This window comes from Dreissena polymorpha, chromosome 13 (assembly GCF_020536995.1).
Source record: "Dreissena polymorpha isolate Duluth1 chromosome 13, UMN_Dpol_1.0, whole genome shotgun sequence".
NCBI lineage: Eukaryota > Metazoa > Mollusca > Bivalvia > Myida > Dreissenidae > Dreissena > Dreissena polymorpha.
In genome coordinates, this window is record NC_068367.1 from 39,143,380 (window position 1) to 39,261,562 (window position 118,183).

Consider the following 118,183-nt stretch of genomic DNA (forward strand, 5'->3'; position numbering starts at 1 on the left):
TTCTCTTTTCACCTAGTAGGTCTTCTTGACTTTCAACCCAAATGGTATCCATAGTATGTCTTTAGGGTTATCTAAATAATGCTCCCACTTAAGGGATCAATACCGAGACCTCCCAGTGACTAAGCCAGTTAGCAGACACCCCATCCACTATACCAAAGCCACCGAACCAGCATTAAATTCCTGTGGCTAGAAAACAAAAAATATAAGATGCTAAATCTTTAAGCTAGGAACATGTAACTCGTTTTAAGATTGATTATTTTGGATGCATTACTTAATTATTGCAACAATTATAATATTTTGCACACAATCATGTCCATATATTTATTAAAAATACGTGGTTATCAAAAAAAAACTTAAAAAGCTTTTGCCCGTAAATTAGGTAGCAGCTATAATCATATTAGTTCCTTAGTCGTCCTTAGTGGTCCTGAGTGGTACTTAGCGGTACTTAGCGGTCCTTAGTGGTCCTTAGTGGTATTTAGTATGACCGCAGTACTGTAGGGCATAGTTTTTTCTCCTGAAACGAAAACAAACATGGCGGTCGAAATCGAGTCGGCTGAGTAAGTTGTGTTTTTCATGTATTAAACGCAATATTTTATATGTTAAAACATTGTATTCCATGTTATTGAATATCAATCGACTTTTGTTATTTGTATATAGATTGCAATTTGCTAAGTTTGTGAAATATCGTGATGTAATGTATTTTCGAGACCATGTGTGCTGGAATCTGGATTTGTTTGTTTACAACTGTATTCCTTGTTTTCAGCGTTGTTCGGTTGATTGAACAATATTTGAAGGAAAACAATCTGATGAAAACGCTTCATGTTTTGCAGGTAACTTAGGTTAATGTATTGTTTGTGTGTGTGTGTGTTTTTTACTTTGTTTATAAACAATTACAATTATGGCGGTCAATACAATCACCGAATAGCACCGAAAAGCACTCAATTTCACTCTATATATATATATATATATATATGCAATATATCGTTTTTAGTGTGTGTTAGGCCACTCCAAATTGATTTGTTGGTCTACAGATTTATTTTTTTTAAAGTTGAAGAGGCGAGCGAATTATTATTATTTTTTTGAAAACAGGAAAATTTTCGAGCGAGTAAAGAGCGAAGAATAAAAATTAATCACATTTTAATAGAAAAATATTGCATTAACAAGATATACAGGTTTAAACAGCTATAGTTTACATTCAAATAAATTCTTATACAAAGAAAAGAATCTTATATGCAAACAAGCAATAATGTATTTATGATTTACATACTTTTTAAATAAAAAAATGCACTAACATTAAGTTTCAGAACTTAAACTTTAAAATGTAGAACACATGTCTAAAGCTAATGTTTTCATATCAGGAATAGCATTACTTGTGAGTTTTAATTAAACATCTTCTAATGCAATTAGTAAAATAATGTTTATATTTTTATATTGAATAACTCTTCCATGAAGATTCCACGTTGTTATATGAATTTGCAGCCGTTAAAGCTTCCGATATGATTTAATGTCGATGTATATCGACCTCATATTTATAGGAGTAAGTTGCATATGACCTTTGACCACCAAATATAACCTTATCATTGAAGTGAGGGACACATGTCTACCTACTGCTGCTTATATTTGTTCGAAGTTTTCAGTAGTGAAAGCTGTGAAAAGGTATACCATGTTGCAATTAACAATAGCACTTGAAGAGGGGCAATCATCAAAATGAAAATGACAGACAGTTGGACAAAGGCCATGCATATAATCCATTGTCGATACCTTATTTTAAAAGGGGCATATTGATGGCTACTCGCTAGTACGGTCAGAGCTCCAGATAAGGGTCGTATTTTCGTAATTACAAATTATTTTCAAGTCCGTTACGTATTTATTTTAAAATCTTGTAGTACCATTAAGAATTACAAAATCAAGTTACGAATATTATTTTTACATCGGTTCATATCGATTTTTATTGAGTTCTTTTCGCGGATTAAAGATTTTCGCGGTGCTTATATAAAATGGTTATCGGGTTTGTTTAACAAAGTGCTTTTTTCCAATAAAAGCGGCATATACAGTATATCTGTCAAAAAACAATGGCGGCCCCAGAGAGCGTCCTAAAAAACTGCCAAGCGTCAAAAACACGCTTTTAACATATTTTACGCAAAGATAGCCGAAGTTAAATGTTTAGAAAGACATTATAGAAAAAGATCTTATACGATGTTGTATGTTCAGTTGCCGACACAGTCGGAAAAGCTAAACAAAAACGCGACACGACGGGTCCAAACTTAAACACAAAAAAAATATTGAACGAGTGGAAGGGACAAGTCCCGTGGCTAATCGTTGAAAAGATTGAAGGGGAGACCCGTTTTAAATGTGAAATATGTAAAAATTCATCTAAGGCATGCAATCTAAACACAGTTTGGGCATATGAAGGTATTGAAAAAATAAAATTGTATAAAACTGAAAAGACACTGTTTAACTCATATAAATAAAGTTGCTAGTATGTTTATTTTGATTTTTTTTTTGCATGAAAATAACCATTATTATTTATGTTTAGGTCATTTAGAAAAAATAAGAATTATTTTCCAAAACTTAGAAGTAACGTTAAGAATAAAATTTCAGAGTTAAGAATTCTTTTTGAAAATCTGATAGTAATTTAAGAATTTCACAAAACCTTATCTGGAGCTCTGACGGTATTGTATTTTTCTGAAATAAATGTATACATTACAAAGATCTGTTTTGATGTTTTTATAATACACAGACCTAGCTTTAAAACATGTTCCGTCAACCATGTATTTTAATACTTCTAAAACATTGTCCATGTGACTCTTTTAGAACCAGCCTTTAATGATTTTATTTTTATTTTTTGTTCACTTAAAATCGTGTTATAGGAAACATTTGCCTACATTATAGGGAAATACCGTCCATATGCCCATTTTATAAAGAAAATGCATAAAAAACTTATGTCATGTTTCCCGATGTTGTTTCAAAATGAACATGCTTCAACAGTATCTGCTGATAGTTGCATGTTCGAACGTGAACAAACACATTCAAATAAGTCACAGAACGAAGCAGATGTGTTTTTATTTACAAGGGTTTGCTCCAGCAACTTTTCACCGCAATTTGTTAAAACCTTCACGTAGGAAGCCATTTGTATGGTCGTCTTGATCGAATACCTCATAATAAACAAAAGGTAGTATAAATATGCATGAAATAAAACCATTTATAACTAATTTAATCTGTTTACACACAATAGAAACGCAATTTTTCATATATAGAGAGAAATTGAGTGCTTTTCGGTCTTCACATGAAGTGCATTTCGGTCGGTATATTGCCGATATTTAGCCTATTTTGGGCATTAATACATCATTATAAACACAAGGTAGTATAAATATGCATGAAAAATAAGCATTTATAACTAATTCAATCCGTTTACACACACTAGAAACGCAATTTTTCATATATATATATAAAGAGAGAGAGAAATTGAGTGCTTTTCGGTCTTCACATGAAGTGCTTTTCGGTCGGTATATTGCCGATATTTATCCAAATTTGAACATTAATACCTCATAATAAACAAAAGGTAGTATAAATATGCATAAAAATATAAGCCTTTATAACTAATTTAATCCGTTTACACACAATAGAAACGCAATTTTTCATATATAAAGAGGGAAATTGAGTGCTTTTCGGTCTTCACATGAAGTGCTTTTCGGTCGGTATATTGCCGATATTTATCCAATTTTGGGCATTAATACATCATTATAAACACAAGGTAGTATAAATATGCATGAAATATAACCATTAATAGCTAATTCAATCCGTTTACACACACTAGAAACGCAATTTTTCATATATATATAGAGAGAGAAATTGAGTGCTTTTCGGTCTTCACATGAAGTGCTTTTTGGTCGGTATATTGCCAATATTTACCATTTTGGGCAAAATGTAGTAAAGACATACAATCATATAACCATTATTAACTAATTAAACCGGTTAACAAACACTAGAAACGATATATTGCAGGTTTTTTTTTGCCCAATTTAATAGCCGAAATTCGGCTATGTTCCCAATCCCAAAAAGTATACTTTTTTCCCAAAATGTGGCAAAAAATTCCCAATTTCCCCCCCAAAAAAGTCTAATGCGTATTATCTCCATTTCAATTCAATTACATCTAACAAAGTATTTTTTGATTTTGTTCTTTTAATTTGAATGATTATAAAAAGTTATATCAAATTTAGTATTTCTCTAATCAGTGGACTTTTCATGTGGAAAATAAGGCTAATGAATTTATTTTCCCAATTTCATGAAAATTCCGATAAAATTCCCAATTCCAAAGCCATGGGCTATCTTCCCAAAAAGTGGAAAAAACCCTGACCTTCACCCAAGTTAGTGTGCCCAATAGAAAAAGCAAGCAACTACAAATGAGCCCTTGGCTGAATGAGCCAGCTTTTAGTTCAAAAACTTAATACATTAAATGAAAAGCATTTGGTCAATTAAATGTGTTGTAGTTCACTGTTTAGTAATGGTTTTTAATGAATTGACTTTAATAAGTACTGCCACCTCAGCTTCATAATTATCATACTGCTAAATTTTAACTTTTATGATGTATTTGTTGTCTTGACTTTCTGCCAACATTGGTGGGCTCTGATTTATGTCACTCCCAAAATTTTTAGGATGAATTGTCAAAAAATGCCCCCAAATATTCAGGGACATTTATATATTTGCAAAAGAACAAAACTTTAAAACACCATTGGTTAATGATAAAAAAGTTGTTTGCATGCTGTCTGCATCCATCTTAATACAATTGATAATTATGGATGTTCTTTGACAGAAACTAGAAAAGTGTCTGTATTACAAATTTAATTAACCCTTCACCACTAAGATATGTATTTTTACACATTTGTTGTCCCTTAGAAAGTAAAATTTAATTAAAAACCTTTCTTTACAAATTCAAGTTTTAAAGGCTTCATTTCCAACCCTTAAATACTGATGAGTGACAAATAACATAAAACCTGAAAGACTGCGAGTTACTCTTGGTTTATGCTGTTTGCATATAACCATTTTCACTTTGCTTCTGAGTCAGGGGTCTCGCTAGTGGGCGAAGTGGGCGATTTGCTCGCCAAGGGAATATTTATGTCGCTAATTAATTTCATGAAGGCGACATAACTTCTCCACCTTTTAATTATTTGTTTGTGCCACACATTGACCATTAAAATCAATTTGATGTGGAGAATTGGACACAGGAGAATTCTCAGCCAGAAGTTGCCCCATTTACAGGTCATGCAAAGTTGAACATTCAAATGCACAGTCCGGAGCTATTAGAGTTCTTAAAATTGTTCATAGGTGAAGCCTTGATTAATTGCCTTGTGCTGGCTACCAATAACTATACTTCAGCAAAGTTAAATGGCCCATTAAAACAATACAAAGGAATGATCAAATGGGAAGAGTTAACCTAGCACACTGGCAATAAATATAGGGCATTACGGGTAAGATTTGGAATCTGTGCTGCAAAATGAGACTTTAAATGAATTTTTATTTTAAAAAATTGTAGCACAATATAAATTCGATTAAATCTTGATTTTCTTAAAATTTACAAGGAAGTAAGAAGATTATGAATATTACTGGTTTTGTTAAAATTGAAGTTTTATTTGATACACCTGTACAGGAAAAAAATAATAAAAAGTACCAGAATTATTTACAATCAATTACAAATAAGAAAAATGTAGGTTTCATACACTTGACATCTCTTATTATAAATGAAATGCAGCCTTTTGAATTCCATCACCCATTTCAGCCTCTATTATTGAAATAGCTTATCAGTCATCACATAAATAGCATGTTAAGTGTTAAATATATTACTTAAACTCAGTTAAATACATCAATAACAAAAATGAACACTTAAGTGAGTGTGTCTTTGTATTTGTAAATGTTGTCCCCCAAAGTGTGAAATAAGAGTTGTTTCTGATTAATGATAATTGGCACCGTTTAATAAGGGGTATAAGACAAGTAAAGAGTTGATTGAAAGCTGAACGGAAATACTTCTCCTTTAATTTGCCGCAAAAAACATGTAAAATGAAGACCTATGACGCAACTGTACAGAAGTGACATCTCCGGAAATTTTTAGCTAAGCTTGACCCCTGGATGCAAAAGTACCATTTCTCCCCGAAAAGTTGCCACTTCTCCCTATTTTGGCCTTTGGGAGAAGTGACTTCTCCCTAAATTTTGAACCTAGCTAGACCCCTGTGAGTGGGAAAGGGTTAAAAACTAACTGAACAAGAATTTCCTTATAAACACACATTTTTTTTGTGAAAATCAATAATTTCAAGTGTATATAAGTTTGTGTCTCAAAAGTATGGAAAATGTCAGAAAGTTTTCATGAGCTGGGAGACATATGTCCCTTCTTTTTTGATAGCTTGCCAAGCTTGCCAGAACACTGTTATAGAGAATAATATAATATAATAATATCATCAATTTTATTGTGCAAATTTTTAACTGGGATTAAAATGGTGATATATTCATGGCTTTATTTTGGAAAATGGCCTGACTTACCGCTTTGGGGAAATAATATATCAACACAACTGGGTTGGGAAAAGAAATTCCCAGAAAACTTTAAAATTTGAGGAAAATTATATTTATGTTAAGAAATCCTCTTGGGGGAAATGGGCTTTTATAATGCTCCTTATAAAGAAGGGGGGAAAACCCTGTATGAACCTTATATTGGCATTCCAAAGGACCCTGGCCCCATTCACAAAGGATAAGGAAGGAGAAAGAACCCTTCAACTAGTTCTGGCTTCCATAACTTTAAATGTTGCTTGTTATGATTTTTGACTGGCGCAACTTTGTCAATACTACATGTATATAAACTATATGCTGACGTTTCTTTAGCTACCCTGCAACATGAATCTTTGTTACATTCCAGGAAGAGAGTGGTATATCGTTGAACACTGTGGACTCTGTTGATGGATTCATATCTGACATCACCAGCGGTCACTGGGACACTGTCCTGCAGGCTATCCAGTCCTTGAAATTGCCTGATCAAAAACTGATTGATCTCTATGAGCAGGTAAGCCCCTTTAATAAAATATTATAAAGGTGTACAATGTGTATTTGTGTTGTTACCAAAGGTAAGGATTTTGTCAAAGTGTTTTTACTCTCCTTGTACAGTAACAGGTACAGCAGTGATTTTTTTCGCTTTATTTTTTTTACAGCCTGTGCCTTTTTGATTGGGAAAAAATGTGTGATAGACCATGAAATTGGGAAAAATTAAACATTATTATCATTATTATAAATATCAGTATACCAATTGTTTTTAAGTGCATGGTTACTGCTTTCTAAAATCTATATTATAAATTACTAGGGCTTTAAACTGCTGTATTATAAACTCAATGCACGAATTATGTTATTAACTGTATTAAGTTAAAGTTTGACTTATATTTTGGGAAATTTTGGCCAGATTTTTGGGAAAAAATGTTAATTTTTGCCATTGGGAAACAGCCTTTTTTACTTTTTTACAATTGGGAAATAGCCTGTAAGAGGCTGTAATTTTGTGCACAAAAAATCACTGTATAGGTAAGTATGCAAGGCCCTTCACAAATTTGTTTAATTTAATACAGTAAAAGTATTACATATGGGTTTTAATTTGGAGTGAAAAAAACAAAACATGAACATTATATAAAGATATCAGCACACAAACAAATTAATAGAAAATAGACATGTCAATATTGGGTTAGGGTATTCCACCCTTCCGCCATAAACCAACAGGGTTTTCTAAACTCACATCCAGAGTAAATTGTATGCATGCTGAGTAAATGTAGCCCCTGATGCGGAGTGATGGTTTGGCAGTGTTTTTTTCAAATTTTTGGGGCAGTTATTCAGCCCTTTTTCCAATCTCAAAAAGTATATTTTTCAGCTCGGCCGTTTTTGGAGAAAACCCGAGGTATTGTCATAGCCAGCTCGTCCGTCGTCTTGTCGTGTCGCCCGCGTCGTGCTAAAACCTTAACAATTTTCAAGGTTTTGAACATTGGCTCTAAAATGCTTCAACCTACAAATTTGAAACTTTCCATTGGCTGCTATGTAACTTGATTAGTTCTACATGCCACATCCATTTTTGGGTCACAAGGTCAAAGGTCAAGGTCACTGTTACCTCTAAAAAAATAAAAAATAATCTGACAAGCTTTCATTTATTCAAAACTGCAGCCGCAGCCAAGCGTGGCACCCGTTATGCGGTGCTCTTGTTTAAAATGACTGCCTTAAATTCCCAATTGAAGGCCCCCCCTTCCCGCCCATTAAAAAATGTTTTGTTGAATTTAATATCACCTTTTATTTCATCACCATATCCAGCAAAAAACAACACAGATTTCCCATTTTAAGTCAAAATGAACTGATTTTTCCAGATCCAAAGGATCTCAGCCCTATTTCCAAAAAGGTGACAAAACACTGTTACATTAGGATTAGTAAGTTCAATAAATATGCATGAGTATTATTGGTCATACATCTACTTGCATAAGTTGTTTGCTTAGAAAAAGGCCATACAGTTAATATGCATTAGTACACTATTTAAATAAGTAAAATAGCCTCCATGATGTTAAGATTGTTCTTGAGCTGTAAGTATAATATTTGCAAAAGTAAAAAGGACTTATCAATGATTCATAGTGTTTTTGATCTGTAAGTATAATATTTCATTATTATATTTGCAAATGTAAACTGGCCTCCCCTGATGCATACATGTATGCCATAAATTTTCAGACCGATTCCGGGACATTTTACTAAATTTTCCGGGACTTTTGCCAATTTTTCGGGGACATATATACGTATAATGATATAGATATAGAAATATATGCATTTTTTGGTACGCATTCTTTCTCGATATCCAATTAGGAAATTACTCATGTAGCTTACCTGTAATAAACAAATTTAACATCCATAAGATCAATGCACAAAAGATCATTTTGAACAAGACGAATAAATTAGAATTCACATCGTAAAATATTAAGTCCGAAAGCCTATCCGAAATATACTAGATCTATTAACGTCAAATAAAATATTGCTACCTCCATAACTAGATACAAGCCGCGTGTTTTTCATGTTAGAAAAGGGTGCGAAATTGCTTTTGTGTACATGTCACATCATCTGCAGAAAATGCATGGGCGTATTGACGGCCGCATAAAAACTTCGTAGGGCAGAGGACCTATTAATTGAAATCTTTTCTTTCGTAAAAAAATTATGTAGCGCGTAGTTGTAAAATAAGGTGACCTTTATCGCGAACGCTACTTTTTAAAACATAAAATTTCTAAAACTAAAAAGGGCAAAATGCGCCTCATTGGTTATGCTTTTGAGATGTGCTGATTTAATTTTCAATCACTGTATTCTATTCAAATGTGGACTCCGCGGGTAACATGGGTGATGAATGCAGACGTTGTCATAGGTGGCACGCGCGGTGTAAGCTAAGACATCAATTGTTACAACTTACATTGTAGGCGCTGCGCATAAGGGCGTTTTGTTTGTCGCATTACATAAGTGAAGAAAATCAAACATGGCGCGCATGTCGTAAAGGCGCGAAAATCCGGGTGAAACTGGACTTACTTACGAATGTGCATAGCATATCTGTTAAAACTACACAACCATAAAATTTGAGCATAGTTATTAAAGCCAATTAAGAACTAATAAAGCCTTTTTGTTTGACTGTGATTGCGAGACAATGGGCAAGATAACAGGATCCCCTGTTAATTTATCGATTTTGACACGTAGCGTTATTGCGTAATCTGACAGGCATATTGCCTTGGAGACGATGCAATATAAGTGGCAAGCACCGATTCGTATGCTTAGATAAGGAGCATACAGGTTTAAATAAAATGCGGGACAGGGTTTGTATTTCCGGGACTGTCCTGGAAGATCCGGGACATATGGCTTGTATGCCTGATGTTAGTGATTTTCTTGAGCTGTACAATGTTTCCATAAGGAAAAAATGCCCTCCCCCGATGTTTAAGATTGTTCATAAGCTATTTGTAAAGATATTTGCATCTGTATAAGGCTTCCCTGATGTTTCATATTGTTCTTGATCTGTTAGCACAATATTGGCTTAGTAAAACAGCTTACCCCATGTTTCATATTGTTCTTGATCTGTTAGCACAATATTGGCTTAGTAAAACAGCTTACCCCATGTTTCATATTGTTCTTGATCTGTTAGCACAATATTGGCTTAGTAAAATAGCTTACCCTATGTTTCATATTGTTCTTGATCTGTTAGCACAATATTGGCTTAGTAAAACAGCTTACCCCATGTTTCATATTGTTCTTGATCTGTTAGCACAATATTGGCTTAGTAAAACAGCCTACCCCATGTTTCATATTGTTCTTGATCTGTTAGCACAATATTGGCTTAGTAAAACAGCTTACCCCATGTTTCATATTGTTCTTGATCTGTTAGCACAATATTGGCTTAGTAAAACAGCTTACCCCATTTTTCATATTGTTCTTGATCTGTTAGCACAATATTGGCTTAGTAAAACAGCTAACCCCATGTTTTATATTGTCTTTGAACTGTAAGCACAATATTGGCTTAGTAAAACAGCTTACCCCATGTTTCATATTGTTCTTGATCTGTTAGAACAATATTGGCTTAGTAAAACAGCTTACCCCATGTTTCATATTGTTCTTGATCTGTTAGAACAATATTGGCTTAGTAAAACAGCTTATCCCATGTTTCATATTGTTCTTGATCTAGCACAATATTGGCTTAGTAAAACAGCTTACCCCATTTTTCATATTGTTTTTGATCTTTAAGAACAATATTGGCTTAGTAAAACAGCTTACCAAAAACATTGTTACGTCACGTCATGCAAAACTCTTAGGCTAGCTTCCATCTTGTTAAACAACACAGAAATTGAGTCAATCATTATTAATTCAATACACAAAGACAAAATTATGCTGTTGAAATAATAATGTTTAAACAAACAGTGCTTTACATGTATTTTGTTGTTTTTTTTTAATTGAAAACAAGTATATTTTATTAATAGAAAATAGTACAGGCGTGCGCATGCGCGGAGAGCAACTGACGGATATTTGAGATCACGTGGTCATCTAGCCTAATATCTTTTGGGATATTAGGTTACCTGGTTATCGGGATGATTTAAAGGCATGTGACAGGATAAATTGTCATAGCCAGCTCGTCGTGTCGTGTCCGCCGTCCGCGTCGTGCTAAAACCTTGACATTTTGTCAAGGTTTTGAACATTGGCTCTAAAATCAAAGTGCCTCAACCTACAACTTTGAAACTTCATATGTAGCTGCACCTTGATGAGTTCTACATGCCACACCCATTTTTGGGTCACTAGGTCAAAAGTCAAGGTCACTGACCTTTAAAAAAAAAAAAAAATTCTGACAAGCTTTCATCTATTCAAAACTGCACCCGCAGCCAAGCGTGGCACCCGTTATGCGGTGCTCTTGTTTAAATCTCAACATTGAGGTAATCACCTGTTCAGCTCTTTAAGTTGCCGCTTATTGAATATAATAATAAAAACACTTTCACTCTTAATTTTTAAGCAAAAAAGCAACAACAATACTTTCCGAATTTTATTCAAAATGAAGCAATTTTTCACAATCCAAAGGGACTCCACCCCATTCCCAAAATGGTGGGGTTAAAAGACCCTGACGATGTTTCAGATTGTTCTTGAGCTGATAGAGCTTCGTGAGTTGGCGGCTGCCAGGTCCCTGCTGCGCCAGACAGACCCCATGATTATGCTGAAGCACAACCAGGCAGACAGATACATCCACCTGGAGAACATGCTGGCACGCTCGTACTTCGATCCTAGAGAGGTAAAAATAAGCATGTGCATAAAGTGTTGTGCAGTCTGCCAAAAGTTACGCAACAAATCTGAAGTATTGAAATCTGGAAATCGGAAATTAACGAATATATGTTAAATATACACATATTATATATCAAGAATCTATTAAGCAATGGAATAATATTTCTGTTGAATTAAAAGTTGACAAATTATCAATCGTTAAAATGAGGGAAACCTTAGTAAACATGCTAAAAATTCTTTACGTTTTTCAGAATAAGCTATAGGCCTTTTTCGGGCCACTTTGGGAAAACTGCAATTTTGGGGGTTTAGATTTTTCACACCAAAAGTCTATTTTTTGGGGAGCAACTAATTTAATATTGCTCTTTTTAATAATTCAAATTATAAGAAATAAAAATAAATTATAATAATATACTTTGTTAGATGTAATTGATATCAAATTAAGAGATAGTTAAAATAAGACACTTCCTTTTTTTTTTTTTTTTTAAATTGAGATTTGCTTTTAAAGATTTGTGTTTCGGAACTGGGTCTGTTTAACAGATCTGTAAATACGCCAATCAAAGACCTAACCTTTAACTTTTTTGTTTGTTTATTTTTTTAGGCCTATCCTGAAGGACAGACAAAGGAAAAACGTCGTACAGCCATCGCCCAGGCGCTGTCAGGGGAGGTAAATGTGGTGCCACCGTCACGTCTGCTGGCCTTGCTTGGACAAGCACTCAAGTGGCAACAGCATCAGGGTCTTCTCCCGCCAGGTATGTTGAGAATTTATGTAATTTTTAGCTCGGCTATTTTACCCGAGGTATTGTCATAGCCAGCTCGGCGTCCGCCGTCCGCGTCGTCCTAAAACCTTTACATTTGTCTCAAAAAACCAAAGTGCTTCCACATACAACTTTGAAACTTCATATGTAGATGCACCTTGATGAGTTCTACATGCCACACCCATTTTTGGGTCACTAGGTCAAAGGTCAAGGTAACTATGACCTCTAAAAAAAATTAAAAATCTGACAATCTTTCATTTATTCAAAACTGCACCCGCAGCCGAGCGTTGGCACCCGTTATGCAGTGCTTTTGTTTTTTATGCTCCCAAACCCGAAGGAGGGCATATAGTGATCGGACCGTCCGTCTGTCTGTCTTTCCTACACACTTTGCATTTAGGTTTTGCATTTAGGTTTTGCATTTAGGTTTCGAAAATTGCTCATAACTTCTATGTCGCTTCAGATAGCAACCTGATGTTTGGCATGCATGTGTATCTCATGGAGCTGCACTTTTTGAGTGATGAAAGGTCAAGGTCATCCTCTTAGTTCAAAGGTCAAATATATGGCTTCAAAGTGGCCCAGAAAGGGGCATTCAGTCCTACTCAGTTACTCCCAGGACGGCTAGATTTTAGCCATCGGCTTATCAGCAGAACTAATTAGTGTTAACTGTTCTGTTGTCATAAAGCACACTCCCCTGTCAACAGCCTGCTTGGCGATAATAAATGAACCCAGGTGTTATATCTATCCAAATGTGAATCTGCTGCAACATGTTTCAGAGAGTTATCGACCAGTGTAATTAGCAGTTGTGCCAAATATTAATAGCCAATTTAACATTTATTTTGATTTTTTGGATATGTATAAAACAGGTAAGCTTGAAATGTGTTAGTAAAATAATTTATTGTTCACCTTTGTTAGATTTTCAATTTGACATGTAACAAGCACTGAGCATGTAAGATGAAATGATTGAAATTAAAACTAATAGAAGTTATATGATTTTAAAAGATAGTTTTCTTTACTCTTTCAGATTGACAACCAAAATGACTTTTCATATTCCATCACTAAGGGAACTTAGAATAGTTTTTGACGAAAATGATTCAGAATATATTATATTTGATGAGTTCAAAGCATTTCTAAAAAACAATAAGTGTGGAGATGAACCAGCAATTAAAAGTGGCAACATTTTCAGTTGGTTGAAAGGAAAAGATCATAGTGTTAAAAATGTTGAAGGAAAACCTTCATTTAAACTGGAGAGCATAGTGCAATACTGCATGTCATATCGCGACACATATGAAGTGTGTAGACAGGTTACAAAGGAAATTAAGGGGATATTAGTTAATCAGTCAGAGGAAACCCCCATTTCATCTACAAAAGAGATATACAAACATATAGCTAATGCTGATTTTTTATCTAAAGTCATTTTGTCGGAACTTAAAATTGAGGAAAGTGACATTACAACATTAAATTCATTTTACAAAAATGAGTTTACTGAAGAAAGCTGGAGGAAAATATGTTTCTTTGAAATGCATTTTATGAGAGAAGGAGATTTTAAAATTGAAAGTGATACATATGAGACAACAATTATGAAAAAAACTAAATTTTTATCCGAAATGCAACAGGCGCACCAACTTGCCGGGACGATAATGGAGCAGTCAAGAAATGAAATTTTGGAAAGAACAAAGCGACGGGAACATGCTGAAATGGGTGAGCGAATATGTATCAGTGGAAAAAATACACACAGTCCTTCTATCATTGAGTCACAAGTGATGAATGCAATGCCTGACCAGTGCTTTTTGAATACAATTGTATTGTCTGATTGTACCAGTCACTGTTCGCATAATAAGTCATTACATGTTTATGCAGACATTTCAGAAGACAGCCAGGCTTCCATTCCTGATATTAAGACTATTATATCATCATATGTAAAAACAAACCACAAGGAAACGTGTTCAGAATTTGTGTTCTTTTCTGGAACTATAAAAAAGTATAAAGACTCATCAGGGGAATACATGCGTTTTAAACTGCGAGATGATTTTCTGTCCGGAAGACTAAATGAATCTGTTTTGTATCATTGGAAATCTTATGATTGTGACACAGATTCTTTCTTTGAAGATACTGATGAAACATGTCAATGTTGCTATGGTACACCTCAAACAAAGCCATTGTCCACAAAATCATTTAATGTGCTCTGGGAGTGGTATATTGAAACTCCTCTTGTTTGCCAAATTCTGTTTGAAATATTCATCAACCAAAGGTCACTTAAAAGAGCAGAAGAGACCAAACAGTTCTTGAAAAAGAAATATACAAGGTTGTACATGCAATATGACAGTTTCTTGAATATTTTAAACAAAAGGTATTGTGGAATTCTTCAAGACAAAAGCACACAGGAACTGTCGATGAATTATCATTCCCTGTCAGCGGTATTTAATTTGACGTCAGCAGGAGGGCTAACCCAAAGTTTAACAACAGCTGAACAAAAGTTGAAAGACATGGCAAACAGTGAAAATACCTATTTTAACACATATTTAAAAAAATATGCATTGACATATGAGACATGCGCTGGTGAAAGCACAGAAAAAGTTTGTTTAAGAGACTGCGTCTTAGTCCTAATGATTGACAACTTAGTACGGCTTAAAAAGCATGCGGATCCCGATCCAGGAGAAAGCCGGTCTATGCAAATCTGCACATTGCCAATCACCATTAAAGGAATTCCAAAAGATGCATTAGAATGTGTGAACTGGCATGATGCTGATTGCGAAGCCTGTGTGGATATTATATGCAAGTGTAAGCAAGACAAAGTGTTAAACAGTTCTGATGTTGACAACTTGTTAATACATTTAACTACAAAACAACAATCAGGGTTTAATGACTTCAAGAAGCTAGTGACATTTGGATACAGTGACATCTGGAAAGCAGTGTTGAAAGGTAATTTAACATTTGGTTGAAAAAATATATTGTAAAGTAATATAGATGTTAGACAGAAAAAATTATCTCGTCTCCCTATATATGGGACCAATTGTCTAGTCAGTATGTAAATTAAAAGGGGCATTCGGGAAAAATGCAAATTGATTAAGAACTTTTATATTGTTAACGCAATATGAATGATATTTCATTGGAAAGGGAAATTCATCACCTACACGATGGTTTAATGTTGCATTATAAAACATGCATCGGTTAGTCACAATTCTTACGTAAATGACCCCTATTTAGAGACACTGGAACATAACACTTTTCCGACCTGCAATGTAAATAGGCACCGGATCCATGCTGAATGTCTTAACAGTGTAGTTTTATCTATATAATTTAAAGGCGAATTAAGTTTTTAATGTATACAAATGTTGAAGTTTAATCTTTATAAAATGAAGTTTTGCATTTATCTGATGAAGTTTCAACTTTACTAATGTAATTAAAGTTTACATATATGTAAGGGCATTATCCTTTAATTAGCAAGTTTTACCAAACATGTAAATTACAAATGTATATCAACAGACAATCAATGTATTTCATTATACTATCGTTCAATACACATGTGCTTATATCGACCTTTATTGTTGTTTCAGAAAAAATGCATCTACTTTCCCCCACCAGACAGGAGAGTGACACTTTAGATAAATCCTTTGCGTCACTACAGCTGGGTGATGTAGAAGTAAGTGCTTATGCAATACATTTGCACACTGAAAGCACCTTTTTATGTTGTCTTACACCATTACGTCATATGTTCCACTTGAGTTCATAGCTCCTTTATTTGCTGATATCTTAGATATTTGATATGCAGGTACCTTGAATTGACATTTACCAGTTTTTAGATTTATGAAAATGTGTGATTTTTCAATGATCACTGTCTTGTTGAATATCACATTAAACCGACAATATTTGACTGACAAATGGGTTACATTGCAGTTACAAGGATTAACATATTTCAAGACTTACTAATTTTAAAGGGAAACACAACCCTAAATACAAATTGCTGACATAGTGGATATTTAATTAGGTGTAAATGACATCACTATCACACAAAATTGGGCATTGGATTTTAAAATACTTACAGCTATGATTTGTCTTGTACTTCTACTTCGGTTCTCGTAGCCCTTAAAAAAACATTCCATGTTTCGAATTTAAGGTCTAATTTCGTCTTTATGGTTTTTTTTTCTACAGGAGGATGAAGACTTGCAGGAATTGTCTCACATTGGGGTAGATGTTATAACAGAAACGGATGAAATTGAAATAGAGCCGGATGCAATTGAGGAGCTTGAGAGCATTCAGCTTGACCGGAGCATAAATGATAGGCAGCCTGGAACTGATATTATGAATTCAACCTTGGATGATTCCCTGATTTTCAAAGTACATAGTGATGTTGAAGAAGATATAGATGTTGAACAACACCCAATGGATTATTCAAGTACAGTTACAACTGAAGCCTCTGTTAGTTCGACAAGAAACGCAGATCATTATGAAAACAGAGTGTTGTCTCATCTTGGCTTTAAAAAGTACAATCTGCCTCCGCTTTTATCACGACACCCACCCCCTGCTGTTGGTCGCGATGATGATATTCAAAAGCTAAAAGAAATTCTTGACGATGTATTGGTAAAAACGGACAACACAAAAGAAACATCAAATAAGATTCTATTTGCCCCGGACCACAAAATTGCTGTCAATTTACTGAAACTACGCGATACTAGTAAGAAGTACGAGCGATTTCTGCCAGAGTTTCCAGCACTACATTTACGGAAATCAAAAATTACCATTTTGTGCAGTGCATACAAAGATGCCGGAGTTCTTCACATACTAAAATACATGCGTGACGAAGACTTTCAGGAATGGAGGAAGCTGATATCAGCTGATCACATAGAAATGGGTACAAAATACATACGGCGATTGTCCACAGCATTACATCTTGCATTCTTCATCGTCTTTCTTCAAAAGTACCATGCTGATAAAAAAGAAGTAGTCATTACCGATGTCTTGGATTCAAAGAATATTGATGCACATTGGATGAGCTTCACTTCCTTTCTTGAGGAAGGCTCCCGAAGAAATGGAACGTTTGCTCTTCATAGGGACATCATGACTCACTGTGATGAAGTATGCGCAATAGCATTTGCTGAACGTCTCGGAGGTCCTCAGGGATACAACTTGTTATTAGCTGCTGTGAAATCTAGCCTGCCATTTTCGTTCCTGAATGGTGCATCCTCTTACGCAGCATTTACTACAAAACTTCTACACGAGTATTACAAAAGTGGAATATACTACCAAAACATGAAACACTCGCTTTTCAGTACCCCCAATAGAGGAAGTGAAGTAAACTTTGCATTAGATACCCAGCGAGAGATGGACCATAAGGATGCACTTAAGGCATTCAGATCCGGTTCGACAGTGGCGTCCGTCTTGCCCAGAATGTCGCTCATAGATGTATTGGATGACACCCATGAAAGAACAGCACATAGCAAGATAGAAAAAACTCAGGAAGAATTGCTGGGTTTTAGCACAACAAACACAGATGAGAAATACATTGTAAGAATACTTAGCCTGATTTTGAGACAAGGCGGTATATGCCTAGATGAAGATGAAAAGGTGTACAATGTGTATGATAATAACAAGACCGTACTTTCTCCTGCAGTGCTTGACTCTGAAACAAAAGAGCTTGGCCAGTTCTTGATTAAAAAGTATGCAGCCCAGGAAGGATTGTTTGGTACATCAAAATCAGACATAACCAATGTAAATGATGTAGCTGGACCGAAACAGCTTTTGCAAAAAGTGAAATCAACAAAAGGAGTAACTATCAGGCGAATGTTTGCGAAAGTTGATACTGAAACCAAAACAGATCGCGACAGGCGAGAAGATGTCAGAAAGAAGACTGTTAAAAAACAGCTATAGCGGTTCGATTGTCTTAGTTCAGAGATGAATGCTTGCCAGGCAATTGTCAAACCAGACTGTACGAAACCAAAAGTTTTGAAATCATCCGGTATGAAGAATGCCTTGGTGAAGACAGTACATGAGGCAATTAGCAACACCAATGAAGAAAACAACAACATTTTGGAAGAACACAATCTCATTTTCCTTTCAAAAAGAAGCATTCCAAAACCAGTAATGGAGACTGCATCACATGCAACAATTGAATTTGCTGGGGTGAAATTTAAAACAAATGCATCGTCTGGTCAACAGTATTTAAAGTATATTGAAAACGGTGTCATCAAGAAAACGCAACTGCAATTGCCAAATGTGCAGGAGTTAGCAATCTGTGAAGAAAAATATCAGTTTACTCCTGATGATTTCAAGGCTGCAACAAGATCACAAAGAGTTTCAAAAAAAGCATACAGTGTCACCCATCTTAAAACTTCAGAAGAAATGCTGTCCTCAGAAACGTTCCACAAAAATTCAATTGTCACAACACCACAGGGAAAAAGTCTCATCAGCACATACTTGGCTAGAAATATACACAAAATTAAAGTACAGAAACCTATCACCATCAGCATAGACAGCGAATTACACATGTCAAATTGCTCATGCCCAGAACATCCTAAATGCTGCTGTTGCCCGAGATATGCTCATCCAATATGTGCCAAGATGTATGCAGACAAAGAGCCAGACATTGACATCCTTACATATATTAAACAAACTAAAGGGGAGGCCGAAATGTCCCAAGTTGATTGGCTGACTGAATACCAGGATCGTTTGTTAGATGGAAACGCCTGTGTTAGCATCGTCACATCTGGGGATATTGATGCGGTTGTTATCCACATGTTTGCTTTGTCACATGGTTGGCCCCGTACATCAGACGGGAAGTTCAAAAATAGTGTCTTTGTTATACTTCAGAAGCCAGTCGGTCTCTATGACACATACCATGTGACAGGCATATTGACCGCATTGGAGGAAAAATGGAATGACAAGAACATTGGAATGAAATTAGCCCTTGTTCTCAGTATGGCTGGCAATGACTTCCTTCCAAAGTTGCATGGAATTTCACATACAAAAACAGTTGAGGTCTTCCTGCAATACCCCCACTTGCGATCGTCACTGTTTGACTTTGAACACCCCTCTGACTGCACCATACACGTAAAGCTGAACCCAGACATATACACGGAACTTATAAAGTACTTGTATTGCGCAAAGAAGCTAAACGCGGACGACTTCAGTTTTGATGAAATACGTCAAATGTCAATATTGCCAGTTAATGCAAAGTCATTGGAAGATTACAGAAATCCACAGCTTTGGATGCCCCCAATAAGTACAATCGAAAAAATGTCCAAGAATGTCCAGTGTCTCATAGACTATTACTTGACCGCTGGGGACCATTCGAAACAAATGCCAAATTTTCTGCTATGTGGTAGTCTTACTAAAACAGACAAAGGAGAAATAGAATTCGATCTAGGTCCAGATTCACATATCAACCGTATTGGGGAATGTGTGGTTACAGATCCAGGAGAACTGGCGCTCAGGCTGAGGAAGAAAGGAAAACGGAAACCAGAGGAAACACCACAAAAAGGACGAAGGCGCAAACTACGGCCACAGGCACAATCAACTCCAAGGTAAAACAACACATTATTTACAGAAAGATATTTCCCGAAATTTCTCGAAAGTCCTTGACTATAATGAAAACAATGGAAATACCATATATGGCGACAATAGCAAAAGTGTTGCTTTCAAATTTTGTAGCCTTATGCTGCATAATTACATTTTACTTTAATTCTGATATACATAATGTTTTATTTTATAGATTGTGTAGGAAGTTGCAAGGGTTTGAACCCATGTGATATCGATAAGTTTATACATAATGTTAGTTATCGTTAGTATTAATCATTAATAAAATCTAATTGATCAGGTACCGTAGCGGCGCAACCTTTCGACTGACTTAATTTAGCTTGCCTACATAGTGTTGGAAATTATGTCTTGAATCTGAATAGATGTACAATTTATGTGTGTAAGTGGTTACATATAAAAAAAGATAAGTGTACACAAATACAAGCATGCTGTTATTTTACAGAGAAGAATTTCAAACAATAAATTAATGTCCTTGTTTTTCAGAAAGAATTATGATGATTGATGAACCAGTACACAGATGGAAAATATGTTTGAAGTAGATCAATGCAAAATTCATGTTGATCTTTAAGTTGAGACATTTTTGTATTTAATATTTATCAACCACAGGCGACTACATCTAATTAATTCATTTAATTATATAATTTAAGTCCAGTTCAACACTCCACTAGCAAATATCATGCTGGATACTCATGTTGATAATTCCTGTAAAGTTGATTGTTAACAAATTTGTTTTTTAACTTACTGATTAGTAACATAGTTACCCGGAATGTTTATTATGTGAACAATTGTTATGTGAATTACAAAGGTGAAGTTGGTATTTGGTGTAAAAATTAATGTTTTTTCCATTAAATTTCCTTGCTAGAAAAGTTTGGGTTACAATCATGACAATACAAAATATACATGTATATAGCAGCTTATCATTCTATTATTATAAATTGACAAGAATTCTATAAAGTTTATGTGGCATACTATTTATGTTATTTCAACTTGTTTATATGAACATTAACCCATTTATGCCTAGCGTCTAGAAAAAAGGCCTTGGCAAACAGCGTAGACCCAGATGAGACGCCGCATGATGTGGCATCTCATCAGGGTCTGCGCTGTTTGCTTCAGGAATTTCTGTAAAAAAATATTCTATATAATTATAGAAATAAATAAAGTAGACATCCCTAATTTCGGAAATACATTGATCCAATTATTTAGAAGGATGGGATAGTCCACTAGGCATAAACGGGTTTATAGATGTACATTGAAAACATAAGGAATATTCAATTGTTTACTTCTGAACAATTTGATAATTATGTGTAATGGAAAATATCTGCGGTATAATTTTATATAACACAATTATAATTACTCAGTATTCTCTGAGATAATTACATACTCTTCGCATTATATACTTGCCATAACATAGTTTAATTAACATTGATTAATATGTTGTTCAATTCAATAATAAACTATGTACAAGTTCTGATCTGTTTTTATTATTTTAATCCATCATTCAAATACAACCACGATGCTCTTTATTAAACTGTGCTTTAGTTAATTAATATTAACTCTTTGATACCTATTAACCCATTAATGCCTAGTGGACTCTCCCATCCTTCTAAATTGGATCAATCCATTTACAAAATTAGGGATGTCTAGTATATTTATTTCTATATTTAGAATATTTCTTACTGAAATTCTTTCAGCAAACAGCTCAGACCCTGATGAGACGCTGCATCATGCGGCGTCTCATCTGGGTCTACGCCGTTTGCCAAAGCCTTTTTTCTTGACGCTAGGCATATATGGGTTAAAATGCATGTCCCTGTATTTTTCTACAATCTTATTCATTTAGTGTGTGAGCAATGTTTAACCCTCTGAATTCTCAGCATTCTACACCAGTATCTTGTAATTAGATATGGTCAATAAATCCCCTCATGTTATCACTTCCAACAGTGATCAGCGCTTCACACCACTTTGATAATGACCCCTGAACAGTTAAATAGATTAGCCCTGATCTTGTTGAATCGATGGAGAAAGGAGTAACCGAGTAGGACTGCATTGTGTTTCTGACAAACACATTTCTTGGATTGGGCCTTATACTATAATACATATTTTTTAGGGAGATATCAGTGATGTAAATTGATATTTGGATGTTTCAAACAGTGAAAAATAACAGTGACAACTATTGATAACTTTCACTGTTATACATTAAAATGATGTCGTTATTTGGACGTCAGGCGGTTATTATTTCCACAAAATTGTATAGGTCATTGCTTTTAATTAACTAGTGTTTATAGAAAATAAATTTCATTTTCTCTGACCTCTCTTTAATTTATAGCTATAACTTACCAAAATCATCAAATATACTCTATATATTTGTAGTTAAATTTTCATTTTAATGTTGGAGAAATGTTTGGTTAATTTTATTAGCTCGACTATTATATATGAAATATATATAGTGGAGCTATCCTACTCACATCGGCGTGAGCGTCTGCGTAAGCGTGCAAATGTTAAAGTTTTCGTACTACCCCAAATATTTTCTTTGTGCCTTGACATATTACTTTCATATTTTGCATACTTGTTTACCAACATGACCCCAACCTATAAACAATAGCAGAAACTCTATCAAGCATTTTGTCATAATTATGGCCCCTTTTCCACTTAGAATATGCAGCAAATGTTAAAGTTTGCATACTGCCCAATTTATATTCATTGTCCCTTGACATATTGCTTTCATATTTTGCATACTTGTTAACCAACATCACCCCAACCTATAAAGAAGAGCAGACAACTCTATCAAGCATTTTGTCATAATTATTTCCCCTTTTATACTTAGAATATGCATATTATTGATAAATCTATGTTAAAGTTTGCGTACTACCCCAAATATTTCCTATATCCTTTGACATATTGCTTTTATATTTTGCATACTTGTTTACCAACATGACCCCAACCTATAAACAAGAGCAGACCACTGTATCAAGCATTTTTACATAATTATGGCCCCTTTTACACTTAGATAATCGAACATTTTGCTTAAATTGCCATAACTTCTTTATTTATGATCACATTTTATTAATACTTTGACAAAACAACACTTACCTGAATACCACAATGGATTCCACCCGAACAATACCCCACGCCCCTACCCAGAATCCCTTCCCCCCCAACCTCCCCCCCCCCAATTTTTTTTTTGAAACATCATCTTATAAATTACCCCATCCCACAATATACTCCCCTCTCACCCCCCCCCCTACCCCCCCTACCCCCCCCCCCAATTTTTTTTTTTAAACATCATCTTATATATTACCACACCCCACATTATACCCCCCTCTCACCCCCCTACCTCCCCCCCCCCCAATTTTTTTTTTCTCCTTTTTTTTTATTTTTGAAAGATCGTCTAATAAATGACCACACCCCACATTATACCCCCTCTCAACCCCCCCCCCCCGCCAACAAAAATTTTTTTTTTTTCCTTTTTTTTATTTTTGAAAGATCGTCTAATAAAATATTGAATATTAACAATTTCCCCATGATGGCTTACATTATAATGTCAAGCACTCGAATAGTTGAGCGCGCTGTCCTCTGACAGCTCTTGTTTATAAGCTTTCCATACGTAAATGACTGTCTTAAAAATCCGTTTGAGTAAGACTTTTTTATACAGTGTTCAAGTGCTAGGGTAGATATTGTTAGTTGTTTACTTAAATGAAAGCACTGGTTATGAATAAATAGCTATACCTTGTAATAACTAAATAGATATTTATGCCCCCCTTCGAAGAAGAGGAGGTATATTGTTTTGCACATGTCGGTCGGTCCGTCCGTCCACCAGATGGTTTCCGGATGATAACTCAAGAACGCAAAGGTCAAGGTCACAGTGACAAAAAAAGTATTCACACAATGGCTGCCACTACAACTGACAGCCCATATGGGGGGCATGCATGTTTTACAAACAGCCCTTGTTCTGAATTAAAATAAATTACTTTACATGCATAAAATCAAGACTGAAGAGGCTTAATTCACTCATACAATAAGTCAGTCAAATTTTGTTAGGTTTTTAGCTCACCTAATTGCAAGAAGTGCGTATTGTGACATATTATGATCGGTCTATCATAGGCTGCATTTCGTGTTGTATCAACTTTTATATTGTTTGTACTCAAGAGGCTACATTTTTCATCCAGTCTTGATTAAACTTGATCAGAATGTTCATCTTTACAATATTTAGATCAAATTTTAATCCTAGTCTAAAAGCTTGGTCAAAATGTCACATCTGATTATATAAAATTCCACTATAAAAAGCACATTTATGATTCATTCTTATCGAAAGTTTATCAAACTGTTTATCTTGACAATATCTAAACGAAACACAGGTCATGTGCATCCAAAAACAAGGTCACCAGGTCAAATCTTTAGAAAACCCATATTGGAACTTGAGAAACCACATTTATTTTGCTCAAATTAAATAAACTAAATTAATTAAATTAAATATTAATCTTTACATTATTTAAACCATGTTTGAATATGGTTCAAGTGTTTTAAAACCAGATGAAGGCTTTTACAATTGGTTTACACTCACTCAGGTGAGCGCTTAAGGGCCATCCATTGTCTTCTTGTGTCTATTTTGTTTATTGTAATATTATGCTTGTGCATTTTAAAACTAAGCAGTCAAAATCATGTTTCTAATAATACAAGAGTTATCCTAAACATGAGGTCAAAGGAATCCCCATTTAAATAAGGCAAATGCCGTATTAGATTCAAACTATTGCTCAGTGACAACACAATTTAGCAAATTTGCTTTAGCCTGAAGTTGAAAAATCAGTTTCTTAATACTGGCTGTGTTTAAAATAACCCTAAAAAGATATTAAAAAAACAATACTTTTCTATAAAGATTGGATTGCAGGATAACATATTTGTATAATAAAAAAAGCTTAAAATAAGAATTTCAATCCTATTGAACGGCATAAAACCAACAGGTTTTTAGTCATTTCAAATTCCAGGCACAACGAATGAAGTGTTCCACCCAAGAATTTCAATTATACTTGAAGGCATTAAAAAAAATGGGTCTTTTGCCATTTCCAATTCAGGCACAACGACTGACATGTTCCATATAAGAATTTTAATCATACCGAATGACATGAACCATATTGGATCTTTTAATATTTTCAATCCAGGCATTACGAGTGATGTGTTTTATATAAGAATTTCAATCCTATTTAATGGCATGAACCATAATGGGTATATCATCTTTACCAATCCAGGCACAACTATAGACGTGTTCCGTGGCAAGGCAGCTGTGAAGGAGCAAGAGGAAGAGAAGTTCCCCACTCAGCTTAACAAAACTATCAAAGTATGTTTGACATTACTTTGATAAATAAATATCATAACTTCCCCACCCAGCTTTAGGTCGTCAAGGTGTAATGGATATATTGTCCGCCTAGCGACCAGGAGGTCACAGGTTCGATCCCCATCGTGGGAGCGTTCTTTAGATCTCTCCTAAAGACACCAAGTACTGGTTCTAGGCCCAGGAAACGGACTCGAGAACGTTTATATAAGCCTTATGCTTTCGATGCAATCAAGCTAAAATAAATAGGTTTAAACTAAAACCATCAAAGTATGTTTGACAGTGCTTTGATAACACAATATCATAACTTCCCAACTCAGCTTAACAAAACTATCAAAGTATGTTTGACAGTGCTTCAAAATCATGTACAAGAGTTATTTAATAATAAAATATTTTGAAGTTCCCAGCACATTTTTACAAAACTATCTAAGTATGTATTGCAGTGCTTCAATCGGAAAAGATATATTCCTTGCTCTGGGAAAAAGGGGTTTAATGCATGTGTGTAAAGTGTCTCCCAACATTTATTGTTTTATGGAAGTCTCTTTACGAAAATTGAGTTTAGGTGGAAAGTGTTGTCCATGATTAGCCTGTGCCTTCAGAACAGGCTAACAGGCTAATGTTGAACAATACTTTATCACATGATATACCCTGTTTCTCATGTAATATAACCATTACAAATATTTTTATCTTACACATGTGTAATATACTTTTTATGCCCCCGGTCGGAGGGCATATAGTGATCGGACTGCCCGTCCGTCTGTCTGTCCGTCTTTCCGTCAAAATTTGCGTTTAGGTTTCGAAAAATGCTCATAACTTCTCAGACAATACCAAACTTCCAGATTGATGTCAGACATTCGGTCTGACTGATTGACAAATTCTGTCAGACCAGATGAGTGTTTGTCAGACCAAACAAGAAGAGAGAAAACACAAAATGAAATGACGGTTACACATAGTATTTATTTATATCATAATGACATATATCAAGTATGTACTACATGTACCTAGTAATATCATAAAACAAGTATGTTACTATATATTAGTAGATATTATCAGATATCGGAATAGAGATTGGAATTCAAATAATTGATTATCTTCTTCTCATTGTCTCCTTCCTCCTGAAAATCTGAACAGTAATCACTCTTGTCATCTTTACAGTAATTATAATTGATTTGTTGAGTTTCTGCGTCAAAGTCTACGACATTATCAGGTTCAGCAGTCTCCTGCTCATTTGAGGTACCTTCAATTAGTAGATGATCAATCACTTGAGTCTCGACTTTGTTTTGCCAATATTCTCAATAAAATAGTATCAGTACCAGGTAATACTTTGGTAAGAAACCTCAGCATATCAGGCAAATCTCACAATACAAAATATATAGACAATAAAATTGGTTGTGAAATAATCTTTTGGAAAGAAGACAACAATATTTTGAAAACGAAATCACCTGAAAACAATTATACGTCATCGTTATTTTCGCTTCGCAATGCTGTTTACAGTGAAAACAATTGACCCCTAACATATGCGAGCACCTTGCTGCATGGTCCTGGCTCTCGCATTTTGCGAATTGACATGCACTTATGAGATTGGAACTAGTACTTTATAAATATCCGTTTGGAAATTTCCAGACGCTGTCACGGAATATACCGAGTTGCAACAGTTTGTATTTCAGATACATCGGAACACACTCGGCAAATTCCGTCTCTACGTTAAGAATATTTTACGAATATAGTATCGCGTGATCGGAGTTATTTCGGAAAATAACGTGTATAACGGAACATGTGCGAGCTATTCTTATTGGCGGACACAAATAGATCGAAAACATAAAAATGACACTGGTATTAACGTATTAAGTTCTGCATGTTTTGATGGCAAATATTGGAATCCCATAGAGCATCAGACGATGATTGTTAAAGATATTTATTATATTTTTTGGAGTCGGAATTGCAAAATCGAATTTTTGGAGAAGGAATTACAAAATCGATTGAACCTTGTCATAATATGTCTGATATGTCTGTCGGTCCGACGAAGGTTAGTATTGTCTGACTTCTATGTCCCTTGAGATGTAACCTTCATATTTGGTATGCATGTGTATATGGACAAGGTCTTTCCATACGCACACAAATTTTGACCCCTGCGACCTTGATGTTGAACTTAGGGTCCGCGTTTAGATTTCAAAATATGCGTTTAGGTTTTGAAAAATGCTCATTACTTCTATGTCCCTTGAGATATAACCTTCATATTTGGTATGCATGTGTATATGGACAAGGCCTTTCCCTACGCACAAAAACTTTGACCCCTGTGACCTTGACCTTGAACTTAGGGTCCTTGTTAAGGTTTCGAAATCTGTGTTTAGGTTTCGAAAAAAGCTCATAACTTTATCAAGCGTTTATTGGGGGCATAAGTCATCCTATGGTGACAGCTCTTGTTAAGCATTTTCATTGGCTTAGTTTTCGTTTGATTGACCAATCGCATTTTGTTATTTTACTGAAATGATGTTGCACTGTCAAATGACATCACGAAATGTAAACATTATTCAGAATTTATCATTATGTTTGCTTAAATATTTATTTAATTTGCTTTTTTAAAAGCATGTGATAAAAAAGATCTGACACTCGTCATATCATACCATATTTCATTAAACTCGTCCAGGGAATTCGTTAGTAAGCGAGCCGTCCTGAGCGCGTTTAACAAAATATGGTATGATATGACAACTAGTGCCTGGGCTGGTCTTCATAAAGCTGCTAAGGCAAATCTTAACATAAGTTGGATTTAAGGGAAAAAAAATAAAATTCAATTTTCTATTGAAATTCTAATGATTTCATTTTTGTAATGCCAAAATACTGTTCTTCCATGCAAAATTGACATAAGTAAATCAATTAAATGAAAAAATACACCAAAATGAAAGAGCAAAAGACCTAAGGAATTTTTTATTATTTAAGGAATTTTCTTAAGTTTAACCTTAGGAGCTTTATGAATACCAGTCCAGATCCAATATTTCACACAAGCATAAAACTCTGTTTTACCAGATAGAGGCTCATTTTTAGTTAAATGTCAGGGTAACGTGCTCCTGCTATTTAGTTGTCCTCTTAAGATTGTCAGCTCAAACATGTTTAATATCTTTGAAAATTCAGTATTTTTTCACCTTTGGAGCTCGGTTTTTGGTCAATTTTCTCGTCACAATGTACTCATATTTTTTAGTGGGCGGTCAAAAATACCAGTGTGATAATACATTTTCAGTAGTGAGAATCATCATGGTTTCCTCACAAATATCAGTATATTAAAATTTGTTCATACTTTACCATGTATAACGCGCAAACATGTATCAAATTTTGTTATACCATATTAAAGGATCAAATTTTTAGCCGGATTTTTTTCGAAAAAATCTCGGCTTATAGATTGATGTTGTCGGGCGGGCGGGGGGGGCGGGGGGGCGGGCGGGCGGGCGGGGTGGCGGCGTGCTCGAAAATGTTAAAGTTCTTATTTCATGGTATAACTTTGGTATGCTTGGACCTAGAGTCTTCAAACTTGACATGAAGGTTGGCCAGGATTAACAGATGACCACTGGTCATTTCAAGGTCATTCATTTGAAGGTCAAGGTCACTGTGACCTTCAATATAAAAAATGTTAAAGTTGTTATAACTTTGGTATGCTTGGACCTAGAGTCTTGAAACTTGACATGAAGGTTGGCCATAACTAGTTAGTAACCACTGGTCATTTCAAGGTCATTCATTTGAAGGTCAAGGTCACTGTGACCTTGAATGTAAAAATGTTAAAGTTCTTATTTCATGGTATAACTTTGGTATGCTTGGACCTAGAGTCTTCAAACTTGACATGAAGGTTGGCCAGGATTAACAGATGACCACTGGTCATTTCAAGGTCATTCATTTGAAGGTGAAGGTCACTGTGACCTTCAATATAAAAATGTTAAAGTTGTTATAACTTTGGTATGCTTGGACCTAGAGTCTTGAAACTTGACATGAAGGTTGGCCAGAACTAGTAAGTAACCACTGGACATTTCAAGGTCATTCATTTGAAGGTCAAGGTCACTGTGACCTTGAATGTAAAAATGTTAAAGTTGTTATAACTTTGGTATGCTTGGACCTAGAGTCTTGAAACTTGACATGAAGGTTGGCCAGAACTAGTAAGTAACCACTGGACATTTCAAGGTCATTCATTTGAAGGTCAAGGTCACTGTGTCATAGTATTATTTCATCTAAGTTTATTTTCTTACATTTGATAATGAAATTGATGGAAACTTCAAACAATATGTTACTAATTTGCTAATAAAAAAATTGAGATCAAACTTTCCTAATTGTCAATTCAAGTTCATATTTGTGACCTTAAATGTTATTGTTGTTCATGTATATGCATGCATTCAAAACATAACACAAGGTTTGCTCATGCCTTGAAAAGTACTTACATTTCATTTTGACCTTTGAACAATATTTCAGTAATTTAAGTATTGCATTGACAAAAACACGAAAGTTACTTTCCTGTCATTTAAATAAAAAATCCGGCTTCAATGCGGTCATCTCCGACCGCGGAACTCTTGTTAATAATTAAGATAACTGTTAAATCTGCCGCCATTTTACTATTGCACAATCTGTTGTACCAATATATGATGCGCACCATTTTCTTAAATAGAAATTTAGGGGTATAAGACTGCGCATAAAACATTGTAAAGTACAGTGTGTTTTTTACTTTCAGTTTGGCCAGAAGGCCAATGTGGAGTACAGTACAATAAACTTGAGCCCCGCTATGGGAAAATGGGGCTTTATTCATGTGCCTTAAGTGTGACACTTTCCAGCAATCTTGATTTTTGCTAAAAAGAGACTTCCATGAAACAAAAAGTAAAATAAAAACAGAAAGTGTCATCCCTGATAAGCCTGTGTGAACTGCACGGGCTGATCTGGAATGGCGCTCTAAGTACATGCATTTAAACCTGTTTTCCCTGAGGATTATTAATAACTTTTTTTTTTTTTTTAAATTTTCAGTTTGGCCAGAAGGCCCATGTTGAGTGTGCAAGGTTTTCACCGGATGGTCAGTACCTGGTGACAGGGTCAGTGGACGGATTTGTGGAGGTGTGGAACTTTACGACAGGAAAGATCCGCAAAGATTTGCGCTACCAGGCCCAGGTACTGATTGATTGGTTGTTTGTGACTGATGGATTTTTTTTATTCCTTTGTGTTTGAATGTATTGTTAAGTGATGGATTCAGATGAGACACGAGTTATAATTCCTCTTGCTGTAAAAAATGAAGTATGAAACAGATGAGAAGAATGAACCAGTGTCTTAATTGTTTAGCTTGTCTAAAGACTTTGTGTCCTATAGTAATTTGATGTTTGTACTGTTGTGACAAGTTTTATGCAAACATGTTTAGAAATTTATTAATAAGAACTTGTTTGTCAGAAAACAGACAAGTTTTATCCAAATGTGTTAAATAAGTATTTAATAAAAACATTTTAAATCAGAAAGTAGAAACCAACAAAATGACATTGGAGTTAAATTCCATTAGCTAAAAAAAGTACAAAATTAAGCATCTCTCCACCTCTTAAATAATATCCCCACTTTGACCCTTGGTGTAAATAATGGAGAGTTTGTATTCTAAAAGAAACAAATTGCTTATACCTTTACTTTCAAATGTACACTGCTATAAAAACAATGGCCTTACAATTTGATACATTGAAAATGTAATCCTTATGTTGATATACCATATTTAGTATTTACTCAAGTTTTTGGACAAAAAAGAGGCAGAAATCTGGTAAAATAGCGCTGTAAAATATATTGTTGGAAAATTAATTTTAGTGCTTTAATTATGGATGGAAATCCGTATGTCCCAAAATTAAGAATCACAAAAAATAATTATTTTGGCTTAATAGTGGGGTGTCCGGAAATTTATATTGTCCGAAAACTTTGAGTTATTAAGGTAAGTATATATTTTTTTTCAGGACAATTTCATGATGATGGATGATGCTGTGTTGTGCATGTGCTTCAGTCGTGATTCAGAAATGTTGGCTACTGGGGACCAAGGTGGAAAAATCAAGGTTAGACACATGAAGAAGTACTGACAGTCTGACAGTGTACTTCATGATTACCTCTATGGATTATTATTTCAATTTTTCAATGCCAAATAAGTTATTTTTGACAATGTAAACCAGTCATACTAGTGTCATACAGGGTTCGCACAGGGCTTGAAAAGTGCTTGAAAACGAGTCCTAGGCTTGAAAAGCCCTTGAACAAAGGTTGGCCTTGAAAAAGTGCTTGAAAAGTGCTTATTTCATGTAAAAAAGCCTTGAAAATGTTAATTTCTGCTCAAAATTACTTTTATCATCGCTTTAATTATAAACTTAAATTGTTCTGAAGGGAAATATTACGAAATTTATCATAAATTCCTTCGCGCAAAAAGTTGAGTACGAAATATAAGCTTCGTACACTATTGACTACGAAATGTTATGTATTCACGTCACAGATTATGTGTACTACGTCAGAGGTTCTTTATTGTGATCAATTTCCGTGAGTGAAATTGCAGCGATGGGGAAGTGTCGTTTCAAACCAGGCTGGTTAACTGAATATTCCTGGGTACAGAAAACAAATGACATTCGAAAAGCACATTGTCGGGTCTGTATGAAGACCATTGATGGTGGGGGGATGGGGGAAAGCGCTTTGAAAAGCCACAAGAAAGGGGAAACCCACACAGAAAACATGAAATTGAGAAGCAATGTGTTTGTTTGTAATAACTTTAAGAAGTAAATACATATGTGAGACTCATTGAGTTAAGGATGGATAACATGTATTTGTATGTAATTAAATAACATGTATGAGTTAATATGGAATAAGTTTAATGTGTTTGAGCAAATAAATGACATTTACTGTGTTAATCTGGCTTGAAAATGCATTTTTTAAAGGAAACTAGCGTACTGTTCTTGACCTTGAAAATGAAAATTTGGCCTTGAAAAGTCCTTAAAAAGTGCTTGAATTTAGGTTTGAGATTTCTGTTTGAACCATGGTCATACCAATGTCATTTTTCATTTTGGATCATGAAAATATAAGTGTTAAATGAGGAAGATTGTAAAATGATCAAACATCAGTCAACAGATCACCATCCAGTAAATCTCTGGTTCAAAGGTAAGATTAAGTCAAATTAGCATGTGTTTGGAATATTTTGCTTAAAAGCAAATTAAAATAATAGCCCTTTGCAGCTTATGCCATGATTGCTGATGTTCAGTTTGTATACCCATAAATCGAGTTTGATCTCATATTGTAAAATTTTGTTGTAGAACAACATATTCTTCATTAAAATAAAACATTTACTAAGCTAACTTATCTGAAGAAATAAACATAGCGAGTTTTATTCATTTCTCTTGGCAATACATTTTCAAAGTTTCCTCATTGAAATAACCTACTGACTTATTATGCATTCATCAAAGTTCACATCACAATTTTGTGAATTCAGTTAATCTGTTATTCTTGCTTAATCATAATTTCTTGGATTATTTCAAAATGTCTTATATAATACTTAAAAAAAAAGAGAGCATTTGTTGAACATTTTATTTCGGACCCACGAAAAAGCCACACAAATTATTTTCGAAGGAAAACTATTGATTTCACAGTATTTGCTAATTACCTTGACAATGCCTGGATTCAGGTATGGAAAATCCCCACTGGGCAGTGCCTACGTAAGTTTCATGTAGAGAGCCCACAACAAGGGGGTCACGTGCTGAATACAAAGGCATTGTGTTTTTTTTCACCATTTGGGAATGGAGCCGGGACTCAAATTGGGAAATTAGTGTTGTTGTTGTTGTTTTGCTAACAATTGCTACAAAGTTGAGAATAGAAATGTTTTCAATGTTATATTTTACCAAGGTTCATTTTTTGGAAACCTTCAAATGGGAATTTTTAGGGCCCGTTTGTGAAAACTATTTACCTTTTTTTTTATTGGGAATGAGGCAGAATGTCGGCCCTGAATTTTAAATAACAAAAAACACTGCAAGGTCCATAACTCTGACCAGCAATTTAGCAGAATTACACCCCTTCGGTACCTTTTATGTCCCCCACTATAGTAGTGGAGGACATATTGTTTTTGCCCTGTCTGTTGGTCTGTTGGTTGGTCTGTTGGTCTGTTGGTTGGTTGGTTGGTTGTTATCCCCACGCTTTTTGAAAAAAAGGTGGGGATATTGTGGTTATCTCCGCCGTCCGTCCGTCCGTCCGTCTGTCCGTCCGTCCGTCCGTCCTGGCCACTATCTCCTCCTACACTAAAAGCACTAGAACCTTGAAACTTACACACATGGTAGCTATGAGCATATGTGCGACCCTGCACTATTTGGAATTTTGATCTGACCCCTGGGTCAAAAGTTATAGCGGTTGGGGTGGGGCCGCGTCAGAAATTATCACTCAGTTTTTTAGGTTATTTTACATTTACTTCTTTATTTCTACACCGATTCACTTCAAATTGATACTGGACCTCTCTTATGACAATACGGTCAATCTCAACCATGCATGGCCCCATTCCCAACCCTGGGGCGCCCCGCCCACATAGGCCACACCCACCAAAAATTTCCATTTACTATAATTTTTTCATTTCTACACGGATTCACTTCAAATTGATACTGAACTTTTGTTATGACATTAGGGTCAATCTCAACTATGCATGGCCCCAATCCCAACCCTGGGGCGCCCGCCCACATAGGCCACACCCACCAAAAAATTCCATTTACTTTAACTTTTTTATTTCTACACGGATTCACTTCAAATTGATACTGAACTTCCCTTATGACATTAGGGTCAATCTCAACTATGCATGGCCCCATAACCAACCCTGGGGCCCCGCCCACATAGACCACACCCACCCAAAATTGCCTTTACTATAATTTCTTCATTTCTACACCGATTCACTTCAAATTGATATTGAACTTCTCTTATGACAATACAGTCAATCTCAACTATGCATGGCCCCATTACCAACCCTGGGGCGCCCCGCCCACATAGACCACACCCACCCAAAATTGCCTTTTACTATAATTTCTTCATTTCTACACCGATTCACTTCAAATTGATACTGAACCTCTCTTATGACAATACGGTCAATCTCAACTATGCATGGCCCCATTACCAACCCTGGGGCCCCGCCCACATAGACCACACCCGCCCAAAATTGCCTTTTACTATAATTTCTTCATTTCTACACCGATTCACTTCAAATTGATACTGAACTTCTCTTATGACAATACGGTCAATCTCAACTATGCATGGCACAATTACCAATCCTGGGGCGCCCTGCCCACATATGTCACACCCACCCAAAATTGCCTTTTACTATAACTTCTTCATTTCTACACCAATTCACTTCTAATTGATGATGAACTTCTCTTATGACAATACGGTCAATCTCAGCTATGCATGGCCCCATTACCAACCCTGGGGCACACCTAGGTCAAACATTCGGCGTGGGGATACGCGTCGGCCTCTGCCGCGCCATTTCTAGTTTGGTTTGCGCCAACTTTAACATTTGCATTAACTTTTGCAATATTGAAGATAGCAACTTGATATTTGGCATGCATATGTATCTCATGGAGCTGCACATTTTGAGTGGTGAAAGGTCAAGGTCAAGGTCATCCTTCAAGGTCAAAGGTCAAATACATGGGTCAAAATCGCTCATTTAATGTACACTTTTGCAGTATTTCAATATTCAAGATAGCAACTTGATATTTGGCATGCATGTGTATCTCATGAAGCTGCACATTTTGAGTGGTGAAAGGTCAAGGTCAAAGTCATCCTTCAAGGTCAGATGTCAAATATATGTGGCCAACTTTAACATTTGCAATAACTTTTGCAATATTGAAGATAGCAACTTGATATTTGGCATGCATATGTATCTCATGGAGCTGCACATTTTGAGTGGTGAAAGGTCAAGGTCATCCTTCAAGGTCAAAGGTCAAATATATGGGTCAAAATCGCTCATTTATTGTACACTTTTGCAGTATTTCAATATTCAAGATAGCAACTTGATATTTGGCATGCATGTGTATCTCATGGAGCTGCACATTTTGAGTGGTGAAAGGTCAAGGTCATCCTTCAAGGTCAGAGGTCAAATATATGTGGCCAAAATCGCTCATTTTATGAGTACTTTTGCAATATTGAAGATAGCAACTTGATATTTGGCATGCATGTGTATCTCATGGAGCTGCACATTTTGAGTGGTGAAAGGTCAAGGTCATCCTTCAAGGTCAGAGGTCAAATATATGTGGCCCAATCGCTTATTTTATGAATACTTTTGCAATATTGAAGATAGCAACTTGATATTTGGCATGCATGTGTATCTCATGGAGCTGCACATTTTGAGTGGTGAAAGGTCAAGGTCATCCTTCAAGGTCAAATATATGGGTCAAAATTGCTCATGTAATGTCACTGTTGCAATATTGAAGCTAGCAATTTTATATTTGAAATGCATGTGTATCTCATGGAGCTGCACATTTTGAGTGGTGAAGGGTCAAGGTCAAGGTCATCCTTCAAGGTCAAACATCATATAGGGGTCAAGGTCATCCTTCAAGGTCAAACATCATATAGGGGGACATTGTGTTTCACAAACACATCTTGTTGTACTTCAGAAGTTAAGGTTAACATTGGCGTCCAACAAGTCTTATTTCTAGCTGACATACAGAAATAGCATGGGGTTGCATTTTGGGCAAGTTGGTTTGAGGTCAAGGTCACTGTTGCAAAAATGGTTAAAAAAATGTCTGCTCAATAACATCAAGTAATATGGAGATATTTTACTGAACTTGTTTGTGTAGATATGTATGAGGCAGATCTATAGAAGCAAATTTTCAAAGTTTTCTCATTGAAATATCTTATTGACTTATTTGCTAAGTTCGGTAACAATGTGTGTATTGGGCGAAAGTGGCATAGTGGATAATTTTGGTGTCCGCCTATGGACTGAGAGGTCGCAGGTTTGATCCTCTGTTTTTTTAGATCTCCCGTATATAGACACCAAGAACCGGCCTACCGAGGCAATAGATGCAAGAGCATTTCAATAAGCGTAGGCTTTTGATGCAATTAAGCTAAAATAAATAGGTTCAAACTTTGTTACAAAAATTATTTTGGAATAAAAAATATTGGTTTTAAAGTATTTTCTAATAATCGTGACAATGCATACCTTCAGGTGTGGAAGATCTTCTTGGACAGTGCCTAAGTAATTTTTCAGAGTTTGCTTATTGAAATATCTTCATGACTTATTTGCTTATTACTGTGACAGTTCATGCATTAATGTATGGAAGATTTTCAGTGTGTTGGTTGTAAGTGTTGGCTGAACATTTGATTTCGTAATTGAGCGGACCATTAAAAATCGGTAAAACATTGTGTCCATCACATAATAACGGTTTAAATGTGTTTTTCTAATAACCTTGGCAATGCGTGCATTCAGGTATGGAAGATTCTCACTGGTCAGTGCCTACGTAAGTTTGAGAGGGCCCACAACAAGGGGGTCACATGCGTCAACTTCTCCAAGGACAACGGCCAGCTTCTCAGCGCATCCTTTGATCAGGCAATCAGGTAATCAATAGTCTTTCTAGATTGGTAACCTCCCCTTATCTATCGCTACTCTCTATATAGGGATCGTTACAGGCTAATTTTAACGGTCCAATTTTGGACCGGTTATTTTTAGAAACATATCAGGGGAAGTAATCTGTGTACCATTTCCGGTTTATTTTCCCGAACTTTTTGACAGCTGACAGGTAAGAATAAAAGCTCGTTCTAGTCAAATAAGATTCATAATACATATGCAGCTTGAATACTAAATGATATATTATATCCTCGAGTTACTTAAAAGTGGAAATTCTTAATTTGTGAGCATGTGAATCTTTGTATTTGATCTAGTTTTCAACTGAATGATAGAGAGATTAGAAAATAATCTGGGAAACCCCTCGCGCGAACCATAACATTGTAACGTAACGCCATGAACAGCGCTATCGATTGGTCTTCGCGTTATCCAATTAAAATTGCCGATACATTAGCCTGTACCTGTTGTATATTATAGTCAACAGAGTCAACGGCTATATTCAACGGGGGACCAGTTAATAGTCTTTCTAAATTAAAAAACAACAACAACAGATTTATCATTGTCAATACTTCCAATAAGCATGTTTCAATCAAGTAGTCAGGTATGCAGTTTTTTGTCTTAATACAAAAACAGATTTATCATTGTTAATTCTACGCTGTATTCAGTGGTCTTCCAATATACAAAAAAAACAAATGAATTATTGTGCAATCAGTTATGCAGTGGTCTCTTAATGTATAATAAAACAACAGATTTATTATTGTGCAATCAGGTATATAGTGTTCTTTCAATATATACAAAAACAGCAACAGATTTATTTTTAGCTCGACTATTATATATGAAATATATATAGTGGAGCTATCCTACTCACCCCGGCGTCGGCGTTTGCATTGGCGTTGGCGTTAGCGTTGGCGTGCAAATGTTAAAGTTTGCGTACTACCCCAAATATTTTCAATGTCCCTTGACATATTGCTGTCATATTTTGCATACTTGTTTACCAACATGACCCCAACCTATAAACAAGAGCAGACAACTCTATCAAGCATTTTGTAATAATTATGGCCCCTTTTCCACTTAGAATATGCAGCAAATGTTAAAGTTTGCGTACTACCCCAAATATTTCCTATGTCCCTTGACATATTGCTTTCATATTTTGCATACTTGTTTACCAACATGACCCCAACCTATAAACAAGAGCAGACAACTGTATCAAGCATTTTGACAGAATTATTGCCCCTTTTATACTTAGAATATGCATATTATTGATAATTCTGTGTTAAAGTTTGTGTACTACCCCAAATATTTCCTATGTCCTTTGACATATTGCTTTTATATTTTGCATACTTCTTTACCAACATCACCCCAATCTATAAACAAGAGCAGACAACTATATCAAGCATTTTGACACAATTATGGCCCCTTTTATACTAAGATAATTGAATATTTTGCTTAAATTGCCATAACTTCTTTATTTATGATCAGATTTTATTAATACTTTGACAAAACAACACTTACCTGAATACCACCCAAACAATACCCCACGCCTCACCCAAGATTCACTGCTCCCCCCCCCACCTCCACCCCCCCCCCCCAATTTTTTAGCTCACCTGAGCGATAGCTAGGGGTGAGCTATTGTGATCACTCGGCATCCGGTGTCCGTCCGTCCGTCCGTCTGTCTGTAAACAATTTGTAAACATCTTCTTCTACTAAACCATTGAGCCAATTTCAACTAAATTTCATGTGGAGCATCCCTAGGTCATGGGACAAAAGAATTGTTAAAAAAAAATTGATCACATAACCAAGATGGCCGCCATGACCATATATGGTAAAAACCTTTAAAAATCTTCTTGTCAGAAACCGCTCATCAGATTTTCAAAAAAATTCACAGGGATGACCTTTGAAGGCTCCCCTGAAAAAGATGTTCAAAGAAATTTGATTCGTCAAAAAACATGGCCGCAGGAGCTCGTTGAACTTTGCATGTTTATTCGTTTTTGCCTATTTTGTGAAAACTTTCAAAAATCTTCCACATTTTTTGTCCGATCCTTTCCAAATTTGCACAGTGTCTTTATATCAATGAGGACACAAACTCTACAAAAAAATGAGCATTATTGGTCCATGAAGTACAGAATTACCTCCCCTTGAATTGAGAAAATGGTGTTTATGCAATAAAGTCCAAATTTTTCATCCAATTCTTTCCAAACTTGTAAGGATTTAGCATGGTTCAAACAAGGAAACAACTACGGTTTATGCATGTTCTTTTTATTACAGATTTGCCTCCCTTTAATTCATTTAAAATCTCATTTTACAGCAGAGGTTCCAAATCTGACCTGTAAATGAGCCCCATATTTACTGCCAGTGCTAGGTTACCTTTTCCCATTTGATCATTCTTAAGTATTGGTCTTGTAATGCTGCTACTGCTTCTGCTACTGCTACTGCTACTACAACTACTACTACTACTACTACTACTACTACTACTACTACTACTACTACTACTACTTCTACTACTACTACTACTAATAATTCTTCTACTACTACTACTACTACTACTACTACTACTACTACTACTACTACTACTACTACTGCTACTACTACTACTACTTCTACTACTACTACTAGTACTACTACTACTACCACCACCACCACCACCACCACCACCATCACCACGTCTACTATTACTACTTCTACTACTACTGCCACTACTACTACTACTTTTACCACTACTACTACTACTACTACTACTACTACTACTACTACTACTACTACTACTACTACTACCACTACTACTACTACTACTACTACTACTACTACTACTACTACTACTACTACTACTACTACTTCTACTACTACTACTACTACTACTTCTACTACTACTACTACTACTACAACTACTATTACTACTACTACTACTACTACAACTACTATTACTACTACTACTACTACTACTACTACTACTACTACTACTACTACTACTACTACTACTACACCACCACCACCACCATTCACAGTGACAAAAAACGTATTCACACAATGGCTGCTACTACAACTTATAGCCCATATAGGGGGGCATGCATGTTTTACAAACAGCCCTTGTTTCTATGGGATTTTAACCACAACTGTTCATGTTTATCTCCGACACATATTTTTAGGTCACCTGTCATGAAGTGACACAGTGAGCTTATGTGATCGTGTGATGTCCGGCGTCCGTTGTGCGTGCCTGCGTGTGTCCGTGCGTCCGTCCGTCAACAATTTGTTTGTGTAGACAGTAGAGGTCACAGTTTGCATCCAATCTTGATGAAATTTGGTCAAAATGTTTATCTTGATGAAATCCGGTTTGGGATTGTATTTGGGTCATCTGGGGTCAAAAACAAGGTCACTAGGTCAAATAATAGAACAACCTTCTGTAGACAATAGAGGTCACAGTTTTCATCCAATCTTTATGAAATTTGGTCAGAATGTTTATCTTGATGAAATCTGGGTTGGGATTTTATTTGGGTCATCTGGGGTCAAAAACTAGGTCACTAGGTCAAATAATAGAAAAACCTTGTGTAGACATTAGAGATCAGTTTTCATCCAACCTTTATGAAATTTGGTCAGAATTCTAGATGAAATCTGGGTGTGATTGTATTTGGGTCATCTGGGGTAAAAATCTAGGTCAAATAAATAGAAAAACCTTGTGTTGACAATAGAGGTCACAGTTTTCATCCAATATTTATGAACTGTGGTCAGAATGTTTATCTTGATGAAATCTGGATTGGGATTGTATTTGGGTTATCTAGAGTCAGGAACTAGGTCACTAGGTCAAATCATAGAAAAACATTGTGTAGACAATAGAGGTCATAGTTTTCATCTGATCTTAATGAGTCAGGTGAGCGATTCAGGGCCATCATGGCCCTCTTGTTTTTTATTTTTTCCTTTTTTTATTTTTAAAAGATCATCTAATAAATGACCACACCCCACAATATACCCCCTCTCAACCAAATTAAATTATTGAATATGGGCAATATTCCCATGATGGCTTACGTTATACTGTCAAGCACTCGAATAGTCGAGGGCGCTGTTGTCTGACAGCTCTTGTTAATTGTACTTTCTAATAAGCATTGATAGATGACATCCCAAGCAAAACTGTAAAAGCATCCTCTTTACAGATGATTTCCTCATGTTTATCTAGTTTTACAAATTGTTTTGCTGAATCTGTGTGCAAATACATAGTTTTGGTCAACCATTTAAGGAGGGGGGGTTCTTTGCTGACGTGAACGCAATACCCTGTAAATACAGTACTAATTTCAGTTGCAAAAAAATGCCAGTCGTGTTGGACAATGTTTGTATAAAACACTGTTTTAAGGTATCGCCTAGTGCTGGCAGATAATACAGGGCAAACAATGGTAATACTGGACTTTTCTAGGCAATAGTGAATTATACTAGCGAATGAAAGAATGCACTAAACAGAATTACCTCTATATAATACTTAAATATGGCAATGACAGGCCGGTTTGTGAGAATTTTACTACTGACTTGGTATATTATTTTGCGAAGACATAAATTGTCCTGTCATTAAGACATGAAATTTAAACTTATTAATTAAAAGGTAATTGAACTCTAACCTTAAAATATATTTTTACATACAGTGATTTTTTTTGCCCAAAATTCCAGCCTTTTACAGGCTGTTTCCCAATTTCAAAAAGTAACCCAAAATCTTTCCCCAAAATAGATGCCAAATATTCCAATACACTTGATAATTGGTTAATTTTTTAATACACTGGTATAATTCTGTAGCACTTTATAACATAAATAAAAAAATGCTATTAAGCACGCACTAATAAATAAAGAAATACTGCTCTTTATAATCCTAATAATAATGTTTAATATTCTCAATCCAAACGGCACAGGCTGCAAAATATAAAGAAAAAAAAATTACTGACATATTTTAGGTAAACATTTATGACCCAAACTGTTGTAATTGTTTGTGTTTTGCTAAGTTTGGAAAACAGTTCATATTAACAAAAGGCTAAATAATCACTGATTTGCACCTTTTCAGATGTAAATAAACATTTATATACAAAACAGACAAATGCTTTATATATAGGCTAGCGCATCTTTGGATGTTAAGTTTGGGGAAGACGTATTCATTTGCATTGGTCTTGAATTTGTAAGGAGGCGGAATCACGGTTATAAGCAAAAATAAAACAGACTCAAATAAAACCAGTTCTGCAGTCTATCTCTACCTACTAATGGTTTTCATGGTTTTCTAGGAAATTCACTGAAATCAAAATTGTTGTTAAAAGACAAATTGACAACATTAAATGAAAATTATTACTTTAAGAACCAGTATTTCTTAAATAACCACCATGTCATTGCTATTATGCAGGGTCCATGGACTGAAGTCTGGCAAGGCACTGAAAGAGTTCACGGGCCATACCTCCTTCGTGAATGATGCAGTGTTTACACAAGACGGGCATCATGTTATCAGGTAACAATGAAAATAAACCTTGCACTGTGAAAAGGGGGTTTAAAGGGGCCTTTTTACAGATTTTGGCATGTATTGAAGTTTGTCAGGAAATATTTTTTGGATCTTAAAAAGTCCAGTAAAAAACAAGAATAAAATTAAAGAAAGAAAAAAAAGTAAAAGTCTATTGCTTAGACCACTCGGCCATCCGTGCTCATACAATGATTGATGTATTTTATACTTTATATAAGCAATCCTCGTAGTATCACAAAATATAAGGACAACAACAGAACTCTCCAAATTATTCAATCGTTTCCCGTAACAAAGCTTTATGATTTTCACGTTTTTAAATCGTCAAAAGATGCATTTAATGGATATTTTAAAGCATGCTAAATGTTCACTAATACTGTTTCCTCACAAATATCATAAATGCAAAGAAATATTGCGAATCTGAAACAATTATTTAAAATTTTGTCAATCTACCAAACGTGAAAAGGCCTCTTTAACACATGTGCGTTAACACGCCGGGTATGCGAATACTTCGTTGACGGATGGCACTTCACTAACAGAGAACAACAAACGCCACGCGTGAGAGGTAAGTTCCTCTGTTTTATTTAAAGTTATATCCTAAAGATTAGTTTTTAAGACAAGACACATGGTCGAGTTGATAAATGGTGTATCCTTTTGTATTGGGAATGCACAATTTCACGGCAGAATGGTACGGTTTTGCCCAAAAAATAGAAAATTCGATCGGAAAACAGCATAAACTGGATGAACAGTAAACATTTTAACAAAATAAAACTACTTAGAATTATTGCAAAAAATTGTTTGCTATTCCAGCATGTAGAGTAATCACTGTGCTTCAAATACTGAAATTTTGATAGTATTCAATGAAATATAAACAAAGATAGTGCATGTTGTAATAGGTGGCATACATAAAGTTGCAGGCACTTTGTTTACCGATAAAGGGCACTTCAGATTACGGAGACTTTCAACAAAGCGGGCACTCTAATAACTGAGTTTTATCTTCTACCTTAAATGCATTTATTTAAATTATGGCTATTTATACGAAACATTTTGAAAATATATTTTTCAAAAGTCACATTTCTATTAATTTATACTATGTTTATTATAATTGCAATTTTCAAATAAGATAATATTTATTATTAAATAAATGTGTACATAATGAACTTGTTTTTTATTGGTAACTTGAGATTCAGAGAAATGAAAATACAACGGATAATGCGGATCAACACAATCGTGTTTAATTTTACTTATAGCAGGGCTCTAGATAACGGTAGTGAAGAGGTCTTTATGAGGCAAATACACATTTGTTCTTCATAAAATCCTATGTCGGTTGTGCTTATTTGAATCGCATCATCAAGACGATACTTATGCGTAGCAACAAAATTAAAAAGAGAATGGTAAAACTGCCTTAATTTTGAGCCCTGCTTATAGGGAGCACTTCCCTTAACGCAACGCTAACGTTTGCTCGAAGTGCGAATCACCTGACCCTAAATCACTGTATTGGTTGAGTTTAAAGAAACAGGGGTAAAATTAAATCGTAAAAACAACTGATTCTGGAAAAAAGGAATGCGTACATAAAATGTTTAAATGTCATATTATGGAGTCAGTACTTAGTATACCCCCACACACGAAGTTTAGGGTGCTATATAGGATAGAACTTGTCTGTCTGTCAGTCTGTCGGTCGGTCGGTCTGTATTAAGAGTCCGCTCTCTCGGTTTACATCCGATCTTCACCAAACTTGGTCAGAAGTGGTATCTAGATGGAATTTTATGTAGTTACGAGTGGAAAAAACTTTCCACAACTTTCGCACATGATTGGCCTACATGTATGTTTGTCCTCGATGTGCTTCCTTTTATCTTCATCAGTCTTAAAGAACTGAGTGCACACTGAGCACTTTATGCATCCATCCTCATGTGTCTTCAAATGACGCTTCAAGTAGGCTTTCCTAGCATAACTGGCCTCACAAATTCCACACGAGAACCGTTCGCTTGTACACAATTCTTCTTCTAAACTAATGTCCAACAACGAACTGTCGGCGGCATTCATAAGCTCCGACTCACTCATCCTGTAATAAATAATTGTGTCACTTATATGCAACTTCATATGCAGCATGTGCTGTGTTTATATTAAAAACAAAGACGGATATGCATAACTTTTTACACCACTGTCGTGTGAATAAATTGACCCCGCCCGTTCTTTTATTGCTATTTTCGTTTACTGGCATTGAGCCAAAAAGTTCCAATAGAATTTCGGACCTGCATCGCTGCTGATATTAATCTCTGAGAGGCAGTTTAAGAAGAGTGATCATTCATGACATGCTATCTAATATATAAGTAAATAGCCTTAGTACCTTCATTTGAACATAAAGATAAATGCTTTAGATCAACCGTTTAGAACGTAATTTAAAATATATGGTCATATAGATTTAACTCATTAGACATATCCAATTTGTTTAACATTTATCTTTCACATTTATACAAAATCATAATCATATTTCAAAGGGATAAGAACATGCTGCGGTAATTCGTTTTTTATTTGCGTACTAAATACATACATTTTTATTTATTGCCTGCTAACTTTAACAGTATTCCACAGCGAATTCTGCATTTTTGATTCACAAAAAACGAGTGTGTTATATCTGGAAAAAAGTGTCTAGATGTCGGGAAACGAAGTGCCATTGTTTTTTAGATGATCGGTAAACGAAGTGCAGATGAAAAATGTGCATGCGACTCTTAAAACATTTGAATTATCTCAAATGCATTAGTAAACTAAAATGTAACATGTTGTAACATTACTGGATATATTGATCTTTTATTTCGAATAGTAAGCACGTTCTTGATTTATTTCCAAGTATGTTTATTTTGTTAAAATATGTACTGATCATTCAATTCATGCTTTAAAAATAATTCACCGTTTTTCCGCGAATTTCTTTCTTCGCAATACGAAGTGCTATACCATTAATCACCCAAACAATGTTCTGTGTCCAAAAACCAAATAAACAGAACATAAATACAAAAAAGCTGAAGAACTCACCTCTCGCGCGTGGCTTTTGTTGTTCTCTGTTAGTGAAGTGCCATCCGTCAACGAAGTATTCGCTTACCCGGCGTGGTTAAGTGTAGTCCCAGATAAGTGCAGTCCACGCAGACTAATCAGGGACGACACTTTCCGCTTTTTTTCACATGAAGGAAGACTCTTTCTCATGAAAATCCAGTTTTATTATCATGTCTTCTTTTTAGCTAGCCTTTTCTCAACGTGCTAATGATGAGCTTTTGTACGTTTTTCAGCATCAACATTTACCATGATACACATTTATTTTGCAAACCTCATGAAACTTAGTCAAAGCATTTGTTTCCATTACATCTTCAAAATTTAGTCATGTGAGTTCATAAACGAAGCTTCTAGGTCTCAGTAAAGAAAAAGCTTGTTAACACTCAAGCTGTCACATTTATAGTACAATCTTCATGAAACTTGGTCAGAACATTTGTTCTTATCATATCTCTGCTAAGATGGTTCCAGTGGCTGAAAAACATGGCCACTCGGGGTGGGGAAGTTTTCCTTAGATGGGTACTGTGAAACCTTCTTTACACTCTAGATGTCACATTTTTTATTCAATCATCATGAAACTTAATCAGAAGCTTTGTTCTAATGATATCTGGGCCAAGTTAAAAAATGGTTCCATTCATTGAAAAACATAGCCACAAAGCTTTTGTTACATGGCTTTATTGAAACCAAGTTAACTGTCTTGGAGTTACATTTATTGCCAAATCTTCATGAAACATTCTCAGAATGTCTGTTCTATATAAATCTGCAACTGGATATTTTAGTTTAGATTGTATTTTTGGCTAAATTGAAACCTCTTAAAGCAGGTTGTAATGTCTTCTTTCTGAAAATGATAACAACTATTTAAAGATACTATGATATTTTGATAAGGAAGTTGTTTCTTAATTTCAAATGATATTGAATGACTTAAATTTAATCTTTCCATTGCATCAGATTATTTTATTTATTTTGACTGATATTCATGTAGTGATGAATCCAGTTATACAACAAGAACTCTTTCGTTTGAATCTTATTTGACCTTTCATCCAATATACATGATATGTCAGGAAACGTAATTGGAAGCTGTCCATTTGATCCAAAAATAATTTGCAAGTGACCTCTGGAACTTTCTAAAGACAGCCTAGTTTGCAGGAGAGACAACTAGCTACTGACGTAATGGCTTGTGCCAGTAGAGTTGTTCCCCATATTTTAAGATAAGGTTTCAAAATGTTCGTATACCTTCTGTGTTGGAAAGATTTTCTATTATCAAAAGGGTGTCGTAATAATGTGCCTAAAAATTAAATATTTATGTCTCATCTTGCTTTAAGCGACATTTGTCTAATGCAACAACTTTGAATTCCCCGATGTTTTCACTCAATTTTGATATTGTATTAAGCGACTTATGTGTTACGCGACCAGCGACAGCTGATTTTCGTGTTATTTGATGTACAAATCTTGGATTGAGCAACCACTTTACCGTTACGGGACTAACTTGATCTTCAATTTTTGGTCAGTTTGACATCATCAAAGGAAAGCCACTTCAATTAAAGAAGCCATTAAACAACACTTTCTCATTGATAAAAGGCTTCGTTTGTTTAGCGATCAACATGCTTAATCCAATCGTGTTATATCACATGCATAGCTCCGCCTCTCAAATCTTTTACACGTAATGCAGGTTGAGTAAACGGTTAAGTGCACTACTCGATCAGCTAATATAAAACTAGGATTCAAACATGCAAGTCCCTATTGGTAATCCTTATGCCTCTGTCTTAGCTTAGAAACAATTTCAGGGAAAGGCAGAGTAGTTCCAAGATACCAATATCCTGTAAAAAAAATGGCTAAAGTTTGTGATTACGAAATACTTAAACACATTTATAGTAATTAAAAATGCCCCCTTTCAAAGAAGAGGGGTATATTGTTTTCTTTGATTTTAGTTGGCCTGTCTGTCTGTCGGTAGACCAGTTCATTTTTCATCAATAACTCGTCAACGAATTTACCGCTTTGCTTGATACTTCATACCTGCATTGGCCCTATTGAAATTGGGGTCACTAGGTCAAAAGTCAAGGCCACTGTCACAATAAGTGTGAACATCGTTTCAGATCAATAACTCATCAACGAATTGACCGATTGGCTTAATACTTCACATGTGCATTGGACAGTAGTTGACTCCTATTGAAATTGGTCTGTTCAAATGTCTGTCACAGTGTTTTTTCTCACTACTTTGGGAATGGTGCCGGTACCGGCCAAATTGGGAAAATTAGTGGCGTTTTCATCCAAATTTGGAAATTTATTAATGATGCTGAAAACTTTAGAAAACATGTGCAAATAAAAAGTTGCATATTAAGATCGCAGTGGTAAATGATTTCCTGCAAAGTCCTGTTTCTATTTACACTTTACGAGTTTATTAAACTTAAAACACTCTTTTAACTAAAGCCTTTCTTGAAAGAAACAACGGTATAAATGGGAGCTCTTGAGCTTCATGTTCCATAGGATTACCTTCCTCTGACTGAACAAGGTTTGCGTCAGTAGACTCGACCGTCAATGAAAATTTTCTATAAACATCTGACAACTATGCACTGCAGGACTCCATATTTGATACATAATCCCCAATTTTGAAAGTAAGCATCGTATATATGCGCGATTGATAATCAGTACCGGTAATTTGTTTGGCTGTGTTCATTTTACACCGAACTTGGTTACATGTACATACTACTGAACGAGTTGTATAGTTTATGAGTATGGCTCCATGGCAATGAAGATGCGAACGATTGTGAATCAGTTATGCGTGAAAAACCATGTGCCACTATCAATGGATAGTTATAGTGGTTCTGTGGCGTTGCTGTACCTACCGAACTAATCAGTAATTGCGGTGTACTACTCCGCGAAATAATCGTTGCCAGTTACTTAGGAGACTGATGATGGCAACCCCATGTAATCCTTGTGGAAATTGTGCAATATACTCTTCAAACTGTCATTAATAACATTTATTTCGCCAAGTTGAAAAATTTAACAAATTATTATTTATTTAATTACCTTAAACTTTAAATCTTTTGATGCATTCTCTTAGATCATAATTAAATTTGTAATCAGAAACACGCTTTTGAATGTTAATGTTAAAGCCATGTTATCAAATTCTAGCTTCAAATCAACAGTGCACAAGTCATGTATATTTTGTGTGTACAATTCATTCTTTGTTCCAATAAAAAGCGCGCGAAAAATATGCTGGAATGTAAAACGTCACGTTACCGCATGGAAAGCGTGGAAGTATTGATTTTTGTATAAAAACTAAGTAGCATAGAGACATTTAAAATATTTTATTTTTGGTTAAAAATTTTGTGGTTCATTTTAACTAAATTATATCGCAAATAATTTTGAATAGACATTTCCTCAAAATTAATTTAAGGGCATATCATTTTCTGAAATGGTCAGAAGTGGGTGGGGTAATGTAAAACAATAATTCCTGATATTAACATTCTATATAAAGTTTGAAACAATGTGCACAATTAAAATAACATATACTTCATTGACTTATGAACCAGTTCTAATGAAATCTTTAAAAAAGAGTAAATAATCATATGTTTTCACCTCATAAACCACTTTCTTCGATGGCGTTGTAAGTCCTTATTTTCTTATTTTGTTATAAATCCATTGACTTCAGCTGGAACCTACACTACTGTAGAAGATAATGTTAGAGTATTATTGGTTACTCCCTTGATTGGGCGCTTAATACAAGATTGACTGTACTTTAATTCTTTTGAGCTCAATCTTTCAGAATAGTTTATTTTCTTAGGTGAATTTATATTTAACAAAGATGTTTAAAAGAAAATTGTGCACTTTACTTTTTAAATAGAGATTATGTTTATTCACTAGACTTGGTTATAAGGCCACTATATCAGCTTAAAGATTTTAAAACACTCTTGAAGGAGCATAAATTCTTATTTATAAAGATGAGGAACACAAGGTATCAGGTGTCTTTTATGTGCTGCGGTATTTTTTGTTAAATTTAAACCGATGCAGTGAATAGTTAATAAGAGACGTGGGGTATTTAACTATGTCTATACACCTTTTAAACTGACATAAAATCTTGTTGTATGATTATTGGTTTTGTCGAACTTAAAATTCACAGACAGATTATCTTAGTTACTAATGTTTGCTTGTATCAAAATAAGCCAAACTGTGGAAGTTGTCTAAATTTGATCAAGGTTATCTTCGTGTTTTTTGTTGTTGCTTGTAATCTAACATAAGTATTTAATATATGTTTGTTTGGACAATATTTCTGTGGAAGTGGAAAATATTTAAATAAAAAGTTAATTGGGGTCTTAAAGGATAAAGGGATTTACTTAGACTAAATATTTAAGATGGCGACCTTTTCTCAGTCAACTGTGGATAAAGGCTCTGATTCTATTATAGACTTTTGTTGTTCGCCATGTCTAGAACACAAAACTCGCCAGTGGGCGGAGTTTTACTGCGATAACTGTCTAAAATTGTATTGTGCAAAATGTGTTACCCTGCATAGTCAGTTGTTTGGGACACATATGACATATGGAAGGAGCGACACAAGTAAGTGGCCAGTGTCCAAGGAAGTGGAGGATTTCCTTCAAAAATGTGACCTTCATGAAGACAAACATCTAGAAATGTTTTGTGATGACCACAGTCAGCTTTGCTGCATTAATTGTGCTTTCCTCAATCACAGGTAAGTCAAACATGTATTTTATTTCTAATATGTTCGTTGTAATATAGAGGCCATTCAATGCCGAATCATTCAGATCAATCATTGACAAATTAATGTTGAGCTTTTGTCGAACTCGCTTGCAAAGAGCTTGATATAGCATTCACAATCATCAAGTCTGTTTGTGTGAGTGCCCTTGTGTGCGTCTTAGTTTAAGTCTGAACCTATGTATTTCTTGATTTGTTATCATGCAATTTACAAATTATTTAGCTATTGAGACTGTGTGTATTTTTTACAACCGCCTCTCTATCCCAACAGTCAAGGTCATACATAAAATTCAATGGATAAATTTGACTATATAACGGCTCGCCCGTATAGTGACTTCATAATGCATTTTGAATTGTTTTTGCCAGCAATGCAACTAAGTGAAGAATCTATGTCACTCCTTGTGAAAGATCAATGTCAGACTAAAGAACAAAGGTCAAACATGTTCATGGTTCAGCTTGTTAAATTATTATAAGAATCTTGTTTGTGAATGTGAATACAAGTAAAAACTAAAATTTAGTATTTGATTTGAAAAAAAGTATAATATCAGAATGAAAATAAATGTAATCCATATCTGAAAGCGTTTTAAAAAACAGAAGCAACATCCAAAACCAAATTTGGGATATAATTAGTTTGCATCATCATAGTTTGGTCATTAAAATCACATGCAAATCTTTCAATTATGTTTCCTTTCAGACAATGTGCTAAAGTGACACCGATATCCGAGTCAGTCAAAGGACCACCACCAGACTTGCAGAGACTATCAAGAAAGATTCAAAGTATTCTTTTAGAAGTAAAGAAACTTCAGAGTTATTGGGATACCAGCATGCAGTCTTTGCAGGCTTCATACGACAAACAAGTACATGAAATACGTCAAACACGCCAGAAAATGAATACAATTTTTGATGAGATTGAAAAGACCACCATGAAAGAGCTTGATGATAAGATGACAAGTCTGAAAGCTTCTCTCAAAACTGATGTGGACAATGGGAGCAAGCTTAAAAATGAACTAAATCAAATCAGTGGCGCAATAAATGACATTGTTGATAACGGCAAAGCAGAACTCATATTTATTGCAAGTAAGAAAAGTCTGGCAATGATAAAGCATTCGGAAAAATATCTGAAGGTAAACTCTGTTCAGGTAAAAAGTTTTCTAACATTCCAGGCGGACAGTCATGTTCAACAATACTTAAGTAAATTAACAGGTCTGGGTAAGATTTTGGTCAGTACCCAGGAATTACCAGTGCTAGGTGACCCAGACCAGGTTTTCACTGTGACAAGAAAGTCAGAGTATGATGTGAGCATGCCAAGAGATTCACTGAAGAGTAACTTTACATCTTATTTTAGTAAAATTTGTGAGGAAAAATATTTTATCAATGCCATCTGTACTCTCTCTGATGATCAGATCCTTGTTGCAGATAATAAGAATTGCATTAAGCTACTCAATCATCAATACCAGGTGGTGGGACATTGTGTTTTAGATTCTCACTCAAGGGACATGTGTCAAATCTCACCAAATGAAGTAGCTGTTGCTGTCAGTGATGATCAGACACATTGGGTCCAGTTTGTCTCAGTGAATGGTAGGCAGCTGATTAAGGGCAAGAAGTTGCAGTTTAAACATGAATGTATTGGTATAGCTCATAATCTGCAAGACCTGTATCTCACGAGTGGCACTGCACTTTACAAGTATTCAATGAAAGGAGCCCTATTGAATAAGCTGTTTGAGGATGAATCAGACTTTGACACAGGTAATATTATGGTGGATATACTAGTATCAGGATATCGTTTGAAATTATAATAAGCAATATGAGACATTTATTATTCTGTGTAATATTGTCATAAACAAATTGCATTCGTGCATTTCCTATTCGAGGTTATTATGTTTCCAAATAAGTTTCCAAATAATGGACACAATGATTTCAAAATTAGTAAATGAAAACTTACCTTCAATAATGTAATTCCTTTCTTAACTATTTCCTTGACATCTTTCTTAAATGTATAAGATTTTTATGGTATCCGGAGAAGCGCCCCCCCGGAGAACTGCCCCCCGGAGAACTGCCCCCTTATTTTAAAGGTGGCGGATAGGTGCCCCCCATCAAATCGGTAGGGGCGGAGAACTGCCCCCCTGTCAGAATTCAGTAGGCGGATATCTGCCCCCCATCAAATCTGTAGGGGCGGAGAACTGCCCCCCGGTGTCATATTAGTTATTAGTTACGTAGTGAAAACAATGCTTACGGGTAATTTTACGTTATCGCCGTACACATTTTATCCGGTAACAATTGAATTTCAGTTCAAGTATATTACCATTTATCGAACTGAATAACACAAATTGTCTAGAGGCATTCGATAATACTGTTTAAGGCCCTTGGTACGCATCTGCACCACTCACTATACATGAATGCCATGTAAAAGTCGTGTTTTAATAAGAGCGCGAAACATAGTCGAGATCCACACAGGAAACGCGTGCGTGTTAATACTGGCCAAGTGTCGCAACTAAATATAGACGTGCAACTCGGTACTTATGGAGGAAAAGTTACATCGGAATTAATTTACATTATAAAGATAGTATTGACCCATGGAAAAAAAACGTAAATTAACGTATAAAAAGGAAATTAATAGGCAAAGCAAAGGCATTAATTTAGCTGACTTGAAAAAAAGTAGAGTGAAGTCGAATTTATAATCAATTTATTTATGTTGTTTAGTTAATTCATGTGTCATACAAAATAACATACATAAATACACACATTACACATATTACGGCAACAGTTTGCATTTTGAGCAGATCATGTCGACATGCCAAACAAACAAAATCGGTAACAGTTGCTTTAATTAGCAGCTAATTAGGCAGGCAGAGAACTTGTTACCGTTAACGATAAGCACCGCGATCTTTTAATCTTTTAATTGGTAGACCGGACCGACCTTTATTGTTAAGAACTTGTTAGCTTTGAATAAAGCCGCATACGGGTTTATTATATTGAACCGTCCAAATCCGCAATTGGCGAAAACAAACAAATAAATTATTGTTTTCAGCTTGCATAAGGATGGATTAAATTGCATGCTAATTGTTTGTTTTAATTACGGGGAAAATATCAAATAATTCAGCCGCGAAAACTTTTTATTAGCAAAAAGTGATTTGTTTTTCTTTGTTCACATAGACGAAAATCACGTGATTATCAAGATGGCGACGTCCATGCCGAGGCAGGTATTTTTTTACCGTTTTATAACTTTTATTACTTGTACAACTTTATATTCCTTTTGAAATTTCACTCAATTTCCAGACATAATAGCAAGAAAGTTACTGGCGTTATTGTCATTATAATACTCGCTTTATATATCGCCGCGAAATTTCTTTAGTTAGGGGGCACTTCTCCGGGTCATCAATTCTGACAGGGGGGCAGTTCTCCGCCCCTTATTAATCAGCAGGGGGGCAGTTCTCCGCCCTATAAAAAAACAGTGAGGGGGCAGTTCTCCGCCCAGTGAAAAATCTTTGGGGGGGCAGTTCTCCGGGGGGGGGGGCACTTCTCCTAGTTTTAAGACAATTTTACATAATTCCTTATAATGATCATGTCAGCAATCTTTGACTATGTCGATGAGTACATTAAATGAATATTATTTATAAACTGAGATAATGGTAATGTTTTGATGTGCACATCATGGGGTTTAAGCATTAAGTAATCATGCATTTACATGTATCAATCAGGTTGTATAGTAACAAAGTCCAACTTTATTCATGAAAACAAATAGCTGGTGTGATTAAGACGCCAATTTCTTTATGAACATAATTATTGTGTAAAAACGTATATAAATACATAAACATTGCACTCTTTTACAGTACATAAGTGTGCAGTAGGTCCTTCAGGTGACAAGATATTTGTCACGATCCATAACCTAATCCAGTGCCAAGGAATGGTCCTCGTCTTGGCCAATGATGGCAAAGTTCTCCACAAGTTATCAGACCTCTACCCTTTTTTCCCACAATGCATTTATGTGACTGATCTTGGACAGTTGCTGGTCTGTTGTTCTTCATCATACAATATCATACAGCTGGATGGTGAAGGCAAGAAGAAACTGGCAACTCTTGCTACCGAGAGAGATGTACTTTTTTGCCCAATGTCAGTCTGCTACAACAAGAGCACAGAATCCATTATTGTGGGACAAGTGCACGGAAAATTACTCGTTTTCAAAGTGAAATAGTTTTGTTTCGAAAGTTTAAGTACAAATCTTTAAGAACATGTACTTTTATTGAAATCTTGCACTACCAAATTCATATTAAGTGTAACATTTTATTACAAATTTCACCTGGAAGATGTATTGTGTGGCCACATAAAATGCATTCATAATAAATTTTGGCCACATGGATGTATTATTAGGTGATTTATGTTTAATTGAATAATTCTCGTTGGATGAACTTCATGTATTGTGTTGCCACACACTTTAAATACATTCTATCATCTGTTACAAGGAATGAACTGTATTGCTGTGAATTATTTTGTATTAGAATTGTTTCCGTGTGTTTTTGAAATATTGATGTTGAACATGTCTTTTATGCATAATTTATTTGTTACCATTTTTGATGCTTGACCATATTTTTATGCCCCCCTTCGAAGAAGAGGAGGTATATTGTTTTGCATATGTAGGACGGTCGGTCGGTCGATTGGTCGGTCCGTCTGTCCACCAGATGGTTTCCGGATGATAACTCAAGAACGCTTAGGCCTAGGATCATGAAACTTCATAGGTACATTGATCATGACTGGCAGATGACCCCTAATGATGTTCAGGTCACTAGGTTAAAGGTCAAGGTCACAGTGACTCGAAACAGTAAAATGGTTTCCGGATGATTACTCAAGAATGCTTACGCCTAGGATCATGAAACTTCATAGGAACATTGATCATGGCAGATGACCTCTATGGATTTTCAGGTCACTTGGTCAAAGGTCAAGGTCACAGTGACTCGAAACAGTAAAATGGTTTCTGGATGATAACTCAAGAATGTTTACGCCTAGGATCATGAAATTTCATAGGTACATTGATCATGACTGGCAGATGACCCCTAATAATTTTCAGGTCACTTGGTCAAAGGTCAAGGTTACAGTGACTCGAAGCAATAAAATGGTTTCCTGATGATATCTCAAGAATAATAAGGCCTAGGATCATGAAATTTCATAGGTACATTGATCATGACTGGCAGATGACCCCCATTGATTTTCAGGTAACTGTGTCAAAGGTCAAAGTCACAGTGACAAAAAAAGTATTCACACAATGGCTGCCACTACAACTGACAGCTTATATGGGGGCATGCATGTTTTACAAACAGCTCTTGTTGTGTAATTGTTAGGCAAATTAAAATAAACTTCAGGGTACATTTTAGTTCCTTCATTTAACATGCTTTTCTTTAACTGTCACTATCTGTTCTGTTTTAATAAATATTTAATATTAAATTACATGTATATAGTGTAATTATTATGCACTGTACATACTTTTTTCATTATTGTTCATTACTTTTTATCACAAGTAAAACTTGTGATCAAGTTTTTATTTATTATGCATTGTACAGATTTTTTCATTATTGTTCTTTTTTTTAATCACAAATAAATCTTGTGATCAAGTTTTTAATTTGTCAAGTCAAGTGTTTTGACTTATGTCATGTGTGTTACTATCCATTATCTTTTCTTACGTATTGCTGAATAAAGTACATTAACTTGACTATTTCAAATTCAAGTTTAGACCATCAGTTTTCCTAATAGTTAGCGGGGCTTTTCAGGGCCATCGTGATGTAACTGTCATTCTTCATGCCATTTTAAAATAATTTAACAGAAATGAACACCATTGAAACAACTTTTCACATGTGACACCCTTTCTCTCACTCAAATGTCTAGAAAACATTTATGGGTTAAAGGTAAAATTTAGCCATATAGAGTAACTATTGTACCAACTGTAACTTTGATGTTCATGATGAAATTGTAAAATAACAAAAATGATTAGCATAAGAAGCCGGAGTGCTGTGTTAAATAATCATCTGTCTACCACAAATGTCAAGGTTAAATTCAAAGTTCATAGGTGTAAATTTGTCATAAAACTGCTTGTACGGACAGTAACTTCATCATTCATAATGCAATATAATTACCACAAATGTGCACCATGTTGACAGTGTGTCAAGTGTAACATACGTCTCCCTTGGTTAATGTCACAGACAAAGGTCAAAGGATAAAATTGGTCATAAATCAGCTTGTCAGGACTGTAACTTTATTATTCATCATGCTTTTTAAAGTGTTGATATCGCTTGGGCAAAGATTAAGCCAAAAATAAAAGCCAAAAGTCAAACATATGCATGGTTCAACTAATAAAAAAACAAGCGTTACTGCTTGTTTCAAACAGGCATCTAGGTTAAAAATAAGTATTATGTGCAGATGAAATGTACATGTACATGGTCCTGATTTGTCCTTTTGAAGGTCGCAGGGGCGTTATGGATATGGTGTCTGCCTAGTGACTTGAGAAAGTTTCAAATAAATCTTGCAACCTAGCTAAAATGAATATACATTTAAAACTAATTCGTTTGGCAGGCAACCATTATACTACAAGTACAAGTACAAGTAAATTTCTATTCCTGAATGTGACATTGTAGATTACCAATTCTCACTTCACTGCATCTTTTTTAAGGGCAAGTTCTTATTTATAATACCAATTTCTCACTTATCTATTTATCTAAGTGCAAGTTCTGATGGAACAATTAAAGTCTGGAACTTCAAAACTCAGGAATGTCAGTCCACGTTCAAATCATTTGGTGGGCAGGCAGGCACAGACATCACTGTGAACAGCATCCACACTTTGCCGAGGAATGCGGAACAATTCGTCGTTTGTAACCGCAGTAACACAGTCGTCATCATTAACATGCAGGGCCAGGTATGTTTTTTGATCTTCAGTCTTTGAAAAAAGTGTTAAATGTTTGTTTAAATATACTGACAAAGAACGTAATTCTCAAAGATGGTTTGATCAACCGCTGAACCCATGCTTCCAACTCGTCCTTCCCATGACTTGTTAAAATGCAAACAATGATCTTAGTGAATTATTAAGAACAAGCAGGTCTCCTTTCTAACGATAACTTTGGTGCTTGCAGTGTACCAGTGACTTCACACCATTCACAGAAAATCAATTTGTCGTCTCCTGTATCAAGTTCTATCCCCCATATTGTCAACTTTGATGTGATTATTGTGTTTGCATACAATTCCTACATATAATTTATAATAGCATTATAGTATAGTAGTGCCTTCATGTATACATGTATTTGTATTATCAGACTTTATGTGGATGTTTTTGTCTGTTATATACTTATCTATTGGTGCTGCGTTTGTACTTTTTTCACATTTTAGGTTAGGATACGTTTATTCAGTCAAAATTATACATTAACTTTGCATTAACATTTACTGAGTTCGTTTTTCTGACAGATTGAATGAAGATGTTTTACATACATACAAACTCTCCTGCATGTCACATTTCACTGCAGATTGTGCGCAGTTTCTCGAGCGGTAAGCGCGAGGGCGGGGACTTTATCTGCTGCACCATCTCGCCGCGCGGGGAGTGGATCTACTGCGTGGGAGAGGATATGGTTCTCTACTGTTTCAGCGTCTCCACCGGTAAACTGGAGAGAACACTCACGGTATGCATACAGTTTTCATTATTGATTCTTTTGCATTTTTTTATGCCCCTGAAAGAGGGCATATAGTGATTGGACCATCCTAGTGTGACAGCTCTTGTTTTCTTTCATGAAAAAACATTTGCAACCAATAAAATATCTGTGGACGTTTCTTGTTTTCAATTTGCACTGCATTATCTAATTGCAATTTCATATGGTTGGACTTAAGTATGCGATACTTTAGGACAATAAGATTGAACACTTTGCAGCCTGCCATAATTTATTTGTTGAATAGTCTCTTCAAAATGTATTTAAAAAAGTATTTTTCTTTTAAATCCTCTTTTAACTTCAGGCTGAATCGTGGTAATACTTTCATAGTTGAATGACCTTCATGTGATCATGATTATGAACGTTGTAACTTTGGCTGAAAACAGTTATTTAGCCAAATCAAGGATCTTTGTCATATTTTTTCCTGAAGCTTGTGTTTTTAAACTATTCTTTTACTATTGAGTGTGTCGTGTTCAAAAGGACGCAGTTGAATGACCTTAATTTGATGATGAATGTAAAGAAATGTATTTTGGCTGAGGCGCTTTTTGCAAGAATTGTGGCCCTTTGTATTTCCGCAATGGAGTATATATTCCCAAAGTGTTGTGTTTTCAATTTCTCTGTAATGACTGGATAGATTTTCTCAAATTTTCACAGTTGAATGCCATTGATTTGTAGATGTTCATTAATAGTGATTTTGGTTGCAACCAGTTTTGGCAGAATTATGGCTCTTTTTTTTATTCTCCACTTATTAAAAACATAGTGACAAACGTTTGTGATTTCAAATGCTCTCTCTTCATGGCAGGTTCAATTAACGTTGACACCTAAGTGACCTTAATTAATTAATGATTATTTAGCAAGGAAGATTGGATGCAACCAGTTTAGATGAATTATGGCCCTTTGTCCATTTTAAATTATATAGTTGATTTGTCTGTGTCCAAACATGTGTTGTTGGGGCCTCAGTGTCTCTGACTCATTTCTGGTGTTGTAATAACTTTTCATAAAATGATTAAAGTTTATACACATTATAAAATGTGCGCTGATTTTGTTTAAGGGACCTTTTCATAGATTTTAGCATGGAAAGAACTTTGTCATTTAATGCTTTATTTTGATAAATGTTAACTTTGGATCTAAACAGCTCCAGTAAAAACAAGAATACAATTTAATAAATAAGAAAAAAAGTAACCCTCAACTGGGCTTGAACCACAGATCCTTGGAGTAAATGTTTATCGCTTAGACCACTCGGCCATCCGTGCTAATACAATGAGTGCTGTTTTTAATACTTTAAATAAGTAACCCTCTTATTATCACAAAATATAACGACAACAACAGAACTCTCCAAATTTGCCAATCGTTTTGTGTTGCAACGCTAATTTTTTTTCAGGTTTTTAAATTGTCAAAAGATGCATATAATGGATATTTTAGAGAATGGTTAATGTTCAGTTTAACTGTTGCCTCACAAATATCATAAGTACAAATTGAATTTGCGAATCTGAAACAATATTTAAATCTTGTTAATTTACCAAAACGTGAAAAGACCCCTTTAACATCAGTCGATTATGGCCAGTTTTTAAAGCATTTACACAGGCATTAATAACATTTAGTTAATTAAGGATAAACAGTGGCTGTTTGTTTATTTATCAAATATAAGATATGCTATTTCATTCCAAGGTTTTAAATTTCATTGTTACATTAAAAACTCACCACATGTTTATATTATATTTACTGTGACTGTGAGACCCAATATTTTTCTCGAGACAGTACAATTTGTTGATTTTCTTGGGTCTTCTCAACCAAGAAGTAAATAATCCGCCTCCTTGGTGCAAAAAGGACATTGCAATATGAAGGCACATGGTACCTTTTTGCACCAATTGGGAGAATTATCTAACATATCTTCAATATAGAAGTCTCCTAGCAGACATAATAAAACAATCAAACACAAATGCCAGATCTAATGAATCCATGAAATTTCATATCAATGACAACAAAAGAATCAACAGTATTACTTCATCCAACTACTTTACATCCTCAGGTTCACGAAAAAGACGTCATTGGCATCTCGCATCACCCTCATCAGAATCTGGTGGCCACATACAGCGAAGATGGACTACTCAAGCTCTGGAAACCTTAGCTGCAGCAGATAATAGCTCGGCGGTGTCCAATTATCTGGGTTGGATAACAGCTCAACGTTGTCCAATTAATGGAAAATATGGTGTTGCTGGCATTTGACTTGAAAAAAGGAGGTTGCTTACATAAGGCTTGAAAAATATAATATTGTCGGTGTAAGACTTTTAAGAAATGTTAAACACGGAACAGCAAACTTTGCTTGTCTATTCATCTTCATTTTAGTACATTTGTGTTTAATTGTATGTGCTTTTTAGGTCATCTTGACTCATGTTGAGTTATTGTGGTCACCGTATGTCTTGCGTTGCATGTTGGAAACTTTTAGCTTTTTATTACACTAGAGGCCACATTTTTCACCCAAACTAGATGAAAGTTTCATGAATGTTTTTCTTGAAAATATCTAGTCACATGATTCCAGAAACTAGGTCAGCTGGTCAAATATTAGAAAAAATATTGGTACTTTTTCTAGAGAACACATTTATGATATTTATGACTCTATTTTTATTTAAGTGGGTCAGAATTTTTATCTTGAAAATATCTAGGCCACATTTAAATGTGGTTCTTATGTGTTTAAAAACAAAGCCACGATGTAAAATCTTTGACAAACCTTTTATTGTGGAGGACACATTTATGACTCAAATTTAATAAACCTTTGTCAGAATGTTTATTTTGATAATATTTATGCTTATTTTGATTATGAATCATATGAGTCAAAATAAGGTAATTAGGTCAAATCTTAGAAAATCATTGTCACTATTATAGAAGCATCATTTTTAAATCAATCTTGATGAAACTTGATCAGAATATTTATCTTTACAATGTCTTTTCAGAGTTCAAGTTTGGGTCGTCCGATCAAAGCAAAAGCTTGTAACCCTCTAGTGGTAGGTCATTATTTAAAGAATCGAAAATTGGTTTGCCTCAAACTCAATTTTACTCTTTAAAGCCATCATGCCAATCCTCTTAATGCCAAAAAGGCCTATAAAACGGTATGAATTAAGCATTTCATATTTCCATCTGTATGTTTGTAATTCCATTGATTTGTATAAGTATTGTTTGCATATAGTTTTGTTCAACATTTTTGCTCTTTTTCCACTTGAGAATATAAGTGAAAAAGACATATGAATTAAAGGTAAAACCAACCGTTGGTTACTACCCATATGTTTGTTACCAAACAAGTTTCTTGTGAGTGTTGATGTTTGTGACATAATGTGAGTATTAAAAACCATTTCGTATACATAGTGGAATTTGATTTGTTTAAGTTATTATTTACGTGTTGAAATAAGATCCTTGCTTCAAAAAATAATGTGAGTATTAAAAACCATTTTGTATACATAGGGGAATTTAATGTTCTTAAGTAATATTTACGTGTTAAAATAAGATGCTTGCTTCAAAAAATCATGACTAAAGCATGAGTCATTTGGTCAGTTTCTAAATTGTCTTACCTTGTGTTTTTAAAATTCAATAAAACATGTTGAACTTCTAACGGTTTGTTATATTTCTATCTTTTACCCACATATATGTCACCAACCCTTCCCAGAACAAGGTGCGCACCCTGGCCAAAGATGGCACAATTCTTCAAACCATCACAGACCCAGACCTACAAGCACCATCTGGTATCCATGTGACTGATTTTGGACAGGTGGTGGTCTGTAATTTTACTTCAGATACTATCATTCAGCTGGCTGGTGATGGCAAGAAGAAGCTGGCAACGCTTGCTAACAAGAGTGAAGGGCTTTAAGGCCCACAGTCAGTCTGCTACAACAAGAGCGCAGCATCCATAATTGTGGGACAATGCTGTGGCAACTTACTCGTTTTCAATGTTAAATAGTTTTGTTTCAAAGTAGTAAATTGATCGTATGTGCATATATTACCTAGTGAATAAAGTCATTAAAACAGGAAAAAACAACAACAAAAAACAACAACGTAACACTTGATATGAATGTGTTGGTGCGTAGATTTTATTTATGGACATGTTCCTTAAGGTTTGTTCTAGTTTGAATCTTGATCACATGTGTTTTAAAACAATGCCATGATGTTAAATCTTTGAAAAACCTTTTACTGTAGAGGCCACATTTAAGAATATATTTTGATAAACTTTTGTTAGAATGTTACTCTTGGTAATATGTAAGCTTATTTTGATTATGAATCACGAGTGTCAAAATAAGGTAATCAGGACAAATCCTAAAAACAATTGTCACCATTATAGAAGCATCATTAAAAACTCAATATTGATGAAACTTGAACAGAATGTTTATCTTAGCATTTTCTTTTCAGAGTTTAAATTAAGGTCGTCTGGTAAAAACCTTGTTACCTGATTAGACCTAGTTCTAGATCATTATTTAAAGATTCGAAAATGGTTTAGCTCAAGCTCAAATTTGCCCTTAATGGCCATCCTGTTTAAGTTACTTGGGCCTTTAACATGGTAGGAATTAAGTTTTTCATATTTTCATCATTATGTTTGTAATTCCGATTTAAAAAATATGGTATGAGATATTAAAGGAGGATCTTGGAAGGGTTGTGAATGTAACTACAAACAAATCCAAAATTTTGGCTCTTTTTCCACTTTATATAAGAGAAAATGAATTTGAATTAAAGGTAAAACCAATTGTCGGTTACCCCCATATGTTTTTTACCAGACAGGTTTCTTGTGAGCGTTGATGTTTGTGAGTATTAACACGAGTATTAACAAACGATTCGTATGCACAGTGGTATTTAATTTGTCTATGTAATATTTATGTGTTGAAATAAGATCATTGGTTCATAAAATCACGATTAAAGCATGACTCATCAAGGAATACTTTTGGTCACTTTCTAAATAGTCTTATATATCTTGTGTTTTTAAACTTCAATAAAACATGTTAATCTTTTACCAGTTTGTTTTATTTCTTTCTAATATTCACATACTAATGTTTTAAGCGTTTTTAATATATCTATATTTTTTCTTGTTAACATCAATTTATAATTATATGTTTTTCATCACAATTTATTTCAAGATTGCAAACAAATACATATGTAATATGCAAAGTAGCATAATTATGTAATGCAATCAGAGATTTGAATCCTGTATACAACAAATCTTAAGTGATATAAGAAAATTTCTTTAAGAGCATATGTATGTTCGTGTATGTAATATGCTCATAAGAGTGTAAATTACTTTTGCTAAAACAAGTTAAAGGCAAGAGTATATTATTTGTAGGAAGTTACATAACTTTCAAGTACATAATTTGTTACCTCATTGAATCAGGTTCACACTTTACAAAAAAAAACACAATGTCATGTGATTTTGTGTTGCTAAAAAATAGGAAAAAAATAAAAGAAAAATAAAGACATTTCCCAGTGTGTGTAGACAAGAAGGTAAATATGAGTTGTGATAACAGATGAAAAAGAAAAGATAAATTTTTGCTTAAACAAGCTACAGGCGGGAATTTCTTTGTTGGAGATTACATAACTTAAGTACAAAATTTGTTTTCTTGTTGAATCAAGAAACTTTAAAGTACATAATTTTTTAACGTTGAATCAGGTACACATTTTAAGAATGAAATATTTGTATGTAATTTTGTGTTGGAAAAAATAGGAGAAGGAACAAATAAAAAAAACATTTCTTAGAGTGAGTAGACACAAAAAGTAAATATGAATCGTAATAACAAATGAAAATGACATAGAGAAACAATAATAAAAAGACATTTCCAGTAAATATAGACAACGTAAGTATAAATTGAAATAACAGATGAAACAAAGCATAGGGAAACATTAAGAGGTGCTTACAATTATACTTAAAGGCACTTAGGTTCTACATTTATTTGTGAAATGGCGGTACGCTGTAACTAGCATTTGTACAAGGTTAAGAAAAACACAAAATTCTTAAAATTAAAATTCTAAGTGTTTGAAACAATTTGCATTAAACAATTCCCATTCGCTGTCAAAAGATTCTTATTTATTTTTTGAAATTGATATTTGTCTTATTATATTTATACTTTGTATATTTCTTTGCTCCAGTTTTGCGTGGAATGCAATTATTCATTTCACACTTTTATAAGTATAGGTTAATACACACAATGACATTATTTATGGTTCTAGTAGACTTAGTTAAATATCCATGTAGAATAATTGTTTATAAAGTTGTATTTTGTCCTTTACAAATGTTTTTTAACACTTTAATATTTTTGAATTGGCCCTCTTGCATTTATGTTTAACAATTTTGTTCAAAGGAAAGTTTGTTCTTTACTTGTACGTCGTTTAAATAAAGAAAATGTTTATTCGCTCTACATGGTTTTCTGTAATAAGGCCGCTATATCAGCTTTAGGTTTGTGGCTGAACACTTTAAGGAACATTTTATAAAATATTCTGGAATGATATCAAAACACATTTAATTAATTCACCTAACTATTCATTTAACAACGAAAACTTAACTACACTACAAAAACAAGGTATACTATCACTCTTCCCAAAACCTGGAAAAAAGGAAGAATCCTTATCACACTGGCGCCCGATTAGTTGACTGAATAATGATTAAAAAACTGCAAAATAAAGTATATCAAACAGAATTAAAAAAAATATGACTACTCATTAATAAAAAGTATACCCTTACATATTAAAGCTGCTACAAATACAAATAACACAACATGTACTCAAAAAGCATTCGTAGAAAATATAATTGCAAAACAAAACAAAACGAACAAAATATTTTACACACTTCAAATTAAAAACCCTACCGAAATCTCTAAAGCTCAAACTAAATGGCAAAACCTTTTTGGAGAAAACGAATTTAATTGGAAACAAATATTTTTCATGCCATATAAATCAGCTACCGATTGCACACTAATATAAAGAAGTGAAACTCCAGCTGCTGAAGCAGTATTTAATTCCTATTATAAACAATTAGTTGGTCCTTTATTTAAGGCAAGTGACCGATTGCCCAAACAGTACAAAACAGCACAATACAAAACAAAATAAACACATACAAGAATAAAGCTGGGATCACCGCCTTGGAACGGTCAATGCAAAGCATTAGTGGTTTAAACTAAGAAATTTTCCATATAAATACATCCAGAGAATCATAGCTACAAATAAATATATTTTCAAGTGCAACCTATCCAACGCAAATCTATGCGATATGTATAATGAACATATTGAAACAATAGAACACCTTTTCTGGGAGTGTAAACATATTCAATCTCTATGGAATCAATTGACAACCTTTCTAGAGAAACAACAATTAAATGTTAAACTATCCCTCGTAGACATCAGTTTAGGGATAAATACCTTCAAAATACAAGAGGTTAATAACGTTGGGAATTATATCATTATATTAATCAAATATTTTATATTCAGCATGAAATACTGAAAACATATACCTACAATGAACTGTTTTATCAATTATTTAAAACTGAAGATTCGAATTGAAAAAGAAATAGCCCTAAACAATGATACACTTCATATATTTGAACAAAAATTGAAACACATTAAACTTTCATAAAGTCCAGTATGGTTTCTACCTTCTTTATGCAACTCATCCTTATTCATAAATATTCTGTTGTCTTTCTTTTTCCTTTCCTTTTTTTATACACCTATCACAAACAAACAAAATTACATATTAACCCCCTTTTTTTAATCTAAAGGAAACCACAATATCAAAAAAACGATATATTAGCATATCTTGTATAACATGTCTGAATATTATTGCTGCTACATGGTATCACTTTGTTTTATGATCATATGCATGCATACGTTGTATGTATTATATTGAATAAAATATACAGGTGGTGGTAAGTGTTGTTTATATGTTTGGGGCATGTGTAAAATCTCACCAAATGAAGTAGCAGTTACAATTTAAAGCAGTTTAATTGAATAATTTTTGTTGGATGAACTATTGAGGTGCCACACAATTTAAAACCATGCTTTCATCTGTTGCAAGGAATCAACTGTACTTAGCATGCTACTTATACTTCATTTGAATTGTTTTAGTTTATTATGCCCCCACTTCGAAGAAGAGGGGGTATATTGTTTTTCTGGATGTCGGTACTTCTGTCGGTCTGTCGGTAGACCAGTTTGTTTCCGATCAATGACTCGTCAACGAATAGACAGATTTGCTTGATATTTTTCACATGTGCATTGGCCGTGGACAGTAGATGAACCATATTGAAATTGGGGCCACTTGGTCAAAGGTCAATGCAACTATCACAATAAAACGTTTCCGATCAATAACTCGTCAACGAATAGTCCGTTTGGCTTGATACTTCACATGTGCATTGGCCTTGTACAGTAGATGACACTTATTGAAATTAGGCTTACTAGGTCAAAAGTCAAGATCACTGTCACAAATAAGTGAAAATCGTTTCCGCTGAATAACTCGTCAACGAATTGACCGATTGCCTTAATACTTCACATGTGCATTGGCCTTGGACAGTAGATGACCCTTTTGAAATTGGGGTCACTAGGTCATAGGTCATCGTCACAATAAGAAAGAAATCGTTTCTGATCAATAACTCGTCAACGATTGGCTTATTACTTCCAATGTGCATTGGACTTAGACAGCAGATGAGATCTATTGAAATTGGGGTCACTAGGTCAAAGGTCAAGGTTACTTTCACAATAAGTGTAAACAAATGTTTTCCTTCAATTACTCGTCAACTAATTGACTGATTGGCTTGAAACTTCTCACGTGAATTGGCCTTGGACAGTAGATGGCCCGTATTGAAATTGGGGTCATTTGTTCAAAGTCATGTTTGGGGGTCATACTTATTTATTTTCTGTCTCCAACTGCGGAACTCTTGTTTTGGTTATATTGTCGTTGAAAAATAATGCATGATATAAGCGTAACCATGTTTGATGCTTTACCATAGTTTTGTGTAATTGTTAAGCAAAGTTAAATGAACGTCAGGGTACCTTTTTGGAGAAATAGTTTTGTCATATAACATGTTATTCTTTAACTGCCACTATATGTTCTGTTACAATAAATATTTAATTATTTGATGTAATTATTATTCATTGTACAAATTTTTGTCAGGGTCATTCATGTTTTTTATGTTAATAACAGTTAACCACGTATTGACTTATGTGGTTGTCGCGGTTTTGGCGCGTTACCGTAACGCCGCGCCAATTCATGTAACGTTGTTTTATAAGTAACGTCATATCCTATAATTATGTTATTGTTAGTTGAATTCAAGGAACGAACCTGAACACAACGCTTTATCACTTACATCGTCTTTACATTTTGGTGCCGTGATTATTACACTAGAAGTACGATGAATTTACAGAAGTTACGATCAAACAGGGGAGGTACTAAACGCACAATCGCTATTTTGCTTAAAAAATCGACGAAAAGAAAGAGAATGGAACGCGGATAGAAATCAACTCACTTCTGAAAACTTTGGAGACAAAAGTGGAAATGCTAGAGACACTTAACGAAAAAATCTTATCAAACACTGAAACTGACGGAATCGAAGATGAAATTGTGGAAACAGAAATTTACATGATGGATTTACGCATGAAAGTAGACACACTTATCGCCGAGCGTGATCAACGGGATACGAGCATAGGGAGTCAGCAGCCGACATTTCATCCCATGGATACGCAGCGTGGGCGAGGGGATACGGGTTTAGGAGGTCAACAGACGACATTTCATCCCTTAGCACAGCGTGATCAACGGGATACGAGCATAAGGAGTCAGCAGCCGACATTTCATCCAATGGATACGCAGCGTGGTCGAGGGGATACGGGTTTAGGAGGTCAACAGACGACATTTCATCCCTTGGATGCACAGCGTGATCAAGCGGATACGAGGTTGGAAATTCAACAGACGACATTTCATCCCGACGATACACCAACTACACTGGAGAACAGAAATACACATGCGTTACGTAATCCATACGATACCATTCATCTGACAGGTATAAATTCAAATTCTTCCCAATTTCATAGATTACCTAAATTGTCCTTACCCACATTCAACGGTGATATTCTACAGTGGCAGTCTTTCTGGGATTCCTTTGAGTCCTCGGTCCATTTTAATATCAACTTGTCCAACGTCCAGATGTTTAGTTATTTGAAGTCAAAGTTGGAGGGTAGCGCCGCGCGGACGATTGAGGGATTTGCACTTACCAACGGGAACTATATGAAAGCTGTATATTTACTCAGGGAAAGGTTCGGTAAAACTCACAAGATTATAAATGCGTATATGCAAGGATTGTTAGAAACACCATCGCCCAGTAACAATTTACAGAGCTTGAGAATTTTCCAAGATAAGATGGAGGCATAAATCCGTGGGCTTGAATCGCTAGGACAGAGCCAGGACACATACGGGACATTGTTGGTACCAGTTATTATTGGGAAGCTTCCGGCGGAAATACGACGAAATTTGGTTCGTGATCATGGAGATGCAAATTGGATTCTAAGTGATCTTAGACGGGCGATTAGTAAAGAAATCAATATTATAGAAGCGGGAATGCCACAGGGACATAGCAGTGAAATGTACACATTTGACGCTACAGCCTCATTTTATACAGGAACGAAGCCTAAAAGGATGAACGGAAATCAGATACCTAGCAACGCAGTCCATTCTACACGAACACGAAAAGATGAGGTGAAATGTGTATTTTGCGACGACAGCCATTCTACAACGGAATGTGAAAAGATCACAAGCGTAGACGAATGGCGGAGGATAGTCAAAGGGAAACAACTGTGTTTTAATTGTCTAGGAACCCATTTTGTTGCTCAGTGTACGGAAGATGCCGTAAATGCAAGCGAAAACATCATACGAGCATATGTGACCGGAAGTCCGAATCTGCGTCCCGCAATTTCACGTCCGAAAACCCTTCCCATGATGCTTCAGTGCTACACACTACTACAAAAGTACAGACTGGAGTTTTATTGAAAACAGCGCAAGCCACAGTAAGTTATAATTTCAACGATTCTGAAGCTAACATTCTGTTTGATGAAGGTGCCCAAAGATCATTTATAACCAAACAGCTGGCCGAGAAATTGAACATTGTCCCTGATTCAACAGAAGAAATGAGCATATCTTCGTTTGGAAGCACAACGAACCAAGTACAGCACATAGACAACGCTACTATCTACCTACACGCAGAGGAAAGTAAGAAAATTCCTCTTAAAGTCTTGATTGTCCCACTCATTGCCACGCCCATGAACACTAGATTACGAAATGCTGCGTCCAACTTGCCTTATTTGCGAGGATTGAAACTTGCCCACCCTATTACAGACGGCTGTAATTCTGAGATTTCTCTATTAATCGGAGCAGACCATTACTGGAATGTGGTAGAAGATGACGTTATACGCGGAGACGGGCCTACAGCAGTAAAGTCCAAGATCGGATATCTTCTTTCTGGCCCCTTACACAGCAATTATCCCAATAGACCAATGAACACTGTCCTAAATGTCATGATACCCCAGTCCCACAAATCTGAAGAAATGGCGCTTGAACGGTTCTGGAATTTAGAGAGTATTGGAATACACGCAGCCGAGAAAGATGAAACAGCCATTGAATATCTTCAAAATTACCAAAACAACTTCATATCGTTTTCCGATGGCAAGTACTGTGCAAAATTACCATGGAAACAGGAACACCCATCGTTACCAAGCAACTACGGTGTCACGAAGCGAAGGACTGAAGTCACTATCAAGCGTCTTAGTGAAGACCCCTTCATCTTACAGAAGTACGCACAGATTATAGAAGAGCAGGAGAGACGAGGCTTTATTGAGAAGGTCGCAGAAGATTCCCAACCGTCCCAGCAAGTCCATTATATACCCCACCATGGCGTCAAGAAAGATTCCCTCACTACACCCATCCGATTGGTGTACGACTGCAGCTGTCGACAAGCACGTGAATCCCCGAGCCTAAACGACTGCCTTGAATCTACCCCACCTATCCTCAATGACTTGACAGCTATACTCCTGAGATTTCGAACACACCAGTACGCCATAGTCACAGATATAGAGAAAGCGTTTTTGAACGTGAGATTACACGAAAACGACCGAGATTCGACGAGATTTTTCTAGCTAAGTAACCCCAGCGACCATAAAAGCCCATTAATCACCTACAGGTTTAAAGCTGTATTGTTTGGCGCAACTTGCTTGCCATTTATACTGAATGCCGTCCTTCTGAAACATCTACAGATGAATTCCCATATCAACGCCGCAGATACATTGAAAAGAGACCTGTATGTAGACAATGTTATGTCGAGCTTTTCGCACGAGATGGAAGCATTAACCTACGTCCGGGAAGCACGCGATTTGATGACTACTGCCGGATTTAACCTGCGGGCATGGATGCCAAATAGTCCCCGTCTTAGAGAACTCGCGGAAGCAGAAGGTTGCCTAGACAACGACACAATCACCAAAGTCCTGGGTATGCGTTGGCATGCAGTTTCAGATGATTTGTCATATGCACCACGTGATATACCTGCCATAGAGAACGCTACTAAGAGATCCTTCCTTCAATAGCCCAGTGACCGTGCGAGCCAAGATTTTGATGCAAGAGATATGGAAAGAGAAAATTGATTGGGACATCTCACTTTCGAAATATTTTCAAGAGAAATGGAAATCACTTGCAGAAGATTTCAACGAAGTGACTACGATTTCCTTCCCCCGACGATATTTTCATCATGCAGACGACAAACATACCTCCCACCATGAAGCAGACGATCCCCCCATAATGCACGTATTTGTCGATGCCAGCATTCAAGCTTACGGAGCAGTAGCCTACCTTTGTAAAGGGAGAGAATCTTCATTAGTTATAGCGAAGAACAGAGTTGCTCCATTAAAAACGCTCACACTTCCGCAGTTAGAACTAATGGCTGCTTTGATTGGCGCTCGTCTTGCTTCACACATACAAGGAATCCTCTCTAAAAAAGATGTGGTCTTCTGGTGCGAAGGTCAAATCGTGCTACATTGGTTGAAAACCAATAAACCACTAAAACGGTTTATTTCAAACAGAGTGAGAGAAATAAATGACCTATCTGCGACATACAACTGGAAATACTGCCCAACTTACGACAATCCTGCAGATCTACTTACCCGTGGAATTCCAGCGTCACAGTTCATGAACAATACCTTATGGAATAGTGGACCGATGTGGATAGCTGATGAACAGAAGTGACCGCATTGGGACCAACAAGAACAAGCAGCGGCAAACGAGCAGATGACATCAGATGAGCAGACGACATGTAAAACAACAGTTGTGACCACGGTACACAATAAATCTAGTCCTCAACATGGATTACACTTAATCATAGACATGAACCGGTACAACCGTTACAACAAACTACTGAGAGTACTTGCATACGTGCTTAGATTCGTGAAGAACTGCAGATTCCCAAAAACTGAAAGACACCAAGGATTGCTAACAGTGCGTGAATTCCGTGCAGCAGAGACGAAAGTGATTCAAAACTGCCAAGCTACAGCCTTTCACGAAGAAATACACAACATGAGATCCCCTTCATCAGCACGACTTACCCTAGTGAAACAGTTACGACTTTCCATGACGCCGAGGGATTTGTCCGATGTGGTGGACGAATACATAATGCACCGTTGGATGACCAGACGAAATTTCCGTTCCTGTTGCCTCGACGACATCCTGTAACACGACTGATAGTACATCACGTCCATAAAAATCAACACCATGCCGGAATAAACGCAACAGTTACGCATATCAGGCAAAAGTTCTGGATCCCGGCTATACGTCAATGCGTTAAATCGGTACTACAAAAATGCACCACCTGCCTGAAAACGTCTGGAAAATCCTATGGAACGCCTGAACCGCCTCCACTTCCAAAGATTAAAGTTCAAGATGCCCCTACCTTCACAGTGACTGGTTTAGATTTCACTGGGGCCCTTAACGTTAAGGAAAAATCCGGAAGTGAATCCAAGGCTTACGTCTGTTTGTTCACGTGCGCTTGTACACGCACTGTACTTCTTGAAGTGGTTCCGAACCTGTCGGAAGAATCTTTCCTCAACGCATTCCGAAGGTTTTCCAGCCGGAAATCGTTACCAACAACAATGATTTCGGACAATGCGACTACGTATATGGCAGCAGCTTCTCATCTAAAGAAATTGTTCCAGTCCCCCTCCCTACAAGAAACGCTACGTAACCAGGGCACAGAATGGAGATTTATACCGAAACGAGCACCGTGGTATGGCGGATGGTGGGAGAGTCTGATTGGCTTAACCAAAACTTCCATGAAGAAGACACTTGGACGTGCTTACGTTAGTCTTGAATCACTTCAAACTATCGTAACGGAAATTGAGGCTACGATGAATGATAGACCAATAACCCATGTATCGACCAGCATTGCCGATCCAGAGCCCCTGACCCCGACGCATCTTTTATACGGCCGGAGGGTGACGACCCTTCCATATCCCGACAATTCTGACGATTCTACGATGATTCCAACCCTAGACCATTCCCAGATCAACAAAAGAGCTAAGTTACAAGCTCACATCATAAGTCAGTTCCAAAAGAGGTGGAAGTTCGAGTACCTGACGGGTCTTCGTGAATATCATAGGGCGACCGGCAACAACATACAGAGCATTCGAGTAGGCGACGTGGTTCAAATCCAAGATGACTCCCCTAGGATACGTTGGAAACTCGCAGTTGTTGAAGAGTTGCTTACCGGAAATGACGGGTTAACACGTGCGGCCAAAATACGCACGTGTAATTGACACACAACTAGGCCAATCGTAAAACTCTATCCGTTAGAAGTGCTATGTGGAAGCGAAACCGAGAGAAACTAGTGATGAACATTGTGATTAAACAGGTGAGAAACAGCGATAAACAGTTGATAAACAATGTGCTTAATATGTGATTGTTACAAATGTGATACAAAGTGAACTTTCAAAGACAGTGCAATCTATTCTGGGGTTTGGGTGATTAATCGATCCTTGACAGTAATTGAGATAATTATTTTGACTAATAATTTGTTCTTCATGTATTTTTTGTTGGATTAACATTTTTGATCAGACTCATTGATATATGTTGCCTAATCATTTTGAGGCCCCCAGAATGTCGCGGTTTTTGGCGCGTTAACGTAACGCCGCCGTAACGCCGCGCCAATTTATGTAACGTTGTTTTATAAGTAACGTCATATCCTATTATTATGTTATTGTTAGTTGAACTAAAGGAACGAACCTGAACACAACGCTTTATCATTTACATCGTCTTTACAGTGGTGTGTATTAATTTCCTTTACCTTTCACTATGTTTTGCTGGGAAAAAAACTTTTAATATTACTAATTTGAGTTTTTCTTATATTTAGCTGAGCTTTTCAGGGCCATCATGACTCTCTTGGCAGGCTAGCCACAGATCAAAGATTAAAGGTAAGATTTTACCATTCAAACGCTTGTTCAGTCTGTAACTCTGTCATTATACATTCCGTTTTAAAATAACTTACAGAAATGATCACCATTGAAACAACTTTTCACATGTAACAACCATCGCTTTTTTTTTTATCAAAGGTCTTGTGGTCAAAATTATGGTCAAAACAAAACATATTGCCATATAAAGCTTAACTGGACTGTAACTTTGTTGTTCGTCAAGCAATTTTAACTTACCCTCAATGACTACCATGAGAATATGGCGTGCCATTTAACACATGTCTTCCTAAAATGTCAATGTCAAACTTTAGGCCATAAGTGTAAAATTGCTATAAACGGCTTTTGCAAACTTTACTTCATCATTGATCGTGCAATTTTACAATCATTTACCTTAGATGTTCAATATGTTAAGATGGTTGGTAAAGCGCAAGAAACGTCTCCTTACCACAAAGGTCAGAGTCATATATCAAGGTGAAAGGTTAATTTTTTCTATTAAACATATTGTCAGGAGTGTAACTGCATTATGCAGCATACAGTTGTTTAAAAATTAACAAACATGCTATTCATGTGGAAACGTTGTGTCAACACTTGGAAAAAGATTAAGGTCACAGTTTTTGCCAAACATGGGCATATTTAAACTTTTAAATAAACACATGCATTACTGACAATGAACATACAGTACCAATAGGCATCAAGTTTTAAAATGAGTATTCGTGCAGATGTCGTTTACTTGGTCATAGGCTCTTAACTCTTCAGCAACCATCATACAACCTTTATAGTTGCCATCTGGGCAAACTACCATTACCAGTTAGTTACTAATTCTGAACGTTGCATTGTAGATTACTAATTTCTCTTTTCACCCCATAAATTGTTTTCAGTGCAAGTTCTGGTGGAACAATCAAAGTCTGGAACTTCAAAGCCTAGGCATGTCAGTCCGCCTTCAAGTCGTTTGGTGGGCAGGCAGGCACAGACATCACTGTGGACAGCACCCCACACCTTACCAACAAATGCTGAACATTTTGTCGTCTGTAACCGCAGTAACACTGTTTTCTTAATCAACATGCAAGACAAGGTAATACAATTCCTACAAACGATTAAATAATGTTTAATAATGTTTTCATGTATGCATGTATTTATATGAACAAATTTTCTAGGGTAATGTTGTGGCTGTTATTATTACGCGCAAAAGGCTTTATCTCAGAAACTATATAAGATATCTTCATCAAACTTCATAGGCGTATAGATATCTACAAAGAGAACGGCCATGAACAAGAGCCATTACCCTTCACTTTCTTAGATAATAGTTAGTTACTGCCATTTTTATGATGCAACATTTCAGGGCTATATCTCAAATATGGTACAATATTTCAGAATGAAAATTCATGGGTGTTTAGATATAAATCAGAAGAATTTTCATGCATAAGACCAATACTACACTTAAAGCGGGTATATACGATCTTGTCAAATATTTGTTAATAAATATAAAATGTGTAAAAAACTTGTTATACATATATTTCAATATAAACTAAAATAAAAGTAAAGAAGAACATGTGTCGAAAAATGCTAAATAAGCCAGATATTTAATTCTGAAATCGAAAAAGGCTGTACAGCCGAATTCGCCAGCATGTATATCATGCATGTACAATGTGAATCTAAATTTAGTTTAACGGTTCATTTGAAATTCCTGCAGCGATATCGATTCATACGACACACGAACACTTACTAAAAAGACGAATGCATCGGTTATTGTAGGAAAATAATTACGAATTATCTTCGTCACAACCGGCTCGGGGCGCTAATTTGTATTAGCTGTATTTTATGAAATTCGTCTTAAATGTATCATTTTTCTTTCATATTGTGTGTTATTATAACATATTTGTATCAATATTTTACAATTCAGCACATATAAAAATCGTATATACCCGCTTTAAATAACAGTTATTTCCCTTTGTTGTGTTTGTATGATAGCAGTTTTCAGTTTTCAGGGCTTTATTTCACATACGTTACAAAATTTCAACATGAAACTTACAGGTTGTATAGATATCCATGAAGAAAAACGCAATTCATTCAAACATTAATTTACCCTTCACTTTATTATTTGTTTTAAGAATCATACGGTAAATCGTGGGATTTGCAACAATCATTGAATCAATAAACAAATTTTATTGGTGGGATATCAATTCTTATCCTGTCACATAACTTTAAATCAGCCCGATAATCAGGTGACCTAATACGAGCAAAAGCCCGCGTAGCGGGCGTTGACCGTTCATACATATGGAAATTTTAACATAAAAATAGACATAGGGATGCATCTAAAAAAAATGCCACGCGACATATATTTTCGCGATGCAATTATCTCCCTTGAATACTCATCTTGTCCATGTTCTGTCTCCGTTTGTTTAGTTGCGAATTTATTTGATACGATTAATTGAATATCTTGTTGGTATTATTATTCTCACAAATCAATAAATAAAACTGTTTAAAAAATTGATTTGCTGAATTCATGAACATCGGCATTGATTTCGAGCTCTCACATTTTTAAGGGGAGCTAAACACTGCGCATACAGCGTCCGATGAATAACGGCACCCTACTGTTTACTAGGCAGAATTCCTGACGCATTTACCATTCGCTCTCAGAAAGCCGTTTTACCCGTGATCATGAGCAATATTTTGATTAGTTGCGGTTGTTATCCACAAGGAACACGTTTATTTACCCGATTTTACGTTATTCCGATTTAACTTTTCAGAATTTTAGCTGATTTTAACTGGTTTTAACATCGTCTGCATTCACTTTCTCAATTCTAATTTATTTTCATATAAAATGTTACACATCACTAAATAAAGATTAGGCCTCAAACCACTTAATTGATTAAAAATAGGTTGGTAATTATTGTATTTGGTTACACAAAATATCAATGTATTGTTATAGATTACCATTTATGAAACGGAAACTGCTTTCGTCGCATAGCAATTTTTCGCCAATTTTAAGATTAGTTCTATCTATGGCTATTCATTAAAACTATTGAAACACAAACGGTATCCATTTATTTAAAAAATAGCGTTTTGGTTATATTTGTTAAGTATATTCTACATGATTATTCAAAGATCCTCTCTCTTTGGTATGCAAAGATACAATGTGATTGTTTACAATATTTCAACTCGTACTCAACTATTTTCGTACCAAAGCGTGAATGATTGTAAACAATATTTAAACTTGTTCCCGATCATTTTGTACTACAGTAAAAGGGTTCATACTGTAAAAAACTGTGCTTACATAAACGTAGGATATTGCCTTATTAAAATGTGTATTTTATTGATTTTTCTTTCGTTAAATGTTTTAGAAGATGGTCTGTCAAGCGTTGGGCGCCACACACTCCATACATTAGTCTGCGCAGCAAAACTGACTGGATGTAAAATACTCAACAAGGATGTCATTCTGGATCTATCAAACTTGCCAGTGAAGGGAATTATGAAATTGTGGCCTTGAAATATTGAATAGTTCTGTTGAGGTATTGTTATGTAACATAAGTAGACTGTAAAAAATCTGCAGTTATTATGAAGAGTGTATGAATGTCATCAAATAGCAGTTTTAGCATAACAAATATCAGATGTGCAAACAATAGTAAAAGAGACGTGAAATAAACAACTAGCAGATAGCAAGCATGTTAAATTTATGTTTATACTTATAGTGCCCATGCATTTATATAATTTTTATGTAAGTTTAGTAGTTAATAAAAAGCATGCCACAAGCAAGGAAGCGCACTCAGTTTTGGGATCATTGTGTTTTGAAGACTTCTAGCAAGACATTAAACTTTTTAACAATATTAAGTAGCATGTCTTACTACAGAATTTGTTATATATTGTGTAATTAAATGTTATTTTTTCTGTCCCATGATATAGTGGCAAAATTGTGAATATTTTATTGGCAAAAATGCCTGTTGATCTTCGACATATACCTTTTTAATTCTTGCATAAATAATAATTGCTGTTTTATTTTTATGTTTTTCTATGTTTCATGAGTTCATGCCATGAGCAATCGCTTTAAATTCCTTCTTCTTCTTCTTCCCATAAAGTGCATGGAGCATCGATACACCATAGGGTAAAGAAAAAGACCACTTTTAAACTCAATGCAAACAATCCGGGAATCATTGTTGCGTATACTTTTTGGCTTTAATTGAATACGAATAGTTTTCTGATTTACTTATGCAGGGTTTTCATTCAGATATGCGAATAAAATAAGGTTAACACCCGGCCCCTTGTTTAAAAGCTAAAACAGAATAAATACATTCGTATAACTTTTTTAAAAACAGATAAAACGTTGATGGATCCAAAACTATAGTTAAAGTTCAGAAGAAGTAGCACCAGAAAATAAATGAAAGAAAAGGACCGGTGTATTTAATAGTAAAAAAATGTCTGCTGTACAGAAAAAACGCATTCCGTACTTGTTTTACTGTAGTAAACACTATTTATACCCCCACAGACGAAGATTAGGGGGGTATATAGGAGTGATCTTGTCTGTCTGTCGGTCGGTCGGTCTGTCGGTCCGTATGAAGTGTCCGCTCTCTATTTCAAGTTGTTTTCATCCGATCTGCACCAAACTTGGTCAGGTGTTGTATTTAAATGACGTTCAGGTCAAGTTCGAATATGGGTCAAGCCGGGTCAAAAACTAGGTCACGAGGTCACTTAGTGCGTTTTAAACATTGAGCATGGTGTCTCTAATTATCCCCCGCCATAGGCGGAGGGATATTATTTTGGCGTTGTCCGTCCATCCGTCCGTCCGTCATCTCGTCCGTCCGTCCGGCACTTGTGTGTCCGGTGCCATGTCTTGGAAGTGCTTTGGCGGATTTCATTGAAACTTGGTATGAGTATAAATATGGATAAGAGGATGATGCACGCCAAATGGCATTGTAAACCATCAATTAATAACGGAGTTATGACCCTTTGTATCTTGAAAAAATGCTTTTTGAGTGTCAAATATAACACTTTTGTGTCCAGAAGCATATTGGCGGGGGATATCAATACAACGAATTTGCATGTTCAAGTAGTTTTCATCCGAGCTTCACCAAACTTGGTAAGAAGTTGTATCTAGATGATGTCTAGGCAAAGTTTGAACATGGGCCATGCCTGGTCAAAAACTAGGTCACGGGGTCACTTGCGTTTTTAACATGGAGCATGGTGTCCGCTGTTTTTTTGTGAAGACAACATGCAAAATATTCTGTGTCAATGCGGCATTTGGAGGTATTCGTCACGTCTGTGACAAAGCTCTAGTAAGTATTTGATTTACGGTACCATATAAGGATTGTGAATTAGAGCTAATTTAATTTAATATTCTTCGGTCACATTAATATGTTGGGTTAGGAAGGACGAATACAATGTTGACATTGAAATCTTATAATATACTCGCTTTAAGTAAAAAAAAGATCATTTCCCTCTTCTACTTCATCCTCCGTCTTCATTTTATTGAAATCCCTGCATATGCTCAAGAAACATAATACACAATTTTAATAATAAAATACATAATTTATATTTTGACTGATTAGAATTAATTTTCTTTTTCGGTGGACAACAACTTCGCATACGCATGTTTGTCAAAAAATGTCATTCAGTGATTCGTTTCTAGCAGGGTCTAGATGAAAGCGTGGATGTCACACTGCTGACCTGTAAATAGACACATGTAAAGAACTAAAGATAGATAAAATATATGTTGTTACGGAAGTGATTTAAAGATGCCCAACAATTTATAATAAAATTTATCCTGATATTTTAACATGTATTTTTTTTTAAACGCAGTTACTTTCATCTATTAAAGAGGTTTTTAAGATTGAAGTTTTACATTTTGTTTATTTGAAAAGTGAACAACCATAAAACTTGATATTAAAACGTTTGTAAACAAGACTAGTGGTTGCTATATATATTGTCTCAATCTTAAAACATGTTTAAAGTTCGTTTCTCTTAAAACGATTTTTTTTGTTGTTGCTGGGTTATGTTTAAATGTGTTGTTCCATTAAAATGTACAGGCTTTTATTTCTAATCAATATGCAAACTAAAATAGAGATCTTTTAAGCTTTTGCCCACACATTAGGTAGCACCTATAATCATATTATCCCAAAAGATATTAGGCTTGATGACCACGTGACCTCAAATATCCGTCAGTCGCTCTGTTTTACTGTGAAATGACGTAATTTTTGTCTACGAAATAACGTCATTATTCCAGCGAAACTCTCAAGATAAAAATAGAGAATACTATGTTAGTGTGATTGTGTACTTAAAGTTTTTATAAAAACACTATATACAGCAAAATACCAAAAAATAGACAGATTTGCCGTTTACTTTTTGAAATAAAAATAAAAATGCAACATGCATCATTCGTATTTTCAGCAGTAAATTAATCAATTTAGTCGTAACGTATTGTAAGCCTTTCTGAGACGAGTGGGATAAATTTAAGTACACAATCACACTAACATAGTATTCTCTATTTTTATCTTGAGAGTTTCGCTGGAATAATGACGTCATTTCGTAAACAAAAATTACGTCATTTCACAGTAAAACAGTAATTATTGTATTTGGTTACACAAAATATCAATGTATTGTTATAGATTACCATTTATGAAACGGAAACTGTTTTCGTCGCATAGCAATTTTTCGCCAATTTTAAGATTAGTTCTATCTATGGCTATTCATTAAAACTATTTAAACACAAACGGTATCCATTTATTTAAAAAATAACGTTTTGGTTATATTTGTTAAGTATATTCTACATGATTATTCCAAGATCCTCTCTCTTTGGTATGTAAAGATACAATGTGATTGTTTACAATATTGTAACTCGTACTTAACTATTTTCGTTAGTATTCTATTTATCCTACAATATTTTTCTTATTTAATTTATTCCTGATGCAATAAAAATAGTAGTCTTTAATTTATAAAATAAAAGCAAAAACACATTAAATTAACTGAATCTAGCATTTCGTAGTAATATTAATTGTGATCGTTCCCGTTTACGGAACTTGAAATAGTCCTTAAGAATTTCACGCAAAAGAAGAGTAACGAGACAAAATATCGCTATACGCCTCGATTCAAATTTAATCAGCGTTCCAAATGTTACACACTCAAGTAGAACACGGACGGTTGTGTTCAAAATATAATTCTTGTTTCATCACCAACCCATGCGAAAGACAAAACAATCTTACGGGACACGAGGTCCGAAAACTTTTTAAAATTTACCAGACCTTATAAGGTTTTCCCGGACCTTATTTTTCTTTAACCAAACAATAGAAAATACCTTCTACACTGTTAAGAGTATATGTTTATTATAATGACGTGCACAATTTTGAACAATATTAAATACAGTAAAATAACAACTTAACAAAACTGTTCTATAAAAAATGGGGTAAAACTTGTTTTAACATTACAAGTTATTTAATCGTTGAAACAGCCGCTTCTACTGCTTATTGTTATGCTCCCGGTGGGTGGCACATAGCAGTTGAACTTTCCGTCAGTCAGTATGTCAGTCTGTCCGTCCGTCCGAAAAAAACCTTTAACATTGGCCATAACTTTTGCAATATTGAAGATAGCAACTTGATATTTGGCATGCATGTGTATCTCATGAAGCTGCACATTTTGAGTGGTAAAATTTCAAGGTCAATATACTCCTTCAAGGTCTAGGGTCGAAAATACAAATCAAGGGAAGTAATAAGCTTTAATGGAGATAATTATCTGACCTGCCAAATTATATATTAAAAAAAAATAAATCAAAGCGGCGCAGTAGGGGGCATTGTGTTTCTGACAAACACATCGTGGTAAAAGATCAAGGTCATCCTTCAAGGTCTAAGGTCGAAAATACAAATCCAAGGGAAGTATTAAGCTTTAAAGGGATATAATTATTATATATATAATAATGTGAAACCAAACAACTGAAGCATAATAAATGACATTTTATGGTCAAGACAAGCACACAATGACACTTTTGGGCATACAAGTATCTTAGGTACTTTAAGGTTACCTGTGAATCTACAGTCGCGGTAGTGGCTTATAATTATTTGCTACTAAAAATAGAGATTTGTTAGAGACAATTATTTTCAAGGGAAGTAATTTATATAATTATAAATCTCAGATTATATTTTTCCTTACTAAGAATTTAAGATTTTGTAGTTTGTTTATTTATAACCTAAATGATTGATTTGTCAATTTTTTTTGTTAAATGATATAATATCATTTCTTTTGTGTACTAATTTGTGAATGGTTGGTTTCATTACTTACCTATGGACTTATACATAGATACATGATGAACTGTTGCTATGATCTCTTTGATAAACCACAGGCCTTGGTAGTCAGCGATGTCTGACTTGGTCATTTTTGACTGTCCCCTCCCCACGCGGAAGGATGGCATATAGCAGTTGAACTGTCTGTCTGTCATACGTCGGTCCGAAAACTTTAACATAGGCCATAACTTTTTGCAATATTGAAGATAGCAACTTGATGTTTGGCATGCATGTGTATCTCATGAAGCTTCACATTTTGAGTGGTGAAAGGTCAAGATCATCCTGCAATGTTTAAGGTCAGAAAACAAAATCCAAGGGTTGTAATTAGCTTTAAAGGGAGATGATTTTTATACCTGCCAAATGATATTTTATTTCAAAGCGGCGCAGTAGGGGGCATTGTGTTGCTGACGAACACATCTCTTGTTGCATACAATCTTGACAAGGAACAAGCAACGGTCGTGTGGTTCCCCGAATTGGATTTACGATGATCAGAATGGTTGAAGCCAGTTAAATGCAATTAAACCACAAATAAATGTGTCACGAAGCACTGTGCAATATATATGACTGGTTCTTAGAATGGCACTTGGAGCTTGCTACGTCACTTTTTTCCATTTGGAATGGGGTCGAATACCGGACCCGATTTGGGGCCGAATACCGGACCCGATTTTAACGAAAACGACACTGCAGCTTAAGTATTGGATAAATATTGTAAAAAGTATGTCCTCCTTCCAGTCCTAACGATTTAAAAAGAATATCTCAAAATCTTTGTATTTAAAAAAAAATGCCTTATGTTAAAACTTAAAAACAAATCCCCTGGAGCGGTGATACTTTTTTGCAACATAATAACAAATGGGCCTCTGCCATGATTGCTGTAATTTGGGCTCTGGGCTCTTTCAGTTACAAAGCATATTTAAACAATGGATCATATCTCGTTAAACTGTCTTAATTAACTAGCCATAACTAGCCATAATTAATTGACAAAATGACAAAAGCACTACCAATACTGGTATATTATCATTCTGGTCTGTGATTTATCTTAAGCCTCGTTGACCCTTCCTGTTGAAAACAATTTCAGCAGTGACACATACGCCTTTATAAATGTTATATTGTTTGAAGGTTTGAACAGAATCTTTAGACATCAGTGGGCACAAGAAGATTTAAGGCTCCAAAAACCTCACCTCTTTGAATCAAAGTTTGTTAATTGAGTGAATAATCTTATCAGAAAATCCAAACTGTTTAAAGGGGCAAATGAAAAGTATTTCCCCATGACAATGCATATTCTTTGTTTTCAAAATGGTATTTATCTAAAAAAAGATGTTTTATTTTTTGTTTTACATAGATGCCTTTAGTGGGAGTCAAACTTATGCCTACACACAACCTACTTCCATGAAATTTTAACTTCACTAAAGTCCTTTTAGTAATAGCGTGCATGTGTATCGTGGATATTTGTGTACATTTCATTATATATTATTACTACTACCAATTGTCCCATGCATACTAAAAGTCTCCGTAGCGACAATTTCTTATTTAGGTATCCAAATGTTTTAATGAGCGTTTATAAAATGGAGACATTATACAAACAAATGTGTCAAGCAACCATTTAATCCAGCCTTGTTTAAATTTAATATTATTTTTCAAAATATAATAAGGTATTAACCATCATTCTACCCCTTTAATTATGTATATTTGAAAATAAGATCACTATAGTTTGGACAATTCAAAAGCCTATTCAAGTGATTTATTCACCCAAATTGTCATTGTTCATAATTGATCATTTTTATATACCTGTTTGATAACTGTTGTTAATAAACTTTGTAGTGACCGGTATATAAGATGAAACAGAGATAACGCATTGTTTAATACTTGCTAAGGAGCCAATACTCAACATACATGCAGGTAACTTGAAACATAACCAATGCTATTGAATTTGATTATAGTGTATTTCATGAATATTTAAAGCTTGAAAATTCATGCCAAAGTCACTGAAGGCAAATTATTTAAGTTTTATGGATATTTTTGTTTTGTTTATCAATATCAATTTAACAGGTTTTTATAATTGGTAGTTCTAAAATGTTGTGCAATTACCTAATTTAAATAGAATGCAAAATTGTAGTAGAAGAAAATTAAAACACCTAATAGCAATGTATTAACTCATATACTTATCCCCCGCCATAGGCGGAGGGATATTGTTTTGGCGTTGTCCGTCCGTCCGTCCGGAGCAATATCTTGGAAGTGTTATGGCGGATTTCATTGAAACTTGGTATGAATATATATATGGATAAGAGAATGATGCACGCCAAATCGCATTGTAAACCATCTCTTAATAATGGAGTTATGGCCCTTTGTATATTGAAAAAATGCTTTTGTTGTGTCCGGAGCCAAATTTTGGAAATGCTTTGGCGGATTTCATTGAAACTTGGTAGGAGTATATACATATTGTATCTCAATAAGAGGATGAGGCACGCCATATGGCTTTGTACACAATCTGTTAATAACGGAGTTATGGCCCTTTGAATCTTGAAAAAATGCTTTTTTGAGTGTCAAATATAACACGTTTGTATCCAGAAGCATATTGGCGGGGAATATCAATTCAACGAATTTGCTTGTTGTACATAGTTTTCCTCAAAAGGCAATTCATATATACCCACTTGGAATCGTGTGTATGTGTGGCAACTAAAATCACTTAAATTATGTGTCTGTTTGTTGGTCTGTAATACTTAACATTTCCAGAAAACATTTCTTTTAACCCATACTGTTCCAAATACACGAGTTTCTGTTATATATCCAGGCCTTTTCCGCTCCATTTTGGGAAAATGCTACACTGGAATTTTGGGAATTTCGCGTCGTGAAAAAACCCATTTTGGGGAAAAAAAATAATCGCAAATAATTGGGGAAAATAATCGCATGTAAATAGTGTTTTTATATTTCAAAGAAGCCGTTAACTGGTAGATAACGACTATTTTAATAACATTTTATTAAAATTTTACAAAATATTATGAACATGTGTGATAAGTGCCGGTTTTTTTATCTGATTTTGGGGAAGGTGCCTGGCCTTTTGTGAGGTGAAAAAAAATCGCGCGAAACACCGGTTTTGGAGAAAAGAAGGAAAGTCTTAACTAATCAATTATACATATTTTACTGTTTTTAAAACAAATTCAAGGCAACAGATAATTTAATTATGCAATATTTTTATGCCCCCTTCGAAGAAGAGGGGGTATATTGTTTTGCACATGTCGGTCGGTCGGTCAGTCGGTCGATCTGTTCACCAGATGGTTTCCGGATAATAACTCAAGAACGCTTAGATCTAGGATCATGAAACTTCATAGGTACATTAATCATGACTGGCAGATGAGCCCTGTTGATTTTCAGGTCACTAGGTTAAAGGTCAAGGGTCAAGGTCACAGTGACTCAAAACAGTAAAATGGTTTCCGGATGATAATTTAAGAATGCTTACGCCTAGGATCATGAAACTTCATAGGTACATTGATCATGACTGACAGATCACCCCTATTAATTTTTAGGTCACTAGGTTAAAGGTCAAGGTAACGGTGACTCGAAACAGTAAAATGATTTCCGGATGATAACTCAAGAATGCTTACGCCTACGATCATGAAACTTCATAGGTACATTGATCAGGACTGGCAGATGAGCCCTATTACTTTTCAGGTCACTAGGTCAAAGGTCACAGTGACTCAAAACAGTAAAATGGTTTCCGGATGATAACTCAAGAATGCTTACGCCTAGGATCATGAAACTTCATAGGAACATTGATCATGACTGGCAGATGACCCATATTGATTTTCAGGTCACTAGTTCAACGGTCAAGGTCATGGTGACTCGAAACAGTAAAATAGTTTCCGCATGATACTCAAGAATAATTAGGCCTAGGATCATGAAACTTCATAGATACATTGGTCATGACTGGCAGATGGCCCCTATTGATGTTCAGGTCACAAGGTCAAGGTCACACTGACTCGAAACAGTAAAATGGTTTCCGGATGATAACTCAAGAATGCTTAGGCCTAGGATCATGAAACTTCATAGGTACATTGATCATGACTGGCAGATGACCCCTTTTGATTTTTAGGTCACTAGGTCAAAGGTCAAGGTCACAGTGACTCGAAACAGTTAAATTGTTTCCGGGTTATAACTCAAGAATACCTAGGCCTAGGATCATGAAACTTCATAGGTACATTAATCATGACTGGCAGATGATCCCTATTGATTTTCAGGTCACTAGGTCAAAGGTCAAGGTCACAGTGACAAAAAACGTATTCACACAATGGAAGGATCTACAACTGACAGTCCATATGGGGGAATGCATGTTTTACAAACAGCCCTTGTTCTTATTTCTACACTGGATCAGGTCAACTTATATATTTAAAGGTTAAAAAAATAATTTGGAATTGGGATTTTTTTCAATTGGGAAAAAACAACCAGATTTGCATTGGAATGGGGCCGAATTTCGGACCCGTGGCCTAGGGCGGAAAAGGCCCTACATTCAATAACAAAGGGTCATTAAGTGTTTATCCCATGCGCATGTCTTTGCAAGCTTGATAGAAAACATAGTGGATCTGTACACATCTTTTAACGCGTCGTAACATTTCTTATAATTGTTCCTATCGGATTAGCTTTCGACGGCTTTTTTTCTGATCAAAACATCTTTTATCTGACAAAGTTTATGCTTATTTTGTTAAAGGCATCATTGCTGGCTACGGACTTTAGGTTTCTGATGTAGGCTTTGTGGAGGTGGTGTTTCTCATCCAATAACTGTTTAATGTCCTCTCATCAAACCATTCCTTGTGTTTCTTGCCCCAAGGGTGTCTGTGGTTGTAGCATAAATCTGTTTTCTGAGTAATGCCCAATCCAACGCGCTTCCAGAGCATTTACAAAGGAAAGCTTGCAGCTGGCAGTCTTTAACTTGGCAATGTTCATCCCGCCTGTAACTCTTTCTCAAGATAACATAGTCAATAAGATACTGGTGGTTTGAGCGAGGATGCATCCATGACGTTCGGTAACGGGTGTGAAGGGGCAAGATAGTGCAAGATAGTGTTTGTGATCAGAAGCTCATGCTCATAACATGTCTGGAGAAAACAAAGACCATTGCTGTTGCAGCGGACCACTCCATGGTGTCCAAGGACTCCTTTCTAGTCCATGCCAACTTTTTGGTTGGAGTCAATTAAACGTTTAGCTTGTCTCAACTTAACATTATTTGATTATTTTGGTCACCTGTGATGTTTATCTTATTGATATACAAATAAATCGAATTAAGACTTATTAAAGTTACTTCTTGTAATTTGGGTAATTATAGGAGATTATATAGTTATTAAAGTTATAACATTGTCAGTGACAGTATTTAGTTGTAAGTTTTTTTAAAAAATGATTGTCACATAAGCTCAGATTAACCGAAGGTTTCTCGTCTCAAAAAAGTGGCGATAACTGTTTTGGGTGTCAGTGAAAACCCTGCATCACCAGCAAAGATAGCAAGTTCGACTGGTTGGTAAAATTTGTTTAAATTTTAAATTTAAATAATCTATCAAAGTAAAACAAACATGAACTAGTTCGCATTTTTTAGCATATTAATTTCCTAATATATTTTTTCTGACACGAGGTCCGACAGTTTCGGGAATTATCCCAGACCTCAGCAAATTTTATCGGAAATGTCCGCGGTCCGACGTCTTTTGCGTGGGTTGTCATCACTGTAAAATACCGAAAACAAAAATGGCTGCCATTTTGAAATTTACAAAATGTGTAGACACCTACGTGAAGCATGATTCAGCATTTATCCCAGCCGATATTGTTAATTTTAATCTATAAACAACTCTTCTTTTCACACACTTTTACTTACTGACATAAAAAAAGTAAAACATCTACTGGTTATTGATCTTATACTACTCACCGAAGTTGTGTTATAAACATGTTTATTTTCGTAAAGCTTAATTTGCTTTCATGACGAGTTAAAATTCTGGACACATTTCTTCATCGCCATCCATCTTTTCCATTGTAACCCACTGGATGCAAGCATGCAATTCTTTGTGAACAGACATTCTTTGATCGACTGACAAAGGAACGACTTATTCATCAAAGAAATTATCCTATTAACTCAACATCGATTTCCTTCGAACAGTTAAAGAACAATTTACTGATACTTTTCTTCAATTCTACAATTCTTCCATCAATTGTTCAACAAAACATCGCGTTATTCGAGTACATTCGACATTTTAACGAAATCGAAAATGCAGTCTCACCAGTTTCATTCCAGTTTTATATCCCAACACTGTTATTCACATTCATAATCCATCGTAAACACACACTAATCGTTCGATGCTTTAACAATATTTAACTGTTAAATAAAAACCATCCAAGTCCGAATTGTTATTGTCCTTAAATCCAAAGCGTCTAGCTAGTTTCGTCATTTAAATTACGTCACATGAGATACGTCATAAATTGCGTAATCAATTGAATGAAAATATAAGTACGGAATGCTGGTTCTTCATAAATTTCAGTGAAGTACCAAAATAGTATTATGTTATGACTCAAAACCTGTGCCCATCTATAATTTAGTATAAAAGTAAGGTATATATTATAGACGTTAAATATACGGCTGAGCCTGACAGGGCAGTGATAATCTGCCCCAGGTCGCTAAAGCCCACGGGCCGTTATGTTTCCTGCGGGCCGATTATCACTGCTCGGCCCGGCTCAGTCGTGTATTATCCTCTTAATTATTAGACAATGACACACGGCAGAGCTGGGCCGGACGTCTATAATCGGCCCGCTGCCGACATAACGGCGCGAGGGCCTGTGGCCCGAGGGCCATTATGCGGCTAGGGCTGATTTTAGACGTCCGGCCCAGCTCTGCCGTGTGTTATCGTTTATATCACATAATTTTACCATACTATTTTGGTCCATCACTAAAATTTAAACTGAACCAGCCTTCCGTACTTTTATTTTCATTCAATTGATTACGCAATTTATGACGTACCTCATGTGACGTAATTTCAATGACGAAATGACTCTCTGGATTTTATGACAACAATTCGGAGGTGGAGGGTTTTTATTTAACTGTTAAATATTTTTTAAGCATCGAACGATTCCAAAACGTATTTCGGATTTTGTGTTTGTCATGCATAATTGGGAGCCTCGATAGAAATAAAATTATTTTAATCGCTTCGACATTCCATTTCGTAAATCGTGTTTATGGTGACAGTGCTAAGCATTCGATGCAATCGTTTAAAAAAAGTGTGATTTAAAATCAAAGTAGATAAACGGATGGAATAACAGAAAATGGAATTACAAATCTTTGTTATTGTATTATTATAAGAACCAGATTAAAGTTGTAGTCGAGGTATGTGTGTCTTTTTCTATAAATGTTGCTGTTTTGCAGTGTTTGACGCATCTTGTTAAAACACAAATAGAGGCATCAATTTAATTTGCAGATGAGTTTCAGTTTCAATCGATATGTGTATTATTCAAATTGTGTGCTACGTGTCATTATAATTATATTCGATTCTTTCGTTGCGTTGAGTTGTGGCTTAGTTTTATTGATCACCGTTTGCTAAGACTGAATGTGGACGCCATTTTGTATAAGCCGCGCGATCCCATTCTTTTCTGATATGAAAAATCGGCCCGGCTCAGCGGGCTGATATAATTTATATTGGCCCGCTAGATACAAATAACGGCCCGCTCGCGACGTCATTTTGTTACTATTTATAGTACTGATATGTGATATTCCATCGTAAACACACACACTCGTTAACTCGTCCAACGACTGCGTACCCAATGGCCTGAATGACGCAATCAGGGGTGCAAGGCAAAAAAAAGTAGTCCCTATGTACATGTTCTAAAAATATCTGTGGAATAAACCTTATCTAAAAATATCCGTGGAGAAAACCTTATCTTTTCTGTATGAGTCCTATTTGGTTATATAAAATCATTTAGCTGTAGGATAAAAACTCTTTTACAGTGTAAATAAACCGTACGGTGAAAAAAAGCATTTTTTTTAATGTGACATGATAAAATAGAGTAATAGGTTGGTGACGTGAATGGAGAATGGTTATCTGGCTCGTCCCGTCGGAGGATCTTATCTGGTGAGCCGAAATCGACTTGCCAGGTAACCATTTTCCATCCACGTCACCAACCTATTATTCTCTATAACAAATGTGCGTATTGATTTCTCTACAAGCGTTGTGTTAGTTCTTTAAATATTACATGTATTGTTTTGTTTGATTTACTTACCGCTGCAAACTACAATAAAAATTTGTGGGATTCATACATAGCAGTACTTTTCAAAGGATTTTATTGTTGACGCGCCTAGTCCGTTATTGTGGTAGGGGGGGGGGGGGGGCGGTAGGAATATGAGCATCCTCTGTTCGTGATTTTTTACATGTATTTATGACGTTATTTTTAGCGTTATGACTCTTAAAGAAAAATGCTATAGTAATGACTTAACACTTTTTTTCTCACACAAAGATACGCATAATCCCGACTCGATCGCATCCCCAATGCATCCTAATCAAACCTACTCTATCAATTACTTCAAACTTATTTCTTTTCCCGTCGCTTTTCATTACCAGGTTATCCCGTAAATCCATTTTTAAAAGCAAATTCTTGTAAATATTTAATATAAAATGCTTACAATTTCATCACAAACAGATCACAGTGGAAAAAAGAAGCACATTCAATAAAACAATTACATAACTATAAGAGGATGAACTGATTTTTAATTATAAGTAAAAGCAGTTCTATGAGACAGTGCTAATTTAATATAAAGAGCTATGTTTTTCAGAACATTCTTACAATTGGTATTTAACAATTCAATGAATTTAATAACACTTGGATTAACATAATAGTATCGTTTTATATATTTTTGTCTAATATCATTATATCTAGGACATATAAGTATAAAATGGCATTCGTCTTCCAAATCATGCATATCACAATATGTACAATAACGTTCATTTCTTTCAACTCTATTTACACCATATCTACCAGTATGAATACGCAATGGACGAGAACACATTGTAATTTTGCTAATAAAGAATCTCAGGTTACTAGGCAATATATCTAAATATGATTCATACTCAAAATTTACTTTAAGATTTGCATACAAAGTTAATACATCATTATTATCCTTGTCGACATGCCATACTTGTATGAAAGTATCAATCACTCTCTGTTTAAACACTGGTATAAATGATCTACTATTGACACAAAATGGATCATTCCAAACATAATTAAACCCGTACTGAAATAACAAATATTTAACTTTTGTTAACCAATTGCTTTTACCATTATCACAATCAACTATGCACATATTATACACTTCTTTGAGAAAAACATTATCAGTTTGAAGTAAACGAAACCAATATTTAATTATCTTAACATGTCTGACAATATACAATGGATAACGTGCAAATTCACCATATGCAGCAGCACTTAAAGTTCTGATATTAACATTTAGTATCTTTTTACAAAATGTTAGGTGAACACTTTCAATAACCTTAGATTTACCGTGGCCCCAAATCTCTGCCGCATAACATAAGGTAGATCCAACAAAGGAGTCAAACAATTGACATAGTAGTTTTGGCTTCAATTTATATTTGTTGCAATAAATCAATAAAACATTCAAATCTTTATGAGCTTTACCAACTAATTGTTCTTGGTTCAGTGTAAAATTACCAGTATAATTGAAAGCTGATTCTAAATAATTAAAATCATTTACCACTTCCAGTGGGGAACCATTATATACAAAATTCTCTGATTGCAACAGATCGCCTCTTTTTCTAAAAACCATAACAATAAATACAACCATACTTTCACGTGACGTAAACCATGTCTGCACAGTTCCCGCGAGCATTTTATTGACAATGAATCAGAAGAAATACTCGAAGCTTTGTTTATTTGAATCTAGAAATTGTTAATGTCCCGTTAAAATAAAAATTCGAAAGCATGTTTCGGATAACACATTTTATGGTGCCAATTTGAGAATTCGACAAAACATTTTAGTTGTGTGTAACGCATTCAAATTAATTTTGTTAAAACACTTTGCGAGTCGAAAAAAATTATTTGACCATATTTTGCATGCCATGCACAATTTTCACGTGAATTATACCCGGTTGCCATCATCAAGTCATCTAAATAACTTGCCGTGATTTCGTTGAGGTTTTCACCTAGGGACCGATTGTGGTAGGTGACAAAGACAACACACTGTCACAAAACCACATACTTATGGCAAGTATGTCATTCGTCCTACGAGTGATGTCGCTCATGCAAAGCGTGCGCTCTCATTGGCCAATATCGATTGTCCAATACAACGACGCTCCGCATATTGGCGGGCTTATGATAGGTAAAAAAAAACATGTAAAGGACAGTGGGTCATAAAATCGGTTTTTAAAATATTCGGCGAAGTCGATATCGCTTTGATCATAAGAATGACTAGTTGCAGTTACTGAAAAAATACACTAATCGGCAAATTTCAAACGCCCGTGGACTCTGATTTCGAAATTCAAGCGCCCCGGCGAGGGACCGTTATGGCCCGTGGAAATCCCTGAATTACATAGGTGCTACATACACCACGACATGTCACATTTCGCTGCCAATTTGGCCAATATAAAACAAAAACTTAAAATTTGATTTTGTCTTGTTTGTTTTTTTGACCTTCGATCTATATTAAGTGCTTCATGTGTCGCATTTCACTGCAGATCGTGTTTGTTTCTCGAGTGGTTAGCCCTCCCTCATATCACATTTCACTGCAGTAACTAACATATATTACATAAATAACTTGTTGCGTCACGCACACACATTTCGCTGAAGATTGTGCACAGTTTCGGTAGTGGTTAAGCTCTTACTCATGTCATATCTTGCTTCAGATCGAGCGCAGTTTCTCCAGCAGTAAGCGCGATGGCGGGTAACATCGAGAGAACACTCACGGTATGCGTACAGTTTTCATTATCGATATTTTTGAATTACTTTTTGCTTCTAAAATTATATTTTATACGAAAAATCTATTGAAGCAGTATTTTGAAATCTCATTCAAACTGTAGGAAACACTCGCGGTTTGTTCATGCTGAACGTTTTCATTATCGATTCAGTATTATTAAATGTAAAAAAATTCTTAACTTATTTATCATACCAAAGTACTATCCATGCGGTATTTTGAAAAAGTGATTTTCAATGTTTTTAGTGCTTAACATTTTTGTTCTTTCATCAAAATAGATAATTTAATGAAAAAGCCGAATTTAGCATTCATTAAAATATGTTATGTGTTTTTTTCTTTCAAATTTCATTTCATTATCCAATTGCAACTTCATATGGTTCTAAATAAGTGTGCCATAGGATTGAAAACTTGGCAGACTGCCATACATTGTGAGTTGAATAGTTGCTTCAAAATGTAAATATTTAGGTATGATCTATTTAAGGTATGAAACACTTCTTAGACTTACTTTTCTATGCCTCCACGGAGTTACAATTCGCATAACAATTGTCCATCCTTTACTATGTATTGTTTTTCCAAAGCTAGTTTTTCAAGTCCTCTTTAACTTCAGGCTGGCTCGTGGTAATATTTCCATAGTTGAATGACTTTCATGTGATCATGAACGATAGAAGTTTGGCTGCAAACAGTTGTTTAGCTTAATTAAGGTCCTTTGTCAGATATTTTTCTGACGCTTGTGTTTTTAAACTCTTCATTTACTATTGAATACATTGTTCTCAAAGGGACGCATTTGAATGACCTTAATGTGAAGATGAATGTAAAGAAAGGTATTTTGGCTGAGTCCCCTATTGCAATAATTATGGCCCTTTGTCAGCTTTCCACAATTTAGTTTATATTTCCAAAGTGCCGTGTTCTCAATGTTTCTTTAATGATTTGATAGATTTTGTCCAATTTTTCACAGTTGAATGATAATGATTTGTAGATGATCATTATATATGGCCCTATTCCACTACGAAAACAAGCCCACAATTCGCTACGATTTCTCACATTTATTGAATCGGGAAGACTCGTGACAGTCTGCGATTCAGTTACGACAGTGGTACGATTGAGTTACGACGAATCGTGGGGTTCGGTTGAAGTCTTTCGAATAGGGTCGCGACTTCACAACGATGTGTAAGAATCTACTGCGACTGTACTACGAACGATGCAGATCGGTCACGACTAAGCTAGGACCTAACCTAATGTTTCGAAAATAGTTCCGAATAAATAAAGAAAATATTGCAGTAAAATGCACGTGCTTAAATCCCGCTCTTAAAGAAATTTAAAATATGTAGCACGTATATAAATGTAATGAAACAACAAATTGTATATTTGGTGATAAGTGGCATGACCACGCCTGCTAAGAATTTGTTTGCTAAGAAACGTAATTAAGAAAAGATTTATAGCATGTCAGCTTTTCAGAAGAATTAACACATGTGACGTCATTTAGTTTCTATGTGTGTTGTTCTCAATGAAAGTGACGTAATTTGCAAAATATTTATGAATGAAAACGACGTCAAATGTTTGTACAATTCAATGACGTCACTAAATAGTGAACTTTGTACTAAGAAGGGCGAAGTATTGAAAAATATAGTTCACGTCCAAAAGCTTGAAGCAAATCAATAAGAATCGTGTAAGAATGGAAATAATATTTTTCTATGATGGCTTGTTGTCGAATAACCCACAGTTAGGAGTATAGATTCGTGTTATCAAAGCACTCGTGCTTCGCATTCGTGATTTAATTCCTACGCACCTTACTGTGGGTTATTCGACAACAAAAAATGATGGAAAAAAAATGTTATTTCTTTATCATTCTTTACAAAATCGTAACTGTTTTGTAACTAAATCGCGAGAATCTTAGCGGGCTCGCAACTCAATCGGGGTGAACTGTTGAGAGTCTTGACAAAGTCGTAAATGATTCGTAGACAGCTCACGTGATTACCGATTCCCCGATTGAGTCACGAATTATCTAAGATTCCATTACGACGCACAAGAACGCACTACGACACTGTTACGAGTCAACTGCGATTAAATTCAGTCTTGGAGGTCTTGGTCAAATTTTAAACACGTTTAAAAACTGGCCGCAATTTTTTGGGAGCTCACGACTCGCCCGCGACGAGCTACGAATGAGTTAGGACCTTCCCCGATTGAGTTACGAATGTCCCCGACCTCAAAATATTGGAAATCGGGACAAATCGTGGGGAATCGGGTCGTAGTAGAATACCCCTATAAGAGAGAATTTTGGCTGCAACCAGTTTTGACCGAATTATGACTCTCTTTGATTTTCCGCTATGGATAATATATGAAATATTGTGACAAACTTGTGTGGTTTCACATGCTCTTTCGTCATGGTGGATTCACCAGGCGTTCACACCTAAGTGACCTTAATTAATTAATGATTATTTATCAAGGAAGTTTGGCTGCAACCAGTATGGATTAATTATGGCCCTTCGTCCACTTTATAAAATATAGTTGCTTTGTCTGTGTCCAAACACGTGTTCTTGGGGCCTGAATGTCTACGAATCATTTCTGGTTTTGTAATAACTTTGATTCATAAAGCGATTAAAGTTTATTAACATTATAATATGTGTGCCGATTTTTTGAACATCAGTCGACTTTTGGACAGTTTTTAAGGTATTAACCCGAGCATTAACTACATTTAGTCACTTAAGAATGAAAATAGGTTGCTTGTTTCTACATCACATATAAGATATGCATTTTCCTTCCACGGTTGCAAAATTCAATGTTTCATGAAAAACTCAACAACGCCACATGTTTATATCATCATAAATGTAGGACAAATATTTTTCGTCAGACAGTAAAAATTTCGCCGTATTGATGCAAAAAGGTACCATGTGCCGTCTAATTTCAATGTCACATTGTACCTTTTTGCGCCGAGCGGGTGATATTTTGTTGATTTTGGTGGGTCTCCTCAACGATGAAGTAAAATATCTAACGAATCTTTAATACAGAAATCTTATGACAGACATTATTTAAACAATCAAACATAAATGCCAGATCTTATGAATCCATTAAATTACATGTCTATGACAACAAAAGAATCAACAGTATTATTTCATCCATCTACGTTACAACCTCAGGTTCACGAAAAGGAAGCCATTGGCATCTCTCATCACCCTCATCAGATGAAACTTGGTCAGAATGTTTATCTTTACAATGTCTTTTCAGAGTTCAAGTCTGGGTCGACTGGTCAAAGCAACACATTGTAACCTTATCCAAGGCCACTAGTGCTTCGCCATTATTTAAATATTCGAAACAAAATGGTTAACTCCAACTCAATTTTGCCGGTAAAAGCCATCATGCCCATCCTGTTTATGTTACCCAGGCCTATAACACGGTTGGCATTAAGCATTTCATTTTTTTCATCTGCATGTTTGTTATGCCATTTATTTGTATAAGAATGTTAAAAAAGTGATTTCAACTGCTTCGCCATTTCCCAATGTCTTTGAAATCTGAAGAATCTTACAGAACATGACATCTTAAAAGAGGATCATGGGAGACTTTTGTATGCAACTACTTATTTTTTCAGAATGTTTGCTCTTTTTCACTTGAGAATGTAAGTGAACAAGAAATTTAAATTAAAGGTTGGTTATCATCATATGGTTGTTCTCAAATAATTGTCTTGTGGGCGTAAATGTTTGTGATATAATGTGAGTATTAAACACCGTTTCGTAATAACAGTGGAATTTCATTTGTTAAAGTAATATTTAAGTTTTGAAATAAGATCCTTGCTTCACAAAATCATGCCTGAAGCATGGCTAATCATGGAAAACTTATGGTCAGTTTCCAAATTATCTTATATACCTTGTGTTGTAAAGTTTCAATAAAATATGTTGAACTTTGAAAACTGTGTTATATTTCTATCTTATATCCACATACTTATGGCTTTTGGCGTTTCTTTATTTGTCTACAGCAATATTTAAACACACATCAATAAGAGTTCAATGGTTTGTTTATACACATTATACGTTGATAAAGTTGTATTTTGTCCTTAAAAAATGTTTTTAACACTTAATTTTTTTGTTATTCGCCCTCTTGTATATATATTTTTTCTTATTTATATCAATTTATGTTTATTATTTTATATCACAATTTATTTCAACATTGCAAATAAATACATATATAAACTGCAAAGTAACACAATTATGTAATGCAATTGGAGAATATGAATCCTGTTAACAACAAAACTTAAGTAATATAAGTACATTTTTGAAAATATTTATAAGAGCATATGCATATAAATTTTCTTGTATGCAATATCCTCTTAAGGGTGTAATTATTACTTTATTAACTATTACTTTTGCTAAAACAGGCGATAGTATATTATTTGTTGGAGATTACATAACTTTCAAGTACACAATGTGTTATCTCATTAAATCAGGTTCACACTTTAAGAATAACAAAAGTGCATGTGATTTTGTGTTGAAATTGTTTTTTGGACAAATAAAAAGAAAAAAGATATTTCCCAGTGTGTGTAAACAAGTAGGTAAATACAAATTGTAATAACAGATGAAAAGGCATAGAGAAAGTATTGCTAAAACAAGCTACATTCGAGAACATTTCGTTGTTGGAGATTGCATAACTTTAAAGTACATAATTTGTTTTCTCGTTCAATCAGGTAACTCTTAAGTATATAATGTGTTATCTGGTGAATCAGGTACACATTTTAAGAATAACATATATGCATGTGATTTTGTGTTAACAGATGAAAATGGCATAGAGAAACAATAATAGAAAATATATTTTCCATTAAATATTGACAAAAAGTAAGTATAAATTGAAATAACAGATGCAAAAGGCATAGAGAAACATTAATGGGTGCATATAATGGTACTTAAAGGAACTTAGGTTCTACATTCATTTTTAAATGGCGGTACGCTGTAACTAGCATTTGTACAAGGTTAGAAATCTAAAAAAAACATTCATACAATTTTAATTCTAAGTTTGTGAGACGATTTCATGAAACAAAAATTCCCATTCACTGTCAAATGATTTATACATTTTTTTAATTGAGATTTTGCTTAAGTTATCATAATCATACTTTGTATTTGACAACAGTTTTGCGTGGAATGCATTTATTTAATCTACACTTAAATAAGTATAGCACAAAATAACAATTATTATGGCTCTAGCAGGCTTAGTTAAATATCCAAATAGAACAATTGTTTATAAAGTCGTATTGTGTTTTTAAAAATGTTTTTTAACACTTAAGTATTTTTTAAAATTGGCTCTTGTATTAATATTGAATAGTTGTGTTGAAATGAAATGTTGTTCATCACGTGTACATCGTTAAAATAAAGAATATGTTTATTCACTCTACTTGGTTATCTGTAATAAGGCCGCTATATCAGCTTTAGGATTGTGGCTACATACTTTAAGGAACATAAACCTTACATGTATCAAGACAAGAAGCACGAGGTATCAGATTTCTTAATAGGCTTGTATATTCTTTGTTTATGTTAATCAAAGTGGTGAATCAAGTGGAGGCATTGGGTATTTCATACTGTCTGTACACCTTTTAAATGAACAAAAGCTTGCTGTTTGAATATTGGTTTTGTGAAACCTAACACTCAAGGGACAGATTCGCATAGTTACTTCGGTTTGCTTGTATCAAAAAAAGCCAAATCATGCAATATATCTGAAGTTGATCTGCTGTATAAGGGTTTTATTAGTTGCTGGAGAATTGACTTAATTTTTTTCATTTTTGTTTGTTTGTGCAGTGTTTATGTGATCCTTCAACATAACAAATATAACAAATATTTAAATTAAATTGAGTTCAAACAGGATTACAATTTTTACTATAAATTAATATTCAAGATGGCAACCTTTTCACAGTCAAATGTGGCTAAAGGCTCTAACGCAGTTATAGACTTTTGTTGTTCGCCATGTCTAGAGCACAACATTTACCAGTTGGCGGAGGTTTACTGTGATAACTGTCTAAAATTGTATTGTGCAAAATGTATTACCTTGCATGGCCAGTTGTTTGGGAAACATATAGCATACGGAAGGGGAGACACAAGTAAGTGGCCAGTGGCCAAGGAAGTGGAGGATTTCCTTCTGAAATGTGACCTTCATGAAGACAAACGTCTAGAAATGTTTTGTGATGACCACAATCAGCATTGCTGCGATAATTGTGCTTTCCTAAATCACAGGTAATGCAGACATAATTTTCATTTTAAATATGTTTGCTCTCATGAACAATTCATTCAATGCAGCATTATTCAGATCAATAATTTACAAATAAATGTTAAATTTGTGTCGAGCTTTCTTGTAAAGAGCTTAATTTATCTTTCACAACCATCGCGCGTGTGTGTGAGTGCCATTCTATGTGTTTTAGTTTAAGTTTAAGACTATTCATTTTAGCTCGATTACATCGAATGCCTCGGGCTAATTTGAAACGCTATTGAGTCCATTTCCTGGGACTAGAACCAGTACTTGCTGTCTCTGGGTGATATCTAAAGAACGCTCCCACAGTGGAGATAGAACCCATGACCTTCCGGTTGCCTAGGCGGACACCATATCACCTACGCCACAGCCTTGTGTGCGTCTTAGCTTCTGCACTTTGTCCTATTCCAGCCTGTAACGTTGTACTTCAGAAAACAATTTTAATAAATTACCAAAAACCGTTCCCCATCATAAGATGTGTCATGGATTAAACATGTAAGCTTCAAAGGTCAACGTCACACTTGGAGATCAAAGGTCAAAGTTGTCCATAAAAATATGTTCTGGGACTGTAACGTTGTCATGCATTTTGAAATTTTAAAATATCTTAAATGTTCACTACGGGGAGACAGGGTGTTGTTTGCAAAACCCATCTCACTACCTTAAAAGTCAAGGTAACACATAGAGGTAAAAGATCCAATTTGGCCATAGAACAGATTGTCTTGTCTTTTTTTATCACGAATGACCACCATGGTGCATACTGTTCCCATCGCTCTATCAAACGTCAAAATCACATATAAATGTGAAAGATCAAGTTAGGCCATATAAACTTTTCATTCCACAAATGACCACCATAAGAAGACTGCGTGTTGCATGTTACATCCCTCACCTTACCTCATAATCCATGGGAAACTATGAGGCCGAATATGGTTGTAAAAGAGCTTGTCTCGACTGTAACTTCATTTCGTACCATACAATAAAAAAAGTATTTACCCATTGAGACTGCGTTTTTTTATAACAACAGGCTCTCTTCATCAAAGGCCAATGCCACACATAAACTTCAATGACCGAATTTGGCTTTTAAACGGCTTGTCCAGATAGTTACTTCATCATTCATCATGGAATTTTAAAATAATTTACCAGCAACACATTTTGGTAAAGAAGCTGTGTCACACCGTGGTCAAAGGTCAAGGTCAGACTAAAGACCAAAGGTCAAACATGTTCATGGTTCAGCTTGTAAAACTATTACCAGAATTTTGACAATGGGCTCAGCAAGTTCTCGATAAGCGCTTAGTTTGTGAATGTGGATAATGTGATTAAAAGAACAATAAAAACTATTTAAAGAAATGATCTGTCGATGAAAGATAGAAGTTTTTATTTTAGTATCAAAATAAATGTCTTCCATATATATCACTATTGTCTAAAAGGAGCGTTTTGAAAATGTAGCAACATTATTAAGCCAATTTCTGATATTTGTTTGCATCATAATCATTTAAATCACATTCACGTATTTAAATTATGATTTCCTTGCAGACAATGTGCTAAAGTAACACTGCTATCCGAATCAGTCAAAGGACCACCACCAGACTTGCAGCTACTAGCACGAAAGATCCAAAATATTCTTGAAGAACTCAATAAACTTCAGAATTATTGGGATACGAACATGCAGTCCGTGCAGGCTTCATACGACAAACAATTACATGAAATACGTCAAACACGTCAGAATATGAATTCAATTTTAGATGCGATTGAAAAGACCACCGTAAAAGAGCTTGATGATAAAATGACAAGTCTGAAAGCGTCTCTTAAGACTGATGTAGACAATTGCAGCAAGCTTTATAATGAACTGAAACTACTCGGTGACGCAATACATGACATTGTTGATAAAGGCAAAGTGGAACTTTCATTTATTGCAAGTAAGAAATGTCTGGAAAAGATAAAGCATTCTGAAACATATCTGAAGGGAAAATCTGTTTGGGTAACAAATTTATTGACATTTCAGGCGGACAGTGATGTTCAGCAATACTTTAGCCAATTGTCAGGTCTGGGGAGGATTGTGCTCAGTAGCAAAGCATTACTTTGTTGGATGAATTTTCTGTTTCCAAAACTTTTAAAACTTGCTTTCATCTGTTACAAGGAATCAAGTGTAAAATGTGATTTTTTTATTGTTTCAGTTTGTTTTGTAATGTTAATGTTGAACAATTATACATGATATACGCGTTACCATTTTTGATGCTTAATTATATTGTTGTGTTAGTGTTATGCAATGTAAAATGAACTTCAGGTACATATTAGGATAGATGTGTTTTTTATTTGACATGTTATTCTTTAAATGTCATTATTTGTTCTGTTGTAAACAATATAACATAATATTAAAAATGGGGTAATAATTATGCATTGTACAGATTTTGTTCATAGTTGGTTATGTGTGTTTTGTTGATGACAGGTAAACATGTATTGATTTATGTTTTGTGTGTTATTTTATTTTACGTTTCACTATAATTTGCTGAATTAATTAACTTTTTCTTTTTTCTAATTCAAGTTTGGATCATTGTTTTTCTAAATGCTAAGCTGAGCTTTTCAGGGCAATCGTGACCCTCTTGACAGGCTCACCTGAGGTCAAAGTTTGAATGTCATTTTTTCCATAAAACAGCTTGTTCAGTCTGTAACTGTGTCATTCTTCACCCCATAAAAGAAGTAGTAACTAAAATTACCAACATTGAAACAGCTTTTATAATTAACACAAGATTTCAAAGGTCTTGGTAGCAATTAAGACTCAAAGGTTAAAATAAGCCATATAAACAGTTTTTTCTAGACTGTAACTTTGTTGTTCATCCTCCAGATTGAATGGTAAAATAAAAGAAATGACAACCATTAGGGGACACAGTGCTGCAAGTTATACCCATCTCCTCACCTCAACAGTCAAGGTCAAACTCATTCATAATGCAATTAACAAATCATTTTCAACAGATCTTCGCCATGTTGAAACTGCATGCCATGTGTAACAACCGTGTCTCTAACACAAAGTTCAAGATCACTCATAAAGGTCAAATATTACATTTTGCCATAAAACAGCTTGTCGAGACTGTAATTTCATTATTCATCATGCAATTTTAAATACTTTAACAACTCTCCATAGAGAGAAGGTGGGTCACTGCTTTGTGAAAAGGTAACTTTCACACCAGAGGCCAAAGGGAAAGTATGTGTCTGGTCAAGTTTGACGAGAACTACATGCATTACAGACAATCGGCTTGATGTGTTACCAGCAAGAATCGTGTTTGAAAAAAGGTATTGATGTGTTGCCAGCAGGCATCTTGTTTAAAAATTGGTATTGTATGCACATGAAATTTACTTAGTCCTGGGCCCCTAAAACCTCAACGGGACAATCAACATACAACCTTAACCCATTTATGCCTAGTGGACCATCCCATCCTTCTAAATAAGATCAATTTATTCCAAAATTAGGGATGTCTAGTATATTTATTTCTATATTTAGAATATTTCTTACAGATATTCCTTTAAGCAAAGAGCGAAGACCCTGATGAGAAGCCGCATCATGCGGCGTCTCATCTGGGTCTACGCTGTTTGCCAAGGCCTTTTTTTCTAGACGCTAGGCATAAATGGGTTAAGTTGCCAACACGGCGACCAACTATTACAAGTTAGTTTAAATTTCTGAATGTAAGTTAGTTTCTATTTCTGAATGTGACATGGCATATAACTAATATCTCAATTAAAATATAATTGTTTTGTGCATGTTTTGATGGTACAATTGAAGTCCGGAACCCGACTTTGTAGATTTCTGATTTATCACTTCACTGCGAATATTTATTTAAGTGCAAGTTCAGATTTACCAATGCATTAGACCAATCAACACTTAAAAAACAGTTTTTTCCCTTTGTTGTTTTTGTATGATATCACTTTTCAGGGCTATATGTCAGATACGCTACAAGATTTCAACATGAAACTTTCTGGTTGTATAGATATCAATGAGGAAAAATGCAATTCATTCAAACATCTATCCTTCACTATATTATTTGTTTTAAGGATTATACGGTAAATTATGGGATTTGCACCAAACAATAAACAAATTTTATTGGGGGAATATCATGTCAACAAATTTGCTTGTTGACTTCTCTAACCTTTTTGTTTCTACTTTAAATATTACATGTGTTTTGCGATTAAGATCTGTGACGTTATTTTTTAAATGTATTAATGACGTTATTTGGTGCGTTATGACTAAAAAAGCTACAGTTAATGCTAACGACATTTATTTAAACGTTTAACACATTTTATCACACATAGAAACGCATAATCCCGACTCGATCGAATCTCCAATACATCCGTATCAAACCTACTCTATCAATTACTGCAAACTTTTTTCTTTTCCCTTTGCTTTTCAATGCCAGGTTATCCCATATATTTCACTTTTAAAAGCAAATTATGGTAAATATTGAGTATAAATATACTAAAGCGCCCCGGCGAGGGACCGTTAAATGCCCTGTAAAAATCACTGAATTACATTGGTACTACATACACTCCGACATGTCACATTTCGCTGCAGATTTGGCCAATATAAACAAAAGCTTAACATTTGTTTGTTTGTTTTTCTGACCCACGAACTATATAAATACTACAAAGTATATTAATGTGTCGCATTTCACTGCAGATCGTGTCAGGTTCTCGAGTGGTAAGCCCTCCCTCATCACAGGTCACTGCAGTTACTAAACTCGATTACATAAATACCTGGTTGCTTCACGCATAAACATTTCGCTTTAGAGTGTGCTCAGTTTCTCTAGTGGTAATCTCTCACTCACTTTATCTGCTGCACCATCTCACCGCGCGAGGAGTGGATGAGGACATGGTGCTCTACTGCTTCAGTTTCTCCACTTGTACTGGAGAGAACACTCACGGTATGAGTACAGTTTTCATTATTGTTTTTATTTGTATTATTTTTTGTTCTGAAAATATATTTTATACAAAAACTATTAAGGCACTATTTTGAGATGCTCATTCAAACTGGAGAGAATACTCACGGTATGACTACAGTTTTCATTATTGTTTTGTATTATAATTTTTTTCTTCTTAAATTATATTTTATACAAACAAACTATTAAGGCATAATTTTGAAATGCTCATTCAAACTGGAGAGATCACTCACGGTTTGTGCACACAGAATGTGTTCATTATCAATTCAGTATTGTTGCATTTTTTTTTCATAACTTATTGATTATAGCATAGTACTTTTCGGGCAGTATTTTGAATTGCTGATTTTTGTTATGTTTTTAGTGTTAAATATGTCTGTTCTTTCATCAAAGTAGATAATTTGCTTTAATGAAGAAAACATTATTTCGCATCCATTAAAATCTCTAAGAGCTTTTGTGTTTTCAATTTGCACTGCATTATCTAATTGTTAGATGAATAGTCGCTTCAAACTGTAAGTATTTAGGTATGCTCTATTTAAGGCATGAAACCCTTCTAGACTTACCTTTTTATGCCTCTACGGAGTTGGATGCATAATCATTGGACCCGCCCATCGTTAACTGTGTAATTTTCTTTCAAACCTAGTTGTCAAGTCCTCTTAAACTTCAGGCTGGATCGTCCTTAAACTTTCATAGTTGAATGACCTTAATGTTATAATGATTGTGAAGGAAGGAATTTTAGTAGCTGCAAACAGTTGTTTAGCTGAATAAAGCTCCTCTGTAAGATTTTTTTCCTCAAGCTTGTGTTTTTAAACTTTTCTGTTATTATTGATTGGATCGTACTCAACGGTACACAGTCAAATGTCCTTAATAAATGTGAAGTAAGAATGTTAAGAAAGGAATTTTGCTAAGGCGATATTTGCAAGAATTATGACACTTTGTCTGTATTTCTGCAATAAAGTGTATATTACAAAAGTGTTGCGTTTTCAATTTCTCTTTAATGACTAGATATAATGAAATTTTCACAGTTGAATGACATTAATATGTAGATGATCGTAAAGAGAGAATTTTTGGCAGAAGTATGGCTCTTTTTCTGATTTTCCACTTTGGAAAATATTGTGACAAACTTTTGTGATTTCAAATGCTCTATCTTCATGGCGGATTCAATGGAGTTCACGTCTAAGTGACCTTAATTAATTCATGATTATTTAGCAAGGAAGTTTGGCTGCAACCAGTGTGGATGAGTTATTGCCCTTTGTCCACTTTATAATATAAAGTTGATTTGTCTGTGTCTAAACATGTGTTGTGGGGGCCGGAACGTCTATGACTAATTTCTGGTTTGTAATTACTTTGATTCATAAATTGATTAAAGTTTATAAACATTATAATGTGAATATTTTTTTAACATCAGTCGACTTCTAGCCAGTTTTTAAAGAATTAAGCCGAGCATTTACTACATTTAATTACTTTTGAATGGAAAAAACATGTCTGTTTTTCACCACATTTCGATATTCTCTTTCATTCCAAAGCGGCGAATTTCAATTTAACATGAAAAACTCAACATCACCAATAGTTATATGATATATTTAATGTGAACCCAACATTTTTCTTCAGTCAGCAAATTTTGTAGATTTTGGTGGGTCTTCTCAACCATGAAGTAGAATATCTAACAAATATTCAATACAGAAGTCTTATATCGGACATTTTTATACAATCAAACACAAATAACAGATCTTATAAATCCATGAAATTTCATGTCAATGACATGAATCCACAGTATTTCTTCATCCAACTACTTTACAACATCAGGTTCACGAAAAGGACGTCATCGGCATCTCTCATCACCCACATCAGAATCTGGTGGCCACGTACAGCGAAGATGGACTACTCAAGCTTTGGAAACCTTAGCCCCAATAGACAATAGCTCGGCGGTGTCCAAAAACGTGGGTTGGATAACAGCTCAACGGTGTCCAATTAATAGAAAATATGGTTTTGCTGGCATAAGACTTGTACAGTATGGTGTTGCTGGCATAAGACTTTAAAAATATGTTGTTGCTGACAATATACTTGAAAAGTATAATGTTGTTCGCGTATGGCTTTAAAGAAATGTGAAAGATGGAACAGAAAAAATTGCTTTTCTATTCATCTTAATTTTTGTACATTTGTGTTGAATTTTATGTACTTTTTATGTCATCTAAGCTAATGTTGAGTTATTGTTGTCACCGTAGGTCTGGCGTCGTGTGTTGGAAACTTTTAGCTTTTTATTACACTGGACGCCTCATTTTTCACCCAAACTTGATAAAACTTGCTCCTAATTTTTTACTTGAAAATATCTAGGCCGATTTCAAATCTGGATCACAGAAACTATGTCAGCTGGTCGAATCTTAGAACAACATTGTCACTACTTTAGAGGACTTATTATGACTCAATATTGACAATATTGATGGAACCTGGTCAGAAGGAAAATCTTTACAATGTCTAGGCCGAGTTTGCCTAAAAACTAGGTTACAAGGTCTTAGAAAAAAAAAAAAATTTGATGAGGCAACATTTATGACACAAATATTATGAAACTTTGTCAAAATGTTTATCTTGATACTATATAAGTGAAGTCACTTGATTCTGGGTCACTTGTGTCCAAAAACTAAGTCCATTTGGTCAAATCTTAGAAAAACTTGTCTACAGTTTTGAATCCACATTTAAATCTCGAATTTGATGAAACTGATCAAAATGTTTATCTTTACAATGTCTTGGCAGAGTTCAAGTCTGTGTAGTCTGGTAAATCAAAACTTACAAACTTGATTAACCTTGAGAATACCTAGGCCGATTCTTCTGTGTTATATGTGTCTCAAAGCTAGGTCACGATGTAAAGTTTCGATTTTTTCAACGCATTTTATGTCAAGACTGGAAACAAATACATATAGAAATACATATGCAACAAATCTAAAGTCATACGTTATCTATATGATTTTAGACAGTGACGTACAAAGCAATTATCATAGTACAGTCGGAAAAATCCGTTCTATAACTTTACCATACAAGAAAGAAATACTTCAATATAATACACAGAATTTAAAACTTATGCTTAATGTCTTAGTACATGTTTTTTAATGAAATATTCTACAAAACTTTTTATTACAAGACTGGTAACAAACACATAGAGAAATACATATGCAAGTATAAGTACATATGCAACTTAAGTTTCGTAAATTAGTTTCAACACAAACTCAGTTTTGCCCTTCAGGGGCAAATTGTTTATATATCCAAGGCCCATGACATGCAAGGCATTAAGCATGCATATTCCATCCGTATGTATGTAATTTCATGTGTTTGTGTCCGTATGTCCGAAAATTTAGTGATATGAACTCCTGTTCAAATTGGAAGACTTTTTAAGAGTAAGTGATCTTAAAGGAAGAGCATAAAAGAATTATGTATGCAACTTATTTGTTCTAAATTGTGACTCTGTTTTTCACTTATTTGAACATAAATATAGTTGACGAGCAAAACTAATTATTGGTGACTCGACATATGTGTGTTCCAAACAAGTTTGTTCTGGGTGTCAGTGTGTGTGACATAATTCTAGTTGTAAGTTTTAAAAACTGCTTCTTAGATACAGCAGAATTTAATTTGTTAATGGAGTATTTGTAGCGTATGAAGAAAATGCCTTCCTACCCTAAAGCATGACTAAAGCATGACTGATCCAGGCATACTTTTGATCAGTTGTGATGTTTTCTAATGTGTTTTGTGTTTTAAAACGTCAATAAAACATTTTGAACTTTAAACAGTTTGTTATACGTCTATGTGACACCCACATGCTATTTTGTATCTGTATTTTTAATTGGTCTTAACATCAGCATTACCACAGACAGAGCAACAAGATTGCATCGGTTCGTTTATACACAACCTACGTTTATAAAATTGTGTTCTTGCCCCTTCATTTTGTTCAAACACGTCAGTAGTTTTACCATTATACAATATTTAAATGAATAATCATAACAATCAGATTTGAAATTACATTACTTACTTTTATCCTATTATTAGAGCCAAATCATGTTTTTATTTCATAACTATCAGTTGTATTAAACGATCCCTATGTTTTTCAACTGTTAGCGTGTTTACAAGAATATTGCATAACGTTCAATAAAATGTTCTGTAAGTGTGGATTACGATGAATGGTATAGTAAACATAAGCAAGGGTATGCATATAATATACATTTACATAAATACTAGTAAATAGTTACATACAATTAAAAACAGATTATTTTTCTAAATAGTGTATTAAATTATCCTTATTTGAAAACCCAAAAGGATCCAACAAGCACTGATGTTGTTTTAAGAGTAAAACACTGGACTGGATAAATAAATAGTTTTGTTTATACATGATATAATGTCATTTATTAGTTGAATCAAAGATCTTTGGCTGAATTTATATTAGCCTTGCTAATGGACTTCAAACAGCAATCTCCGCGCAGAGATTTGACTCGCACAAGCATTGCTGGATTAAATCCCTGCCTTTATAACCAACCACGTGAAAATAGCCTTGCCACGTGGTACATTAATGTAACCGTTGTTATTTTTTACTTTTTTCTTATTAAGTTAGTCTATTATTTATTGTGATGGCAGACATTGTATGTGGGAGCATTGAACGACATCTCTGCGAAGAGATTGTTCAGACAGAGGCCTTACACTAAATCTGTGATTTTTGTTGGCCTGAGTTTGTCCTAAATAAAAGATCAATCTGGTCGCGCCAGCTTGCTAGATTTTCAATTTCAAATTTATTCCACAAAGATAAGATGTCACGCGATTTTATCAAGATTCACGATGTCGTCCGATTTTCTCTTATGGTGCATTGATTACAAATACACATACTAGAACAACCTTGAATCAGCGATAATGTCGTGATTGTGCGAGATTTATATGGCCATTAGTGTACCGAAATCAGTTAATATAAAAATGAACATTATTTAATTCTTACATCCTCAAACATTCAACCATTTGTCATTACTATTTCAAATATATTTAAACTTTGGCCAAGCCATTTATTTATGTAAAAATACAATAATTGAAGAGATGGGGCACACTTCTTGTCTACACAAAATCTAGTCTCTGGCTCGGAAAGGACTTCAACAACTTTGAAATACGCATACAAACTGAACGAGCGATAAATGTCAAGGCTTAAAGGTCGTTATTAATGGCAGACATATTGTGTGCCACGTTGTTGAACGTCAATGTGATACGATGGGATATCAATATATATGCTATTTTATTGACAGATCTATTTCTATAGATCTTTGGATGGAAGGGTGCCATTTTTTAATTAATGTCTAGATAACATGAGCATCATATCCAAGTTTATAACATTCACGGTTATCGCTTCAATCCCTAGAGGATAGTATGAACCCTCAATATCCTATGCATTATTTATAAAAAAAGTCAACATCTGTGATGGTTCAGATGTTAATGTATCGCAGCTAACGTATTTTCGTGTATGTATATAAATTAACGAAATATAAAAGCGAAATTTCAGGTGTATCTACAGGACTTTAAGACAATTGCTTAACTGCCTGAAGTTCGGTTCACCAAGGCCACAAGGTCGCAAGGTCTGCTACTTTTGTTTTCCTCCGCTCGCAAACAGTCACGATTCTTCAAAAGAGGTCATACAGCGGCGAGGTCCCCGGCGTGGCCCGATAAGAACGAGGTAATTTCAGGTGGCATGCCTCTATAAAAAGAAACCTCCATCACAGTAACGTCATATTTGTTCGAGTACGCACTTCGTCAAATGTAAAAACATGTTTGTTTTTTTTAAAGATTTTACGAATTATTTTAATAATTACCAGGTGTTCTTAATGTGTCTACATAAGCAAATATTTTGTTTATGATGCTTTTAAATGAATAAAAAGAGCATTTTAAAATTAAACTCTAGTAAATTTCGAAAATGCCATTTCAACTTGCATCGTTATGTCGTGACATGGATCACATGCAAGTCAAAGGTTGGTGTCCGTTATTTTTACAACGAGTTTTTCTTTGCATTTCAGTCAACATGAAGCTGGTAGTTATTGCCGCCCTTTTGGGACTTGCCTACGGGTAAGTTAGCTTTAAAGGAGCCTTTTCACAGATTTTGGCATGTACATGTATTGAAGTTCGTCATTAAATGCTTTATATTGATAAATTGAATTATTGAACCTAAAAATCTCCAGTAAAAAAAACGAGATAACAATTAAAAAAAGAAAAAAGTGACCCTCGACTGGACTCGAACCACTGACCGCTGGAGTCCTGGATTAAAATTCTTCCGCTTAGACCACTCGGCCATCCGCTCTAATGCTATGATGCAATGTATTTTTACTTGATATAAGCAATCCTCGTAGTTTCCAAAACTTTCCAAATTATTCAATCGTTTCGCGTTGCAACTCGTTATAATTTTCAGGTTTTTAAAAGATGAATATAATGGATATTTTAGAGCATGGTAAACGTTCAGTATTATTGTTTCCTCACAAATATCATAACTAAAACGAAAATTTGCGAATCTGAACCAATATTTTTGTTAATTTTGTCAATTTACCAAATCGTGAAAAGGCTCCTTTAAGATGTGTTATACTCTATTGACCAGTGACGTGTGTGAACGATATAAGATCGGAGCAAAAACAATACTGTAGAGATAGCGCCACTCTTCGTCAAAAAAAAAACCCCGCAAAAGCGACTAAGATAAACATACCGTCTTACACGTGTCAAATGTTATTGAACCAGAAATGTTAATGGATTCGCACTATTAATAAGATTTATCTCATATTGTATCTGACTCGAACGGCTAGTGCAATAGCCTTCCTTAGAAGGCGTGGTAGTTATTACCCCGATGTGTTTGAGTCCAAAGCAATGTACTAAATGCATGACAATTGTCTCTTATAAACTTTAATCCATTCAGACTGTGTTAAACGAAAATATATCTTAGATGTTGATTAATGGCCAGAATGCACCAGTAACCACTCATGTCCATTAAAAGATATGCTTCGGGGTTTATTATCACGCACACGTAGAATAAAGACCGTCATACACCGTTGATAGCAAACGATTGACTAGTACATTAAATGTCCGCCCATCGTAGGAAACCACATCCTCTAAAAAGCGTGGTGATTCACTGTGTTAGATAAGGCTAGTATTTTTTCGTAGTCACGAATAACTTAAGAGACATCTTATTGGTGTCCATGTCTAATTCTGCAAGGGAATTCGACCATTCAAACGAGGCTATTTTAAACAGCTTTTTCATAACATACGTTATACGTTCGTTTTTGATTACATATGTTCCCTTATCCACTCACATAATATTTGATTCTAAGAAAGAGTATCTATGGGTGAAGTGTTAATTCATTTGTCGTTAGTTGACTGATAAATATTCATGGCAAAGATATTTTGCCACTCGAACTTGATAGAATTATCCATAGTATAGACATCCGCGGTGCAAACGAAATATATTTATCTACAGTGGGTTCCGACGATGTGTCCTTAAAGCAGGTCGTAGCTCTCATTGCATATTTTATCGGCTTTTTGTCCTGAGGCATTCTATACATAGATGGTGACGTCACTACGCCAAAGTAGTTCTGCGTTGGAATGAAAATGTTAATAATGAATAAAAAATCGTTTTTATATTGTGTTTAAAACGGAATTTTGTTAAAAGAAATGTTAATTAATTATGTTTAAATGTGATTTTGAATCTCTATTAAGACTGATAGCAATTATCAGAAGCACGATTACCTGACCTACTTTCGCTTTCACTTTTCACTCGTAAAAGAAGTGCTACCCACAATTCCATTCGCGTTAGTACACAGGTCAGTAAGACCTGTGTATACAATGGTCCTGAGGTCCGTTTGCATTTTCAGTCGTGGAAGAAAATAACTTAAAAATATCGTGCGCGTTGAATAACATTTCACTTTTACATAGGACCATTTGTATATACACATTAGCATGATGCAGCAGCGAATATAATATTTGCAGTTGTCCTTGTTGATTGGGAAAAATGCAAAAGGGCATTTGCGAACGGAAAACTCATATTTTCCTGATCAAATCCCATTAATGTGTATTTGTGTTGTTCATTTGCTATCGGCCATTGGTATATATGCATAAATAAGAATACATTGTGTGTTTCTCAATTGTGAAAGACAGCCACAAAGAACCAAAATTATTTTGAAGATGGTGAACTAACTTTTACACACTTGTGTTCGTTTCGGCAGGGTCGTATTAGCTGGCTATTGGTCACTTGCAAAATTTAAAGAAATGAGTACTTAATATAAGATTTCTCTCCCGTTGACGTACTTGGGCTGGGTCCGTATTCTCCATTCTTAAGAATGAAGAAAAATACGTGCAGCGATTAAGTATATACAGGCTCACAACGGTGATACTGTCCTTTACATGAATGCTCTACGTTATGAATGATGTCAATTGAGGCAGTTAATGCCAAGTTTTACTCATAGCTAAAGCAATGCTCAAAATATCCCACTTTAAATTATATATTTTTATTCTAAGACTTGAGCCTATGAATTTGTTTAATGAATACGTGCCCTGTAGTTTAATTTTGTTTGGTTCCCCTTTCAGTCTTTCGAAGCGGGTGAACACCCACGGGTATACGTTCCAACAGGTGGTTGACCACGTGATCGCGGACACCGATACTAATCACGATGGCCTTGTCAGCTTCACTGAGTTTAACGTCGAGTTGCTCGGACAGTTTGACCTGGATGGTAAGAAGACCAGTAACCGTATTCAACGACTCATTCTTGAATATAAAGAATAGTTGTGAACCCTAGAAATATATATTTAGCGTTTGAATAAATACAGGTTAGAAAATTGCGTATGCCATACAAAAAAAATCTGAATGAAGAATTGTGTGGATATCAGTAGTTCATCATGCGCGTAAGCATAATGTACAATAATTATGGTAAATATACAAACCATTCAAAAGTTCGGTCGAAAACAAAAATCAGCCGTTGACCGCCATTTTGAACATCAGTTAATATTTTTCTCAGTAACGCCATACCTGTTCCTTGCGTACGATCTACCCTCTCTGTAGTTAGAGCTGCTGAATTCCACGTCATCTTCAACTTCATAAGACAATTAAAACATAACAATCTTACGAATTGTCTCTATCTAAGTCTTAACTCTAAGAATGTGTACGGATTCAGTAATAAGGAACCATGACGAAGTGATGTTTACTCTATTTGATTTGGTGGCTGCCATAGCGGTTTGTCTGTAAGAATTCAAGATTCAAGGTTAATATTTCCATTTATTATCGGTCTCATTTCAATAATTTTCATTAAGACATTCACCAAAGACAAAATGGTATTTTACTATGGATCGTTTGCTCTATCATATATTTTTATTTTCTAGCTTTATATTAGCACAATGTCCGGTAATGATTTGACAACATACCTTTTTTCTATTTTTCAGGTTTATTGCAATACATTTTTGATCATATTATCGATTTCCAATATAATTTAAAACTTCACCTAAAATACAGTGAACACGTTGCATTGCCCAGATGAGTAAGACTGGGCTATGAAAATCAACTGATTACAAAATGCATTTGAATACCGGGTTGGGAGTGTTTTATTGCAACCTGCCAACTATGAAAACGTTTCATTGATAAACAATACTACATGAGACCAAATACGATAAAAGTTATATATATTATTTCCATCGATTATCATAATAACAGTTCGCACAGGAAACTATGTGTGTTCGTCAAATAAATATTGAAACTGTTTAAATGTATTACATGTTCTTCGTGTTTGTTTCTCTATTCATTTAAATAATGTCTGTGTTTCTCCTATTATCAATGTTTAAATATGTGTTGCAAACCTTGAAAATATTCTATCCCTTTAAATGAAAAAAATAATTGCTTTATACTATGAGGCCCCTCCCTTCTATTACACATGTAGTTAGCGGTTGACTATGTTATTAATGTTTTTACTTATTAATATCATATCCACACGCTAACCACCTGTGTTCAATGTAACTACCGATGTTTTTATGTGTAATTTTTCTCATATTGTCATGTTATGCATGAACTGAGCTTCAAATAAATAAACTGGAAACTAACACAGTGTTCCAATTGTGGTTTCAGGCAAAGATCTAACAATAATAATCCCGTGCCTGAAATCTCGGAGGCCACGAGAATCGACGGGAACTCGCGATAACACGAATTGTTGTTTATTGACATGTCTTCGGTTTCAGGGGACGGTCAAGTGACTCGTAACGAGTTTGTTACGCGCTGGACAGCGAAGTATGGTGACAACCACCACGACACCAACAAATTCTTCGACAACATCGACCACAACCACGACCACATTCTTAATGAGGCCGATCTCACAGCCCAGTGGTCCGAACTTAACCGTAAGATGTTAACAATTCCTGATTTAGATTGTAGGATTATATATTTTATATTTCAAGTGTTAAGATTTTAAGATTTCTAGATTTTAAGATTTTAAGATTTTAAGATCTTTTAAGATTTTAAAATATAAAATATTTAAGATAAAAATGTAAGGATGGATTTCATGAACATCACGTCCAGAAGGCTAATGTCCCATGAGGACACATTTTAGTACATGTACATGCAATATGATAACAGCATTTCTAGACCTAAATGCAGAATTATGACAAGTAATAAAATTATGAGTAAGCGATGTGGCTAAACATTATAGAAATACATCTATAAACAATACTATAATTAACAGCAGGTAAAACTATATATTCGTTCTCTATCAAATATGAATATAGTCACACAAAGATTTCAAACCGTTACCTGTTCTATATGAAATACAAATCCAACTAAACGCTATATTTGAAAAAGATTTCCCTTGGACATGAAATTGAAATCAAGCCACACGCTTGATATAACATAAATATTAAATCTATATTACGAATATATATCCACTCACCCGCTGTATGCATGCTGCAACGTTCGTTATGGTGTTATTTGTATGAATCAGGAAAAGATGGCTTGACTTTTTCAACATTGTTACATATACAAAATGTATTGGAGCCTTTTTTGTCTAGTACGTAGGCTTATTTCTGTCGAATCTTTCTGTCATGTTGTCGGGTTTGAAGAATGTCGCCAAAACACCCGAACAACAAATAAATTCACCAGAACGACATTTAAGACACGATAATACGACAGTTATGGAATTGTCGCCCTTTTTGTCGTTCTGACATGTTGTTGAGTTGACGTTCTACTTCGATTCCCCCTACACGCCAGAACGCTTTTGAAAAAATCAGCCTCCAAAGTCTAGCGTACATTGCACTAATTCCGTTATAGGACACTGATCTAATGGTAGGATGCTGGTCCTTGGGTTGAATCCTGCTTAGAACACAGGACTGTTCTGAGAAAATATATTTTCTTCGCTTGAATCTGTCCACCAAAGAGGAAACATAAATGCCTGTGAGGGAAATAAGCCAATGTGCCATGAGCCCGCCATAGTGCACCGAATTTAAACGGGTAGTGATCGGGTAAATGTTAAAGTCTGCTGAAAATATTACGTTATCAAAATCAGACTATAAATTAGGGATGGGATCGAATATCCGAAGATTCGAAAATTGGCCGAATATTCGAATCCAAATTTCATATTCGAATATTCTTTTTTTGCAAAGATACTTCTAGAAAAGTTATAATCACATGTACAAAGTCGCAGTTTGGGTTTATGGCAGACGACTTTCATTTTAGTATAAACCCATCTCTTACCTTACTTTAACCATTTCAGTGGGCATTGGCCAGTTGTTGTCCGCTAGCCTTGGCACCCTCACCGAGATCAGAGTGGACCAATTCAGACACTTCATTGAATTGGTAGGTCTCCAATTTTAACCCATTTATGCCGAGTGGACTCTCCCATCCTTCTAATTTGTATCATTTTATTTCCAACATTAGGGATGTCTGGTACATTATTTCTTTTTTTAGAATATTTCTTACAGAAATTCCTTAAAGCAAACAGCGCAGAACCTGATTAGACGCCGCATCATGTGGCGTCTTATCTGGGTCTACGCTGTTTGCGAAGGCCTTTTTTCTAGACGCTAGGCATAAACTGGTTAAATAGCTTGTCAACTTAAACTAACCGGGGCAAGTATTAAACAACCCATTCTTAGACTTAAATTTAAAAATAGACTAAGAACCAAGAAAGCAAGTTCCGCGTTTGAATGTAAACTTTTCAAATGTTGCCGATGTCACAAATATCTTGTTCTAAATATAGAAGTGTGTAATTAGAGTTGTTAAATTATATTTTGTATTGAACTTAATTAAATCTTTAAAAAATTCCAATTGTAAGATCTTCTTTATTTCTATACTTTAGTCTGAGATTTGGTCGGTCAATACGGGCCCAGATACTTAATTAGCATAAATGTCTTATGTTTGTATTTGCTTTTTTGTGTAAGTGTTTCACAACAGCACAGTAGATTAAGTCATATTCATTGGTTCCATAATGGAAAAATATATAATAAGGATAGGCTTCATGGGTTATCAAGTAACACGTATGTATTAAGATAATTTCTGTCGAAAATTTAAAAACATGCGCATTAAAAGTGAGTTGGCAAATTCCGAAAATTTTACTAATCGACTTTTAGCTGCCAAGAGTAATTGAGCTCTTATAACTGCCGTGAGTAACTGATTGGCTAAGAAAAACAACAACACTTACATTAGTTCGTAGAGCTATATTATTTAGAATGACTCTAGCACGTTTTCGAAGATTAAGAACTAAAATCTCACGAAAACAATATACATTGTAAAAGGTACATGTACGTGCATTTTCGTCAAATCATAAGTTAAATTTATTCATCGTTGCTATCAAACACTTAAATGAAAAATTAGAAAGAGTTTAGTCTACAACTGAGTGGAATTATTGAATGTATTTTGCGATGTGGAAAAAAACATGTTAAATAAATTGTGTCTTGTTCTGAGGAAACTGGGCTTAATTCATGTGCGTAAAGTGTCGTCCCAGATTAGCCTGTGCAGTCCACACAGGCTAATCAGGGACGACACTTTCCGCTTTAATGGTTTTTTAGTTTCAATGAAGTCCCTCCATACCGAAAATCAAGTTTAGGTGGAGAGTGTCGTCCCTGATTAGCCTATGCGGACTGCACAGGCTAATCTGGGACGACACTTTACGCACATGAATTCATCTCATTTTTTCTCAGAACAAGACACAATTAATCTTTTCAAATGTTGTTTTCTTTTATTTCAGAACCATCCTCACGGCCATGGTAATGGACGATAAACTGTGTTGGTTTGATGTCGAAAATAAAAAGTTCATAGTGTTATGTGTCTGCAGTTACTGACTTACTAAAAAGTGTTCATACGGAGTCTTGAGCATGTCTCTTAAGTTCGCTCTTAGAATGTACTTTAGGAGCCTTGAACATGTTTCTTGAATTTAAGTTTCGCTCTTAAAATGAACTTTATACAGGCGTATATACCTGTGAAAAATACTGGTTATTATGTAATTAATCAAAATTGCGTAAAAGGGATAATGGTTATGTACACGTTAATCACTTTAAAGGTTCAATAGCAATATAAAAACAAGATGTCCCCCCATATATTTGACCTTTGAATTGAAGAATGACCTTAACCTTTCACCACTCTTAATGTGCAGCTCCATGAGATACACATGCATGCCAAATATCAAGTTGCTATCTTCAATATTGCAAACGTTATGGCCAATGTTAGATTTTGACGCAAACAAACAAACAAACAGACAGGGCAAAAAACAATATGCCCCCCCCCCCAGTCTATCTTCAATATTGCAAAAGTTATGGCCAATGTTAAAGTTTGACATTGTGTACACACCGTTCTTACTAACCTGTGTACTAACGCGAAAGGAAGTATAGCACTTCTTTTACGAGTGAAAAGTGAAAGCGAAAGTAGGTCAGGCAATCGTGCTTTTGATAATCGCTATCAGTCTAAATAGAGATTCAAAATCACATTTAAATAAAATTGAATAAAATTTCCAGTATAGACTGGGGGACATAAAAAACAACAACATTAGGGGCTAAATTGTAATTGAGACACTTTCACAATGTTGCACCATTCTTATAAAGACGTGCCAAACTTCAGCTTCATGTGTGTAGGAACTACACGGATGCAAACGGATATTATCATGCACTCAGTGAATAAATACCCAACAAACAGAATAACGTTGTAATTTAAAGGGGCCTTTTCACAGATTTTGACATGTGTTGAAGCTTGTCATTAAACGCTTTATATTGATCAATTTAAACATTGGACCTAAAAATCTCCAGAAAAACACACAAGAATACAATTTAAAAAAAAAGGGAAAAAAGTAAGCCTCAACTGGACTCGAACCACTCACCCCTAGAGTCCTGGAGTAAAAAGTCGCCCGCCTAGACCACTCGACCATCCGTGCTCATGCTATGAGCGGATGTACTTTTTAATGATATGAGCAATCCTTTTAGTTTCCCAAAATAAAACGCCAACAACACATCTTTCCAAATTATTCAATCGTTTCGCGTTGCCACGTTTTATAATTTTCAGGTTTTCAAATCGTCGAAAGATGCATATAATGAATATTTTAGAGCATGGTAAATG

General features: G+C 35.0%; 5 protein-coding genes and 2 long non-coding RNA genes across 8 annotated transcripts; all 7 read left to right on the forward strand.

The window, feature by feature from the left end:
• The first annotated feature begins 477 nt into the window (after window positions 1-477).
• LOC127855484 (WD40 repeat-containing protein SMU1) lies at window positions 478-61,442 on the forward strand. Its single transcript, XM_052391128.1, has 13 exons — window positions 478-557; window positions 764-830; window positions 6,902-7,045; window positions 11,642-11,794; window positions 12,383-12,533; window positions 25,310-25,398; window positions 30,385-30,525; window positions 31,338-31,433; window positions 36,806-36,933; window positions 42,303-42,404; window positions 56,868-57,060; window positions 57,662-57,814; window positions 59,868-61,442. Exons 1-13 carry the CDS (start codon window positions 532-534, stop codon window positions 59,964-59,966), a joined length of 1,542 nt encoding a protein of 513 aa, XP_052247088.1. The 5' UTR covers window positions 478-531; the 3' UTR covers window positions 59,967-61,442.
• On the forward strand, window positions 33,477-35,968 carry LOC127855493 (uncharacterized). The gene is made up of 3 exons (XR_008037567.1): window positions 33,477-33,512; window positions 34,871-35,143; window positions 35,447-35,968. It is a non-coding gene; the product is annotated as an uncharacterized LOC127855493 (long non-coding RNA).
• On the forward strand, window positions 48,966-55,567 carry LOC127855482 (uncharacterized). 2 transcript variants are annotated; one of them, XM_052391125.1, is made up of 4 exons: window positions 48,966-49,762; window positions 49,805-50,139; window positions 50,857-51,908; window positions 53,993-55,567. In XM_052391125.1, the coding sequence occupies exons 2-4, from the start codon at window positions 49,805-49,807 to the stop codon at window positions 54,352-54,354; spliced, it is 1,749 nt and encodes a 582-aa protein (XP_052247085.1). In that variant the 5' UTR covers window positions 48,966-49,762; the 3' UTR covers window positions 54,355-55,567. The 2 variants fall into 2 exon arrangements, with proteins under 2 accessions (XP_052247085.1, XP_052247084.1); XM_052391124.1 differs by having other exon boundaries at window positions 48,966-50,139.
• Window positions 61,443-69,385: 7,943 nt separating the features above from the next.
• Window positions 69,386-69,973, forward strand: LOC127854603 (uncharacterized). Its single transcript, XM_052389667.1, has one exon. The coding sequence runs from the start codon at window positions 69,386-69,388 to the stop codon at window positions 69,971-69,973; it is 588 nt and encodes a 195-aa protein (XP_052245627.1).
• A 198-nt stretch (window positions 69,974-70,171) lies between these two features.
• Window positions 70,172-72,634, forward strand: LOC127854604 (uncharacterized). Its single transcript, XM_052389668.1, has 2 exons — window positions 70,172-70,322; window positions 71,781-72,634. The coding sequence occupies exons 1-2, from the start codon at window positions 70,172-70,174 to the stop codon at window positions 72,632-72,634; spliced, it is 1,005 nt and encodes a 334-aa protein (XP_052245628.1).
• Window positions 72,635-103,516: 30,882 nt separating this feature from the next.
• LOC127855496 (uncharacterized) lies at window positions 103,517-107,396 on the forward strand. The gene is made up of 2 exons (XR_008037569.1): window positions 103,517-103,608; window positions 105,427-107,396. It is a non-coding gene; the product is annotated as an uncharacterized LOC127855496 (long non-coding RNA).
• A 1,886-nt stretch (window positions 107,397-109,282) lies between these two features.
• On the forward strand, window positions 109,283-116,901 carry LOC127855490 (uncharacterized). The gene is made up of 6 exons (XM_052391135.1): window positions 109,283-109,395; window positions 109,650-109,698; window positions 112,198-112,340; window positions 113,833-113,991; window positions 115,356-115,438; window positions 116,826-116,901. The coding sequence occupies exons 2-6, from the start codon at window positions 109,655-109,657 to the stop codon at window positions 116,856-116,858; spliced, it is 462 nt and encodes a 153-aa protein (XP_052247095.1). The 5' UTR covers window positions 109,283-109,395; window positions 109,650-109,654; the 3' UTR covers window positions 116,859-116,901.
• The last annotated feature ends 1,282 nt before the right edge of the window (window positions 116,902-118,183 follow it).

What these genes read in the sequence shown, in the direction of transcription:
- LOC127855484 (XM_052391128.1), top strand. Translation starts at nt 532, where the DNA reads ATGGCGGTCGAAATCGAGTCGGCTGA. An exon ending in GACGGGCATCATGTTATCAG is followed by an intron (nt 42,405 to 56,867) that starts GTAACAATGAAA and finishes TATTTATCTAAG; the next exon opens with TGCAAGTTCTGATGGAACAA. An exon ending in AACTGGAGAGAACACTCACG is followed by an intron (nt 57,815 to 59,867) that starts GTATGCATACAG and finishes TTACATCCTCAG; the next exon opens with GTTCACGAAAAAGACGTCAT.
- LOC127855482 (XM_052391124.1), top strand. Translation starts at nt 49,805, where the DNA reads ATGGCGACCTTTTCTCAGTCAACTGTGGATAAAGGCTCTGATTCTATT. An exon ending in TGTGCTTTCCTCAATCACAG is followed by an intron (nt 50,140 to 50,856) that starts GTAAGTCAAACA and finishes GTTTCCTTTCAG; the next exon opens with ACAATGTGCTAAAGTGACAC. An exon ending in TGAATCAGACTTTGACACAG is followed by an intron (nt 51,909 to 53,992) that starts GTAATATTATGG and finishes ACTCTTTTACAG; the next exon opens with TACATAAGTGTGCAGTAGGT.
- LOC127854603 (XM_052389667.1), top strand. Translation starts at nt 69,386, where the DNA reads ATGGCGCTTGAACGGTTCTGGAATTTAGAGAGTATTGGAATACACGCA.
- LOC127854604 (XM_052389668.1), top strand. Translation starts at nt 70,172, where the DNA reads ATGGAAGCATTAACCTACGTCCGGGAAGCACGCGATTTGATGACTACT. An exon ending in CACAATCACCAAAGTCCTGG is followed by an intron (nt 70,323 to 71,780) that starts GTATGCGTTGGC and finishes CTACCTTCACAG; the next exon opens with TGACTGGTTTAGATTTCACT.
- LOC127855490 (XM_052391135.1), top strand. Translation starts at nt 109,655, where the DNA reads ATGAAGCTGGTAGTTATTGCCGCCCTTTTGGGACTTGCCTACGG. An exon ending in CTTTTGGGACTTGCCTACGG is followed by an intron (nt 109,699 to 112,197) that starts GTAAGTTAGCTT and finishes TTCCCCTTTCAG; the next exon opens with TCTTTCGAAGCGGGTGAACA. An exon ending in CGGACAGTTTGACCTGGATG is followed by an intron (nt 112,341 to 113,832) that starts GTAAGAAGACCA and finishes CTTCGGTTTCAG; the next exon opens with GGGACGGTCAAGTGACTCGT.